The sequence below is a fragment of the Saimiri boliviensis genome, chromosome 19 (assembly GCF_048565385.1).
Source record: "Saimiri boliviensis isolate mSaiBol1 chromosome 19, mSaiBol1.pri, whole genome shotgun sequence".
NCBI lineage: Eukaryota > Metazoa > Chordata > Mammalia > Primates > Cebidae > Saimiri > Saimiri boliviensis.
The window spans coordinates 41,466,116-41,610,294 of NC_133467.1; the positions used below are offsets into that span (position 1 = coordinate 41,466,116).

At 42.3% G+C, this 144,179-nt stretch overlaps 2 protein-coding genes, 1 long non-coding RNA gene and 4 pseudogenes across 9 annotated transcripts in view; 5 read left to right on the forward strand and 2 right to left on the reverse strand.

Annotated features, from left to right (window-relative positions):
* Window positions 1-13,922: 13,922 nt before the first annotated feature.
* On the forward strand, window positions 13,923-18,049 carry LOC120360174 (large ribosomal subunit protein mL53 pseudogene; annotated as a pseudogene).
* Window positions 18,050-26,790: 8,741 nt separating this feature from the next.
* On the reverse strand, window positions 26,791-47,254 carry LOC101044058 (eukaryotic initiation factor 4A-I-like; annotated as a pseudogene).
* On the forward strand, window positions 43,805-47,017 carry LOC120360143 (E3 ubiquitin-protein ligase FANCL pseudogene; annotated as a pseudogene).
* A 682-nt stretch (window positions 47,255-47,936) lies between the features above and the next one.
* Window positions 47,937-70,538, forward strand: LOC120360127 (uncharacterized). Of its 5 annotated transcripts, none has more exons than XR_012515077.1 (6): window positions 47,937-51,477; window positions 52,954-53,032; window positions 59,580-65,996; window positions 68,465-68,576; window positions 69,834-70,036; window positions 70,212-70,538. It is a non-coding gene; the product is annotated as an uncharacterized LOC120360127 (long non-coding RNA). The 5 variants fall into 5 exon arrangements; XR_012515076.1 differs by having other exon boundaries at window positions 59,580-63,179; window positions 65,840-68,576; XR_005576735.2 differs by having other exon boundaries at window positions 59,580-63,179; window positions 68,110-68,576.
* FMO5 (flavin containing dimethylaniline monoxygenase 5) lies at window positions 52,807-85,681 on the reverse strand. The gene is made up of 9 exons (XM_074390059.1): window positions 85,318-85,681; window positions 84,929-85,104; window positions 74,139-74,327; window positions 71,753-71,915; window positions 70,537-70,679; window positions 66,710-66,909; window positions 62,767-63,119; window positions 56,516-56,588; window positions 52,807-53,759 (listed from the first exon to the last, which is right to left on the reverse strand). Exons 2-9 carry the CDS (start codon window positions 85,061-85,063, stop codon window positions 53,414-53,416), a joined length of 1,602 nt encoding a protein of 533 aa, XP_074246160.1. The 5' UTR covers window positions 85,064-85,104; window positions 85,318-85,681; the 3' UTR covers window positions 52,807-53,413.
* Window positions 85,682-97,484: 11,803 nt separating this feature from the next.
* On the forward strand, window positions 97,485-98,458 carry LOC141582208 (large ribosomal subunit protein eL8 pseudogene; annotated as a pseudogene).
* A 391-nt stretch (window positions 98,459-98,849) lies between these two features.
* The window catches only part of LOC141582215 (chromodomain-helicase-DNA-binding protein 1-like), a 74,363-nt gene continuing 29,033 nt past the window's right edge, over window positions 98,850-144,179 (forward strand). Inside the window, exons 1-19 of one of the 3 annotated variants that reach the window (XM_074389830.1) lie at window positions 98,850-99,048; window positions 106,469-106,581; window positions 109,050-109,156; window positions 110,316-110,430; window positions 111,041-111,072; window positions 114,912-114,993; window positions 119,186-119,352; window positions 120,713-120,864; window positions 122,209-122,301; window positions 123,545-123,641; window positions 125,174-125,247; window positions 126,419-126,529; window positions 129,885-129,999; window positions 130,588-130,741; window positions 135,174-135,339; window positions 139,572-139,720; window positions 140,864-141,027; window positions 142,160-142,365; window positions 143,453-143,551. In XM_074389830.1, the coding sequence (XP_074245931.1) occupies window positions 98,922-99,048; window positions 106,469-106,581; window positions 109,050-109,156; window positions 110,316-110,430; window positions 111,041-111,072; window positions 114,912-114,993; window positions 119,186-119,352; window positions 120,713-120,864; window positions 122,209-122,301; window positions 123,545-123,641; window positions 125,174-125,247; window positions 126,419-126,529; window positions 129,885-129,999; window positions 130,588-130,741; window positions 135,174-135,339; window positions 139,572-139,720; window positions 140,864-141,027; window positions 142,160-142,365; window positions 143,453-143,551 (2,323 nt within the window). In that variant the 5' untranslated portion in view covers window positions 98,850-98,921. Of the gene's footprint in view, window positions 99,049-99,567; window positions 99,863-106,468; window positions 106,582-109,049; window positions 109,157-110,315; window positions 110,431-111,040; window positions 111,073-114,911; window positions 114,994-119,185; window positions 119,353-120,712; window positions 120,865-122,208; window positions 122,302-123,544; window positions 123,642-125,173; window positions 125,248-126,418; window positions 126,530-129,884; window positions 130,000-130,587; window positions 130,742-135,173; window positions 135,340-139,571; window positions 139,721-140,863; window positions 141,028-142,159; window positions 142,366-143,452; window positions 143,552-144,179 lie in introns of those variants that run through there. The other 2 variants (XM_074389831.1, XM_074389832.1) reach the window with 2 other exon arrangements.

Consider the following 144,179-nt stretch of genomic DNA (forward strand, 5'->3'; position numbering starts at 1 on the left):
AAGACAAAGAAAATTGCTCAAAACCATGCAACTACATGGAAATTAAGTAACATGCTCCTCAATGACTTTTGGGTAAATAACAAAATTAAGGTAGAAATCAAGAAGTTCTTAGAAACTAAGGAGAACAAAGACACAATATAACAGAATCTCTGGGGCATGGCTAGGGCAGTATTAAAAGGGAAATTCATAGCACTAAATGCCTACATCAAAAACCTAGGAATACCTCAAATGAACAATATCACAAGAGACGGATTTAGAGAATCAAAAACAAATCAACCCCAGAGTTAACAGAAGACAGGAAAAAACCAAAGTCAAAACTGAACTGAAGGAAATTGAGGCATAAAAAAATTTCTTCCCACCTCCCCACTCCCCCACCCCTCCCCCATTTCCCCCCAACGGACCGGACGGAAGGCAGCAAACCACACTGCCAAGTGTGTACCTATGCAACAATCTTGCATGTTCATCACATGTACCCCAAAACCTAAAATGCAATAAAAAAAAAATAAAAAAATAAAAACACCTGAAAAAAAAATTTTTTTCAAAAGATGAATGAATCCAGGAGATGGTTTTTTCTTTTTTCAAAAAACCAATAAAAATCTATGAAACCAATAAAATTAAAAACTAATGAAATGAAACTAATAAAAAAATTTAAAAAGTGGATAAAGAAGAAAAGAGAGAAGATCCAAACAAACACAATTAGAAGTAATGAAGAGGTCACCACTGATGCCACAGAAATAGAAATAACTACTAGAAACTGCTGTGAACACCTCTATGCACACAAACTAAAAAATCTAGAAGAGATGGATAAATTCCTGGACAAATGCATCCTCCCAGGAGTGAACCAGGAAGAAACTCATTTTCTAAACAGACCAATAACAAGCTCTGTAATTGAATCAGTAATAAATAGCCTACCAATCCAAAAAAAAAAAAAAAAAAAAGTACAGAACCAGATGAATTCACAGCCAGATTCTACCAAGTATACAAAGAAGAGCTGGTAGCATTCTTATAGAAAATATTCCAAAAAAAATTGAGAGGGGACGACTCTTCCTCAACCCATTCTGTAAGGCCAGCATCATCCTGACACCAAAACCTGGCCATGGGACAAAAAAAAAATAAAAATTCGGACCAATATTCTTGATGAACATTGATGCCAAAATCCTCAACAAATTACTTGCAAACTGAATCCAGCAGCATACCAAAAGCAAATCCATCGCAATCAAGTAGGCGTCATCTCTGGGATGCAAGGTTTGTTCAACATACACAAATCAATAAACGTGATTCATTACGGAAACAGAAATAAAGACAAAAACCATAGATTATCTCAATAGACACAGAAATGGCTTTCAACAAAATGCAGCACTCTTTAATGTTAAAAAAAAAAAAAACTCTCAATAGCCGGGCGCAGTGGCTCAAGCCTGTAATCCCAGCACTTTGGGAGGCTGAGGTGGGCGGATCACAAGGTCAAGAGATCGAGACCATCCTGGTCAACATGGTGAAACCCTGTCTCTACTAAAAAAAATACAAAAAAATTAGCTGGGCATGGTGGCACGTGCCTGTAATCTCAGCTACTCAGGAGGCTGAGGCAGGAGAATTGCCTGAACCCAGGAGGCGGAGGTTGCGGTGAGCCGAGATCGCGCCATTGCACTCCAGCCTGGGTAACAAGAGCGAAACTCCGTCTCAAAAAAAAAAAAAAACCAAAAAACAAAAAAAAAAAACCTCTCAATAAACTAGGTATTGAAGGAATATACCTCAAAATAGGAACCATCTACGGCAAACCCACAGTCAACATTATACTGAATGGGCAAAAGCTGGCAGCATTTCCCTTGAAAACCAGCACGAGACAAGGATGTCTTCTCTCACCATTCCTATTCAACATAGGAAGTCCTAGCCAGAACAATCAGGCAAGAGAGAAAAATAAAGAGCATCCAAGTAGGAAGAGAGGAAGGCAAGCTATTGCTATTTGCAGACCACATGATTATATATCTGAGAAACCCCCAGCCTCTGCCCAAAAGCTCCTTCAGCTAATGAACAATTTCAGCAAAGTCGAAGAATATAAAAACAACGTGCAAAAATTACTAGCATTCCTGTGCACAAATGACAGCCATGCTGAGAGCCAAATCAGAAAGGCAATCGCATTCACAATTGCAACAAAAAGAATAAAATAGCTAGAAATACAGCCAACCAGGGAGGTGAAAGATCTCTGTAATGAGAATTACAAAGCACTGCTCAAAGAAATCAGACAAGACACAAATAAATGGAAAAACATTTCATGCCAATGAATAGTAAGAATAAATGTCAGTAAAATGGCCATACTGCCCAAAGCAATTTACAAATTCAATATTATTCCTATCAAACTACTAATGCACCATTTTTCACAAAACTAGAACAATTAAAAAATTTATATGGAGCCAAAAAAGAGCCTGAATAGCCAAGGGAGTCCTAAGCAAAAAGAACAAAGCTGGGGGCATCACATTACCTGAATTCAAACTATACTACAGGGCTACAGTAACCAAAACAGCATGATACTAACACAAAACTAGGCACATAGACCAATGAAACAGAATAGAGAGCTCAGAAATAAGGTTACACACCTACGGCTATCTGATCTTTGACAAAGCTAACAAAAACAAACAATGGGCAACAGATTATCTCCATTCAATAAATGGTGCTGGGATAACTGGCTAGCGATTCGCAAAAGACTGAAGCTGGACCCTTTTCTTACACTGTATACAAAAATCGACTCAAGATGGATTAAAGACTTAAATGTAAAACCCAACTATAAAAACCCTGGAAGACAACCTAAGCAATACTATCCTGGAATAGGAATGGACGAAGATTTCTTGACAAAGATACCAAAAGCAATCTCACCAAAAGCAAAAATTAGTAAATAGGCTCTAATTAAATTTATGAGCTTCTGCACAGCACACGAACCTATCAAGAGTAAATAGACGTCCTTCAGAATGAGAGAAAACTTTTGTAAACTATGCATCTGACAAAGGTCTGATATCCAGCATTTATAAAGAACTTAAATCTACAAGAGAAAAACAGCCCGATTGAGAAGTGGGCAAAGAACATGAACATACTTTTCAAAAGTAGACATAGTTCGTGGCCAACAAGCAAATGAAAAAAACCTCAGTGGTCATCTTTGCCGTCAACTTTATGAGCATAGAGCTGTTCGTAGTATTCCATAATTATCCTTTTAATGTGAAGTCAGTATTGATTGCTCCTGTCTTATTCCTGATATTAATAATTTGACTTTTCTTCTTAGTCAGCCTGCCTAGATGTTTATCAATTGTATTGCTCTTTTTAAAGAACTAGTTTGTTTTCACAGATTTTTCTCTATTGTTTCAATTTCATTGATTTTTTTTTTCCCAGTGTCCTCAGGTGACAGGTTTTTGCATTTGTTCTTGTCCCTGCAGATTACAGCTTTTGTTCTGTAGGAAAAATCCAGAAGATGGTTCTGGAAGGCATTCTGGCTTACTGCTGCCTTACCCTTCCCCCTTCCCCCTTCCCCCGAATACTAGTGTTATATTATTATTATTATAGCACTATTTCGGAAGCATTCTCAGAATTCTTTCTGGTTTTCCTTGTGAGCATCCTTGGTTGATGAAGAGAAAATGAGAAGTTACAATCCCTCTTACGGCTCTTGTCCTCAGGGACTTTTCATTCGTATGATAGCCTACACTTCGTATTTAGCAATTCATTAAACATTTTTTTTTTTTATCGAAGTCTTCCTTTTTTTTTTTTTTTTTTTTTGAGACCATCTTTCTCTGTCTCTCAGGCTAAAGTACAGTGGTGTGATCTCTGCTTGCTGCAACTTCTGCCTCGACCTCCGGCGTCCAAGTGATTCTCCTGCCTCAGCCTCATGCATAGCTGGAATTACAGGTGTGTGCCACCACACCAGCTAACTTTTGTACTTCCAGTAGAGATGGGGTTTTGCCATGTTGGCCCAGCTGGTCTTGAACTCCTGACCTCAAGTGATCCACCCGCCTCGACCTCCCAAAGTGCTGGGATTACAGGTATGGGCCACCGTGCTCAGCCTATCTGAGACTTTGATCGGTTCATATGGCATCTAATGGCTTCTGTGCCAACGGGGAGAGAATGCATAAGTCCTTATAGTTGCCTGTCTCTCCCCAGGTTTTGGTTTAGTTGTTTGTCTTGCAATCTCAATTTCCTAATAGGTTCAAGAAAAGTCATTAATTAGCAATGCTTTTTTCTTTTTTGGTTGTTACAGTAAAAGTAACACACTTTCCAGCTCTCTATGTGTCTAAGCTGAAATTCAAAATCTATACAACTGCTTTTGAAAACTCATTTCTAAAAAAATTAAACAACAATTCCATCCTGGGCATATTTTTTTTTTTTTTTTTTTTGAGACAGAGTTTCGCTCTTGTTACCCAGGCTGGAGTGCAATGGCGCGATCTCGGCTCACCGCAACCTCCGCCTCCTGGGTTCAGGCAATTCTCCTGCCTCAGCCTCCAGAGTAGCTGGGATTACAGGCATGCGCCACCATGCCCAGCTAATTTTTTGCACCATTAGTAGAGACAGGGTTTCACCATGTTGACCAGGATGGTCTCGATCTCTCGACCTCGTGATCCACCCGCCTCGGCCTCCCAAAGTGCTGGGATTACAGGCTTGAGCCACCGCGCCTGGCCCTGGGCATATTTTTAAAGTAAGAGTACATAGTTCATTTTTTAAAAGTGTATGAGAATTCATAATAGCTCAAATAGAATAGATAAATGTTGGTACCTCATACAGCAATTTCAGTACCTCATATGTAGTTATTTTCAAAAATACAAATTACTGATACGTGTAATAATATTGATGGATCTAAAAAAAATTTGTTGAGTGAAAGAAGCTAACACAAAAGAATATATACTATATGTTTCATTTAAATGAAGTTAAATTATACGCAAAACTAATGGTGATCAGGTAAAAATAGAGGTTACTTCTGGGGGTATTATGTGGTAAGGAGCATAGAGGAAGTTGGGGGCATGATGTAAATTTTTCCTATTTTGTTTTTGGTAGTTTATATACATGTAATATTTTATCAACCTATATAGTGAAGATTTTTGCATTTTACTCAATGTGAATTATAATTTGATTTATAAAAATAAGGAAAGAGATAAAAGTAAGAGGCATTTTTCTTTTTTTGTGGAAGTTTCTACTTTTTATTTTTTATTTTTTATTTTAGGTTCCGGGGTACATATGCAGATATTGCAGGACTGTTACATAGGTATACATATGCTATGGTGGTTTGCTGAATAAGAGGCATTTTTCAATGCGATTTTCATCTCAGGATTGGTCAAAACCAGACCTAAACGTTTTTTAGGTTACTAAGACAAGTATTTTTCTACTTTTCATCTTTCTGCTTCTTGTTCACTGTAATTATTGCTCAGTACATAGCACCTGTTGCAAATCATATCATGTCATTTCATGACAATAATCTGTTTGGAAGAGTAAATGTGATTGGTGGGCACATGGGGCCTCGACCCCAGATACAAAGCCACGTTCACAAAGGATGTATGTGTGTCTGTGTGAGTATGTGTGTATATTTTATTGTAAGAGGCCATGTCTGACAACATTGTCCCGTAAGTAATAGGATAGCAGGCTGGTATCCCAGGCCACTTTGTTGTTGGAAATCACAAGTAAAATAGTGTGGACCTGCTCAGGCAAGACCCAACAAGCTTGGAGGATTTGTATTGGCCAAATTGCTACAGGAGAAAGATCCCTGAGGTCTCCGGAACACTAGTGAACTTATCCGAGAGCTTCGTTACTACTAGCGGAGGAGAGGTTGCCAGATTCTGAGTTCTGGAAGCCCCTTACCCTACAGCTGCACTGTCTGTTCCCAGGGATTCCTACCAGGTTGCAAGAAGCTAGTGGGACGATCCTAGTCAGTTGCTGCCAAGGTCTAGAAGATCAATTTCAAGCAGCCTGGTGATCTGTACTTTCAGCACAACCTCCTTAGCTGCTCACGAGGAGGTGGCAGGGAATTGGCTGCCTTGGGGCACAGAACTAGGCTGTGTGAAGCTGTAGCAGGTCTGCCTTTTCAGTTGAGGTCCTTGGAGACAAAAATAACTGAGTCCTCCTGCAATAGGGACCTCAGCAAATATTCTCCTTCCCTCACGGCCAGCAGGGAGCCCAGAGGCCTGCCTGGAAGCCAGGCTTTGGTGTAAGAATGGACGAGAAGAGCTGCAGAGCCTACCTGTTGTTGATAGTCCCTGTACCTCTGCTTAAAACACCACTGTTTGGTCCGAAAGAGTCGCTTTGAGTGCTGAAAACAGATTAAAATGAAACGGTCTCTACCTGAAGATGTTTCAGAGCTTGGAGAAAATCCCTGAAGCTCTAGTTCACAGAGAGGAAGCCATGTTTGAAGTACTTTGAAGTCCATGCGTGGTGAGGACGTGTGAAGACGTGGAATCAGTTTGGGTGGGCTGGCAGGCTGGCTGGCTGGTGGGATCATGGATTAAAGCAGGAAATGCCTGAGGTAGAGCAGGTCTGGGGGAGGAGATAGTACATTAGATTTGAATGATGTTGAATGTTAGCTAACTGGAATCTCCATGCAGAAATTCCCACTAGGCAGTCCGAAACACGGGATTTGTCTTCAGGAGACAGGCTAGAGCTGCAGCTAAGGATTTGGGAATCATCCTGAAGACGAGTGTTGCAGCAAAGCTGTACATAAATTCCATCAGGGAGAATAGATAGAGCAAGTGGAGAGGAAGGTTAAGGGAGGAATCTTGTGCTCCTCAGTGTTTACGGAAAATGTGGTGAAGAGGTATCCAGGAAAGATTTTAAAATACCACCTTATCTAGGTCAGCTGTAGGCACTGTAATTCCCTAAATAATAAGCATTTCCATTATTAGCCCCTTATTAGCAATGATTTATAGTAAATCAGCATTAGAACTGAGCTAGGAATCCGTATGTCCTCCTAGATATTTCTTATGTTATGTGTGTATTTTACTCTGTTTTCTCTGTTAACTGTATAAACTTGGAGTCATTTGAAAATTAGTGACGTAGTTTTTTAACTCCTCATATCAAAAAGGTAGATATGTAAATCTCTTTTGTAGGTAGATGTTTAGATGTTTTCACAGGAAGAAATAAAATCCCTCATGGACGGTGGTTCTGTAAGAGTTTACTTTGGGAAATGGATCCAAACACCACCCAGTCTGTGGATATCTAAATTAGAAAACCGAATATAAACTTCCAGTGATTTTCTAAAATATGGTTTCTGAGGTTGTACACAATACTTATTATAAAGGTCTTGAAATGTGACTTCATGTTAGTTGAAATCAGTTCCTGAGAAAGATATTCATGGAGCATTTAAAAAAATCTCTTTCTATATGTCTCTATATAACTTTTTTCCTTAGTCTGACTGGCTAATCTAATTTCTTGTGGGCTGGGGGATAAGATGGGATAAGTAGTAATTCGAATCTATTTTTTTGAATTCCTTTTTTTTTTGAGACAGGGTTTTGCTCTGTTGACTCTGTTGCCCAGGCTGTAGGGCAGTGGCGCAATCTCAGCCGTCTGCAATTTCAACATCCCAGGCTGTCGACCTCCCGCTTCAGCCTCCCGAGCAGCTGGGACTACAGGCACGCACCACCACCACACCTGGCTCACTTTTTGTATTTTTCGCAGAGACGAGGTTTGGACATGTTTCTCAGGCTGATCACAAACTCCTGGGCTCAAGTGATCTTCCGACCTCAGCCTCCCAAAGTATTGGGATTACAAGGTGAGCCATTGTGCCTGGACTTATTTTTTCTTATTCCTCATCATCCCTAATATAGTTTGGATATTTCACCCTCCAAATTTCATGTCAAAATTTGGTCCCGGATGTTAGGAGTGGGGGCTAGTGGGAAGTTTGGGTCATGGAGGCAAATCTCTCACTAACAGCTTGCTGCCGTCCTTCCAGTAATGAGTGAGTTTTCATTCTATCAGTTCACATGAGGACTGATTGCTAACAGGCCTGGCATCTCCTCTTCTCTCTCTCTCTCTCTCTCTCTCTCTCTCTCTCTCTCGTTCTTTCTCTCTTGCCACGTTACGTGCCAGTCCCATTTCCCCTTCTGTCGTAATTGGAAGCTTCCTGAGACCCTCACCAGGAGATGCTGGTGCCATGTCTCTTGTGTAGCCTGAAGAACTGTGAGCCAAATAAAAGTCTTTTTTTTTTTTTTTTTTGAGACGGAGTTTCGCTCTTGTTACCCAGGCTGGAGTGCAATGGCGCGATCTCGGCTCACCGCAACCTCCGCCTCCTGGGTTCAGGCAATTCTCCTGCCTCAGCCTCCTGAGTAGCTGGGATTACAGGCACGTGCCACCATGCCCAGCTAATTTTTAGTATTTTTAGTGGATACGGGGTTTCACCATGTTGACCGGGATGGTCTCGATCTCTTGACCTCGTGATCCACCCGCCTCGGCCTCCCAAAGTCCTGGGAATATAGGCGTGAGCCACCGCGCCCGGCCAAAACGCTTTGCTTTATGAAATACCCAGCATCAGATATTCCTTTAGAGCAATGCAAATAGGACTGGGACAATCACCACCAGCATCATTAAAATTTATGATTTATAGTCACCACCTATGCATGACACTTTCTGTAAAACAATAGATGCTTGCTCCTTAGAATTTATATTCTGATTCCTAGGAACAGGCAGCCTCAATGTAAACCCTCTGCTGTACAATAATGACTTTATTCTCCATGATCGCATGGAGATAGATTTCATAGAAAAAAATAATGTGAGAGTGAATTTGTTTAGACTGGTTATGTACCAAAAAACTGGTTTTCAAAAAAAATCTTGCTGAGGCTGGGCGCAGTGGCTCATGCCTGTAATCTCTGCACTTTGGGAGGCCGACGCAGGCAGATCAGGAAGTCAGGAGTTCGAGACAAGCCCAGACAACATGGTGAAACCCCGTCTCTACTAAAAATACAAAAATTAGCTGGGCATGGTGGCGCGTGCCTGTAATCCTAGCTACTTAGGAGGCTGAGGCAGGAGAATTGCTTGAACCTGGGAGGCGGAGGTTGCAGTGAGCCAAGATTGTGCCATTGCACTCCAGCCTGGCGACAGAGCAAGTCTGTCTCAGAAAAAAAAAAAAAAAAAATCTTGCTTAATATAGTTTCAAAGTGTGCTTTTCTTTAATTATCAAATTGATTTTAGTGCAATGCATCCAATCAAAACCCAACGAGTTACTTTGAATGCAACATTTTTACATACTTGAATTCAAACAGTATTTTTCAAACTGAATACTGGGTAGGAACAAACATTAGATAATCATAGCTAACACTAATTAAATCTCTATTATGTGCTAACTTTTTGCATGTATTACATCTAAGCTTTTTACATGTATTAACTTATTTGATTCATATAACGACCTATAAGACAACCTACCACCTCCATTTTGCAGATAAATAAACTGGGGCGCAGAGCGTTTAAGTCATATAATAATTATTAATAGTGATACCTGGTAATATCTTATATTTGCAAACTGCTCTATGGTCTTGAAAGCCCATGCATTTTGTCTTTGATTCTGAGAATGCAAGGCACGTGATTAATATGCCCGTAGAGCTTTCATTAAAAATTCTAAATCTCAAGGACTTCAGGAGCTTAAAGTATTTCAACTTCAATGGAAAGTTGGTACTGAAGTTATGCATAAATAATTTTAAAATCTAAATATAAACTGGAAAATAAACAAGCCTAAGGGTCTTAAAAGAGGATTTTTATTTTTTATTTTTTGCTTTGGCAATAAATGAAATGTTTTGTTGACTAACCTTAAGGGATTTATTTCCTCAAAAGAAACAAAATGGGCATAAACTAGAGTAACTGATGTGATTGTAAAAATCCTTACAGCACATCAGGGAAACATCTACTTACATTTAATTTCAATAACACAAAGTAATGATTAAAATTTTTGAATCTAATTTTCATGTTGCTGGTAAATTGCTGATCTGCTTAAACCACGCGCACACCACACACACACACACACACACACACACACACACACACACACACACACAGAGAGAGAGAGGGAGAGAGAGAGAGAGAGAGAGAGAGAGAGAATACCAGAACGCAGGACAACTTCTCCAAAAGAAAACCCAAATTATTTCAGGTGCTTGTGGCAATGTTAATTTATTGCCATTTATATATGAGTTATTTTCACCTGGCCTAGATTTCTATTTGTATGTTTCCCTATAATATCAGTGCCTAGAACCAGATGGGCTATTCAGAGGTCATCATGCAGGCCAGTGGGTTCCCAAACTTCGATGTGCGTGTAAATAGCCTGCAGCTCCAATGAGTTCCCAGGCAGTATCCACACTGTTGACCCAGGGACCAGCCTTGAGTGGCAAGTGTAAGCTTTTCCCACCTAAAAGAGTGACACTTGTCCCTAAAATATGTAGGTTAAAGTCTTTCCTTCATAATTTTGTCAAGAAAAATTCTCCATTGCATCTCAGAAATGCATTCCACCATGTAGTATTTCTTTCATTCCTTTATATCCCACCTGGGCTGCTAATGTAAAGAAAAAAAGAAAGACAAATTACTACCTCTTACAACATGTAAGTGCCTTCCAGCTATAAAATTCTTCAAGCTATGAAATTCTTATTTTCTTTCGGCATTTTCCAATAATCTTTCTTTGGTAGTGGCTAGTTTTCAATTCAAACCAATTTAGTTTCTCCATAGGGTCTAATACAGCTCTATAATAGGTATTATGAAGAGATCCAAAGGGGAGTAAGACCTAATTCCTGTCTTCAATAAACAAACAATCTAATGGGAAGATAAACTACAATATGAAGCAGAGAGCTTTGTGCTATTTTGTTTACTTTTACAATGATGATGATTATTTTTCTTTACTAATCTTTGGTCAGATAGCCCCTTACTAAACACCTGTAGAAATAGGACACTCAATACCCAATTCCATCTTTTTTTGTCTAAAATAATTATAACTTTTATTTTCCATATCTGGGGTGCATGTGCAGATTTGCTACATGGGTTTATTGCAGGATGCTGAGGTTTGAGGTTTGGGTAGTGAGCATAGTACCCAAAAGGTAGTTTTTGAACGTGTCCTGCCATTTCTCCCTGTCACCTGTGGTAATTCACAGTGTCTATCTTTCCATCTTTATGTGCAGGTGTACTCAAGATTGAGATCCAGCTTATAAGTCAGAATATAAATATGATCATCCTGAAGTTACAGCCTGAACCTTTCAATTCTGTATGAAAAAGTAGCCCGGAGTCTCGTGTACAAGCGTGCATTCAATAAATGTTTGATGAATACAGAGGTGCCGTAAAGAATTGTCTATGGGATTAGAGACACCAACAGTTCTTTAAAGACACAGTACTGGGGTGGACCTTAAAGGATTTAAACAGGCAGAAATATGGGGATAATCATTTGAGGTAAAGAAAGCAGAAGAGTAGTCATGGAGGCTGGTGTCCGGAATCGGCTCTTTCCTTCTGAGATGCTCCGGCTTTTGTCCCTCTCCCATTTGTCTCAAATCATGCATACTTTAAAAATTATGAAAGGAGTCAACCTAGATTTTTACTTCTGTTAGAATATGATTTAGGCTTCTGTTTCATTGTTTCCTAAACAAAGATCCAGACTGGTTGACCTCTGAGGTCCCTTCTCGCTCAACAGCCTATGGTGATGATAAAAAGATGATCTTGGCCCGGCGCGGTGGCTTAAGCCTGTAATCCCAGCACTTTGGGAGGCCGAGGTGGGTGGATCACGAGGTCAAGAGATCGAGACCATCCTGGTCAACATGGTGAAACCCCGTCTCTACTAAAAATATAAAAAAAATTAGCTGGGCATGGTGGCACATGCCTGTAATCCCAGCTACTCAGGAGGCTGAGGCAGGAGAATTGCCTGAACCCAGGAGGCGGAGATTGTGGTGAGCTGAGATCGTGCCATTGCACTCCAGCCTGGGTAACAAGAGCGAAACTCCGTCTCAAAAAAAAAAAAAAAAGATGATCTTGTTCTTTTCTCACCTATTCAGCACTGGACAGCTGCCTGGAAAATACGTGATTTAGCCAATCAAGGTCACCTCAAGGTAAGGCACTGCGTTTTCCTGACCTCTGGTACATATGACTAATACCATCACGATTCCTCTTATTAAATACTTGCTGAAAATGTGCTATGTGCCAGGCAATCTTCACGGGTGATTCCATTTATTCTCAAAACAACTAAAAAGTGTAAATCCTCTTATTAACCCCATGTTGCAGATAAGAAAACTGAGACTTTAAGAGTTTATCCTGCTATGCTGAACTCAGAGACTGACTTTTGACTACTGAGCAACAACCCCTTTTCATACCGACGTATGAATATTCAGTTACCTGCCCACAACTCTGCTTACTTGCTTTGTTCCAAGGATTTCTTGGTAATCCACTTGGCACACTGAATTGAAATCTCCACATTTATACTTAATTGAAGTGTGTTTGTTTTGTTAATTGAGTTTAGACTACATAAGCAAGCATTTTATAATATATAGTGAGTAATGAGATACTGCTACTGGAGCTAATCACATGGAGGCTGGATCGCTGCATCTCCTGCAAAAAAGATTAACTCATGTCTCAGGTGAAGATCTTTTGAGTGGATTTAACAATCCACTCAATTTTAAAATGAAAAAATATATAGGAATTTTATTTATATTTTTTATTTATATATATTTATTCATATATATATATACACACATATATATATATATATTTTTTTTTTTGAGACAGCGTCTCACTCTGTCACCAGGTGCCAGATTGGAGTGCAATGGAGCAATCTCGGCTCACTGCGATCTCCACCTCCCAGGTTCAAGCAATTCTCCTGCCTCAGTCTCCCGAGAAGCTGGGACTATGCACACAGCACCACGCCCAGCTAAGTTTTGTATTTTTTAGTAGAGATGGGGTTTCACCATGTTGGTCAAGATGGTCTCGATCTCTTGACCTCGTGATCTGCCCTCCTCGGCCTCCCCAAGTGCTGGGATTACAGGCTTGAGCCACCGCACCCGGCCCTATATATTTTTTTAAATAAAAATTTCAAAAGTAACACATGCTCACTGAAAAATTTCACATAAGTAAAAAATACATAAAATGTAAACAGAATATCTTCCCTTTCAGAAAACACTCTGCTCAGCACCACTGTTCACAGTGTGCTATATGTGTATGATTGACCAAATAACAGAAATTGGTTTAACAAGCAATCCCAGCTTTCTTTCTATCCCTACATAGCCCTGTGATTGACAGTAATGATAGCCCCAAATATAATGGTGGTTACAGTTTATTAAGTACTTACAAAGTACCAGGAACCGCACTGGGTGCTTTGCACACATGGTCTCATGTATGTATCACAACAACCTTATATAGTAGGTATTTACTAACATTTGCCAGTAAGGAAACTGATGCTTAAAGTTACCTGGCTAGTATATTAGAGTGTGGAATTTAACCCAGGTCCATCTGACTCTAAAGGCCATACTCTTTCCAGTTCTCCGCTCTGTATTCCATAATTCCATAAAATAAAGGGTAAAAGGACAAATAGCAAAAATACCTCCTCTTTTCAATCTCCTGGGAATCAGTTCAATCAGTAGCAATGACAAAACAAGAGAAGTCAAAGCAAAAGTTAATGTTAACGCTGATCAAATGAATTTATTGGAATTAAAAGAAGGACGAAATTACTGACTATTTATTTTCCCACCAATTATATTTGCCCTATCAGCCCCATGATGACAGCATATAGTATTTATTGGGCACATTTCTCAACATCTCTCTCTGCCTGAAACATGACATAGATTGGCATTTCTTAACCTGTGTTAATTTTGAGAAGAGGGTAACTCTACAGGGGTCTCACAGAAAACTGCACTCTTCCCAAGCCTATGCCAGATACAGCATAAAGCCACTGTCAAATTCGGAGCCCCCTCTCATGAATATGTATATCAGAGTGGAGAAGGACTGGCCCCCAATACCCTATGCATGAGAAGGTGCCTCAGGTCCTTAACCCTGGCATCACAGAGCCTGATACTCCCACTGGCATCCAAACTCCCTGTCTACTGAAGCTGAACGGGGGCCCAAAGCTTGGGGCTCAAAGACTGTTCACAAACAACTCAGGTGGAAGTCAGTGGAACAAGAAAGATATAAAATCCAGCACTTCGGTCAGACCCACAGAGACATCTCAGCTGACATCTGGAGGACATTTCTGTTCAACCATCCTGGCGCAAACATCTTAGAGACCTGAGGAAAAGAACAGCCTGCTGGGGCATAAATGTGGCCCCATGGCCCTGTCAGAGCAACGGTTCCAATGGAGACCACGTGGCACATTCTGCTCAGTTCCCCACCAGCAAGCAGCAACTCTGCTTCTTTCTTTCCCAATCAATCAATCGTCTCGAAGCCAAAAGATTGGGAATGCAATTATTTACAAATAACTTTAAATATGTGTTTCTAATAAAAAGGATCATAGGTAAAATGAATCATTCATAAGTTCCCAGGCTTTATTATAGTCAATAAATTGCTTGCAACACATCACCCCAAATATCAATGTGTTGCCACATAAAGATGAGAACCCCTAGTTAATGAATAAATACGTTTCCAAATATATGTTTTGTATAAATTTAATCATATTTCATTAAACAATTATTTTGTCTGTACCTATTGTTATACTGTAATATATCATAGTGGAAATCTATCCCTATGCTTTGTCCCAGAGAATTATTCCTTTCTATCCTGCTTATCAAAATAGGGTACTGAGACTTTGCATTTTCTATTACACCATGAAAAAATTTTCACTTATATTATCTCACTTAAATCACTCAGACATTCCTTAGATTCTGGAGCAGATAATTTCTAAAGTAAGTTATATTCTGATTCTATACATGGTACTGTAGAAATGTATACACACAGAGAAGATGTTTAAAATACGTTATTGCATAAATGCTATCAAAATGGTAATAAAAATATGCACAATATATGTTATTAAGGGGTAGGTATATCCTGACACTGGGCAGTTTTTTTCAAGTTTGATGATAAATAAATAAACTACTTACAGCCGAGTCTCGGTGAAAAGCTTGGATTTCTGGCTTTGGGGGTGGGACTTGTGCTTCTCACACTACTATGGAAAGAATACTCTGGGACCACTGGCTATTGAGCTCCATGCACCGTGAGGGGGACCTGCCATGCCAGGAGCTGCCTACAGCATAATCATTGCCTAACGCAGGAACCAAACATCCTCTTTGATCACTCCCTGATTCTTTCTTCCAGGATGGCCACGTATAAACGCCTGCGGGCTGTCCTTGGGGAGTATCCATCTAATCTCTCTCCAAGCAGATGTTCCGGGATTTCTCCAAGTACAAACACAACTCAAGGGCAACAGCTTGATCAGAAAATGTAGACATGAAGAGCAATGGGTTCTTTCTTGGGTACATTAAGGTCATGACAATCATCTTTTCCCAGCATGCAATGAAGGGATGAGCTTTCTCTCTCTTTTGGGACATTTGTGAATGGAGTTTGGTACTGGATTTGTTGTCAGGAGTTGTGGTGGCTAAAGCCTGAAAGACAGCCTTTTTCCTTCTCCTCGTTGGTGAGTGAAAGGGTGTGCATGGATGTGGGCTTATTTCGTTGGATTTAACAACACACGAGGGAGTCTTCTCTGTTTGTTCTGGTGGCCATGGCCGTGGGCTTTGCTTGGACCTAGCCTCTTCATGCTACCTGCCCCACCAGAGGGACAGGTATCTGGAGCTACAGTACCACGGCATGCTTGATGTCTTAGCTTTAAGGGGCTCCTAGTTAGGGCTGCCCCCTGCATACAGTGCTTCCTTTCTTTCCCACTGGCACCCCTTAGACCTTCGTGGCCCCTGACTTTTGGTCCTGCCATTGCTCACGACCTGGTGATGGTGCTGCTTGCTGTGGAGTTCTGAAGGGCAAAAAGGCAGAGCCATCGAACGTCTATGTAGGGCCCAGAAGGGGAGAAGGCATAAGTCTGAAAATCTTGCAGTATTTTAACTGCACCAAAATTAAGATAAAAACATTACACACTGTTAAGAGTTATGTGTCTAAAGCTCAGAAATCCCCTAACAACATGGGATTTTCCAGATCTGAAGAAGCCCAAAGATGGTGCCTAGTAAAGGCCTTAGAATCATCAGCGATCCAGGAAATACAAATCAAAACAATGAGATGCCACTTCCCTCACTAGGATGGCTATCACGAAAAAGACAGATACCAAATGTCGACGAGGATGTGAAGAAACTGGAAGCGGCCATATGATCCAGCAATTCCACTTCCAGGGACATACCCTAAAGAAATGAAAATATAAGTCCACTAATAACTTGTACACAAGGGTTCTTGGGAACATTATTCATAAAATCCAAAAACTGGAAACACTAACTCCCAAAAGGACGGTCCACAGGTGTCTATACATGGCCCTAAAAGAATGAGTTGTGGAGTGATTTTGCGTTAGGCAACGACTGTGCCGTAGGCTGCTCCTGGCATGGAGGTCCCCCTGGTGATGCATGGAGCTCAATAGCCAGTTGTATTGTACCAAAGAGCATTCGCTCTATAGTACTGTGGGGAGCACAAGCCCCACCCCCAAAGCCAGAAATCCAAGCCTTTCAGTGAGACTTCGTGGTAAGTGGTTTATTTATTTACCGTAAATAAATGTATGCTAAGTTTATATGCCAGTAGTTTATTTCTCACAATTGAGAAGAACAGTACCCAGTGTCAGGATATATCTACCCCTTAAAAGCATATGAGGCCAGGTGCGGTGGCTCATGCCTATAATCCCAGCACTTTGGGAGGCCGAGGCAGGTGGATCACCTGAGATCTGGAGTTTGAGACCAGCCTGACCAACATGGAGAAATACCATCTCTACTAAAAATATAAAATTAGCCCAGTGTGGTGGCGTATGCCTGTAATCCCAGCTACTTGGGAGGCTGAGGAAGGAGAATTGCTTGAATAGGGGAGGCAGAGGGGGCAGTGAGCCGAGATCGTGCCATTGCACTCCAGCCTGGGTGACAGAGGGAAACTCCATCTCAAAAAAAAAAAAAAAAAGAAAAGCATCTGATAAAATATTTCACATATTTTTATTTGTCCATTAACTGATAAACGGACAAATAAAATTTGGTATATTCATGCAATGGAATCCTATTTGGCATAAAAAGGAATGAAGTACTGACACCATGCTGTTGTATGCGTGAAACTGGAAAACATGATGCTATGTGAAAGAAGCCACTCTTAAAAAGATAACACATTGTATATTTCCATTTATGTTAAATGCTATAATAGGCAAATCCATGAGACATAGAGTAGATTAACAGTAGCCTAACGGCTGGTCCGAGTATAGTGGTGTTTACAACTAACTGATCACAACCAGTGATAGATTTCTTTGTTCCTTCTCCACTCTCACTGCTCTGCTTGACTCTTCTTAAGAAATACAGTTGGGGCCGGGCGCGATGGCTCAAGCCTGTAATCCCAGCACTTTGGGAGGCTGAGATGGGTGGATCACGAGGTCAAGAGATCGAGACCATCCTGGTGAACATGGTGAAACCCCGTCTCTACTAAAAATACAAAACATTAGCTGGGCGTGGTGGCACGTGCCTGTAATCCCAGCTACTCAGGAGGCTGAGGCAGGAGAATTGCCTGAACCCAGGAGGCGGAGGTTGTGGTGAGCCGAGATCACGCCATTGCACTCCAGCCTGGGTAACAAGAGCGAAACTCCGTCTCAAAAAAAAAAAAGAAAAGAAATACAGTTGCCGGGGCGGAGGTCACCTTGGCGGCTGTCCTGGGTCGGCTTGGTCCGCGCCCTGTCAAGTAGGTTCGAGTCCAATTGTGTCCTTTGGAGAAAAACGTGGAATCAACAAGGACCTTCCTCCAGGCGGTGAGCAGCAAGAAGGTCCGCTCCACTCATCTCAACTGCTCAGTGATTGCGGAAGTGAGGCACGAGGGCCCCGGGCCCTGCGTGGACGTGCCGTTCAGAGACCTGTATCGCCTGATGACCCGCCGCGCCCATCTCACCGCTCTGGAAACGCCCACTGCCTTCGCTGTCCACAAGCCGGCCAGGCAGGCGGCGGGCAGCGGGGACATGCCAGGCGCTGATGCTCATCGCTGAAGCACAGAAGAGACCAACAGGATGATTTTAGCGTGGACTAGGACACTGAACCTAAGAAGAGTTTCACTTAATCATTCAAATCACTGTCTGGAGGGCCACGGAGTGCAAAGTAAATCTTAAAAACCTGCTACAAAAAAAAAAAAAAAAAAAAGTAATCAAAACAGCCTTTGGGAGGCCGAGGCGGGTGGATCACGAGGTCAAGAGATCGAGACCATCCTGGTCAAGAGATCGAGACCATCCTGGTCAACATGGTGAAACCCCGTCTCTACTAAAAAATACAAAAAATTAGCTGGGCATGGTAGTGCGTGCCTGTAATCCCAGCTACTCAGGAGGCTGAGGCAGGAGAATTGCCTGAACCCAGGAGGCGGAGGTTGCGGTGAGCCGAGATCGCGCCATTGCACTCCAGCCTGGGTAACAAGAGCGAAACTCCGTCTCAAAAAAAAAAAAAAAAAAAACCAGCATGTGTACTGGTACCAAAACACAGATATAGACAAATGGAGCAGAACAGAGGCCTTGGAAGTAACGCGACACATCTACAACCATCCGATCTTTGACAAACCTGACAAAAGCAAGCAATGGGGAAAGGATGCCCTGTTTAATAAATGGTGCTGGGAAAACTGGCTAGCCACGTGCAGAAAGCAGAAACTGGACCCCTTCCTGACACCTTACACTAAAATTAACTCCAGATGGATTAAAGACTTAAACATAAGACCTAACACCACCAACACTCTAGAAGAAAACCTAGGCAAAACCATTCAGGACACAGGCATAGGCAAGGACTTCATGACCAAAACACCGAAAGCATTGGCAACAGAAGCCAAAATAGACAAATGGGATCTAATTGAACTCCAGAGCTTCTGCACGGCAAAAAAAAAAAAAAAAATCAGAGTGAACCAGCAACCAACAGAATAGGAAAAAATTTTTGCGATCTACCCATCTGACTATGGATTTATATCCAGAATCTACAAATAACTAAAACAGATTTACAAGAAAAAAACAAACAAACCCATTCAAAAGTGGGCAAACGATATGAACAGACACTTTTCTAAAGGAGACATACATGAGGCCAACAAACATAGGAAAAAATGCTCATCATCACTGGTCATTAGAGAAACGCAAATCAAAACTACATTGAAATACCATCTCACACCAGTTAATGTCGATCATTTAAAAATCTGGAGACAGCAGATGCTGGAGAAGATGTGGAGAAAGAGGAACACTTTTACGCTGTTGGCGGGAGTGTAAATTAATTCAACCATTGTGGAAGACAGTGTGGCGATTCCTCAAGGACCTAGAAATAGAAATTCCATTTGACCCAGCAATCCCACTACTGAGTATGTATCCAAAGGATTATAAATCATTCTATTATAAAGACATATGCACATGTATGTTCATTGCAACACTGTTCACAATAGCAAAGACTTGGAACCAATCCAAATGCCCATTGATGATAGGCTGAACAAGGAAAATGTGGCACATATACACCATGGAATACTATGCAGCCAACAAAAACGATGAGTTCATGTCCTTTGAAGGGACATGGATGAACCTGGAAACCATCATTCTCAGCAAACTGACACAAGAGCAGAAAATCAAACACCGCATGTTCTCACTCATAGGCGAGTGTTTCAACACAATGAGAACACATGGACACAGGGAGGGGAGCATCACACACTGGGGTCTGTGAGGGGGTACTAGGGGAGGGACAGTGGCGGGTAGGGAGTTGAAGAGGGGTAACATGGGGAGTAATGCCAGATATAGGTGATGGGGATGGAGGCAGCAAACCACACTGCCATGTATGTACCTATGTAACAATCCTGCATGTTCTTTACATGTACCCCAGAACCTAAAATGCAATAAAATATATATATATGTTTTTTTTTTTTTTTTTTGAGACGGAGTTTCGCTCTTGTTACCCAGGCTGGAGTGCAATGGCGCGATCTCGGCTCACCACAACCTCCGCCTCCTGGGTTCAGGCAATTCTCCTGCCTCAGTCTCCTGAGTAGCTGGGATTACAGGCACGCGCCACCATGCCCAGCTAATTTTTTGTATTTTTAGTAGAGATGGGGTTTCACCATGTTGACCAGGATGGTCTCAATCTCTTGACCTCGTGATCCACCCGCCTTGGCCTCCCAAAGTGCTGGGATTACAGGTATGAGCCACCGAGCCTGGCCTTATATATATGTTTTTAAAAAAAGAAAACTAGAAAGTTGATGATATTATTAATAAGAATTTTTATATAGAATTTGAATAAATCTGGAGGAAAATCATGAAATCTTACTGAAATATACAGAATTTGAGATTCTTAAGGACATTTAGGTGGTGAGGTAGACTTAACTTGGCTATAACCCTAAAGTAATAAAACGATTGGCAAAGGTAAACATTGACAGTTTAGCCTTTGCAAAACTTTTAAATTATTTACATAAAAAACTAACCTAATGTGCCTTCTACTTCTTATTTGTCAGAATTGAGCTTCAGCTAGCTGAACATATCCAGTACGAGTGAATCCATGTGACCAGGGTCTGGGTTTTGTCCAGCATGCCTAAGTGAGCAGATACGAAGTGACAAGTCTGAGACCCACCAGGTGGAGATCACTGGGGGACAGTGCGTCTGATATGAGCTTTGGGCAAATCAAACTAGAAATGAAAATACAGACACTAGTACTGAGCCAGTAAGTATAAACGTATTGAGAACAGTGGGATCCTACTTGCCGTTTCTCACTTTCAAAGAAGAGCCTTACAAATGTAGAAGTCAGCACGGAATAAATGCTGTGAATCATGCTGCAACGTAGAAGATGAATAATGAAAAGCAGACCACATAATGAAAAACTTTTAGAAACAAATGTGAAATAAGAAAGTGTGGCTCTGATTTTGGTATAAGACAGTTCTGAATCCAGATCTTGAAAGAACAGCACTTTATATATATAAGAAACATAGTTGCCTAAAGTTGGAGGTTTTTAGGGAAAAGGTAAGTGGCTGCTAAAGGGTATAGGGCTTCCTTTGGGGATGATGAAAATGTTCTAACATATCAGTTCATTGGTGAGAACACAACGCAAGTGAGATCAGCATGTGTCAGATTCTCAGCACTGATTCAGTTGTTTGTCCCGGTGGTATGGGGCACCAGAATTGTTAAGAGATGCTATATGGAGAGTGACTTCTTATAATAGCAGCTGGAATGTTCATGTTTTTTTCTAATTAAGAAATTTTCGGCCGGGCACAGTGGCTCATGCCTATAATCCCAGCACTTTGGGAGGCCAGGGTGGGTGGATCACGAGGTCAAGAGATCGAGACCATCCTGGTCAACATGGTGAAACCCCGTCTCTACTAAAAATACAAAAATTAGCTGGGCATGGTGGCATGCACCTGTAATCCCAGCTACTCGGGAGGCTGAGGCAGGAGAATGGCCTGAACCCAGGAGGCGGAGGTTGCAGTGAGCCGAGATCGCGCCATTGCACGCCAGCCTGGGTAACAAGAGCAAAACTTCTTCTCAAAAAAAAAAAAAAAAAAAAAAAAAAGACATTTTCCAGAATGGGAAACATAATCTAGTCGCTGACCTCACTAGAGAACTCGTGTTTGCCTGTCAGTTTCCTCACTGCTTGAGCTCCTTGTTTCCCAGGCTGTAGATGATGGGGTTCAACATTGGGTCACAGCACAAAAGAGCACAGAGACGGGGAAGTCTGTGTCCAGGGAGCACCCTTCATCGGGCCTGTCATAGTTGAAGTGGTCTGTTCTAAAGAAGACAATCCGAGGTGGAAGGCACAGGTAGAGCAGGCCTTGCTCCTGCCCTGAGCAGAGGGAATCCTAATGGTGGTAGAGATGATCTGTAGGACAGTGCAGTCAACAGGCAGCACTCAGGCCAGTGGTGGCCCGGGCCACGTGGAGCACGGACTCCTTGACAGAGGTGTATGAGCAGGAGAGCTTCAGGAGCAATGGGATGGCACAGAGAAAGTGGCTGATGGCGTTGGGTTCAGACAGAATGAGTGTGGCTGTCAGTGCCGTGTGTGTCCCAGAATTCACCAGCCCACACATCCAAAACCCAGTCACCAAACACAAACCTTCCCACTCATTAGGAGCTTATATTGAAGAGTGTGGCAAATGGCTACCCAGTGGTCATAAGCCGTGGCAGCCAGCAAAACCCCCTCAGTGCTGTTTCATGCCACAAGGAAGATCTGGGAAAGCCAGCCCTCGTAAGAGATGGTCTTCCTCTCCTGGAAGAAGTTCATTTCACCATCATGACCGGCATGATGGTAGTTACTAAGAAAATAACCCATTGGAGGATAGAGGGCTAGGACTGACGCTGATTGCATTTCCCAGGAGAGATATCAGGTAAATGACCAAGAAGAACAAAAAGAACAGCCTTGGTAATTCAGGGTGCTTGGAAAAATTTGAAAACGTGAATTCAATGACCAGTGTTTGATTTTCTACTTCTTTGAATTCTCAACTTTAATGAATACTGGGAGACAAATAAAATAATCATGTGATCTGATGACAGATGTCAGGAGAGCTGATTAACTTTTACTCATCCTTTAGTTCTTGGATGAGCTGACATCTCTTCTTGATTGTGTAGTTTGACTCTGAGAATAGGGTTGTGTGTTCCCCCTCACTGATTCTCTAACCCTGTGTTTTCTTGTTATGCATATCACTTATCTATTAGCTTGCTTGGCTGCTTCCCACCCCCACCAGTACATAAAGTCTCTTAGCCGAGGAATTTTTCTCTCTCCTTAATCCATATGCACTCTAGACAACTTTTTTTCAGATGTAAGGAAGGAAATCTAGTCAGTACTGATATTGCAAAAACACCAGTTGGTGACTTATAGTAGAGCCCCAGGCTTTTTCTTCCAGCTTCTGTCTTCCATGAGAAAAGTCATCATACCAAATTCTGCTTTACCAAGTGTGTGGTAGCCTCAATGACCTCTACCCTCTAGTGTTACTCGAATAAATATGTTGCGTTACCTAACAGAAGAAAATTGCAGATGTAACTCATGTTACTAGTCACATGACTTTAAAATACAGATTATCTTGGCTTACTTGACGGGCCCTTTTAAGGGATAATCACGTAAGCCCTTAAAAGCAGAGATCTTTCTCGGGCTGAAGATGAAGTCAAAGATTCAGATCACAAGCAGGATTTGACATGTCATTGTTGGCTTGAAGATGAAGGGGGCCGCTGTTAAAGAAAAGGTAACCTTGGTGATTGTAGAATCACAAGAAACTGAATTTTGCCAGAAACTTGAATAAACTTCGAAGTAGAATCTTCTGCGAAGTCTCCAACTGACACCTTGTTTTCAGCAGAGGACCCAGCTGAGTCACGCCACACCTGAACTTCTGACCCACAGAATGGTGAGATAATTAATGGGTGTTTAAACAGCTAAGTTTGTGGTAATTGGTTATGGTACCAATAGAGAACAAATCCACTGAGTATCCCATTTTGTGTAAGAAACTTCTGATAATTTGGGGAAATGATGACAGAACACCACTCTAGAAGCTTCAGAAGTGACTTCATCCTACACCCTCTCAAACCTGGGAGCATCCCCCTCTCTATCTTGTTCTTTTTATCCTTTGTGCTGCCAGTGACTAGTTTTATCTCTCAGAGAGCAAATAAAGATAATACAGAAGAAAACATCAAACTTAGACTATTCAATTTCCCAGTAAGTAGCTCCAGTAAAAGGTTGGGAGAAAGACAAACTTGGAACTGAGTAGAATGATATTTCTGGATTATTTTAAAATTTTAATTCATCTCTTCCTTCTCTTTACCATAAACAACAAACATATGCTAGACTGTGGCATAATAATCCCCAGTTCTAGGAATCTTGAGAGCTCATTCATTTGCATCTGAAATTGTTTTCCTGGTGGATTGTCCTTAAATGAAGCTTGGCTCCCCTATTTTCTATAGAAAAATAGGGGAGAGGTCTGTGTTTGGTGACTGGGTTTTGGATGTGTGGGCTGGTGAATTCTACTGTATTTTTTCCTTAGTGTAAATCAGTCATGAGAAGCAAAATTCAGCACTCCACCTATTTATGTATACACACACACACACACACACACACACACACACACACACACATTTTTTTTTTATTATACTTTAGGTTCTGGGGTACATGTGCAGATCATGCAGGATTGTTGCGTAGGTACATACATGGCAATGTGGTTTGCTGCCTCCATCCCCCCGTCACCTATATCTGGCATTTCTCCCCATGTTATCCCTCCCCAACCTCCCCATTCCCCCGCTGCCCCTCTCCTAGCCCCCCACAACAGACCCCAGTGTGTGATGCTCCCCTCCGTGTCCATGTGTTCTCACTGTTTAACACTTGCCTATGAGTGAGAACATGCAGTGTTTGATTTTCTGTTCCTGTGTCAGTTTGCTGAGAATGATGGTTTCCAGATTCATCCATGTTCCTACAAAGGACACAAACTCATCGTCTTTTATGGCTGCAGGTATTCCATGGTGTATACGTGCCACATTTTCCTTGTCCAGTCTATCATTGATGGGCATTTGGGTTGGTTCCAGGTCTTTGCTATTGTAAACAGTGCCGCAATGAATATACGTGTGCATGTGTCTTTATAATAGAACAATTTATACTCCTTTGGATACATACCGAGTAATGGGATTGCTGGGCCAAATGGAATTTCTATTTCTAGGTCCTTGAGGAATCACCACACTATCTTCCACAATGGTTGAACTAATATATACTCCCATCAGCAATGTAAAGGTGTTCCTGTTTCTCCACATCCTCTCCAGCATCTGTTGTCTCCAGATTTTTTAATGATCGACATTCTAACGGGTGTGAGATGGTATCTCAATGTGGTTTTAATTTGCATTTCTCTAATGACCAGTGATGATGAGCATTTTTTCATATGTATGTTGGCCTCATATATTTCTTCTTTTGAAAAGTGTCTGTTCATATCCTTTGCCCTCTTTTGAATGGTTTTTTTTTTCTTTTTCTTGTAAATCTGTTTTCTTTGTAGATTCTGGATATTAGCCCTTTGTCAGATGGGTAGATTGCAAGTTTTTTTCCCATTCTTTTGGTTTCCAGTTCACTCTAATGATTGTTTCTTTTGCCATGCAGAAACTGTGGAGTTCAGTTAGATCCCATTTGTCAATTTTGGCTTCTGTTGCCGATGCTTTTGGTGTTTTGGTCATGAAGTCCTTGCCTATGCCTATGTCCTGAATGGTTTTGCCTAGATTTTCTTCGAGGGTTTTTATGGTGTTAGGTCTTATGTTTAAGTCTTTAATCCTTGTGGAGTTAATTGTAGCGTAAGGTGTCAGGAAGGGGTCGTTTCTGATTCCTGTAAATGGCTGGCCAGTTCTCCCAACACCATTTATTAAACAGGAAATCCTTTTCCCATTGCTTGTTTTTGTCTGATTTGTCAATGATCAGTAAGACTGATAGACATCTAGTAAGACTGACAAAGAGAGATTACAAAAATTACTAATGCCGGAATGAAAAAGGGGATATCATTAGAGACTCTGCCAATATCAAATGGATAGTAAGAAAATACAAAAAATAATTCTACAGGTATAAACTTGACAACTTAGATGAAATGGACCAATTTCTTGAAAAGCACAAACTGTCACAACTCACCTAATCTAAAATAGATCATTTCAGTAGCCCTATCCATAACAATTAAGAACATATGTTTCTTGATTAATCAATATAGTTATGTCAATTCTCTCTGAATTGATATATGTAGATTTAATGCATTTTTCATCAAAATCCCAGAAAGATTTTTAACAGATATAGACAAGATTATTCTAAAATTTAAAGGAAAAGTTAAAGAAACTAGAATAGCTGAAGCAATTACGTTTTTAAAAGAATAAATTGGGAAAAAGTACTGTACCTTAAAACAAGACTGCGTAGCGTTCGTGTAAGGATGACGGGTGGATCAATAGAACAGAATAAACAAACTATCAGTAGACTCATGCAGTATGGGTAATTGATTTAAAATGAAAGTGTAAAAGCGTTTAGTCTTCCAAGTAAATGGTGATGAAGCATTTAGCTAGCTATATTTTAAAAAACCCTGAAACTCAACCTCAACCTTCCATTTTATACTAAAATTAACTCAAAATACATCATATGTTTAAACTTAAACCGTAAGACCATAAAACTTTTAGGAAAAAGCATAGGAGAAAACTTTGTGGACCTATGATTTGGTGAACATATTTTACACATAATACCAAGGGCTTGAGCCATAAAAGAAAAAAATTAGTAAACTGACATCATCAAAATTTAAAACTTTTGCTCTGCGGAAGGTCAGAGGCCAAAAAAGCAAGCTACAGATCTTGAGGAAATATTTTCAAACCATATATCAAAGGACTCATCTAGAATTATAAAGAAGTCTCAAACTTAATAAAAAATCAAATTGGAAAATTGGAAAAATACACAGAGACATCTCATAAAATAAGCTATAAAAATCACAATGATATTCAATATCACTAGCCATTAGGGAAAAGCAAAATAAGACCATGATGAGATACAGCATACCCATTAGAATAGCTCAAATAAAAATAAATAGTACCAAATATTGGCAAGGACACGGAGCAACTGGATCTCTCCCACAATGCTCATGGGAATACAAAATAATACAAGTACTCTGGGAAATAGTTTGATAATTGTTAAAAACTAAACATGCATTTTCTATACAATCCATCAACCTTTCACCAGGATATTTATCCCTGAGAAATGAATACATTTTTTTTTCTTGCCTCAAAAAGTGACATTTATTTAAAAAAAAAAAAAATGACAAGCTGTCCATCCGTTGGCTCCCTTCCCTCCCCGCTCCTGCTACTCCTCAGCCCCCCAAGACTGAACTCAGGCTGGGGCTTGGTGGCGGGACAGCCCCTCAGATGGGGTCAGCAACACTGAGGGGCGTTTCCTCAATGCAGGTGTTGTAGAAGGTCTCTGTGTCTCGAAGAGGCCATTTGTCTTCTTCTGTCACCATGTTAATAGCCACGCCCTTACGGCCAAACTGCATCCATCATGGAACACTACTTGACCAATTCTGTGGATATAGTTTTCCCTGTTGGTGAGAAGGTCACAGTTGATGACTAGAGAAACCTGCTGCACATTGATGCCTCTGGCCAGCAGGTCTGTGGTCATCGAAACTCTGCTAGAGCCAGAACGAAAATCCCTCATGATCACATCTCGTTCCTTTTGGTCCGTATCTCCATGCATAGCAGAGACAGTGAAATCTCGAGCATGCATCTTCTCAGTGAGCCAGGCCACCTTCCTTTGGGTGTTGATGAAGATGACTGCCTGGGTGATGGTCAGGGTTTCATACAAGTCACACAGTGTGTCCGGCTTCCATTCCTCTCATTCCACATTGATGTAGAACTGGCGGATACTATCCGGGGTCAACTCTTCCTTCTTGACAAGAATCCGAATGGGGTCCCTCATGAACTTCTTGGTCACCTCAAGCACATCAGAAGGCATCGTAGCTGACAGCAAAACTACCTGGGTGTTGCTGTGGAGCTCTTGGAATATGTCATAGATCTGGCCCTTGAATCAACGGCTTAACATTTCATCAGCTTCGTCCAGTACAAACATTTTGATGTTTTTGGGAGACAGGTATCTCCAGTTAAGCATATCGAACACATGGCCAGGGGTTCCTACGATGATATGGGGAGCTTCCATCTGCAGTTTCTGCACCTCAGCACGAACATTGGTGCCCCCAATACAGGCGTGACAGGAGGCACCCATGTAGTCTCCTAGTGCCATGACCACCTTCTGTATCTGCTGAGCCAATTCTTGAGCGGGTGCTAAGACCAAGGCCTGGGTGGCCTTTAGATCTAATTCAATCTGCTGCAGAATCGATATGGCAAATGTAGCCATTTTCCCAGTCCCAGACTGGGTTTGAGCAGTCACATCATAACCCTTGATACAAGGCAGAATGGCTTGCTGCTGGATGGCAGAGGGCTTCTCAAAACCATAGGTGTAGATGCCACGGAGAAGGGACTCCGAGAGGTTCATGTCATCAAAGCTGTCAACAATCTCATTCCAGTTACTCTCGATGATGCATTCGGGCTCTATCCCATCAGGGCCATTGTCTCTGGATCGGGAATCCTGACTCGCAGACATGATCCTTAGAAACTGAGAAATGAATATTGACATCCATATTAAAGCTTGTACATGCTTGTTCAGATGAGCTTTATTCTATATAATAAATTATATCACCGGGCGCGGTGGCTCAAGCCTGTAATCCCAGCACTTTGGGAGGCCGAGGCGGGTGGATCACGAGGTCAAGAGATCGAGACCATTCTGGTCAACATGGTGAAACCCCGTCTCTACTAAAAATACAAAAATTAGCTGGGCATGGTGGCGTGTGCCTGTAGTCCCAGCTACTCAGGAGGCTGAGGCAGGAGAATTGCTTGAACCCAGGGGGCGGAGGTTGTGGTGAGCCGAGATCGCGCCATTGCACTCCAGCCTGGGTAACAAGAGCGAAACCCCGTCTCAAAAAAATAAATAAATAAATAAATAAATAAATTATATCATGATATATAAGCTATATTTCATATGATTATATATGTTACTATATAAGACTATATATATAGCATTTTATTATAGAGCCAAACACTGGAACCAATCAATATGCCCTCCAGTTAATGAATAGTTAAACAAACTGTACTGCATCCATCATGGAACACTACTAATCAATGACAAAGAATGAAATACCAGCGGTTCTGCCCTATAAGAAATACTGAAGTTTATCACCTCAGGTTTAAAAGAAAAGAACATTAGAGAGTAATTCAAATGTACATGAAAAAATAAAGAACACCAGTAAAAGTAATCGAGTAAATATAAAACACATTATATAAATTATTTCTTCTCTTAACTAATTTTAAAGACTACTGTTTAATATTTATGGCTGGGTGCAGTGGCTCACTCCTGTAATCTCAGTACTTTGGGAGGCTGAGGTGGACAGATCACCTGAGGCCAGGAGTTCAGGACCAGCCTGGCCAACATGGTGAAACACTGTCTCTACTAAAAATACAAAAATTAGCTGGGCGCAGTGGCGCACACCTGTAATCCCACCTACTCGGGAGGCTGAGGCTGGAGAATCGCTTGAACTGACGAGGCAGAGGTTGCAGTGAGCTGAGATTAAACCACTGCACTTCAGCCTGGGTGAGAGAGTGAGACTCTGTCTCAAAAAAAAAATAGAAATAAAAAATAAAAAATAAAATACTTACAAGTCTGTGTTAATGAGTTTGTAATGGGAAAAGAGTTATATAGAAACTAAGTTTTTGTAAACGATTGGAATTAAGTTAATATTAATCTGAACTTGTTAGGTTTAGATTAAGATACAGATTTTATGCAATGACCATAGCCAACACTTGAACAAAAACTTTAAAATATGTAGTAAAAAACTTCAGTATATGGGAAATCTCTGTACCTTCTGCACAATTTTGCTGTAAACCTAAAAATGGTCTAAAAAAAAAAGTCTATGTTTATTTTTATTTATTTATTTTATTTATTTTGAGATGGAGTCTCACTCTGTCACCCAGGCTGGAGTGCAGTGGCATGATCTCGGCTCACTGCGACCTTTGCCTTCTGAGTCAAGTGATTTTCCTACCTCAGCCTCCCGAGTAGCTGGCATTACAGGCATGTGGCACGTGCCTGGCTAATTTTTATATTTTTAGTAGAGATGGGGTTTCGCCATGTTGCCCAGGCTGGTCTTGAACTCCTGGCCTCAAGAGATCCGCCTGCCTCAGCCTCCCCTAAATGCTGGGATTATAGGCATGAACCACTGTGCTCAGCTTAAAGTCTACTTTTAAATCAAAAGCTAATAAAGGAGTTTAAATGCTACATTTGAAACTATATAACACAACAGATAGCAGTAATAGAGGAACAAAAATAAATCAAATATATAGAAAACAAATTGCAAAACCGCAGATGTAACTCCTACCATTTCAATAACTGCATTAAATGTGGGTGGATTAAACACTACAAATAAAAGGCAGGGATTCAGATTGGATTAAAAAGCAGGCTCCAGGCCAGGCACAGTGGCTCCCACCTGTAATCCCAGCACTTTGGGAGGCCAAGGTCAGGATAACCTGAGGTCAGAAGTTTGAGACCAATTTCGCCAACACGGTGAAACCCCATCTCTGCTAAAAGTATGAAAATCAGCTGGGCTTGGTGGTGGGTGCCTGTAATCCCAGCTACTTGGGAGGCTGAGGCAGGAGAATTGCTTGAACCCAGGAGGCAGAGGTGGCAGTGAGCTGAGATCATGCCACTGCACTCCAGCCTGGGCAACAGAGCGAGGCTTTCTCAAAAAAAAAAAAAAGCAGGATCTGCAGAATCCAATTATATGATATGGGTTTCTTTAAGACACACACTTTTGATTGAAAAATACAAAGAGATTGAAAATAAAAGGATGGAAAAATATACCCCATGCACACAGTAAGGGAGCTGGAATGACCATATTAATATCAGAAAAAAACAGACTTTGGGACAAAGAAGTTTACTTCAGACAAAGAGGGAGATTTTGTAATGATATAAAGGTCAATTCAGCAGGAGGCTTTAATAATGCCAAACATCCATGCATTTAAGAAGAGAGATCCAAAAAGATATGAAACAAACAACAACAACAAAAAAACTGAAGGGTGAAATGGACAATATAATAATAATTGGATGTTTCAAGACTCCACTGTCAATAATGGATAGAATAAATAGGCAAAACCAGCAAGGATATTAAAGACTTTAAAGACACTATTAACCAACTTGACCTAATAGACCTCTATCCAATACTCCATCCAGCAACAGAATACATATTCTTTTCAAGCACATGTGGAATATTATCCAGGATAGACTACATACTGCGCCACAAAGTAATAACAAATTTAAAGGGTTTATTTTTTTTTTAATTCAGCTTTTACTTTAGATTCAAGGGGTACATGTGCAGGTTTGTTACATGGGCATATTGCATGATGCTGAGGTTTGGCATTGGAATGATCTTAACACCCTGGTAGTGAGCATAGTAGCCAATAGTTTTTCAACTCTTGCCTCCCTCCTTATACATTAAATGTAGGTGGATTAAATACTACACATAAAAGGCAGGGAATCAGATTGGATTAAAAAGCAGGATCCAGGCTGGGTACATTGGCTCAAGCCTGTTATCCCAGCACTTTGGGAGGCTGAGGTGGGCAGATGGCCTGAGCTAAGGCATTCAAGACCATCCTCACCAACATGATGAAACCCTGTTTCTACTAAAAATACAAAAATTAAGACTCCCCACTATGCAGTAGTCTTCAGTGTCTATTATTCCCATCTTTATGTCCATGTGTCCCAATGTTTAGTGCTCACTTCTAAGTGAGAACATGCAGTATTTGGTGTTCTGTTTCTGTATTAATCTGCTTAGGATAATGACCTACAACTGCATCCATGTTGCTGCTAAGCACAGGATTTCATTCTTTTATATGGCTGTGTAGTATTCCATGGTGTGTATGTACCATATTTTCTTTATTCAATCCTCCATTGATGGGTACCTAGCTGTATTTCATGTCTTTGCTATTGTAAATAGTGCTGGGATGAACACCTAAGTGCATGTGTCTTTTTTTTTTTTTTTTTTTTTTTGTAGAAAGACTTATTTTCCTTTGGGTATATGCCTGGTAGTGGGATTGCTGGGTTAAGTGGTAGTTGTTTTTTTTTTTTTAAGTTTTTTGGGAAATCTTCAAACTGCTTTCCACAGAGGATGAACTCATTTACATTCCTGCCAACAGTATATAAGCATTGTCTTTTCTCTATCGCCTCACCAGCATTTATTACTTTTTGGGTTTTTAATAATAGCCATTCTGACTGGTGTGAGATGGTACCTGGCTGTGGTTTAGATTTGCATTTTGATTCCTGATGTTGAGCATTTTTTCATATGTTTGTTGGCCACTTGCACGTCTTCTTTTGAGAAGTACTGCTCAGGTCCTTTGCCCACTATTTAATGGAGTTTTTTTCTTTTTTGCTTGTTGAGTTGTTGAGGTCTGAAATTGTTTTCTCAATTTGGTTTGCTCTGTTGTTAAGGCTTTCCATTGTATTTTCAAATTCCTGTAGTAAATTTTTCAATTCCAGAGGCTCAGTTTGATTCTTTTTAAAATAGCTATGTTGTCTTTCAACTCTTGGATTATTTCACTGCCTTTCTTAGTTTGGGTTTCAACTTCCTCTTGAATCTGGTTGAGCTCCCTTGCCATTCAGATTCTATATTCTATGCCTGTCATTTCAGATATTTCAATCTGGTTAGGATACATTGCTGGGGAGCTGGGGCGATCCTTTGTGGGTAAGGAAACACTCTGACTTTTTGAACTGCTGAAGTTCTTGTACTGATTCCTTATCATCTGAGAGGGCTAGTGTTTCTCTGTCTTTTTGAAGTTGCTGTTGATTGAGTGGGGCTTTTTGTTTTTATATTCTTTTTTCCGCTTGAGGGTTTGACTGTGTTGCATGTTTTGTATAGTCGATTGCCTTCATTTCTGGGTGCTTTCAAAGGCCAAAGGCTCGGTGGGGATTCCTTAATCGTGGCTAGCTTCCTGCATTAGGTTTCGCAGTCCTTACCTGCCCAACAAATTTATTTCGGTTGGTGGTGTAATTCATGCCATGATCCAGTAGATGGCACTTAAGAGTAAGGGCCAGCCGAGATGCCATTAGCCAGGTGCATTAGCAGCAGTGCTTAGGGAAGCGGGAAAGGGACGGCGAGAGACATCGTCATACCTATTCCTGGGCCTCGGGGTACCCCCGCTCCAATCACTGGTACTGTGCCTTGCCTGCGTTCCTTAGCCCCGGCGGGGGCCCTGTTGGCTTGCCCTCCCCGCTCCCTTAGAGGCAATCCGATCCACAGGTTGGGTCCCAGGAGACCCACCACTCCAGGGAACCTGCTGATTCTGAGCTTGGCAGAGGTAGAGAGGGTTGTGGTGTCTGCGGTGGCCTGGTGATGCAGTGGGTCATGGGCGGAAGATCCCTGGGCAGGGGGATAGTGCCACAAGTGTGCAGCTGGTGTGGCGTCCACAGCCTGGGTTTTTAACCTTTACCCAGGAGATGGCTGTGGGGTCGACTCAGCTTGTACTCCCCCAACTGGGCCTCCCTCAGGTGTTTGCCTCAAGAGGAGACCTGACCAGAAAGATCTGTCTCAAGCATTCTGCACCCAGATCGTTGGTTTATTGTAGGTTTTCCAAGCCTTGGGGCTCTCTCCGGCAGAAGCTGCAGTTGGCCAACAAGCTACGCCCTTCCCAGGCCAGCCTCGCATAGCAAGAGACGCTCAGCTTTTCCCATGCCAGCACACAGCCACGAACTCACGCCTCACTCTCCTGAGAGTGGACGCTTCTCCCTCGCTTGAGCTCGGGTCACAGATCTCACCTTGATGCCCCTGGGCAGTATGCACAGTTGCTGGGGGCTGGAGACCAGGCCCATGGCTTTGTCCTCCGGCCTCTTGGGGTTGAGCACCGGCTGTGCTCTGGGGAGCCAAACTGCTCCCAGGCTGTTGGCAACACACTCAGGTGAGGCAGTGGAGGCTGGAGGCTGTGCTCTGTGCTCCCTCTTTCAGGAGCAGCCAGGCATGTGGCCTTGGGAGGAGCCCGTGTACAAGGGGACATGTGTATCAGATGTGCCCCTGGTCCATGGGAAAGGTGTCTCTGTTCTCTCCCAGTCTGGCAGTCAGCGGGGCTAGAGTCGCGCAGAGGAAAACCGAGAGGTTGGGGAATGGGAGCCTATGGTCACATTTTGCTGAAGGGTCCATGCACGTTCTGCTTCTGTCTACTTTCAAGGCAGTTTCCTCTCTCGATTCAAATGTCTATGGTGGTCGCAGGATCTCTTGCAGTTCGGATCCAGAGGTGTGCGGCCGGAGTGTGGTGCCTGGGGGGGGAGTTCCGTTATTCACCCCTTCCCTAGGACCCGCTCAGGACCAGGAGCTGGTCTTGGCACTCACGGTGACTCCATGCAGGCATCCCAGCTTCTTCCTTCTTCAACCTGTGTCTGTGTCACCTCTCTATTGACTTTTGGGGTTTTCTCTCAAATGATCTGTTTGAACTGTGATGTTTTACTTGAAATCGTGGATTCTCTCTGTGGGAGAGGCATTTCCTGGCTGTGTCTAGTCAACCATTTGTCCCTTTCCATTAAAGGGTTTAAATAATACAAAGTATGTTCCCTGGCCACAGTGGAATTAAATTAGAAACCAACAACAAAATCAAATTTGGAAACTCTACAAGTATTTGGAAAATAAGCAATTTATTTCTGAATGATTCAGATAAAAGAAGAAATTACCAAAAATTTAGAAAGTATTTTAAATTGAATTAATGTAACGACCCACATATTAAAATATATGGATACAGCTAAAGCAACTCAGAGAAAAATGTATATGGCTTTAAATGCCTATATTAGAAAACAAAAAATATGTCAAATTAAATGAAAAGCATCATAAGGAAATATTACGAGGAACTTTATGCCAACAAATTAGACAACGCAGGTGAAATGGTCAAATTTCTAAAAATAATTCATAACCTACCAAAACTAAAGAAGAAATGAAACATCTGAATAGATCAAAAATCTGTACAGAAATTAGTGTTAAAACCTGCTCACAAATACAAACTCAGACCCACATGGGTTCACCAGTGAATTCCATCAAGCATTTAACAAAGAAATAAGACTGCTGCCCCACAAGTTCTTCCAGGAAGTAGAGGCAGAAGGAACACTTTCCAACCCATTCTGTGAGGCCATGTCATCCTCATACCAAAGTAGGAAAACTATAGGCCATTATCTTTTCTGAATATAGATGCGAATATTCGAAAAGGAAATCTAAGAATATAAAAAAGAATTATTCACCATGACTAGGTGGGATTTACCCCAGGAGTGCAACATTGTTTAACATCCAAAAAACAATGAAATACATCCTATTAAAATAATATAGGAGACAAAACACACAATAATTTCAATATATGCAGAAAAATATTTGACAAAATTTAATACCTATTTATGATTTTTAAAAAACTCAAAAGGCTTGGATAGAAGATAGCTTTCTCAGTCTGATGACAGTCATCTCCAAAAAAACCTATGGCAAATATCAGTCTTAATGATAGAAGGCTGAAGACTTCCCCTCTAAGATTGGGTGAAAGGCAAGAATATTTACTCATCTCTTCTATTCACTCTAACCTCTATGGGAGATTCTGGCCCACGCAAGGAGAATATAAAAGGGAAGAAAAGGCACACGGATCAGAAAGGAAGAAAAAAAAAAAATGATTACCTACACACAGAGGACCCAATAGTCCATGTAGAAAACCCTAGGGAGTCTATGCAACAAACAATAACAACAAAACTAATCCTAGAATTAATAAAGGAATTTAGCAAGGTCACAGATATGCGATCATTATATAAAAATCAATTGTATTTCTGCCTACCTGCTATAAACAATCTGAAAATGGAATTAAGAATTTATAAAAGCATTAAAAAGAACATCACATTTAGGAATAAATTTAATAGAAGATATGCAAGTCTTGTGCACGGAAAGTTTCAAAACATTGCAGAGACGGCATCATGCATTATACCATTGTATTATAACAAACCTGCATGTATACTTCCTGATTCTAAAATAAAAGTTGAAAAAAGAAAAAAAAAAGACCTCACAGAGATAATTTTTTAACTCTAAAAAAAAAATTCAATGTTTTTGGATTGGAAGACTTAATAGTGTTTAAGATGGGATTTTTTTCCAAATTGATCTATAGATTTGATGCCGTTCAAAATTCTAGTAGATTTTGTGCAGCAGCAAACAAGCAGATTCTAAAAATTATATGAAAACTCAAAAGACTCAGAATAGCAGAAACTATTTAAAAAAACAAACAGAGCTGGGGATTTGTTCATGTTTAGGAAGACTCAATATTAACATGTTGATTATCTTCAAATTTTTCTATAGATTCTACATAATACCATCCGAAATAATAGCAGGGGTTTTCCTTTTCTTTCTTTCTTTTTAAATGACAATTTGATCCTAAAATTTATATGAAAAGTTGAAAAACCTAGAATAGCTAACAAAATCCATGTGTACTACATAAATTGTCCTGCAATCAACCATCCACCAATCAATCAATATAAAATCTAAAACTGTTAAAAGTCCTACAGAAATACAGGAGACACTTCAATGACATTGGCGAAGCAAAGATTTTATAGATATAACACAAACACAAAAAGCATGAAATAGAAAATATTCATATATTTGCCATCATCCAAATTAAAAACTTTTTGCTCTTCAAAAAGATACTCTAAAGGAAGTAAAAAGCCAAGTCACAGATTGGGGGAGAGTATCTGCAAACATATATCTGAAAAAGGACTTGTGTCTAGAACAAAGAAACATATACAATTCGACTGTAAGACAAACAGCCAAATTTAAAGATAGTCAACATTGGAACAGATATTTTACCAAAGAAGATGTATAGAATGCAAATAAGCAAATGAACTATGTTCAACATCTTTAATCGTTAGGGTCACATGAATTAAAACTAAAATAAGATACCAGTAAACTTCCTCTAGAATGGCTAAAACTTAAAGAGCCAAACAAAAGTGTTGCCAAGGATATGGAACCACTGAAACTTTCATACATTATTATTAGGAATGTAAAATAACAACCTCTTTAGAAAACAGTTTAGCAGCTTCTTAAAAAAGTTAAACATGTAAGTGGGTGTTGAACAATGAGAACACATGGACACAGTACGGGGAACATAACACACCTGGGCCTGCAAGGGGTTGGGGGGATAGGCAAGGGATAGCAGAGGGTGGGGGATTGTGCAGGGATAACATTAGGAGAAATACCTAATGCAGACGTCGGGTGGGGGGGGATGCAGCAAACCACCATGGCATGTGTATACCTATGTAACAATCCTCATAATCTGTACATGTATCCCAGAACTTAAAGTATATATTTTAAAAAGTTAAACGTATATCTACCATATGACCTAGTAAACCCAGTAAAGTGTATGTCTACTCAGAGACTAGTACGTTAAGGCTTATAGAATTTTTATTTGTAAAGTCTCAAGCTGAAAACAACTTAAATGTTTATCAACAGTTAAATGGTGAAACAAACTGTGGTATATCCATCCATACAATAGAATGTTAACATGAAAAATGAAGAAAAAAAAAGTACAAACTATTAATACATGCAACAGCAAAGATGAATTTCAAAATAATTATGCTGAGTGTGGGAAGCCAATTTTTTTAAGAGTACCATATGATTCCATTTATTTAAAATTCTAAAAAATAAAAAGAAAGTAACATATAGTGGGGGAAAAAAGAGATTAGTGGTTTCCTAGGGATCAGAAGGAAGGAAAAAGGTATAGGGAATCTTTCATGGGGGATAGAAATACTCACTATCTTGCTGTAGTGATAGTTTCACTGGTGTATAAATATGTCAAGATGCATCTACTTGTACACTTTAAAATGTGTGCAGTTTATTGTATTTCAGTTACACCTCAATAAAGCTATTAGACAAATAAAGGTCTTTGTTTGTATTTTAAAGCCATCTTTAAAAGACTGGTGTAGAGATAATAGAAATAATGGCCATCTAGCAAATAATGAATATTCTAAACATCTGAGCTCTGCACCAGCTGCTGTGGTGATACACATGAAGTAGAAAACAATCTTGCCATGGAACACCTTAATGCCCAGGGACAGAGAAAGAGCCAACATGGAAGAGTCACTAGAGGAAGTAAGTAATTTATTCAGAGTAACGAAAGCTTGCCTGAAAGCAAGGTCCAAACAAACTATCCATGGCTTAGGCCAGACAAAAGCACACAGGCCTGGCTGAACAGGGAAACAGAAACATATCTATCCATAATGTATGATGTGAAATGCAGGAAGTCTCCTACATATCTCCTTCACCAACCTGCCTATACCACCTAAATTCTCATAATAGGTTAGGAAATCAAATTTAAAGCTCCTATCAGAGAAGCCACTGTTAAGATATACTCATTTTGCCTCGGAAACTAATCTCTTCAGCTTTTCCTATGACCTTATTTCATCAAGTGTGCCCAATGTCACCTCATGAGTTTAAAAAAAAAAGTAAGTACTATATTTTATGGAAAACTAGTTAAAAAACAAAAAGAGAGAGAGAGGTAAATTTCCAACACTGATGTTTTACAGAATGGAACTGAGGAATCTCTAGACTGCTTCTGTAATTTGTTGTCCTAAACTCTGTTAGGAGTCTAGAGAGTTGTACCTATCATTTTCATTTATAAAGACAGCTCTAGTGAGAGCTCGGTATATTTCAGATTGCTGTTTCCCTGCCATTCTAAAGTAAGATGGCAGCATATCTCACTCAACACATTTACAAAAGTAACCTATTGATATAAGAATATGATTTCTGCAGAAAAAAAAAAAAGCCAATGTCTTACTAATTTGTTATTCTCTGAGTAAGGAATGAGGAAAGTAGATTAGAGAAACCCATGATTCAACCAACAGAAATATATGAATCATCTAATATGCTCCTGACAATTAGAACACTGGAAACCTCTCTGATTCTAAAAGTACCTTTGACAAGTTTTTTTAAGTTAAAGATTATTAAAAATCGAACTATTCTGGAATTGCTGGAACTCTGACATTGGCAAGGAATAAAGAAAGAAAACTTCTCAGAGTAGGGAACTTTGTGTTTGTTTGTTTGTTTGGAGGCAGGGTCTGACTCTGTTATCCAGGCTGGAATATAGTGGCATGATCTTGGCTCACTGCAACCTCCTGAGCTTAGCAATCCTCCTACCTCAGCCTCCCAAGCAGTTGGGACTACAGGTGCCTGCCAGCACACCCAGCTAAATTTTGTATTTTTTGTAGAGATGGGTTTTGCCATGTTGACTAGGCTTGTCTCAAACTCCTGGGCTTGAGTAATCTGCCCACCTCAGCCTCCTAAAGTAAGGATTACTACATGATCCACTGCCTTGTCAAGTAGCAAAGTTTTGATTGAGGATGTGTCACAAACCCATGCTTGGGTTGATCTCATTTAATAGCTTTAGATTTATTCTACAACACCATAAATGGTACACAAGTATCTCTGTCTGACAATGGCATGAAACTCTATCTGGAAGTAAAGAATCGGTCAAGATTTCAAAAGAGATTCCAGGAACATTTCACAGTTTCTTGCAGGGGTGTAGGTGAGTCAATAGCATATTACTCTTTATGAAGGGATCTCTAATATTAGGTATGCACCAAGAAGAGTTTTCAGAAGGAATTGGGAGTTATTCTCTAAGGACTCATTTTGTGGACTGCTTTGATTTTTGAAAAAAATAAACAAAATATTGCTCATCAACAAAAAGAAAACTGGAAATGAAAAATGGAGTGCTCAGAGACTATAGCCCCTGAAACAGTGTGTGACATTCTGACTGCTGATCCTCCATAGTGAGAAAATGGAATAAGTAAAGGACAAGAAAAATGAGCTGAGGGATAAGGAGCCAAACATGAGACAAACCAAGAGACATGATTTCAGAACTGTCAAATCATGAAGCATATGGAAAAGGTAATCATAGACTCGTTTAACATTTGTGGCCACAGAAATCCTAGTAAAGGAGACAAACTAAGCATTATTAACCTTCTTATTAACCCTTATTTTCAAATAAGGAAACTACGGCTTATAGAAGTCAAATTAAGAGGATCATATAATCACTAAGTAACAGAGCAAAAGATACTCTGCTACCATGTGCTTTTTACCCTACTCACAGTTACCTCTTGACTTAGTGCAACAGATTATATACTCAGTACTCCCAACAAAGGGATACTTAAGAGAAGTGTAGGTAGACAGAATGAAAGAGGGTTAGACAAATTGATGAAAAATTGAACCATAAGTATTTCCTTGCAATACCAGAGTACATTAACTGAATAAGGTAGAAATTAAATAGAACAAAAGGGGAGTCCAGCATAATAGGACCTCTGAGTTGAGTAAAGAGGAATAAAAGAAAGATGCCATCAAGATAAAAAGAACAAAGCTGGAGGTATCATGCTACCCAACTTCAAACTATACTAGAAGGCTACAATAACTAAAACAGCATAGTACTGGTACAAAGACATATAGACCAATGGAGCAGAATAGAGAACTCAGAAGTAAGATGGCACACGTACAACCATCTGACCTTTGACAAACCTGACAAAAACAAGCTATGGGAAAGGATTCCCTATTTGATAAATGGTGCTGGGAGAACTGGCTAATCATATGCAGAAAATTGAAACTGGACTCTTTCCTTACACCTTATACAAAAATTAACGCAAGATGGATTAAAGACTTAAATGTAAAACCCAAAACTATAAAAACTCTAGAGAAAAATCTAGGCAATACCATTCAGGACATAAGCACAGGCAGATATTTCATGATGAAAACTTAAAAGGCAATTACAACAAAAGAAAAACTGAAAAATAGGATCTAATTGAACAAAAGAGCTTCGGCACAGCAAAAGAAACTATCATCAGAGCAAACAGACAACCTGTGGAATGGGAGAAAAATTTTGCAATCTGTTCATCTGACCAAGATCTAATATCCAGAGTCGACAAGGAATTTAAACAAATTTTCAAAAAAAAAAGCCCAAAAAACAGAAACAAAACAACCCTCTTAAAAACTGGGCAAGGGACATGAACATTCACGTCTCAAAGGAAGACATTCATGTGGCCAAGAAACATATGAAAAAAAGCTCAGTATCACTGATACTTTGAGAAATGCAAATCAAAACCACAAGATACCATCTCATGCCAATCAGAATGGCAATTATTAAAAAGTCAAGAAACAACAGATGCTGGAAAGGCTGTGGAGAAATAGAAACACTTTTATACTGTTGGTGGGAATGTAAATTAGCTCAACCATTGTGGAAGGCAATGTGGGAATTCCTCAAAGACCTAGAGACAGAAATACCAATAGACTGAGCAGTCCCATTACTGGGTATATACCCAAATATAAGTAATTCTATTATAAAGATAGATGCATGTGTATGTTCATTGCATCACTATTCACAATAGCAAAGACATGGAATCAACCCAAATGCCCAGTAATGATAGGCTGGAAAAGAAAATACAGTCCGTATACACTATGAAATACTATACAGCCATAAAAAGGAATGAGATTATGTCCTTTGCAGGGACATAGATGGAACTGGAAGCCATTATCCCCAGCAAACTAATACAAGAACAGAAAACCAAATATCACATGTTCTCACTTATAAGTGGGAGCTGAACAATGAGAACACATGGACTCCTAGAAGGGAACAATATGCACTGGGGCCTGTAGGGCAGTGATGGGGAAGGAGGAGGGAGACTATCGGGAAAAACAGCTAATGCATGCTGGGCTTAATACCTAGTTGATGGTTTGATAGGTTCAGCAAACCACAATGCCACGTGTTTACCTATTTAACAAACCTGGACATTCTGCACATGTACCTCTGAACTTATAAAAAAAAAAAAAAAAAAAAAAGATAGAAGTGAGTCAAGAAAGGAAAATCAGGCATCAAAGACACATCCTCACAATTTTACATAGGCCTGATCATCTATATGCAAAAGATGTAGCGGACCCCTTAGGAAACTACACACCAACTGCAGCACAAGCTGCTTAAAATTAGTCTGGATTTTCTCTTCTCAAAGGTTTTTAGAGATTACAACCTTTGTTTGAAATATTGGGAAAATCTGATTCCGTGTACATGGATGATTTTTGGAAACATCCCAAAGTTATATGAAATAAGCTGTTTTTGGAACATATTTAATGAAGTACAAGAGCAATACGTTAGGTAGCACCATTTGGGCACGTAAGGGTCTGAGACTTACGTTATTGTATGGCTAGGAAGTTGGCTTGAAGGGAAAGCTTGTCTTGTCTTAGGACCCCCTGATTGCGATTATGGTCCCACTCCCTCACACAATCTTTGTCCCATCTGGGAGGGGGTGGGTGTTCCATGATTTCCTTCGTTGGAGTGAATAATTGAAAGTGGAGAGTGATATGTTAGTGCTTCTCTGAAGGATGTAATTAGGTAATATCATGCAAGAAGGAAACTGTCATAAAGCTACTAAAATGCAAATGAGGAGGAACGGCAGCGTTGCTCATCGGAATCATCTCATTTGCAGAATGTAAGACGAAACAATGGAGATGAGCCAAGAAGTTGCAGACATTCATCAGAATTGCTGGAGAGTCCTGACCTCCAGACATCATCAATCAAAAGGAAGCACTGACTACTGAAAGTTTGTCGTCACTGTACTAGGATCTGAAATTAAAGGGAAGAACGATAAAAAGTGGTATGCTGAATGGATTAAAGGTAATATATCGATTATATCAATAGTTTTCAAACTTTATAACTCATGAGCTGCTTGGGAATATTCAATCCACACCTTATGTCTCCTGCCCACAAAGAGGTCAGAGAAATACTTCTATGGCCCCTTCTGAGCCATCTTAATTCCAGGAGCTAAGTAAATCTCAAAGCATTGATGACTGCATCAGTCAAAATTTGCCCAAATGTTTGGAAATGCATTTCTAGTTCCTGTCACACCTACCTCTTTGGCTAATGCATTCATTTCATGAGTTTCAGAAACTGCCATCTCTCCCTGTTCCAGGTCTTTGAAGTTGTCAAATAAGCAAATCTCTGTTCGCTTTATTTATACTACTTAAGTTTTGTAGATTTTATTACTTAGAATGAGATTTCCATATTGACAGTACAAATATAACCTGAAACAAATTTTTTTTAATAATTCCCAGTATCTCCAATTATTCTGAGCTCCTCTTCTCTGGATCTTTTCAAGTTATAGAAAACTTAGTTTTGAGGCAGAGCAGCAAGAACTACATAAATCTTTCCATGCAGAGATATACCAGGATAACGCTTGCTTTCCAGTATAGTTTTTAATGATTTTCTTCATTTTCTAGGCCTTTTTGCCTGATGCAGAATATTGGTACATATGCTGGGGTCAATCTTTAATGTCTCTGAGTCTTTTTCTTGAGCAGAATCTAAGGGATGGTCTATCATTTTTTTAGATGTATTTTAGATTATTCCTAAATTCATTACTCACACTTTATACATCTCTTAAGGCTCTGCCCATTGACACAGATCTTAGGATTATTCTCTAATGTCTCTCTTCTCTGGGATATCTTTCCACTGTCTGGGGAAATTTGTATATCTTGGAGTCTGAGACGTCACTGTGCACTCCTTCTTTATCATTTATAAACCTATTCAACAGACTCTGACCCAGAAGGGATTCTTGAGCAATCTTGAATAATTCAATGAGTATCCAAAGATACTGATTTTTGAAGAACAAGGTTGTTGGGTACAGGTGGTTAGTTATTCCTAAAACCAAGTATTTCCACTACCTATGTCTTGAGCAGCTCTAAGAGAGTAACAGAAGAGCAGCGATGGAATGTGTCAATTGCCTGCCTGCAGTCTTTCTAGGTTGAAAATCCAAGACGTTTACATGCACTGAATTTTATTTTCTTTATTTGCCTATTTATTCACTCAAAGAATTCAGGATCTATTGTGCCATAGTAGAAACCGGTTATTTCTGTTTTAGTCTTGAATTACCTAATTTTGTTCAACTTGCCCAGTCCAGAGGGGAGAGTCACCAGAGGGCCTCACCTGTAAGTGAGGGTCACATCTGTAATTCTCTGATCTCATGATGCAGGAGTAGGTCACATCTTCCATTTTCATCCTTGGAATCCTGTGGAATTTACAGATGTATAGATGGAATTTACTTAGTCTTAGAGAGGTATTTTCATCTGCTTTGTCAATTTGACAATAAGACTGAGTTGAATGTATTTAGAGAGTCTTGGCTATAAATCCCTCCATATAGCTTAGCCCCCTATTTCCTGCGGTATGTACCCCTTTACCAAGAGAGAGAAAGACAAAGCATTTTATGTTTCCGTGGGTTTTAGAGGGCTGTAAGAAGGGATTTTGTTTGTCCATTTTCAGAACTTACTCATTGAAATTTATTGAATGCCTACCTTGAGCACAGAAATAATCACATTCTCTCCTGAGAATTTTGAACCCACAGCCATGTACAGGTATGGAAATTTGATGATAGAATTAATACCAACAGAAAAAGGGGCCCACAGAACTGAAAAACGTGGCCTGGGAGGTAGGGACAGTGACCTGGGAGGTAGGGACACAACCTCGAGAGACAGTGTGGGGAATCGTCACGCTCCATTGTGGCCTTTCTTTTACTCTCCTGGAGCTTCTCAAACCCCAGGTGTCAGTCATATTGGTTTTAAAGATTATCAGTAACTACCCAAACCCAACAATTTGTTTTCAACTTTATGTTTTCATTGACTTCTTTTTCTATGATGTGTGAGGAACTAGGAAATTCAGTGTGCTTTCTTGAAACACCAGGTTTCAGCTCTTTAATGAGTGGACTATTCTCTGAAGCTGGCCCTCCGTCTTACTCTGGGTTGACCAACCGAGGTTAAGAGTTGTCCGCATGCACATAGCAGCAGCCTTTCCCCCAGAATTGTAAAGGAGCCACGGTGCAAAGCCTTCTGGACCTGGGCCTCCTGTGAAAACACAGCAATTAGCCTCCTGCGGCCTGAGATGAGACTGCCGCAGCACACGTGATGTACACCAAATATGAACACATTTTTGTATTCTGGTTACACGGATTTGATCTTTACAAATTATCTAGATGTATTAAATTGTCACATGTACCCCCCAAATATGTACATCTATTATGTTTCAATCAAAGAATTAACATAATTTTAACTTTTTTGGATAGTGCCATAATTAGAGAGCAATGAATTCCAGACGCAATTAATCTGGCAATTGACTGATATTTACTCAGGACAAGGAAAACTATCATTACTAAGTCAGATGTGCAAGAAAGATTAATTCACAGTAAGCAAGATTTTTGTAGCTTGTACTGCTTTAAATTCTTATTACGGACTGACATTGGGATCAACTCCATGTAAATCCTGCAAATCAGGGCAGAGCAATGACCTTCTCAAGTGCTCATCATATTTATCTCAGTTTCCAGAATTCGCAATCAATCTGAAAAGGTAACTAAAATGGCACTTATAAGAACCATAGACTGGTAAAGTTAATTGTCCATATTTTCTAATAACATAAATAATAGTTAATGTTTATAATGCCCGTACCATGTACTAGGCTTCATGCTAAGTACTTTATATTTTTAAATTTTTATTTCCATGTTTGGGGTACAAGTGGTTTTTGTGACATGGGTGAATTACACAGTGGTGAAGTCTAAGATTTTAGTGCACATGTCCCCAAGTAGTGTACACTGTCCCTAATGCACGGGTTTTTTTTGTCCAGAGTCCCTCTTCCAACCTCCCACTTCTGAGTCTCCAAAGTCCATTATATCACTCGGTATGCCTTTTTGTACTCATATATGCCTCATACCACTTATTCCTAACAAGAATATCATAAGGTAGATACTATTATTATCCCCAATATATAGTGATGTACCACATAGTTTCAGTCAATGATGGACTGCATTTAGGATAGCGGTCCTCTAAGATTATAGTGGAGTTGAAAATTTTCTATCATCTATGACGTTGTAGCACAACCCATTACTCGTCGTGTTTGCGGTAGCGAGGGTGTAAACAAATCTCCTGCATTGCCAGTCATGTAAAAGCATAGCACATACAATTATGTACAGTACATAATACTTGATAACGGTAACAAATGGCTATGTTACCGCCTTATGTGTATTTACTGTATCATAGTTTTTATTGTTATTTTAGAATGTACTCCTTTTGCTTATGAGAAAAGGTAACTGTAAAAGAGCTTCAGGCATTGTTATTCCAGATGATAGCTACATGCCTGCTATTGCCCCTGAAGACCCATCACTGGGACAAGATATGTCTGTGTCTTAGTTTTTAACAAAATGTTAAAAAGTAAAAAGCAAAAGGCCTGCCTAGAGCTTCTCAGTGTCTCTCCAGACCCGGAGCCACGGCAGTGACAGAAGCAAGCCTGTCGCGCCAGTTCCCGCTGCGTCTGCCCCAGAACAGTCGAAAACCGTGTATGAGGGATTCATCTCAGCTCAGGGAAGAGACTTCCATCTTAGAGTAGTGTTGCCTGAAGATTTACGACTGAAGAACGCAGGATTATGATGCAGCTGGCAGCTGAGAACGATACTTAACGGATACCATCCAATAGCACAGCAGAGAATGCAGCACTCTCTTGATCTCGTGAGCTTTATGATGGAGCTGAAGATGCTTTTGGAAGTTGCTTTAAAGAATAGACAAGAACTATATGCATTACCTCCTCCTCTCCAGTTCTACTCAAGCTTTATCAAAGAGATAAGGAACTCTTGGTTGGGATAAACTTGTATATGTGGATACTTCCTTCAATACCATCAAGTTAAAAGCAGAAGATGCTTCTGGTAGAGAGCATTTAATCTCTCTCAAGTTGAAGGCAAAATATCCTGGAGAATCACCAGATTGTTTTGCGGATTTTCCTGTTTTGTTTTCTGCTTCCTGGACACCTCAGGCAAATTCTCCTCAGAGCTCCTTAATCAGCATTTACATTTACAGTCCGTTTTTGGCAGCATTAGGATCACTAAAGGCATTCTGGGATGTTATGGATGAAATCGATGAGAAGACCTGGGTACTTGGGCCAGAAAAGCCTTCACGGAGTGCAACAGCTCGCAGAATTGCATTAGGGGATAATGTTTCCTTAAATAGAGAGGTAGACCCGAAGCATCCTCCTGTGCTTCCTGAGTGCTTCTTTCTTGGAGCTGACCATGTGGTGAAACCCCTGGGAATTAAGCTGAGCAGGAACATGCACTTGTGAGATCCAGAAAATACTGTGTTACAAAATTTGAAAGATGTTTTAGAAATTGATTTTCCAGCTCGTGGTATCCTGGAAAAATCTGATTTTACTCTGGATTGTGGAATTTGTTATGCTTATCAACTTGATGGTGCCACTCCTGATCCAGTGTGTGATAATTCCCAGTGTGGACAACCTTTCCATCAAACGTGCTTGTGTGAGTGGCTGAGACGAATACCAACTAGCAGACAAAGTTTTAACATCATATTTGGTGAACGTCCATATGTCCACCAGCTGGGGGCGCGGGACGCCTACCTTGGAGTCGGGCAGGCTGAACACGCTGGGGTCGTCCGTGCTTCCCACCATGATCTTGTGCTCCTTCCCGGGGGCATGGCCGCCGGCGCCCTCGGCGCGTGCAGCCTTGGCGCCGTGGCGGTCCCCGGACACCCGGTCGCTGGCGGTGTTTCCCATGGCTGCGGCTCGGCGGGGACCACCTACCGCGGGGAACGGCACCCGGCGGTGAACACCGCAGCCGCCGCGTCGGGGGCGCCCCCCAGCCCCGCCCCTGCGCCGCGGGACCGGGCACGGGATTCCCCGCCCCGGGGCCGCCGAGCCCCGGAGCCCCCGCGCTCCCGGCCTGCGGGGACGCCTGCACACGCCCCGGCGCCCCCGCCGCCCCCGGCTCGGGAGCCCCGCGATCGGGACGCCCCCCGCGTCCCCGCACTCACTGCCGGGGGCGCCCCGGCCCCAGTCGCCTCGGGCGAAGCTCTCACTCCTCCAGGGGCCACTGACGTGACGGCCGTTCTGCAGGTCGCGCCGCCAATAAAGTTATTGAAATTGAAGCCGCAGCCCGCGCTGCCGACCCGCGAGTCCTCCTAAGATGGCTACAAGGCCGGCGGCGCGGAGCCCGCCCCGTGCGCGTTCCCTGCGGCCCGCAGCCGCGGCGCCCGGGGCCCGCCGGCCGCTCTAGCCGCCGCCTCGGTGGTGGGCCGGCGCCTCGGTGGTGGGCCGGCGCGCGCAGCCTCCGGCGCCGGGGGGGGGTGCGCGGAGCGGGGCGGGGGGTGCGCGGGGGCGCCGGGGGGCGGGGCGGGGGAAGCCGGGGGGCGGGGCGGGGGCTGTGAAGGGCGGGGGCGCGGGGGGCTGGGGGAGCGCGGGGCGGGGCGGGCGGGGGCGCCGGGGGGCGGCGCGGGGCGGGCGGGGGCGCCGGGGCGGGGCTGTGAAGGGCGGGGGCGCGGGCGCGGCCTGTGGAGCCCGGCGAGGCTGCGCGCGGGACGGCTGGGCCGCCGCGCCCCTCAGACCGCCCGGCGGAGGGGGCGTCCCCGAGCGACGCCCGCAGGCCGCGTCCCTGGACTCCGGGGCTCGGAGCGGGAGGGGCGGCGCGGCTCCCCGCCCGGCCTCAGGGGCGCCGGCGCGGTTTCTGGGCGGCGTCTGCGCGGCCGGCGGCCTGGGAGGCGGGACCCCGGCCGGGAAGAAGGAAACGCGCTTCCAGCTCCGGCGGAAGGAAGCGGTGGCCGCCGCGCCCGGCGCGGGGACTCACGCCTGGCATCAGACGCTTCGGGAGGCCGGGGCGGGCGGGTCGCGAGGTCGGGAGGTCGAGACCAGCCTGGCCAACGTGGGGCAGCCCCGTCTCCACTGAGAACACGCACGTCCGCCGGGCGTGGCGGCGCGGGCCTGCGGCCCCGGCCACTCGGGGGGCTGAGGCGGGAGACTCGCTGGGCCCCGGGAGGCGGAGGTCGCGGCGAGCCGAGATGGCGCCGCTGCGCTGCAGTCCGGCCTGGCTGCGGAGCGAGACTCCGTCTCCAAACGGAGAAGTTGCTCTGTGCGGAGCGACGGGGAAGGAGCCGCCAGCCCGACCGGGGTCGCGGGGAAGAGGCCGGACGGGGCGTTCGGGAGGTCGCCCGGACGAAGGAGCAAAAGGTCGGGAGGCGCACGAGGACTCTGCTAGGCTAAGAAACGGCAGACGCAGCGGAAACCTCCGGAGAGAGAAAACCCCAGGAGGAGAGCGACAGCGAACACGGAGCAGGGGCGCTGCAGGTGTCGGGAGGGCGAAGACGGCCCCAGGCCCGGGCGGGTCCGGCTGTTCGGTGACAACAACGGAAATCTAAGGCACTTACAGACTCTTACTCTGTATTATAGTTATTCGTATGCCTCATTCCCTACTGGAAACGTTTATCCCTCCGTGTTACACGGACTAGCAGCGTTGGCATCGCCTGGGAGCCTGTTAGGAACACAGGAGCTGAGGCTCCAGGGTTCGGGATGTGCATTTTAACAAGATCCCATGAACGTGTGTGAGAAGCGCTGCTTTGACAGCGGGCAGAGAGAAGATCCGGACTGATTCCTTTTCACATACAGAGCGCACTTTTCCTACGCGTTTGCGGAATGAAGGATGCAGGAATCCTGTTGACGGCGATACATTTCTAACAAGATATGCCCCTTAGGCTTAAACACGCCCAATGATGGGAAACCCCAGGCGACACAGGCCAGCCTTTCGGAGTGAGCAGCTCTATTTGTTGAAAAGTTCATTTTTTATGTTATGTAGTTGGCAGCCCACTTAAGTCCAACAAACGCACTGCTTCCCCATTTTTTGCTCTGCCTCTTATCAACTCATTCTCTGGCTCATAAACCAAAGACAGTTTACAGAAAAAAAGAAAAAAAAAAGGTACGATTTTACTGCAGCTTAGCCCCAAAGTGTTTGCTGTGTGAGCACATCCTTCTTGGTTACCGCTACCTTTCTCCCTCCGCCCGTCAGTTCCTTGCGGTGGGACCCGGAACAAGGCCCTGGAAGGTATAATACACTAAACCTTGACTTGAGTAGTGCTCAGTTCTCTGACCCCAAGGTGGTTTCACCACGCCAGATAATATGTCCTGGGTATGTATTTCCTTGCAGTAGTCAAATGAGATGAGCAGAAACGAAGTATGTGAGCCAATGGAACGCTTAAGGAGAGAAACTGCTTTTGCACAGTTAAACGGAAGTGACTTTTGGATGATCTGCTTTGGAAGATTATCCATGACACTGTTCTGCTCTGCTCTGCCCTAGCAGCATTTGTGAGTCACTCAACAGTTAATGATAAAAGTCAACTCTGAATATCGCATGTTTTAGACACAGAACAAATATAATGTGACACTGTAGGAAGAATTAATTCTTCTCCTTAGTCCCAAATTCTTTTTATTTTCCTTACATTCAGGAATGAGTTGGTAAAGATACAAGATCCACTTAACCAGTATCAGTATAATTGTTCCCTTTAGATTTATTGCTGTCACCCCAATGCTCTCCTTTGTTTCTAGAGGGAAGGAAAAGAAGGAGGTAATAGGAAAAGTAATGGATGGGGGTTGTCCTGATGTTACCGTATCTAGAATGTCATTGTCACTGGTCTCCTCAGATCAACCATTCTGCCTGATAAACAGGAAAATAACATGGGCAGCCGCACATGCAAGCTTTTAATCACACTACTAACCAGAGCTCACTTCCTCTGAGAGGTGAGGATGTGAGAATGGGGCAAGAGTATATTGATTTTACAGAACTGGATGACAGGTTAAACTGGGCATCTGGAGGCTTACATTCCCATCTCCACTCATCAACTTTCATCCTCCACTTACCACCAAGGATAGGTATAACATCTGATCTTGATGGCTACTGTTTCAAAAAACAATCAGATCTTTTTTATAAAGTTAACATTCGCTTAATCATGCAGCATAGTAACTCCTACTCCTGGGTATTTATCCAAGCAAGTTCACACAAAAACCTGTAAACACATAGATGTCTTTATTCATATAATAGAAAAAACAGAAACCCTACAGTGGAAAAAACATGAATGTCCATCACCTGAGGATATGGTTTGGCTCTGTGTCCCCACCCAAATCTCATCTCAAATTGTAATGCCCCGTGTTGAAGGAAGGACCTATAACCCCCGCATGTCAAGGGAGGGAAGCCAATTTCCCCCATACTATTCTTGTGATAGTGTGTGAATTCTCACCAGAGCTGATGGTTTTAAAAGGTTCGGCAGTTCCTCCTTCATTCACACTCTCACTGTCTCTTGCCTGCTGCCATGTAAGACGTGCTTGCTTCCCCTTCCACCATAACTGTGAGTTTCTGAAGGCCTCCCCAGCTATGCAGAACTGTAAGTCAATTAAACCGTTTTTCTTTATAAGTTACCTAGTCTCAAATATGTCTTTATAGCTGTGTGAAAACAGACTAATAACCTGGCGAATCAATAATTACAATGTAGCATAGCTATCAATGGAATACTAAGTAATAAAAAGGAATAACTTGATATATACAATAATGTTGATGAATCTCAAATACATTATGGGAAGCAAAATATTGATGAATCTCAAATACATTATGGGAAGCAAAAGAAGTCAGGCTCCACTTATGTGACTTTCTGGAAAAAGAAAGACTATATGGTAGTACAGATCAGTGTTTGCCAGGAGTTGTAGATGAGGGGTGGGGAGTGATTGGCTACAACGGGGCATGAAGAAATTTTGAAGGGGAGGTATGGAACAGGTCTGCATCTTGACTGTAGTACAGTGATTGATAAAAAAGTTCGTTTTTATTGTATGAAAATTATTCCTAAGTTTTAAACCGTACTATTAATAAAATCAGCTTTAGCAAAAGATACACGTTTATACACAAGAGACTACTGAACCATTGAGTAAATTAATTATTTTTAAAACAAATACCATTGATTTTAATCTTTTCATAGTTTGTATACAGGCAGAGAAATAGCAGTGATTCCGCTCACCTACAGGAAGACAGAGCCAATTCAAAGGTACAGAATATTCCCCAAATCATATTGTAATTTTTCCTTTCAAATTCCAAAGGATATGAATATATATATTTTTGTAATCAGCTTTAAAATAATTAGGAAAATGATAGAAGCTTTTAATATAATTACAAGATACGGTAAATTGATGAATATTATTAGACATTCATCAGTAACAAGAAATTTGTATCTTAAGTGTTTTTGAGTTCCATTTCCTATTCACATCTTTCAGCTTGGTTGAACTAAAAAATTATTAATCAATGATTTTTTTTGTAACCTTATATAAATATGTACAACGAGAGAATCAATTAATTTAGAATTATATACTCATAATTTAAAAAAGAAACTGCCATACTTATTGCCGATAACTAGGAATTATCAAAGGACTGTTAACAAATTTACATGCTAAAAGACAAATTTATATGTTAAAAGAAAGAAAAGGAAGCAAGAGACATTCAATTTGCTTTTCATCTGCAGATTTAAAAATACTAGGTCCATTTTAATAGATGATAAATCTCCAGTATCTCAAGGATTAGGGAAAGCAAAATACCTGGGAAGTAATATCAGTTTTCATTTCTCTAATTCTCAAAAGGCATTCCACAGGTAAATTCGGTGAAATGGCAGGCAATTGTCCAAATGCTTAAATAATTAAGAAGAAGTTGTAGTTCTCACATTTCTGGTTCTCTTACATGTGTTTCTATTAGGAAAGATAATACACTCTAATGTTTTTCTCTAATGTTTTTCTTTTCAGTTGTTCAAATTTATCCTGTTGTTAAGTAATAGGCAGCAATATAAATACAAACATACAACAGCTATTTTATGAACATCACCCGAGTTCAGTGTGCCTGACAGCGGACACTTAGTTAGTTTCTCTGTGTGACAAGAACAGAGTGAAACTCCCACAGATGAGAAAACAGAATGATCAGCAGCACTGGGATGTAAACCCAAGTCCGTGCTTTCCATTTTGTTTGCTCTGTTTTTCAGAACTACACTGTATGAGATGAGAAACACTGGTAGAAGCGGAATGTTGCCAATTCTGATTTAATACATACATGACTTGTTCAAATACTTATTACTTAGACTCCATGTAAGGGAGGAGAAAAGGGGAGAAAATTAGAGTAGGGGAAGAGGAATCAAATCACATCTGTAGACCATACTGCAACAGTGTATGTGGAAGCTACTTATTATATTTCCTAAGATAAAGTCTTGTTGGATCCTCATATGGGAACAAAGAGATTTAAAATGGTAGGACAGCTAATTTAAAATCCCAAATTTTTCAGCCAACTCGATCTCATTGGCAGATGATAGATTATGAATGACTATGAGCCTGGAAAGTTGCAAGTAATTTCTTTATTCAGAAAATAAAGACGATGTATCAAGTACACTAGTGAAGAGCAAGTGAAACAAAATATCTTAATATCTGTATTTCTTATCTTAGATGCATGCAACTATTATAAGACCATTATTTCTCTTATTTCTCAGGAAACATTGAGTTACAATATGAAAAAAAAGTGAGCTTCTAAAAGAAAATCAAATCCTATCAGAAGAAGAGTTACATGGGGTAAGCAATTTTATACAGATGCCGACTTACTGACTTACTCTCCCTACGGTAACATTTGATAAACAACAAAGATTTATTAAGCACGTACCACATGTCAAGAACTGTGCTAAGGACATATGAAGATGACTAAGAGTACCTGAGCTCACAGTCTAGGGATTAGCAGAAGAAAGACTGATGGATCATGAGTGGACGGGAGATGAATTAATACAAATGAAAAATAGGTTTCATTGTAGGAAAAAGGAAAGTGAATTAATGCTTTTGAAAGAGACAGAAAAGTAGATTTTCTGACTCCCAGAAAACCAGGAGTCGGTCTTGTCAGATTCTGAAGGCATCTCTAGATCAAGCTTCCCAGTGAAAAATGGGGCAGTGACAATAGACCCACTAGAAATAAGCCATAATTATAGCAAAGAAGGCAAAAGCCAGCATAAACTTGCCTATTGTCATTGTTGAAGTCATAGAACTACTCTTTTCAACTGCTCTTGTCATCAGGGGCTTCCTGATACGATCCTCTGTAGTGAGGATAGCTTTTCGAGCCCCATCCCACTTTCCAGGGCCCTGCAGACGATAGTGGATTGGAGTGCAGGGTCCCAGTAATAAGTGTAATGCCAGCTTGGGGTCAGTGAAGGCCAGAGCCAGCAGATTGGGCCTGACTCCCACCAAATCAGCGAGCTCTTCCATGGTATCTATGTAGTCTCCCTGAATGGTATGGCGTTGGCTCTCCACATACCTAAAGTAGAGAAGACAGAAATCAGGGCCTGTCAATAATTCAATCAGTCAATCAATGACTGTCTTCTGAGTGCCTGCTATTGGCTCAATATCAGACTAGGAGCTGTGGAATATAGAGAAGAAAGAAAACATTTGTCAACTGTCCTTCAGGATCTTAGGATCTACAAAAGGAGGTAAAACAGACAAACGTGAAGCAGAGAGTTCTGAGTGGTTTCAGACTGCTAAACAGAAACGTGGAGAGGGGATAGTTAAAAGAGAGCTGTAATTGTTAGGTTCTTGAAGGGTGTGAAAGATACAAGTAAGATGAGGGCAGGTATGTAGCACATCCAGATACAAAGGACTCTGATGTTATGAGAGAGAAAACCCACCACAAAAATTCTCAAATATGGCATCCTCAATTATTTCCATCAGATAGCAATGGCAGGGTCGACAGGGTAGGACTTCCCACTGCCAGTGTTAATTTGGGATCCTGAAGGATGACGGAGGGTGACTTATTCCACAAGAGGAAGTAGCCCTCCAAATGCAGACAAACAAAATGATTACACCAAGCGCAGATTTAAAGATTTAAAAGGACTTACTAGGGGGAAAATGTGGTTGGTTAACAGTGATATCTGTGTGGCGGAGTGGGATTTGGTGAGCTAATAATGAGTGACTTTCCCTTTTTACTTTGTGTAATGAAAAGAAGGAATGTAGGACAGAGAGGAAGAGAAAAGCCAAGTCAAGCCAATTGAAATTAAAGAATCCAAGAATAGGGACAGGAAAAAAAAGATAGAAAATAACTTGGAGGTAGAACTGGTGAGATGGAATTTCACAGGACCTGATAGAGGGTCAAGTAGGAATGTATTGAAAGGGAATTAGATTTAGGAGAGAAAAAGTAAAGCAGTAAAGAATTTGAGAGCTTTCCCTTACGAACATTATGTTGGCTCAAGGGTTTGTAGGCATGCATTTATTTATCTTGTAAAGTAGGTTAAGAGCTACAGTATTCACGAGGTTGGACGTGGTGGCTCACGCCTGTAATCCTAGCACTTTGGGAGGCCCAGGCAGGTGGATCACTTTGAGCTCAAGAGTTCAAGCTCAGCCTGGGCAACATGGTGAAACCCCATCTCTACAGAAAACACCAAAATTAGCCAGGCATTGTTGGTGTGTGCCTGTAGTCCCAGCTACTCGGGAGGCTGAGGAAGGAGAATTGCTTGACCCCGGGAAGTGGAGGCTGCAGTGAGCCGAGATCGTGCCACTTTACTTTAGCCTGGGTGACAGACTGAGACCCCATCTCAAAAAGAAAAAAAAGAAGCTATAGTATTCCTGAAGGTTTCACAAAAGAGGTTCACTAGCTCCTGCCTTGATTATCCAGATTAAATAAACTCATATAAATCAATGTATACATATAGTTGGCCTTTAATAAAGGTTATATTATATCCATGGGTTACTGCTTATGATCAGAAGGTGATTAAACAAAAATAAATCAAAGGAAAGAGATGAGGAAAGTTAAAAATAAGATCATGTAGTGCCCAAAAAGGAAGCACTCCAAGAAGGAAGAAATGTTTAAAAGCATCAAACTCAGTAGTGAGAGGAAGGAAAATCAAGTTGATCACAGATGACCTTTTTTTTTGACAAGGAGTTTCGCCCTTGTTACCCAGGCTGGAGTGCAATGGCGCCATCTCGGCTCACCACAACCTTCACCGCCTGGGTTCAGGCAATTCTCCTGCCTCAGCCTCCTGAGTAGCTGGGATTACAGGCACGCGCAACCATGCCCAGCTAATTTTTTGTATTTTTAGTAGAGACAGGGTTTCACCATGTTGACCAGGATGGTCTCGATCTCTTGACCTCGTGATCCACCTGCCTCGGCCTCCCAGAGTGCTGACAAATGACCTTTAAGAGAGCAGTTTCAGGAGTAAGGATGGAAGTTAACAATGCAGAGGCTTAGGAGGGAGCAAAAGGTGAGAATTTAGAAAATATAGTGGAGAAGTTTGGCAGTGAAAGGAAGGAGGAAAATAGGAGAGCACCTGGAATTGATAACGGAATTAAATAAAAACTTACTTTCTCCTCCTCCCAGACAAGGGAGAGTTCTGCTACTATAATCAGTTGAAGATAACCACCTCTTTAGGCCCGGAACAATTGTGCCTCTCACTTTTCCACAGAAATGTATAGACTTACTGTCAATTTCCACTTTGTCCAAATAAAAAACACCCAGCAGTTGAGCTTCAGTTCTGAAATTCAGACTGCTAAATGATTGTGTTCACCAAAACACTAAGCAGCTAGCTGTTACCATGTTCCCAGGTCACAAGGACTATGCATACCATGAGCCACTGTGACTTGAGTGTGCTGTCGCACGAACGTAGCCCGCAACGCAGCCCTGCAGACTTGTAAATCTACCTACAGATCTGTGATTCACTCCTAGCTGCCTCTCATTCATTCACCGTCACTTCCTTCCTGCGGCAGCTCCGCTAGCACTTCTGGTAATCCTCACAAAAATAATACACCTGATTTTCTTTCCATATGCTTTTTCCTATGTGACTTTTTTTAAGGCATTAAACACTGGATTGTAAACACCTAAAACATTTCTCTCCCTTCTCATCCATATTCAGACTACTAGTGCTATTTCTCCATTGTATCGTCACAAACTATTTTTCCATTTTTCTTCAAGATAGAATCTAACTCCTTAAGCTAAAATGAGGAAGTTAAATAAATTACAATATTTCTCTTATTAAAAAATAAGTAGAAATAGTAACCGTATATCTTCCTGGGACATTTTCTTACCTTTTTTCAATTTCCTCTTGAGCTTTAGATATTTCTGCCATCATTTCACTCTGTGAAGGCAGTGTTTTTAGCCCTAAAGATAAAAATTAAAATTTTCACTGTAAAATTACCTCAGTAGGAACAATAATCCTATAATCCTATAAACAATTACTATGCTATGGGGAATTCAGAGAAATACAGATGGTTTCCTGTACTCAAAGAGGTTATAGTCCACTCGAACACCTTACTCTACCGCCACCACAGTATACTATTAACATCTGTAGCTTCCTGTACTCACTCTGCTTTGGAAGAGATTTCCCCTACTCTGACTTCCAACCGATACCTGCCTCCTCCTTCATGTACTCTTTCAATTGGGAAAAAAATATACAGACATGAGAAAATGGCCTTAAAAGTAAATGGAAAATCAGTTACAAAGTTAAAGGGCAGGGGAGTGAGGAAACACACCTGTAACCTGTATTCTTGATAACAAAGGGGCCTTATGTCACAGAAAGAGAAGGAAGTAAAAATAAAATCTTTTTTTTTTTTTTTGAGACAGAGTCTCGCTCTGTCACCCAGGTAGTGCAATAGTGTGATCTTGGCTCACTGCAACCTCCACCTCCCGGGTTCAAATGATTCTTCTGCCTTAGCCTCCAGAGTACCTGGGACTACAGGCACACACCACCACACCTGGCTAAATTTTTTTTGTAATTTTAGTAGAGACAGGGTTTCACCATATTGGTCAGGCTGGTCTTGAACTCCTGACCTCAGGTGATCCACCCGTCTCGGCCTCCCAAAGTGCTGGGATTACAGGTGTGAGTCACCACACCTGGCCAAAATAAAATCTTAATCATATTTTATGCCTCAAGTCCCGTGGAAGTTAAACCTCACCTTCTAAACTTGTTTCTTTGATAAGAGCAGGGGTTAAGGCCAAGAGGAATTCATAATACCTAATCTTGACTGATAAACTTAAGTACAAATGCATAAACAGTTCCAGTAGTAGGAATTACACACCAAGGACAGGGCTAGACAAAGGCTGAATGTAAGTCAGTGTGAATAATGCTAAGCTTAAACAATCAGTTGTATGCCCCTCTAAGTAGGACTATGCCATGTAGAAGATTTTGGCCACATCCAGTCCTAAGGTTGACTGGAATTATATTCTATATTTCACAAAATTCTGGAATGTAGAATTTCAGAATTGTAATACATTTTACCTGATACAAGCGTTCTTTCTACAAGTACTCTAACCTGGTAGTTATCTCACTCCTCCTTAAACATCTCTGGTGATGGGTATCTACAATAATTATATCTGAGGTGATGATAGAATTATTTGACTGCTCTAGCTGCTGGAACATTTATTATTTTTTATAGACCCCAAGATCTGACTCTTTGCCTTTGTACCATTGGACCAGGTTCTGCCTTGTGGAGCCACAGAGATTGATCTTAATACATGACGGCTCTTGAAACATTTGGAAACAATTATCATAACTCCTTTCAGTCTTCTCATTATCAGGCTGAACAGTGCAAGTTTCCCATATAATGGGTTTCACATTCTCTGCCATCTTGGCTGCCCTTCCCTGAGCATACTCTAATAACTACCCTGGTGTATCCCTCTTCAAATACGGAACTCAGAGTTCCACACTCTGAAAGAGGCTTCTGTGGTTTTCCATGTGTTTTGACATTTTAGCCATGGGAATTATTACTTATCTTCATAAATCAGTTAGGAAATACTGAAATGCTTCATTTAAGATTAATCATAGGTCTCTTCGAAGAAATGCATCTTAAAGTTAATTTCCAAATTCTCTAAAACCGCAAGTTTTCTTTCTTTTTCTAATCAGCTTTCTCAGGTTGAACATGGGTTGTACTTTTATTAGCTAGAAACATGAAGGAGGAGTTCTATTTCGTGATTGTGATTCCAATCCCAATTCATAAAAGAAAGAAAGAAAGAGAACAAAAAACCCTACTTATTTATTTCTCTATCTGTCTCTAGATAGATAGATAATGAGGTATATACATCTTAGTCTAGATCTCATGGGGTGAAAAAATGTAAAAATTTTTTTTTTAATTTTAAAGATGTATACATCTTTTTACCTGTATACCCTGTGGTGCAGTTATGGCTTAATTCATACATTTTCTTTTTGCAGTGTTTCTTTGTTTAGACACATTAGTTTTAGCATATTTCTTATCTCCCTCCATGTCTTGCTCCCCATCTTAGATTCCCAATTCAGATGAATGGCCTCAACACTTGAACAGATTCTCTTCTGTCTCTCTTCTCCAGCATGCTTCTGTCACACCAAATTCTTCAGATTTGCCTGTGAAATTTCATTTAAGTCTGGCTCCTCCAATTCCTTTGGATTGTCATTACCTTCGTTTAAAGCCCTCATGATGTCTTACTGAGGCTTTTATGAAGGCTCTTCCTGATCTATTTCCCATTTTACTCCCCTCTAACGTATCTTCTGAACTGCAAACATGATTTGACTCCTCTTCCAGGTAACATCCTTCAGTGGGTGTCTACCGTGTATATGAAATGCAAAATTCTCGATATTGCCTGTGCGTATCTCTAGCTTCGTTTTCCTCCATTCCTGTAACACTTTCTTTACCAGCATTTTGAACTACTTGCAGTTCCCAGAACCCTATTTGTTCTGTCACTTTCTCTAACTTTGCATAAATAGTAGTGATTCTTTCCCTTCCACGGCCGAGATTTCCTTGTCTTTTTAGTAAATTCCTGTGTCGTTGTGGGGAAATTGGGTACTTATGGCCCATTGCTCCCATGGCAGCTCTTCTGCATTGTTACTGGAGCACTTGCTTAGGATATAGTTAAATATCTGCTGAATGAACAAATCATTAAGTGTCTGTTTACTTGTCTGTCTTTAATATGGTTTGGCAGTGTCCTCACCCAAATCTTATCCTGAGTTGTAGTTTCCACAATCCCATGTGTCATGGGAAGGAACTGGTGGGAGGTGATTTAATCACCAGGTGGTTACCCGCATGCTGCTCATGCTCTTCCCGTGATACTGAATTCTCACGGGATCTGATGGTTTTATGAGGGTCTTCCCCCTTCACTCCATACTCATTCTCTCTCCTGCAGCCCTGTGAAGAGGTGCCTTCCACCCTGACTGTAAGTTTCCTGAGGCCTCCCAGCCATGCAGAACTGTGAGTCAATTAAACCTCTATCCTTTATAAACTACTGAGCCTCAGGCAGTTCTTTCTGGCAGCATGAGAACAGACTAATACAGTCTTCCTTGCTTGACTCTGCATTCTAGAAAGATGGGGATTTTCTGTTTGGTCATATTTGCATCTCTAGCCCCTAGCAGAGGGCCTGGTACATTTCAAGAGGTCAGTATATGCTATCTGAACAATGCTGAAGAACTGTGAGGAGGGTCTTCCAATGGATCCAAGACAAGGTGGGAAGGAAGAGAGCCTGAACTCTAGTTCTGTGGTCGTAGGCCTTCAGTCTGCTGCCGGCCTAAAGCAGGTTGTATTTGTGTAATCCTGACTTGCCCCGCCACATTTCAGTGTAGAGCTAATGTTATGAGAGAAGAGATCTGGCTGCCATTCTGCAGTTCCAGTCCAGTCCAGGCTTTTAACATAACTCGAAATTGGCTAAGGTCGCCCATAAGCTGAGATCCTCAAATAAGAAGCTTCTACAAGAGAATTTAGAACTTCAGTTACCTCAAGGCTAAACTGGTATTTATTAGAATAGAGATTTATTAGATACCTCTTACGTGCTAGGCATTTGTCTAGGCTTGCAATTCAAAGGCATATAAACATGCGTCCTTTACATAAAGAGCTATCACTAGGCTACTAAGGGAGGGAAGAAATACACATAGACCTTTTCTATACAAATAAAAGGTAAAGGGAGGGCATATCAAGAAGAAAGGACAGTGGAAGCAAAAGCACAGGGTACAAGGGCACCTGCTGTGTTTGCTGCTCAGTGGGTACATCATCCAGTGCACCCGGAGGATTGCAGGAAGTAAAGACTAGTGAAACACTGGGCCTGAAACGAGGCTGTATCCAATTTGTGGAGGGACTTGAATGCCATGCTGTGACATACTGCCTTCTTGTGAGCCAGAGAGCTGGTGTAACTTGATGTCTGTTTTCAAGGAAAGAAAGTTGCTGAGTGAAAATAAAACACTTGCAAGAGCTGCAAAAGAGGCAAAGGAAAAAGAAACTGTGTTTCATTTCAGTCCAGGCAAGGAAGCAAATTCAGTGTTCCAGAAAAGAGTGGAGTATCTTCTTCACAAGAGAACAATAATTCCAGACAACAGAGGAAGAAGGAACATAGGGTTTGGCAGGGGACAGACAAGGAAGGAGGCAGGCTTTCTTGGGCAGACAGGAAAAAATGGGAAAACCCGGCTAATCCAAAGGGTTTAAAATTGGCATCGTGAAGGGAGAATGCAGGGAAGAGAAAGGTAAGAATGTGGTAGGCAGACAGATTGGCCATGGACAGAATAAAAAACCAGGGTTCCTGTTGGAAGTCTAGTAGAGTTATAGAATTCTGAAGATTTCTTCCTTTCAGGTATTAGAAAAAAGCTGGAGGAATTAGCACTAGGCTTCTGATAGCATAGGGAGCTGGGTTGTTTGTACATTTTCCCTAGGATCCCCTAATCTCGTAGCCATAATGCAGAGTCCTGCAAATACTCCTCTTATTTCCTCTCAGTAATTCACTTGGTCCTGAAAAAGAGTCCCAGTTGCTTAAAGTGTAGTGAGATGCTGTAGCCTGTTTTAATGAACTGTTCTCCCTTTATTTAATTGAGCCAATTGAAAGGTCACTTTAATATGACTAGAATTAGGCCAAGCTAATGGGCTATTTGCATTTGGCTACTTGCATAGTGCTCTCAGGTAGTACATAATCTGCTGGACAGGACTGGGAGTGACAGAAATTTGGAGAAATTTAGAAAGGTTGTTGAACCATCAACTTTAACACCATTGCTTCCTTTCTTCGCTGCTACCATGAAGATTTTCACTAAGGAAAACAAAAAAAGGCTGTAATTCCAACAGGAACACTGAATAGTTGTAATTGATTGCTAGTAACAATAGCAAATTTTGTTATAACAACCAAAGAATCAGTGAATTTCTTCTTTGGAAGGACCCTTAAACACCGTCTCACTTCTCTCTATTCTGAGACCTGAATTTCCTTCACACCCCTTCCGCCCCCGGCCCAATGAGCACCCAGGCATTTGGCATCCTTTTCCTATTCTGCTTAGAATTTCAGAAGCTGCCAGTCCCATCATGAAATGGCACAGGCTGATAGGAAAAGGTTTTAGATTTGTTCTTAATGGTAAGCTGATGTGCAACCCTCAAGATTTCACTCCTTGATTCTGGTTTGACCCTTTGACGCTATACTGAGTAATTCCAATCCTTCTTCCATGGGCCATTCCTTCAGATATTTGAAGGGAACTCTCCTAGCTCTCCTGAAGTTTATCTTCTCCAAGCTGAATATCTCTCCAGCTTTTTCAGTTGTACTTCAAATGGCATGTTTTCAAACCCCTTAAACCATTTTTCTCTCTCCTTATTTAATGCGCTCCAGCTTCACTTTAAAAATGTATCATTAGGTGTGGTCTGGCCAGTCTAGAGAACAATTGTAATGTTGTTAAAGAAGCAATGGTGTTAAAGTTGATAGTTCAAAAAAAATTATAGTTTTTAATGATGCTAGATTTAATTATTTCTTTGGAAGCTATATCATTCTACTGACTCATATTAAACCTACTCACCCCCCCCCCGCCATTTTTTTTCATGTACTCCCAGCCAAAACTGAAAGAGGGAAAATAAAGGAAAACAGTTAGAATTTGGGAGGTTGACTACCCTACATTATAAACTAGTCTCCAACCAGCTCTTAATTTTTGGCCTAAATCAAGTCATACCATTTCTATATTTTATCTATAATGAAAGAAGATAAAATTATTTTACTTCACAAATATATGCCAGTTGCCTAAAACCTATGAGTAAATTTTAATTTGGAGTGCACATTGGAATCACTGGGGAACATTTTTCTCAAAGATTTTATAACTGCCCCACCCCAGACTTACTAAATAAGCATCAGCAAGGATGTTGTCAAAGCATGCATAGCTTGGAAAAATTTCCCAGGTGTGATGTATGTCCATGGTTATAAATTGCTACTTTAGATTCACTCAAAAATAGATTTTTCTGTACCAACTTTGTGCTAGGCACTGCTGTAATCATACATGCTGTCTCTAGCTATTTAAAAACAAGTACCTAAACAGAGGTAAACATATCACCAGGTCATTAAGTGATCTATTTGCATGGTCACTTACCTTTAAAGACCTGAGTGGCCCAGCGTCCTTGGAGCTCTGAAACGGGCATAATGGCTCCTAAGGGCTGAATCAAGCCTATGATTGCAAGAGTTGGCCTCTCCAAGTTGGGAGGGAAGACCTTTTTATACAAGGATACCTTGTTTTGGACCACTTTGACAGAATCTTCCAGAAAAGGAAAGGCAAAGGTATAGCCTGTCGCAAAGATGACAGCATCAATGTCATCCTCCCTGGAGCCATCCTCAAATATGGCAGCTGTCTCTGTGAATTCCTTCACATTTCCTTTCACTTTCACCACACCAGACATGATACGATTTGGCAGGTCATCATTTACGGTTGGATGCTGACTCAGAGCTCTGCGAGCGGTGGTAAAGATCAAGTGAAGGAGAGATGAGAGAAAGAGCAATCAGTACCATGTAAGTAAAATTTTGCTTCGGTGGAGGTAAACAATATGCCAATAATCTTGACCTTGGTCAATGCATGAAGTTTGGGAAAGGTCTGATTTACACTAGCTTGGCACAGATCAAGATCAGAGCTGAAGTTGGACCCTGGTTGGCATTGAAAGGGAGAGTGTTGGAGGAGTGAAGGAAGAAGAGTCTTGTCTCAGGAGTGCATTATGATTTCTCAAGTTACAGTAATGTTCTGTACGTGATATGATAAGGGCACAGGCCAATAGTTTCTATCCTCATATCAAGAAGCCTGACAGAAGTAAACTGTCGAAGGAAGGCAGCAAATCACACCGCCATGTGTGTACCTATGCAACAATCTTGCATGTTCTTCACATGTACCCCAAAACCTAAAATGCAATAAAAAAATTTTTTTAATAAAAAATAAAAATAAAGTATGTATTAGATACCCTTAAAAAAAAAAGAAGTAAACTGTCAACATTCTGTTCAGTCTCATTTCCAGTTTCAAAGGCTCGAGAGCTAAGTTTAGGCCACTATTTTCCAAACTATATAATAAATTACATGTATGTAGCAATTTACAGTTTATAAGTTGCTTTTACATGCATTAACTTATTTGACTCTCTCAAAACTCTATGAAGGAAGTAGAATAGGTGTCATGATCCAGGTTTTATAAATGAGGAAATTGAGGCCTAGAAAAGTTACATGACTTGTCTAACGTTACACAGCCTAGGGTTTTAGAATTTATCTCAAAGTTGTTTTCAATGAATTATCTTGGGGGTACTTCCAGCCTGTTATGGTTTCCTAGGGACAGCACAGGACACAGATACTGGAAACACTGGGTTGGTGCAAAAGTAATTGCTTTTTTTGACGAAGTCTTGCTCTGTCACCAGGCTGGAATGCAGTGGCGTAATCTCCACTCACTGCAATCTCTGCCTTCCAGGTTGAAGCGATTCTCCTGCCTCAGCCTCCTGAGTAGCTGGGACTACAGGAGTGCACCACCATACCCGGCTAATTTTTGTGTTTTTAGTATTGACGGGGTTTCATCATATTGGCCAGGATGGTCTTGATCTCGTTACCTCATGATCCACCCACCTCGGCATCCCAAAGTTCTGGGATTGCAGACGTGAGCCGCCGCGCCTGGCCTCCCATTACTTTCTGTTAATAATAATAAGGGTGGTTTCCAGTGTCACGGATCTTTCTAAAAAGCCATCTCTTTTGCTTTTTTTTTTTTTTTGAAAAAGATCTCCTTTTCACCTTATCTATACCACCTTATACAGGTGATCAAATTTAGCATCGTTACTGTGGGATAAACTGACATCATGTGGTTTTCATGTGACCCACTAAGATCAACGTCACCTGTGTAGTCTATGTGCCAAAAACATTTAACCTGAATATAATAAAGGAAGAAAACCATGGAAGTCTAAATTTAGAGACTTTCTACAAAACAATGCCTTGGGTTCTTAAAAAGGAAGCTCATGTCAAAGAGAGAATTATTTTAGATTAAGAGAGATTAAAGAGACGTGACAACTACGTGTAATGGTGTGATTGATTACCTGACAGGATACTAGATTTAAAAAGATTTTTTAAAAGCCATATAAAATATTATTGGGGCGACTGGGGATATTGCCAATGTATTAGATAATGTATTTTAAATTTCCCAGGTGTGATAATTATACGATGGTTATGTAGGAGAATGCCCTTTTTCTTTTCTGTTTTTTTTTTTTTTGGTGACAGAGTTTCGCTCTTGTTACCCAGGCTGGAGTGCAATGGCGCGATCTCGGCTCACCGCAACCTCCGCCTCCTGGGTTCAGGCAATTCTCCTGCCTCAGCCTCCTTGCCCTTTTTCTTATATGATACACACTGAAGTATTTAAAGTGTCTTAATGACTGCAGCGTACCCAAATGGTTTCAGAAAAAAATGTGCCTGTGTATGTGTGCTCAGCATGTGTGGATCTGTCTACAGAGAGGGGAGACAGGAAGCAAATACAGCAAACTGTTAACAGGTGAATCCGGTGAAGGGCATATGGGTGCTGATTGTACTTATTATTTTGCAACTTTTGTATAGATCTGAACATTTAAAAAAATAAAAAGTTGGAGGTGAAATAAATTTAGAATCAGCCTCTAGAAATGTTTTCGCTCCCTGGCTCCTCAACTTTCATAGCACTCTGTGTATTTCTTTATTATACTCTGTTCTCTTTCTTCTCATTAGAGTATTTAAGGTAAGATCCATTTGTTGAGTCTGCCATTTATTACTCGTGTTGCCCTCAGGAAAATTACTTAGTTTCTCTATGTCTTAATTTTTATATTTGTAAAATGTAGATAGAAAATTGTGGAGGCCAAAGCAACTCCATCTTCGACGCTAATCTACCATATTGACTTCTGATCAACCTCAGTTCCAGGAATACCTCTGAGATTTCCAGTTACTCTGTTGTTTAAGAGCATGTGCTTACCTTTAGTCCCCCCTGTAGGGCAAACTCCTACCCATTCTCTCTGAAGCATGTGTGTCCCTCCCTTATAGTATATACGGCACGTGATATCCTGGGTCGGGAGATAATGGTATGGGGATCTAACATCTTGTCTCCCCACGGCCTGAGACGCAGATGTGGCTTCTGTTCGTAAGTCCCTATTAAATGTTTCTAAGAAACTGAGTTTGTCAGCTTCTTTCTTCAGCCTCTCAGCTTCCTCAGCCTTTGGGGTAGGTTTGCATAGACCTCCTCACTGTGAAACAAAAATAGAACCAACTGATGGGGCTCTTGTGAGGATTAAGTGAGATGCTGCCTGCAACTCATGTAGCGCGATGTTTATCTTGTAGAAAGTTCTCAGAAAGGTAAGTGTAATGTCTATTCCCATTACTATGGTCTTTTCTCTCTGCATTTCATGCCCACGTATGATAGCTGGCTCATAACAGGTGCTCAATGAGTAAATGATGCACCACCCTCAGCTACCATTTTGTTGTTGGGCATCATGTAAAAAGAACTGATACCTGGGGGAATGAGCTAAGGGTTAATGCTAAAGAGAAGTCTAGACTAAAAACCCACAGACCAATAGATCTTGGACATCTGTGGGTACACAGTAGAAACCTGATTTCAGATTCTATGGGTTTACAGGTTTTCTTTCTTTTTTTTTTTTTTTTTTTTCCTTTTTTTGAGACACAGTCTCACCTTGTCACCCAGGCTGGAGTGCAGTGGCACAATCTCAGCTCACTGCAACCTCTGTTTCCAGGGCTCAGGCGATTCTCCTGCCTCAGACTCCCAAGTAGCTGGGACTACAGACAGGCGCCACCATGCCTGGCTAATTTTGTGTTTTTAGTAGAGATTGGGTTTCACCATGTTGGCCAGGCTGGTCTCGAACTCCTGACCTCAGATGATACGCCTTCCTTGGCCTTCCAAAGTGCTGGGATTACAAGCATGAGCCACCATGCCCGGCCACTATGGGTTTTCTTAATGTATGGGTAGAGGCAGCTCTGCTATTAGCAAGTGCGAACAGTCCTTATTCTTGTGCTTTGGACGTTACCCCTGCACCCTCATCCTGGGGACATACCTGTGCTTAGGCTTCAGGCCAAACATTTCATGGTCAAACCTTTGGTTCATCTTTCTTTCCATATATGTGTTTTTTAATGACTGGCCACAGATCTTTGACATAAAATATTTAAGTCGAGAAGAGTACAACACATCAAAAGGATATCCATAGTCTCCTACACGATTGAAGATCCAGGCCCCTCTCCTGGTGCTGAGGAAAACCTGGGACATGGGAGAGAGTGTTAGCCTTAGTCACTCAGGATCATAAACCTTCAAAAGCACCCCAGATTTCTTCAAGAATCATTTCAAACTCATTAGTCTTGCTTTTTAGCCCCTGCTCAATCTTCGTGGGTTTTTGTGTTTGGTTCCTGCCATTTCCCTTCCCAAACACTAAACTTACAATGAAATTGGTGTATCTACTGTCCAAGAATACGTCTTGCTCTAATCCACCATTGCATTTCTGTCTAGTGCCATTATGCCTGTCTGGAATGCCTTCTCTCCTCTTAACTCTCTAAAGTCTGTTCATTTTTTTTTCTTGGAGACGGAGTTTCACTCTTGTTGCCCAGGCTGGAGTGCAATGGTGCAGTCTCGGCTCATTGCTACCTCTGCCTCCCAGGTTCAAGCGATTCTCCCGCCTCAGCCTCCTGAGTAGCTGGGATTACAGGCATGCGCCACCATGCCCGGCTAATTTTGTATTTTTAGTAGAGATGGGGGTTTCCCCATGTTGGTCAGGCTGGTCTTGAACTCCCAACCTCAGGTGATCCACCCACCTTGGCCTCTGAAAGTGCTGGGATTACAGGCATGAGCCACCAGCCCAGCCCAAAGCTTGTTCAGTTTTTAAGACCTAAATCAAGACTGCCTCCTCCATGAAGACACCACTGATCATTCAGGCTGACAGTTTTTCTCTCCATCCTTTGAACTTGTCTAGCATTTATCACCTGTAAAACTCATTAAAAATCACAGAATGGGGCCCAGGCGCGGTGGCTCACACCTGTAAGCCCAGCACTCTGGGAGGCTGAGGCGGGTGGATCACGAGATCAAGAGATCGAGACCATCCTGGTCAACATGGTGAAACCCCACCTCTACTAAAAATTCAAAAAATTAGCTGGGCATGGTGGTGCGTGCCTGTAATCCCAACTACTCAGGAGGCTGAGGCAGGAGAATTGCCTGAACCCAGGAGGCGGAGGTTGTGTTGAGCCGAGATCACGCCATTGCACTCCAGCCTGGGTAACAAGAGCGAAACTCCGTCTCAAAAAAAAAAAAAAAATCACAGAATGGTAAAATTGAAAGCAGCTGGAAACCATTTAATCTGAAACCCTCATTCTTTTGCCGTTGACATTTGCATTATTACAAAAACCCCTGCTATTTATCATTTTTGTTGATATTGAACTTTCTCCACTCTTAATTTCTGTCTCTTCAAAGGCATTTTCTCAAGGGCAGGAGATATAGCCTACACATCTCCACAGCAGATCATCGTCACTTCCATTTATTGCGATTTGTGGCCTTTAAGTCACTGTGCTAGGTCCTTCATCCCTAGTACAACAACCTCTTAAGGGAAGTATTGCTACACCCATGTCATAGATGAGGGGCATGGAGGGGATGAGTAACTTGCCTGAGGTCACAGAGCTAGTAAGTGGCAGAGCTGAACTTCCAACCCAGGTCTGACTGACTCCAAAGTCTGTGCTCAAGAAATGTTTGATTGATTGTTTAACAGAGAAAAATAAGATTGCTAGCAGAACAACAGGAATCTTGCTAGTCTTTCTGTGTCCTCCGCCAGCTAAAATCCATGTTCAGAGCTGATAAAGATCTGATATCCAGTTACCTGGCAAAAGGATCACTTTTTCTATATTATGAAACTCTCTGGAGATGGCTTCCAGATTGTAAGATATGTAAGTACATTGCTTCAAAGTCGTTTTGTCTAAGATGGCCTGGCTACAGAGGGATAATTGTTTACTTCATAAATCTTACCTCACCTATGATGGCTGGAAGTGCTGGGATAATTATGTACTTCCACATGTCACAGTGGAAAGAGCATATATGGTCTTAGAAACTGAACGGTTTTGTATGCTGGCTATATAACTTCTGATGAGTAATGAAAACAGTCAGAACCCTAATAAAAAGGCTTCCCATTTATGAAATAGTAACAATAATACATCTATTGCAAGGCTGTTGTGATAATTGAGTAGTGTTTTTGTAAAACGTATGGTATATAGTAAACGCTTGATAAGTGCTTAACAGCTGTCATATTACTTATTTCAGTTTTCTAAGTTTGCTATACCTTGTTTTAAGCAAATAACATTTACAAATCAGATTTACAAGGAAAACTGTTTCATCAGTGTAATCTTACATGAAATTAATCTTGAAAGAAAGGGATGTTTTCTCTTTACAAAAGCATCCACTAGAATTATCTGAAAAACTTCCATGATATACGGAAATATATAGGTCCATTTAAAATTTTTGATTTATAAACAAATCCTCATGAATACAATTTAAAATGTAAAGCAAAATGTTAGAACTCAGCAATTGAGTTTCTTCACCTTGCTTTACTGGTGTGACAGTCTTGCCTTTGCTATGCAGATACACCTTTCCTTTGCATTTTCACTGGCTTTCTCACAGACACAGCCACCTTATCTGTACCCACACAAAAACGCTTTGTTATTTGGTAACCTGCAATTCCCCAGGGCAGGTAAGGCCAAGCTCCCTTAGAACTGCCCATTTGAAAAACCAATGATATTAAAGAAGGCTCTTGCCATGGGTCCCCACTCCATATTTCGCACATTCTTCTACCATAACACCCATACATGTTTTAACCCTTGTTTATATAATTATTTTTAATCCTTGTTTATATAATTATTTCCTGATAAATATTTGTTGAATTAATTCAAGAAGTAACATGAAACCATTTTTGTGGCTATAGATGAGCATTTACTGAGAAGAAGTGTTTTTTGAACAAAGTTGCTAAGAGTCAATTAACAGAATTGCGGCACTAAGCTTCTAATGAAAATAAAACAATTTAAAATATATTTGTAGAGAGGCACGACTTGATCAAAGTTACCAAAGAACAACCAAAACATTTACCTATTGCCAATAGAGTTTGATTCAATAAAAACATTAATAAAATACAAGATTGGCATGTCTTTTTCCAGGAATTTATACTGAAGACACTTGCTTCTCAGTTCAAAATATGCTATACAAAACCCAAAACAAACGAAACAGAAAGCGAAGGAAATAGAAATTGCTTTAGAACGAATGTTACTCTGTCACCTAACTGTATGCGTAGGCTGGGGCAAACTGCTTGCACGTGTTACAGTTTGGATGCTACACGGATACCCACACTGTCTTTGGGAAGGTAAGATTGCTGCTTTTTTCCATTTGGGGAGTGTAAAGGGAAAATCGCGCACCATCCTATGAGTGCAAAGTTTTCAGGGATCACAGTGCGCTTTCCTGTGTGTAAGAATGTAGCACTTCTGCTGGCCAAAAGAAGAACCTCACTCTCAATACCGCTTTCTAACCACCTCTCCCAGCAATCACTTGATCTTCATCAAAGACAGCGGCACACTCTGAGAAGATGCCTGCTTAGGATAATGAGCCCAGACTGTAGCCATGATCCAGTTCCTTGGTGTGAGGCAGCTGCATGATGGAACTCTAACTGGAAGCCTTACCTCCTCTACTCGCATCAGTCACAACGTCGCCGACTAAGGTCATGAAAGCAAGCCCAACCTTTGCCCCTGGCACCGGTGGGCTATGTGCAGGCATCCCTACTCTCCCTACTCTGTGGGCACCACCTGCAGCTTCCGTGGGGAAACTGCAGCTACCGTGAAACAAAGTAATTAACTGACTGATTCAAACCTGTTTGGCGGTGTGGCTGATCTCCACAGCCAGATCCCCTCCAGAATTCCCAATGCCAATTATAATGACTCTCTTTCCAGTGAATCCCTCTGGGTTCTTATAGTCTCGACTGTGGAAGTACTGCCCTTTGAACTTCTCAATTCCTGCAAGAGAAGGGAAAATAAGTATCAGGTGATGGTTTATATGATGGATATCATTTGTCAAGTCACCTGGTCTTCTTGCAGACTTAAGTTTAAGCAGATATTCTCCAAGTGTTCTCTCTTTATGCAGCTACTTTCTTGTCTCTCTCAATATTTTTGCCTATTTTCTTTTCCCCTAGCCTCAGAGTAGTACCGCGTGATTTTCTTATCATATGTACTTTGCGTAACTCAGGATGTGTTTGTATTTTGGATTTATAGACTATAAATACAAACTGCCTCAGAAAACCTCCATTCTATTTTGTCTTTTCATCCTCTTAAATACCTAATCCCTGGCCGGGCACCGTGGCTGACGCCTGTATTCCCAGCACTTTGGGAGGCGGAGGTGGGCAGATCACAAGGTCAGGAGATCAAGACCATCCTGGCCAACATGGTGAAACCCCATCTCTACTAAAAATACAAAAGAATTAGCTGGGTGTGGTGACATGCGCCTGTAATCCCATCTACTCAGGAGGCTGAGGCAGGAGAATCGCTTGAACCAGGGAGTCGGAGGTTGCAGTGAGCCGAGATCATGCTGTTGTACTCCACTCTGGTGACAGAGTGAGACGCCATCTCAAAAAAAGAAAATCTGCCCCCATTTCACTTACAGCACACATATTTTTATATACTCTAGAGTACACAGAGAGTGCCTTTTTCTTTCTTTAATGAAAATCCAGGCCAAAGACTGAAATTCTTCAAGCTTTCATTTCTTCTTTAGAAACTCAATATTTTGGTTTACTTTATTGCTGAAAAATTCCTCATTCAACCTAATGCTCCTCAAGAACTCCACATTCTTCCTTCTGATACTTAGAAAAACTAAAGTTATTGTAAAACTAAATAGACCTCAAATTTTGCTCTAATCTCCAAAAATTACAAAAATGGGAATAACACAAGTTTCCCCAACATCTTTCTGGGGAACATGAAGAATTAGGATAAGTCTTATTTCATTCCAAAGTAGGAATTAGACCACAGTCCTTCCATTTCTCAGGGTCAGGTCACAGGCATGGGTCAAGGGTCTTCCATCATGGCAAGTTACTCACCAGGGAAGCTTTCCAGAGGAAGATGAGCATTGGTGTGATGGCCAGTGCAAACCATGACTCCATCAAAGACATCTGTCTCCATTTTCCCTTGAGACTCAGTGACCACTTCCCACTGGCCTGAAGTTGAGAAATCGGGCCGCTTTTTCACAGTGCACACAGTGGTCTGAAACAGAAAATGATAAGCACAGGGGACACCCCTGACATGACTCTCCTTGCAGAATCCTACACAGAGGGCTGACATCACAGGCACGCACTCTCACGTCGTAGGACCCATGCAGGGATATTTGATTTTCATACTCCACAAATAAGAACTGTTTTGTTTTGGGCTGTGGTCAGAATGAGAAAACTTCCACGAGGCAGAAAAAAACAGTAACATGGTGTTGGCAGGCTAATGTGCCTTCCTCTTCTAGAAAAATGCGAGTCCCTAGGCCTTTTAGTCCGCGCCCTAAGGCACTGTGACAGCTGAGTAAGCCTGGGCTTCTCCTGTGCTTTGATGACACTCCATGCACTACATGCCTATTCTCCTGACCCCAAATGTCCTGAGACCTTCTGATATTCTCTTCTCCTGGCTAACTTTAAACACGTGACTGAGATATAGAGCTCCTTTTCCTGGTAGGGTAGAAAAACACCTAATGGCTCTCATTTTATGTAAATGAATCTCCCTTTGACTCTCATAGATACCCATTTTTCAAGGAACTATAAAGAAGGAGGCTGTGAAACAGGATAGAGGTATGATTATAGCTTTTTAAAAATAATAAATACGGGTTATTCTACTTAGCTTAAGGAAACATTATGTGATTCTCAGGGCCTATGACCATCATGTCTTGGACTAATAGGGACACCACCCCAGCCCGGGCGCGGTGGCTCACGCCTGTAATCCCAGCAGTTTGGGAGGCCGAGGCAGGTAGATCACCTGAGGTTGGGAGTTCGAGACCAGCTTGATCAATATGGAGAAACCCCATCTCTACCCAAAATACAAAATTAGCCAGGCATGGTGATGTGCACCTGTAGTCCCAGCTACTCAGGAGGCTGAGGCAGGAGAATTGCTTGAACCTGGGAGGTGGAGGTTGAAGTGAGCCGAGATAGTGTCACTGCACTCCAGTGTTGGCAACAGAACAAGACTCTGTCTCCAAAAGAAAATAAAAGTGGGGGGGGGGGGATGCCACCCCTGCATGTCTTGGCCATCCGGCACTATTTATAGTTCCTCTATCATGTTGTGCCTCTGCCTAGATCGCCCTTTTATTCCTTATTTAGTAGATTCCTGCTCAACCTTCAAGACTCAGAACTTTATCTCCTTTAAGAAACCTTCCCTGGAACCTGATACTTTGTGCCCTGATGGGTTCAACATCTCTCCTCTGAGCTGCAATGTATAGATTTCTAGCATTTGTCACCATGTAACTCTTTATTTTTATTAATTATATTTATAATACAATTTTTCTTCATTTTTTTATCCCCTTAACTAGACTATAAAGTTACTGATTTTTTCCTTTTTGTCTTTGCATCTTCAGTACTTAATATGATAACAAACTTGTTCGATAAGTACTGTTTAAACAAGTGAGGAGAAGCATCATTGGAATGTAAATGACTTACTTTAGAAGTTATCACTAGATGTTTTCATTTTGTTATGTCGTTAACCAGAAGAAGGCATGACTTAGCAGGATGATCACAAGGCAGAAGGTGTGGGTTTTTTGCAACTGTCAGAAACATCTGTTCTTTTATGTTCTTGATCAGAAATTATAGCAAAGTCATAGAATATTTTAGAGCAGAAAGGAGCCACTGAAGCGATCTAGTATAATCATCTTGTTTTACAAAGAAGGAAACTTTAAAAATTGAAATGGAGGAACTTGCTTGTCTAACATCTAAGTTAGTCAGTGGTAGGGCAAGGAGCAGAATCCAGGTTTTTGTTCTGCAATTCCCTCTACACCAGAGTTAACTCCCCAACAACTACACTTTGCTGGGTTTTTATGATGTTCATGTAAACAAATACATTGGAAAGTACTTCTGAAAGTATAAAAGGGCTAAGCAGTCATGAACAAGTTGTAGAACCAGAAGGTTTTAAAGTTCCCATACCTATCAGTTCCCTTCCGTAATGGGGAAAACATTTCCCCTCATCCATTTTATTGCAATCAAATGGTGTGAAATGAAGGTAATGAAAACACTCTGCCAGGTAGCTTCCTGTATATGCAGCCAAAATATATAAAAGAGACACCTTCACTTGAATATTCTTGAGGGACAAGGAGGACGAAGAATGGAGTTTTTGCCTGAGTAGACAGATGCATGTGCAAGTCCAGCCAATCTTTAGAAGTGAATATCGGTCATTAAAACCACATTATTCATTTACTTGGCAAACAACTTCAAACACAAAGATACCCATAAAATTTTCTACCTTAAATCGAATATACTTTAGAAGGTCAAATTCTTTAGCGTACATCCTGAAATACTCCAGCACCTGGGCATTATGCATGAAGTTAGGATAATGATCTGGGATTGGATAGTCACTGAAGCACATCATCTCTTTAGAAGTATTGATGATCACTGATTTGTAAATACTGGCCCTTCCTTCTTCAGGATTTTCCTGCAATAAATAGAAAGTATGCTTAGAAACTTGAGAATCATCTTTATGATTTGTAAATATGAAAAAGTTTTCTGAAAGAAGAGTCAGTTACACACACACACACACACACACACACACACACACACACACACACACACACCTTCCAGTATTTGTGCCCTTACATAGTCCTTCCCCTTGAATCTCATGTGTCTTTATGACCTGCTTTTGACCGACAGCGTACAGTTGAAGTGACACTGAATGACTGCCAAGGCCATGTCATAAGTAGCCTTGCAGATTCCGCCTGGGTCTCAGAAAGCTCGCTCTGGTAGAAGCCAGCAGCCATGTGAGAGCTCCAACCACCATGAGACCACCATAGCCTGAGGAAGTCCAGCCTCACCACATGAAGAGAAGGTCTGGGAGAGAAAAGATGTGGCTCGTTCCCAAAAATTCTACCTACTCCAGCTGAAGTTCCAAACATGTGAACAGAGAGTTACTAACACTGAGGAACAGGCTTTTAAATGAGTAACAGGCAAAATGGGAACACATACTGGAAAGAGTGTAACAGTTTCCATATACTGGAAAAAGCGTAACATCTCCATTGTTTTCTGGAGAGCAGTGTTAAAAAGTATATCAAACTCCTTGCAATTTACCTGGCCTTAAAAAAAAATATTCAGCATCACTGAGGAAGATTTATGTTAAAGGTGTTAATACCAGCATTATTCATAATATAAAAGGAAACAAGCTGAATGCCCAACAAAATAACTGAAATTTGAGAACCACTGCACTAGATGCTTACTCCCAAAGTGTGGTCTGTATACCAGCAGTAGGGGCTTCACTTGCGAGATTGTTAGTTAGAAATGCAGACTCTCGGGCCGCAACTCAGACCTACTAAATCAGAACCTGCATCTTATCTTCAAGTGATTCAGATGCCATTGCAAACTGAGATGCATTTCATTAGATGGCATTAATCCCTGATTCAGTGTTCTTTACCCTACAAGAAACTTCTTTGCTTCCTCAAAAACTTCCTATTGAGGCCAGGCACGGTGGCTTACGCCTGTAATCCCAGCACTCTGGGAGGCTGAGGCAGGTGGATCACCTGAGGTCTGGAGTTTGAGACCAGCCTGACCAACATGGAGAAACCCTGTCTCTACTAAAAATACAAAATTAGCCGGACATAGTGGCACATGCCTATAATCCCAACTACTTGGGAGGCTGAAACAGGAGAATCGCTTGAACCTGGGAGGTGGAGATTGTGGTGAGCTGAGATTGTGCCATTGCATTCCAGCCTGGGCAACAAGAGCGAAACTCCATCTCAAAACAAAACAAAACTTCCTATTAACTACCTTATGGCACTGTTGTGTTGATCCCATAAAGTAATGAAATGATGCAATCTACCCAGCCTGTTATTCTGTCACGGAGACTTCACAAATGAGTGTTCAGATTTTGAGATTTTCAAAAATTGTTTTGATTATGGAAAATCACCTTAATTAATTTGGATTTCCTCCCTTTTTATTCTAGAAATGAACAGATATTGAGATGTTGAGTATTATGAAACATAAATAGCCACAAAGGAGAGCATTTGTTGCCTTTGTCCATTTTTAGGGTGGTTTTTCTCCTCTGCCCCATGATCCAATGTCTCATTTCTTTAACTGCTGATCACATTTTCACAAGTCTCCTTCGAAGTCTTTTCTTCTAATCTAGTCTACCTATTTCTTTTTTTCTTTTTCTTTTTTTTTTTTTTTTTAGACAGAGTCTCATTCTGTCGCCAGGCGCCAGGCTGGAGTGCAGTGGCACAATCTCAGCTCACTGTAACCTCCGCCTCCTGGGTTCAAGCAGTTCTTCTACCTCAGCCTCCCAAGTAGCTGGTATTACATGGGCACGCCACCGCACCCAGCTATTTTTTTTTATTTTTAGTAGAGACGAGGTTTCACCATGTTGGCCAGGATGGTCTCGATCTCTTGACCTCGTGATCCACCCGCCTCGGCCTCCCCAAGTGCTGGGATTACAGGCTTGAGCCACCGCGCCCGGCCTGTTCTACCTATTTCAACTAAAGTGTTCTCTCTGAGGTGTGGCTGGACTCTATCTCTGCCCTAAATAAGATTTTAGATGTTGCCCCATTTCCTGTAGAATAAAGTTTCTATTTCTCAGATTAGGATTCAAAGACCTCCATAACATTTTGTAGTATGTTCCTTATCATCCCAACTTGATTATACGCCCCTTGAATTGTACTCCTGGTTTCCCCCACAGCATACAAAATGATAAATAGCATTCAATAAATGTTTATTGGATGCATATCAAATTGTATTGAGAAAGGAATATATAGAATAAGATGTAAATTCACAAAATGAGTAACAAAACTAATAAAATACATCAACTTATCTCAAAAAGAATTCAATAAGATATATGTATCTCACTCCTAAAATGTTGTCCTAAGAAAAACTGAAAAATCATATAAAGTCAAATGCATAAAGATATGTTTTTATATTACTTAAATAGCAATTAATTAGAAATAATATTAAATGTTCCCAAAATAGATGAACGGTTTAGTAAGTTACAGTATCTCAACATGCAAAATTTATCTTCCACACCACTCCATGGGTGTTCTAATAAATACAAAGTAGATTCCGCCACTCTACTGCTTAATGGCTTCTCTTGATTCCAGAAAATAAAATTTCTTATTTTGAAATTTAGCACATTTCACAATCTAGCCTGGTTTACCTTTTAATCTTCATCCAATGTTCTCCTCATTTAATCTCAAATTTCTACATTATTAAATTTTTCCCAGAACATTTTAGGCTCTTGCACAACTTTAAACCTTTGTACATATTAATGTTTATTCACATGGAAAATTTCCTGTCCTTCAACAGTCACCTCAAATGTCACTTCCTTCAGGAAGACTTTTCTAATTTCTCCAGAGAGTTAGATTCCCCCATTCATCCACCAAGCTCCCAAAACTCTGTTCATATTTCTACAAAGATAACATAAACATTGTATATTATCATGCATTTGTTTCCATGATTGTGAGAAACCAGAGAGTAGCTTTGTCCTTTTTAAAATCTCTATTGTTAGGACTGGTGTGTTTTGGATGTGCAATAAATGCTTTCAAAAGAACTAGTTAATGAATTACGGAAAGTGAATTTGGAGACACCAAAAACTGTGATTTTGAAGTCTGTGCAGGAACATTAAAAAATGGCCTGTGATGCAACTTCAAGTGAAAAAGTAATTGTCAAATTAAATCTACATTCTAATCACCAAATATGTAATATTATGTCTACCTATGGGTACCTAATTATAATTGTATAATCGCTCCCTGTTAGATATGTCACTTTTGAGTATACTTCATTTATTTTAAATGGAAAAAATTGAAAATACAGAAAACCACTTGATTTATTAAGGCAGTAGGATTTCTATATTTTTCTTTTACTTTTGTTAAAACGTTGCTTGTACACCACCACTCATGATAAAAACTCTTAACAAACTAGGAAGAGAGATAAACGTCCTCAGTTTGATAAAGAAGATCTAGGAAATACCTACAACTAGCATCATACTTAATAGTCAGAAACTCGACACTTTTCCCCTAAGACTGGCAACAAGCTCAGGACGTCCTCTCTCTCCACTCCTATGGAACATTGTACTGGAAGTCTTAGCTAGTACAATACTAGAACAAAGCAAAGCAAAGGATTTACTGATTGGAAAGGAATAAAGACAACTTTTTATCTGCAGATGACCTGACTCTCTGTAGAAAATTCCAAAGAATTATAAAAAAAAAAAAAAAAAAAAAAAAAAAGGGCGGGGCGCAGTGGTTCCTGCCTGTAATCCCAGCACTGTGGGAGTTCAGGGTGGGCAGATCACAAGGTCGGGAGACCAGTCAGGCCAATATGATAAAAGCCCGTCTCTGCTAAAAACACAAAAAAGGTAGCTGGGTGTGGTGGCACGCACCTGTAATCCCAGCTATGCGGGAGGCTGAGGCAGAGAATTACTTGAACCCGGGGATGGAGGTTGCAGTGAGCCAAGACTGCGCCACTGCATTCCAGCCTGGGCGACAGAGCGAGACTCTGACTCAGAAAAAAAAAAAAAAAATTCTAGAGGCAATAAGTGAGTACAGCAGGGTTCCAGGATACACTGTTAACATACAAAAATTAATTGTTTTTTAATATATCAGAATGAACTGGAATTCAATATTTTTAAAAATCCATCTACAGTAATACCCCCGAAATTACGTACACAGGTATAAATATAACAAAATACGTATAGGACATATAAACATGAATTACAAAACACAGACGAAGGAAATCGAAGATTCAAATAAATGAGAGAGAGTCTGATTCATAGACTGGAAGACTAAATATTGTTAGGATGTCAGTTCTTTCCAACTTGACCTGTAGATACAACGCAATCCTAATCAACATCCCAGCAAGCTATTTTAGAATCCAAGCTAACACGTGGATTCTAAAGTGCATATGGAAAGACAGAAGGTCTGAAACAGAAGACTTTGTCCTTAATTGTGGGCTATGCATAGTGACTTTGTTCCAAAGAGCACAAAGAGCGACTTTACTGTGGCAAAAACTGACAAAGACGACCGCAAGCCAGGACATCAAGGTTAACATCAACAGTGATATGGTTAAAATCAACAGTGATATTTTCTAGGGTTTTTATAGTTTTAGGTTTTACATTTTAACTTTTTTTTTTTTTTTTTTGAGACAGAGTCTAGTTCTGTCGCCAGGCGCCAGGCTCCAGGCTGGAGTGCAGTGGCGCGATCTCGGCTGACTGCAACCTCCACCTCCTGGGTTCAAGCAATTGTTCTGCCTCAGCCTCCCAAGTAGCTGGGACTACAGGCGCGCGCCACCGTGCCCAGCTCATTTTTGTATTTTTTAGTAGAGACGGGGTTTAACCATGTTGGCCAGGATGGTCTCAATCTCTTGACCTTGTGATCCACCCACCTTGGCCTCCCCAGCTGCTGGGATTACAGGCAGAGCAGGGGAGGCACATTCCTAACTTCTGAATTTTTAATCCATGTTCAGTTGATTTTCATATATGGCAAAAGGAAGGGATCCAGTGTCAGTCTTCTGCATATGGCTAGCAGTTATCCCTACCCCATACAATTTATCCTTGTAAAAAACTTTCATTTGTACCCCCTGAACCTAAAATAAAAGTTAGAAAAAGAAAAAGAAAAAAGAAAGGTGGAACAAACCTACATTTCAACAAAGATATATTTTGGCATACATCGAATGGTAATTTCCTACTTATAATAATACAATAAGGTTTATGTTTCAAAATAAAAAAACAGTGGATATAATGTTGATAGCATGTACCCTTGATGGGATGTGAGGAGAATGATACTTTACCTTTATAATATTCTTCCCCAAAATTTATAACCCCAGTTTAACCATGAGAAAAAAGTCAGATAAATCCCAACTGAGGGATAGTCTACAACATACCTGACCAGTAAGTAATTCCCAAAACTATCAAGGGCGTCAAAAACAATGAAAGTCTAAGAAATGTTACAGCCAAAAGAGCCTAAGGGGACATGACTACTGAATGTAATATGGCATCCTGGGTGGCACCCTGGAACAGAAAAAGGCCATTAGGAAAAACTGAGTAAATCTGAATAAAGTACGGACCTCAGTTAATAATAATGTGTCAATATTGGTTCATTCATGATTTAAAGATGTTAATAATGGGGGAACCGGATGTGAGGTATACTGTAATTCTCTGTACTGTCTTCCTAATAAATTTTATAAGTCTAAAGCTGTTCTAGAGTTAAAAGTTTATTTAACCGTGTTTATACATGAGTGTATTTTTTTAAATTAAGGTAAATTAATGAATGGCAGGGTCATTTTGGAATTAAGATGTTTGTTTGCATGCAGAGCAGGGGAGGCACATTCCTAACTTCTGAATTTTATTTCACTTATTCATTGAAAATATATTTATAAAGTCACTCTGTAATAAAACATTTTATTAGGTACTGATAAATACAAGTCTGTACCTGCATTCCGATGTTTCCGTTTACAGAGTAGAGCCACGCTTTCCACAGCAGGTCTGTTGGGATCACTGAGTGAAATGAATGAGAGATCTCACCTCTCAGATACTCGTATATTTCAATTCTTTTTCAAATCACTAACCACAACAAAGTGTTATCCTGTGTCAACAAAATCCTTCAAATCCTTCAAACCACCTGATTGAATCTGAGGTAAGGTTTATCACTGTGCCAATCTACTGCTTTACAAAAGAGTGAATGTAGGGTAGTAGTGGGTTAGTGAGTACAAGAAAAAGAAGCTTCTGCTCCTGGATTTTACAATTTTCTACCACTGATGAATAAATCTTCCCTCTATAAATTTTGAATACTGATTATATTTCCTACCGAGGCACAAGGCTCACACATTTGAGCAGGAAGTCTGTGTAAGAAAAAAAGGCCAGGTGCCTTTATTTGCAGAGGACCTGACTGTCTCATGCCTGTAATCCCCACAGTTTGGGAGGCTGAGATGAGCAGATCACTTGAGATCAGTTCAAGAATAACCTGACTAACATGGGGAAACCCCGTCTGTACTAAAAATACAAAAAATTAGCCAGGTGCGGTGGTGCATGCTTAATTCCAGCTACTTGAAAGGCTGAGGCATGAGAATCACTTGAACCCAGGAGGCAGAGATTGCAGTGAGCCAAACTCATGCCACTGTCCTCCAGCCTAGGTAACAGAGTGAGACTCAGTCTCAAAAAAAAAAAAAAAAAAGAAAAGAAAAAAAAAAAGAGGGAGAGAGAGAGAGAGAGAAAGCGGGGGATGGAAGTTGGGATAATTGGAGCTGATAGGATTGGAAGCAGTAATAGGGACAGAAGAAAGGAGAATTTAAATGGGAGGAAGGAGGACAGTGTGGGTCTTCTGTTCTTGTCAGATTCTCAAAATCCCATGAAATCGAAACTCTTTGAACCGTTGTTCTTAACCTTGTCTGCACACTGGAATCATCTGGTGGGGGAGTGCTTTAAAAAATGCAGATAGTAAAACACATGCTTGGCTGTAGAAATATAATGGTGAACCACACATCCAATCAGGTGATTCAAAGAACCTGAAAGATTTTGTTGACACAGATGTAGTCTGTTGTAACAGAAGTCAGAGTGGTTACGATAAACACGGCTTATTTGCAAGGAGGCAGCTTAGCTTATAAAGTGTTAAAATTTTGCCAAGTGGATAATCAGAAGAAAAACCTCCACATTAAGTCTTTAGCAGAGAAGAAGTTTAAACCACATTGGAGATAAAAAACAGAAACCTGAGAGTCAGACAGGATGACTCTCTGAACGTCCTCCCATCCTCAACTGACTTCATGCCTGTCGAGTAACTGCCAAACCTGGCTAAGGTGCTTAGTAAAGACACATCTGTGTGAGTCCCACCCCAACCTACTGAGTAATAACCGACACGTTATTAAGGGAAGAACTGGGTGTGAGGTATACCGTAATTCTCTGGACTATCTTCCTAATAAATTTTGTAAGTCTAAAACTGTTCTAAAATTAAAAGTTTATTTAAACATGTTTGTGGCCGGGCGTGGTGGCTCACGCCTGTAATCCAAGCACTTTGGCGGCCAAGGCAGGTGGATCATCACCTGAGGTCGGGAGTTCAAGACCAGCCTGACTAACATGGTGAAACCCTGTCTTAAAATCATCATCATAATAATAAACATGTTTGTGCAGAAGTGTATTTTTGAAAACTACGGTAAATTAATGAATGGCAGGGTCATTTTGGAATTAAGAAGTTTGCTGGCATGGAGAGCAGGGGAGTCACTGAATAATAACTGACATGTAGCACTATGCACCTGGCACTGTTGTAAGTGATTGGCATAATTATCCACTCACTTGCTCCAGACAATAACTCTATAAAGTGGATACTATTATTACCCACTTCTTTTTTTTTTTTTTTTTTTTTTTTTTTTTTTTTTGAGACGGAGTTTTTCGCTCTTGTTACCCAGGCTGGAGCGCAATGGTGCCATCTCGGCTCACCGCAACCTCCGCCTCCTGGGTTCAGGCAATTCTCCTGCCTCAGCCTCCTGAGTAGCTCGGATTACAGGCACGCGCCACCATGCCCAGCTACTTTTTTGTATTTTTAATAGAGACGGGGTTTCACCATATTGACCAGGATGGTCTCGATCTCTTGACCTCGTGATCCACCCGCCTCGGCCTCCCAAAGTGCTGGGATTACAGGCTTGAGCCACCGCGCCCGGCTATTACCCACTTCTTAAAGATGAAGAAACAGAGGTACAGTTAGGCTTAATGATGTGCCCAAGGTCACACTGCTAGTAGATGACAGAAATGAAACCAGGTTTGAGCCCACGACTGTGTTCTTCACCTCCATACCATGTTGTGGCTGGATTTTCAGAGCAGAATTTTCTCCTGTTTAGTAAAAACAACAGGTTTTCAGCCCATATCCAAGACCGATGATGGTAGAGGTATACAGGTCAGCGAAGGGGATCCACTCCAGATCTGAATAAGGATGACTGTCACATAAAGTTAGTCCCCAAAGCAGAGTCAGGATGCAAAAGGACTGTATTTCTGTTCAACTAAGAAATGCTATAAAGCCACTTTTATGTAGCCGGCCAAGACTGTGTTCGTTTTTATGAAATATGAAATGCAGAACAGATCTAGGGCACCTCAGTACTATTCACTGTTCAGAAAGCCAGTTGAAAAGCAAACCCGTTCTCCTCTAGCCACCCTAGATGCCAACAGGAAAAAAGGCTAAGGGAAAGAAGGAGGCCCCAATCCTGCTGTCGTGAAGGAGCGGGAAGCCAAAAAAGTGGCGAATGCTCTGTTTGAGAAAAAGCCTAAGAATTGTGGCATTGGACAGGACATCCAGCCCCTGAGGGACCTCACCCTCTTTGTCAAATCCCCCCCCCCCCCCATATCAGGTTGCAACAGCAAGGAGCTATCCTAGAAGGCGCTGAGAACACTTCCTGCCACTAACCCATTCATCCAGGTCTCACACTGCCAAACAGATACTGACTGCTTAAGTGGGGCCCACAAGCACAGACCTGAGACGAAACAAGAAAAGCAGCAGAGACTGATGTTCTGGACTGATAAAAAGCTGCTGACCAAGGGGATATCCCCACCAAGACACCACCCGTCCTTCCTGCAGGCGTCAATACCATCACCATCTTGGTGGAGAACAAGAAGCCTCAGCTGGTGGTGATTGCGCACAATGTGGATCCCATCAAACTGGTGGTCTTCCTGCCTGCCTGGTGTCCTTAAAGGGGGTCCCTCACTGCATTATCAAGGGGAAGGTAAGATTGTGCCTTCCAGTCCACAGGAAGGCCTGCACCACGCTGCCTTCACACAGGCTCACTAGGAAGACAAAGGAGGTGTGGGTGGCTAAGTTGGTGGCAGAACCAATTATAATGACAGATATGATGAGATCAGCTGCCACTGGGGAGGCAATTTCCTGGGTCCTAATCTGTGGCTCGAATCATCAAAGTGGAAAAGGGAAAGGTGAAAGAAGTTGCTACTAACCTGGGTTAAATGTACACTGCTGAATTTTCTGTAAATAGGAGTAATAAAAATTCTCCTTCAAAAAAGTGAAAAAATAAAAGCAAACACAACGCACGTCATTCTGGAGATCAATAAAGGTGGTTGATATCCTTTGGAACGTAGTAAGTTTATCTTTTTTTTTTTTTTTTTTTTTTTTTGAGAGAAAGCGTCTCACTCTGTCACTTAGGCTGGAGTGCAGTGGCATGATCTCCGCTCTCAGGGTTCAAGCGATTCTCAAGCCTCAGCCTCCCAAGTAGCTGGAATCACAGGTGTGAGCCACCACGCTCGGTTAGTTTTTGTATATTTAGTAGAGACGGGCTTTTGCCATATTGGCCAGGCTGGTCTCAAACTTCTGGCCTCAAGTGATCTACGCACTTTAGCCTCCCAAAGTGCTGGGATTATAGACATGAGCCACCACTCCCAGTTTAACTATTATTTAGGTAGACAGTATTTTAATACTGTTTCTAAAAAGTTGCAGAGCTGGATGTGCCTATTAAAGCAATTGGATGATGAAAGATAACACAGCTGCAGGTGCACTCTGCTCTCTTCTGAAGGTGTGACTTTGGAATTCTCAAGGGAAGGAAAAGTTCCAAGCAAACGAGGTAGCCAGATTTTGTATTCTATTAAAGTGCTAGGATGGTCAGAGAATTACCGAAAGTGAACAAGAATTTTTTTTAAAAAAAAAGGTTAGAAAAGATTGAAAAGGGGGATTCCTGGAAGGGATTGTAAGCAGATAATTCTAGCTCATTTACCTACTAATACAGACCATAAGCAAGCCCTGCATTTCCCAACCCCTGCAGGTTTTCGAACGTTTGTCGTTTTGTTACCCTTCAGATGGTTTCACTCTTCTGGACAGCAGCTAAACTCATTCCATGAACATGGTCTCTGGGCCATTTCCGTAGACAACAGAAAAGGAAAAATAATATCTGTGTCCCATTTTGCTGCCAGCCTAAGGCAAGAGGAACCTTCATAAAGCCCGAAGTAAAGGCTGTAAGAAAGGCTCAGCAGGCTAGCAGATGTAATCACCGTCAAGCCCATCACAGTCCCTGACACAAGACAAAGCGTCGCACGCACCTAGTTGCAAGGGAGGGTTTCAAGTATCGAGTGACCAGGAGATATACCTGGAACCTCCAGAGCCCGCCGATGTCATCGGTCCTCTCAAAGCAGACGGGTTCCAAGCCTTCTTCCAGGCAGCACTTGATGGAAGAGAGCCCACTCGTTCCTCCTCCAATCACGGCAACTCTTTTCTTCGTCATGGTCTCCAGAGGTCTTCCCGCGTGGGTCGGTGCCGCCTGTCCTAAAGAACGGATGACAAAGGACAAAAAGCACACATCGGTCAGCAGTTTTCAGGGAGGACCCTGGCCATGGCGTTCGAGTAAATTCGGCACAAGAGGTGCTCTGGGAGGCCGGATTCCACGGTCCTCCGCACCCGAGGGAACCGCGCGGCGGGCGCGGGGCCGCCCTGCGCCTGCGAGCCCCGCGGTGACAGCGCTCTGCTGCGGGACCGGACCTCGCCGCCGCTCCCGAAGAGCCGGGCGGAGCCTGCAGCTGCTGTCCGGAGGCGACTCGACTCTTGAGTGGCGTCAAAGACACAGAAACCAGCCAGGCACAGACACCAGCGAGGGTCAGTGGGAGGGCCTGAGCGCTCCGCCTCCGTCCCGCGCCCGCGCCGCGCCCGCTCGGCGGCACCCGTTCTCCCTCCCGCGATGGGAATCGAACGTGGGCCGAAGCGGCTCTGGGCGAACAGGTTGATCCCACGACTTCTCTGCTTTCAGCGGCAGTCGCCTGCACTCCCAACTACTTTCTCTGAAAACGAAGGGCCCCCTAGCCTCCTCGGCGCCCGCGTCCGCCTCCACTGGGAACTTCCTGGTTTTTGTCTTAAAGTGACAAACTGCCAACAACCCCAAAGCAACGCCTGCTCCAAATGCTTGAGTGAACACCTGCCCTTCAGGTGATCTGTTCAGCCCGCACGCACCCGGCTCACCTGTACCTCTCTCCTCCCCTCTTCTCACAATCTGGATCTAAGAATCTGCGCTTCGGCAGAAATTTACCTTTAAATCCCCACGCGCTGAACTGAGTGCGGGGTTGGGGGTGGGGGTGCGGGTGGGGAGGGTGCGGGCGGGGGTTGGGGGTATAGTGAGGAATGTATTGTTTCCTACTCAGAGGAGCTTACAGTTTAGTGGAGGAGACCAAAACATCAACAGATAATTTCAATGAAATAAAAGTATTTTTAATAGCGCTTTCACACAGTTATGTGAGTAACCAAATACACAAATTCTCCGCTTCTAAAATGCAACTTTTCAAATAGTAAGTCCTGTAGAACCACCAACAGAACAGATAGAAGATTTCAGGCACTGGGTTAGAACAAGGGCCCATCCAGCCCAGGGTTCTATTTGACGGACGTGAGGGGTTGCAAGAGGCATGGACTGTGGTTGGTGCCTTGGATCCTTGCCCACCTTCTACCACACCGAGTCAACTTTGCTCCTCTAATCTGCACCTGCTAATCTTGGACTTTTACATGAGAGGCAATTGCTATTTTATTTGAGCCACTGAATTTTTAAATTGTGTTTATTTATAACAACTTAACAGACTCTAATTAACATTAGTATGTTTTGTAACTAACTTTTTTTTTTTTTTGAAACAGGGTCTCGCTGTGGCACTCAGGCTGGAGTGCAGTGGTGCAATCATGGCTCACTGCAGCCTCTGCCTCCTGGGCTCGAGCGATCCTCCCACCTCAGCCTCCTGAGTAGGAACTACAGCTGTGTGCCACCACACCTGGTAATTTTTGTATTTGTTGTAGAAATGAAGTTTCACTATGTTGCCCAAGCTGGTCTTGAACTCCTGGGCTCAAGTGATCCACCTGCCTTGGCCTCCCAAAGTGCTGGGATTACAGCGTGAGCCACCAAGGCCAGCCTGTAAAATGTTTTGAAGACTAATATCTTTCACAAAGCAATTCGGATATAAATGTAAATATATACTAAAATAGTATCTTTTAAAAATAAAATTCTGAAGAGAGTGTTTCAACACAACCATTTTATATGCTGGAAGTTAACTGAAAAATAAATTATTTGTAAATTGGATAATTTTGAATGCGCCAGAAGAAATGCCCAAAGGAAAACATGAATACTTTTATAAACTGAATATTAATCTCCTCCTAGTGAATCAGTTTTACAAATTCAAAATAACGCAATAATTTACTTTTAAAATCTAGTTAACAATGTAATTTTGTTTTAACGTCTCCCTGGCTTCAATTGTATCCTATAATTTAATTACTTTTAAATTAGCAAATATGTTTTGTTTGTTTTCAAAATTACTTATACAATGTTTTCAGCCTTGTCTAAATTTCCAGTCTCTTGGTTAGGTGACAATTTGCAAGTGAGTCAATTTCTTCATTGAGCAAGAACTTGAGATACCCAAATTAATATACAGACTGAACTCATTTACGCCTGCTATTAGAAGAGAGCAATATTACACGTGAGAGATAACAATGACTAATTCCAAGATAATGTGTGAGGCTTTTTAAGGAGTGTGTGTGTATGGATGCACATACACGTGGAATTAGGTTCGCAGAGTCTCTGCAAAGGTCCAACCCAGGAAGAGCTTTCAAACAATACGGTCTCACTTCTACTCCGATGCTCTCCTGTTTTCCAGTTCTTTCCATTATGTCTGCATTTCGCCTGCATTCATTCAGCAAATATTGTCTTTTGGAGGCCACTTTTAAATGGCATCTTTATAAGCTAGAATAGGCTTGGATCTTGTCTGAAGGAGAGCTTCCAAGGAAAGGTGTCTGACAAGCGCGTGGGATTGCGACATGAGTGAGAACTACACTTTTGCTGAATTAAAATGCGGAGAGCTATTTGTTCGGTAGTAAACCCTTAATAAGTCAATTCTTTTTTTTTTTTTTTTGAGACGGAGTTTCACTCTTGTTACCCAGGCTGGAGTGCAATGGCGCGATCTCGGCTCACCGCAACCTCCGCCTCCTGGGTTCGGGCAATTCTCCTGCCTCAGCCTCCTGAGTAGCTGGGATTACAGGCACGCGCCACCATGCCCAGCTAATTTTTTGTATTTTTAGTAGAGACGGGGTTTCACCATGTTGACCAGGATGGTCTCGATCTCTCGACCTCGTGATCCACCCGCCTCGGCCTCCCAAAGTGTTGGGATTACAGGCTTGAGCCACCGCGCCCGGCCCAATAAGTCAATTCTGACTAGCGCAGGAGAAGTTTCTAGCACAGCATCCGTTCTGTGCCTGTTACGTGCTAGGTACTTGGTTACCCAGAGAGAAGGAAGGGAAAATGAATATATAAAAAAGATGAGGAGATAAATCACAGACATTGTGGCGGGCTGAAAACATGGTCCCCAAAGCTATGCATGTCCTAAACCACAGAACCTATGGATGTCATAAGATAATACATGTAAAGTGCCCACACATGGCCTGGCATGTAATTGGAGCTCAACAAGTAGTAGTCGGCATTAATCATAAAAAATTGTTTTGTTTTCTAACTTAAAAGTGTTTTCACTATTTTTAATTAACAAATAACAATTGTCTATGTTTATGGAGTAATAGTGAAAAATTTGAAGTGACTTCATCAATGTTCAAAACTGAAGGACTATATTACACACACACACACACACACACACACACACACACATATATATATTTAATGAGATGAATCTATACTGACATGAAAAAGTTAGCAAAGATTTTAACCAGCATAGCCCTTATTTCATTTGTACAGTTTCCATGGCAGATGGTAGGAAGCCCATTTAAAGCTTCAACTCATATACTAAGGTAAATCACATCTACTCATATTCCATTGGCCAAAGCAAATCACAGGGCTTCTTCCTATTAGGAGGCTCTGAAAGTCACATGACTGAGGGCATGAATGTATAACTGTCTTATGGGGATAAAGTAGATCATTAGGGACACTAATACAATCTATCAAAGCTGGCTAGAGCCCACCATGGAGTAGATATCCCACACTTTGTGTGTGTGTGTGCATGTATATTTCTGTTTACCTTCATGACCCACATCTGTGGACCACACATATGGGGAATACACTATGCCTGCAGACACCCCCAGCAAATGAGATTACCATAGAACCTCAACAATGAGGGTAACCCCAAATGTCCTAAGTCTCCACTGATGAGATGCAGATACTTGAGTAATCCCCAGGCTCATTTCCAAGTAAAGCTTTTTCGTCCTTCATAATACCTCGGACATTCAAATTTGTATTTAGTTTCTTGTGAAAACAAATGTTTAACTTTCACAACAGCATTATAGGATAGCTACTATTATCCTCATAATTTACCATGCATCACGGGCCCTTCAGAAGCACTCTGATTGTTAAAACCGTCTAATTAGAAGACTAATTGTACATGGCATTTTTGAGCAGTTTGAGGGGATAGAGGTGGGGGAGCTCCCTGGAATCAAAGTTACGAGTGTGCCTCAGTGTGTTCCACTCTGCGTCTCTTTCTCTCCTTCTCTCTTTTCTCCTTCTCATTGTCTGCAATGTGCTGAGCATGGCGCGTGTTTCAGCCCTGTTTGTGTTACAGCTCTTTTAGCTCCAACATTTGGTGGGTCCTGAGTTCTTGTTCTGCGTTCGGACGAATGATGTAAGTGGACAAGCGGAGGGTGAGCAAGGTAAAGCAGAAGTTTATTGAATGACAGGACAGCTCAGAGGAGATCCACATCGGGTCGCTCCTCTCCACAGGCAGGTTGCCCCACTGAGTGTTCAGCTGTCAGCAGAGAGGAGACCCTGAAGTAGGTAGCTTCTCTCTGCAACTGGTTGTCTTGACATCTGCTCAGCTCTCAACAGAGAGGACACCCTGGAGTGAGAAGCTCCTTTTCACAGCTGGAAGGTCATCATCATCTTCTCAGCTCTCAGCAGAGAGGAGACCCTGGGGTTGCTAGCTCCTCTCCGCAGCTGGTCATCCTGTCATCTCAAGTCTGGCTGAGTCTGGGGTTTTTATGGGCCTCAGAGGAGAGGAAGTACCTGCCAATTGGTCCAGGGGCACCCATTAAAAAACACAAATTCTTGCTCTGATCTTTAGGACCAGCAGCCCAGCCTCCAGGCTTCAGACCCTCCCCAGCTTGAGGGTGGGTCTTTACCGGGTACCTGCCCCCTTCCACCCAGGGGCCTGCCTCCTGCTGCCATTCATGGCACCCAGACTGTTTGTGCAAAGGGGCACCTGAAGGCCAGCTCCAAGGCTGAGCTGCCCTTAGCACCCCCTCAGCCTCCCTCCTGTGCTGGCACCCAAAGTCCAGAGGGGGCCAAAGCTATGTGTCAGCACTGTCCAGAGTTTAGGCACACCCAGCCAGGCTGCAGCAGTGCCTAGGCTCAGCGCCAACCTTACTCCAGGAATGCGGCAGGTGCTGGGAGCAGGGAGAGGCCAGGCAGTGGGAACAGACAACTCTGAGTGTGTGGGAGCAAGGTGGGACTTCCAGGACCCCCAAGAGTGCAGAGATGCCCAGGTCTACAGCTCTAGCTTGGGCAGCAGTAGCTGTACCCAGGAGGGTGGGGCTTCTGCCTGCTCCACGCCCCCCAAAACACAGGGAGGCCCAGTTGGTGGACATGACTTGGACAGCTGCAGCTGTGCCCAGGAGGGTGAAACTCCTGCCTGCTCTCAGCCCCAAAGAGCACAGGGATGCCCAGGTCTGCACCTGCAGCCAGGCAGCTATATCTGTGCCTGGTAACAGGGAGCTCCTGCCCTGCCAACTCAGAAGCGGGTGGGGCTTCCACCTGTTCCTGGTTCCCCCTGGCTCCATGGAGCTGGCAGCCCTGGTGTGCCACTCCCACTGCAGCTAGCATAATGAGAGCAGCTCTCCTAGACAGGCCATCGCTGCTATCAGTATGTCACAAAAGTTAAATTTCCAGAGTCAGCAAACTCCAAAGCTTTCAGGGACTAGCTAGCTAGATTGCATAAATGTTATACTGCTGGCTGGGGAACATGAAGAGTGAAATTGCATGTGACCAATGTGATGGTATGGCATGACAGTCAAAAGGCAGTCAGTTAAAAAGGAAAACACTGTCCTTTCTCTTTTTTTTGAGGCAGAGTCTCACTCCGTCACCAGGCGCCAGGCTGGAGTGCAGTGGCGCGACCTCGGCTCACTGCAACTTCCGCCTCCCGGGTTCAAGCAATTCTCCTGCTCAGCCTCCTGAGTAGCTGGGACTGTAGGCGCGCACCATCATGCCCAGCTAATTTTTTTGTATTTGTTTTGTTTTGTTTTGTTTTGTTTTGAGACGGAGTTTCGCTCTTGTTACCCAGGCTGGAGTGCAATGGCGCGATCTCGGCTCACCGCAACCTCCGCCTCCTGGGTTCAGGCAATTCTCCTGCCTCAGCCTCCCGAGTAGCTGGGATTACAGGCACGCACTACCATGCCCAGCTAATGTTTTGTACTTTTTTTAGTAGAGACGGGGTTTCACCATGTTGACCAGGATGGTCTCGATCTCTTGACCTCGTGATCCACCTGCCTCGGCCTCCCAAAGTGCTGGGATTACAGGCGTGAGCTACCGAGCCTGGCTAACACTGTCCTTTCAAGCAAAAAGACTATGAGCAAATTTTGATGTACAGATACGTATAACTTCTAACCTATGTTCTCAAAGATTTACTTGATAATATTCCTGTTTTATGACCTTACCTTTAATAGTAAAGGGGAGTGGCAATTCTCTGAAGTGACTAGGCAAGAGTCCTATGAAGCCAACTCACTTTGTTTACTTCTATACTTTGGTATCTTTTCCCTGGCTTTCTGGGTTCTAAATTTATTGCCTGTTATTTCATGACAAAGAGGTATAATGGCATCAAAAGTCAAAATATCGTTTTTCATTTATTGAAAGGAAGAAAACCCAAGTCTTTTTCACCCCAGCACAAAAATTTTCCACCCGGGGGCACTGACTGAACTCTGACCTAAGCCCAAGGTTCCAAGTTCATTTATTCAAGAGGGCCGAATAAAAGTTCACGTTCAGTCACAGCTTTTATCCAAGTTCTGTATCTGACTCACTCGGTGTTTCTGACTGGTGCCCCGATGTTACCTAACAGAGCAAACACAATTTGTTTCCTAATTCGTGCTTAGTCATGCTTATTTTGATAACATTCTCACATGCTATAGCTTACAGACAGCGTGACTTGGTTACCTTTAATCTTAAATTGCTGTTGCCAGAGGACGTATCTGTTCTGCAGAGGAATAAAACAAAGAATTCACAAGAGCATCATTACTGTCTAACCTGAACAATGAATGAGAAAAGAGCTGACGCTAAACTTTCCTCTGGCAGTTAACGTTGACTTGCCAGAAAACACTGGACCAGCTTCCTAAACTTTCCGTGCCTCGGTTTGCCCAGCTGTGAAATGCACTCTCTATACTTCAGAGTTATAACAATCATATGCCCTAGATTTTAGGATTGCTCCACAGGCACCTCATTCAAACATTCAACAATATTTACTGAGTGTGTACTGTGTGTCCAGCACTGTTTGCACAAAGCCAACACATCCTAAAGGTGAGTTCCTCTTTCCTTCTTCAAACCAGCTTTGGTCTCCAGTGTTTTCCGTGTCAGTGATGGCATCCACATCCATCCAGTTATCCGCGGCGGAAACTACGGGGGTCAACTCCAACTCCTCTCTCTCTCTTTCAGCCCTACTTCCGATTCGTGGCCAACTCCTCTTTAAGCGTACCCCTACTCAGGTTTAAAATCTCTTACTCTCCTGCTAATCCTGCCTGAATGTCTTTGCAGTTGTCTCTCTGCCTGAAACATTCTTTCTCCAATTTCACAAAGCTGGCTTCTCATCATTCAGATCCTAGCTCCAACGTCATCTTTTTGGTGATAACTCCCTTCAATCTATATTCTATCCAGAGCTGCTCCCCAGCCTGACAATCTCATTACCCCGTCTTACTATCTTATTAGCGCTGCACGACTTGATAACTTATTTGTATTCCTCCCTTTCTTTGTATTTCTTCATCAGTATAATCTAAGCTCTGTAATATGGGGAACATCCCCGTGTGAGACCCCCCAAAAGGCGTGGGTCTCACTATACGGTGAGCTTGATCCCAAATACAGTTTCCTACTGGAGGCAGTTGAGCTATCTGAAATAAGGGACTGAAAGATGGATGATCAGTTTCTAATATCAACCACGATATCCTTTGGGCCTAAAACTATGTGGTGCTGCTAGACAGAGTGACTCCCTACCAGCAACCAGTTTCTGCTTTTAACTTTTAATAGCTTTAACCTTTTCTTTACTTGCCTGACTGCCTTGTGCCCTAGATAATGGTTTAACTGTGGGGATATTTGCAAAGCAAATGCCACCATACGGGATGGCTTTGATCCCTGACTCAGAGACTCCTGAATGGGGGAGTTGAGATAAGTTGAGTCAGGAGCAGACAAAGGAGAATCTGGTTAAAAGCTATTCTGCTGAGCAAAACCAGAAAATCTTTTCACATCTCAGTTCTAAAACAAGATCAAACCAGAAATACCTGCAGCCATGAGGAATAATGTCTGGATGTAAACAAGCTTTGTGATCACAGGAAATTCTGTTACATTTTACAACTACTGATTGTGTATCTGACTTCTCTATTGTATAGCCCATATAAGGTATATATTTGCATTTCCTCTTGCAACCACTGATTGTGTATCTGACTTTTCTATTGTATAGGCGATGTATGGTACAGATTTGCATTTCCTCTTGCAATGACGTAAACCACAGCAAAGAAAGTGTATTTATTTCTGGACTTTGAAAAATAAAATTCGCTGTTTGGGCACGGCCAATCCAGCCCTCCAGACGCTTCGCTTTCTGTCTCCCTTTCTTCCGCGCACTCTCTCTTCCAGGTATTGGGACCCTCTTGCAGGTCGAGAGACCCCCAGCAGATGTGCCATCCCGGACCGGTCCCCTACTCTGTAAGTACAGGGACCTTATCGGTCTTGGTTACCCCTATCTAGACACTGGGGATTTGACCAGTAAAATCACGCTTTATTGTACTTGTCTGGCAAAAATCCAACCCTGGCAAAACCTAATTCTCTAACTCTTTCCCACTTACCCAGCAGTATCATGCTAATCGGCCTAATGATGATAAATCTCAAGCCATCCTCATTGCTGCTTGCCAGTGTTACTGTTTCTCTGGTCAATTCACTGTCCACTCCCCTCGCAATTATCCTGTACCTTTCCCTCTTAAACCTCTAAAACCTTCTTTCTCTTCAAGCTCATCTGATGACGTTGCTTTTTTATTTCACCTGGACAATAGCAACAGCTGGGAGAGGTCTTCCATGTGTTCGCACCACCACACCTGTCTACATCTGGTGCCTTCTGCTTGTTTTGGATGAGCTGTCTATGCCAGTCCTTCTATGTGTATTAGATCCCTCCTCCTTCCACTCAGGGACATCACTCTTATTTGATCAGTTTTTCTCTTTACTGGATCATTCCTATCAGTATTCAACATGCTTGACTATCCCCTATCAGTTACCATTTCCAGTTTTCTGCTCCTTTTTTTCCCCTGAAAAACATTTTTTTCTTTCCTTTGGAGACAGGGTCTTACTCTGGAGTGCAGTAGTGTGATTACAGCTCTCTGCAGCCTCGGCTTCCCAGACTCAGGCGATTCTCCTACCTCAGTCTCCCAAGTAGCTGGGACTATAGATGCATGCCACCATGCTTGGCTAAATTGTTGTATTTTTACAAAAATTTAGAGATGGGTTTTTTGCCGTGTTACTCGGGCTGGGTCTCGAACTCTTGGGCTCAATTGATCCACCTGCCTCAGCCTCCCAAAGTGCTGGGAGTACAGGCATGAGCCATCACACCAAGCCAGCAAAACCCTTAAAAGAGGTATGAGACATCCCGTCTTTCTTGCCTCCCATTCTATGTTTCCGTCCACGACAATCAGGCTTTTGACTCCACCAATACATAGAAATTGCTCTTGTCCAGAGCATCAGTGACCATCACACGACCTACTCTAGCGGTTATTTCCCTATTCCACCTCTCAGCTGCATTCGACACACACAACCAGTCTCTTGTCGAAATTGCTCTTCATTTGGCCTCAGGAATCCCATGCTCTTAGCTCTCACTCTGTGCCATTGGCTACTCTTCTCAGTCCTTTCTGCTGCTTCCTCCTCCTCTTCTCAGCATCTCAATATTCGCTGTCCCAGTTTTTGTCCCGTCACCCCCTAGCGGGTCCCATCCAGACCCAGAGCTTCAGTCTCACCCTACGATTATGACTTCCACATTTATACATTCAGTTCTAACCTCTTCTCTGAACACCAGACATGTTTATTCCAACCATCCATTCACAATTTCTACTTGGATGTTGAATAACCATTTCGTATTACCTTGTCCAAAAACGAATTCTTCTTTTTTTCTTAAACAAGAACGCTGTGTGTTTCCCAAACCTTCTCATTCTCAATCTCCCTCTCTCCATAAGGCGTCTTCATGCCACGGGTTGCTCGGCCCACATCACCGAAACCCTCTTTTGCTTTTCCATTCCTTCCAGACCCTCAGTGAATCCTCTCCGCTCTATCCTTTCAATATATCTCGTTGCAGATCACTACTCACCACGCCACGAGCACTATGCTGGCCCCAAAACGATTAACTTTTGCCCAGACGACTGCAATCGTTTCCAAGCTGGCCGCCTTGTTTCCATCCTGCTCATCTATAGATCTTTTCATGCAATATCCAGAGCAGAACTTCTATGTGTCACCTCACTGGCAGACCTGGAGTCTCTCAGCTACCTTTCTTAGCTGTATTTTAGGTAGACCTAAATAGTATACCAACAGTCTACTTAGCTTACAGCTAGGACTCTATCATCTGGTATTCTGCCGCAACAAATGTACTTTAAGTGAAAAATAATAAACAGGCTTGTATTTAAGTGGCAAGTGGTCGATATGGCTGCTTTAGCAGATAAGTCTACTGGTAGAATCGAGAGGGGAGGAAATAAATCAAACATGGAGACTGAGATGCAAAAACCACTCATGAGCAGCCACATAGGACAGAGATCCCTCTGGAGAAGCCACTGAAGGATGTAAATCCGTCTTCAGATTTGTTTTAACACCCAAGCAGGAAAGCCATTCTACAAAATTACTATTGCTCCATTACATGACTCTTGTTTTACTTTTAGCACTAATCCTACCTGATTTTTATTTGTTTACTGCTTGTCTCCTTCTTTTAAAATATAACCTCCAGGATATTAGTGACCTCTATCATAACCACGTACTATGTACCAAGAACATTTCATTCTTTTTTGTTTAGACGGAGTTTCACTCTGTTGCCCAGGCAGGAGTTCAGTGCTGCGATCTTGGCTCACCGCAACCTCCACCTCCCGGATTCAGGCGATTCTCCTGCCTCAGACTCTCGAGTAGCTGGAATTACAGACATGTGCCGCCACACTTAGTTAATTTTGTATTTTTAGTAGAGACAGGGTTTCTCCATGATGGTCAGGCTGGTCTCAAACTCCCGATCTCAGGTGATCCGCCCGCCTTGGCCTCCCAAAGTGCTGGGATTACAGGTGTGAGCCACTGCGCCCAGCCCCTAACAAGCACTCTTTATGGTGCTGATTAGTGACCTCTATCGTAACCACGTACTATGCGCCAAGCACTGTTTATGGTATCAGTGCCAAGCACTCGTTATTAATACCATGGTCTTTATGGATACCATAAAGAGTGCTTGGCACAAAGTACGTGGTTCTGTCAATAAAGATGACTCAAGACACAAAAATAGCTTTATAAAACAGTGCTTTGCTTGACTTTTTATGAATAAACCAATCTGAAGTCATCTCCTGTGGCTCAGAACGAATTTCTCCCTTTTATCTTAGGGGAAGATGAGAATAAGGGAGGATGCAACTTTAACATGAGTTTATCGAAGAAGGAAGCACCAAGATTATGAACCTAAATGAGAATACTATGCCAATGACATTAGCCAGAGAATAATATAGTTCCTGCTCCAGTATTGCCAATTACCATTCCAAGTCACAGTATCTTCATTTATAATGTGGGGACAATTATAATACCTAATTATTAGTTATTGTGCAGGTTAAATAAGAAAATATACTTCAAGCCCGTAGGATACCACCCAGAACTTCATCAACAAGTGCACCTATTCTGTTATTATCATCTTCATATTAGTGGTGCATTACATCACAAATCCACTCAAAGCTGATGCTGAGTCACGGTGACCCCTAACTGAACACACTGCATCAATCTGCTCCCCGTAATGCACTCGAGATACCCACTGCAGCAATGACGTCTTTGGTGATTTTAATTTACTACTATTCACAGGTCACGGGGAATCAGAAAGGGATTTCGGCCGGGCGCGGTGGCCCACGCCCGTAATCCCAGCACTTCGGGAGGCCGAGGCGGGTGGATTGCGAGGTCAAGAAGTCGAGGCCATCCTGGCCAACACGATGAAATCCCGTCTCTACTAAAAATACAAAAATTAGCTGGGCGTTTGGCACGTGCCGGTGGTCCCAGCTACTTGGGAGGCTGAGGCGGAAGAATCGCTAGAACTCGGGAGGTGGAGGTTGCAGTGAGCCGAGACTGCGCCACTGTGCTCCAGCCTGGCGACAGTGCGAGACTACGTTTCAAAAAAAAAAAGAAAAAAGAAAAGAAAGAAAGAAAAAAAGAAAACGAAGAAAGAGATTTCTGGGTCCAAACCAGTTTATCACTATGTAAACCGAACAAGCACGGTTTGACCTTGTCCTGAATCACTGGAGCGCACGGACAAAGTCTTGCCATTTCCACAACCCTCACGGTCCAGCGGAGTATCTGACACGTGACAGTCCATGTTGAGTAAAGAATAAATGCGTCTCTCTTCCCGACGCCCAAGATGCCCAAAGGAAAGAAGGCCAAGGGGAAGAAGGTGGCTCCGGCCCCTGCTGTTGTGAAGAAGCAGGAGGCCAAGAAAGCGGTGCATCCACTATTTGAGAAAAGGCCTAAACATTTTGGCATTGGACAAGACATCCAGCCCAAAAGAGACCTCGCCCGCTTTGTGAAATGGCACCGCTATGTCAGGTGGCAGCGGCAGAGAGCCATCCTCTGTGAGCGGCTGGAAGTGCCCCCTGCAATTAACCAGTTCACCAGGCCCTGGACCGCCAAACAGCTACTCCGCGGCTTAAGCTGGCCCACAAGTACAGACCAGAGACGAAGAAAGAAAAGAAGCAGAGGCTGCTGGCCCGGGCCGAGAAGAAAGCGGCTGGCAAAGGGGACGTCCCCACTAAGAGACCACCTGTCCTTCGCGCAGGAGTTAACACCGTCACCACCTCGGTGGAGAACAAGAAAGCCCAGCTGGTGGTGATAGCACACGACGTGGACCCTACTGAGCTCGTTGTCTCCTTGCCTGCCCTAGGAAATAAAATGGGAGTCCCTTACTGCGCTATCAAGGGGCAGGCAAGACCGGGACGTCTAGTCCACAGGAAGACCTGCGCCACTGTCGCCTTCACACACGTGAACTCGGAAGGCAAAGGCGCTTTGGCTAAGCTGGTGGAAGCAACCGCACCAACTACAGCGACAGACATGATGAGATCCGCCGTCACGGGGGAGGCACGGTCCTGGGTCCCAAGTCTGTGGCTCGCATCGCCAAGCTCGAAAAGGCAAAGGCTAAAGAACGTGCCACGAAACTGGGTTAAATGTACAGTTTTCTGTAAAACAATGCAAATTCCCCTTCAAAAAAAAAAATAATAAATGCATGATGAGCACATGCCACCTCCGTGACGGTCAGTTCAGGCAATCGGACGCCCAGCGCTTCAGAAGCGCACGTGGTGAGAACCAGGCGGCCCGTCCACGCTCCGCGCTGCAAGAGCTGTCGGGCCGGGGGCCAACTGCACAGGCCGCGCTGCGGACGTCCAGGCAGGGCGCGCGCCCTCTGGCGGCGCCTCGGTAGCAGGTGGGCCCCAGCGCGCCCCCGCCTGCCCCGCCCCAGCGCGCCCCCGCCCGCCCCGCCCGCCCCAGCGCGCCCCCGCCCGCCCCGCCCACCCCAGTGCGCCCCCGCCCGCCCAGCCCCAGCGCGCCCCCGCCCGCCCCGCCCCAGCGCGCCCCCGCCCGCCCCGCCCCAGCGCGCCCCCGCCCGCCCCGCCCCAGCGCGCCGCCGCGCGTCGGGAGAGCCTGAGGCAAAGGCGCCCGGCCCGCGCGGGGCGGGACCGCTCCCGGCCGGATGGAGGGCGCTGCCCGTCGTGGGGGCCCAGCGCCCGGCTTCTTGCTTCGGTTTCAGACCGAGGGCCGAGCCGAGGCGGCGCGGGCGCGGGTGCGGGAGCAGGATTTACAGCAGTGGGGGCTGACAGGTGAGCGGGCTCCGGGCGGGCTTCGCCCAGGCGCGCCAACCCGCCGGGGCTGCCTCTCGCGGGCCGGGGCGCGGCAGGCGGCCGCCCGGTGGGCTGTGGACCAGCCGGCGACGGGCCCGTCCTGCGCGCCTGCCGTGGGCGGGGAGACACCGCGCCCGGGCGGGGTGGCCGCGGCCCGGCGGGCGCGGGACGGGTGAGGTCGGGTCCCGGGCCCGCGGAAGCGGAAACGCGGTGAGCGCGGCGCCCCCTGCAGGCCCCCCGGGAGCGGTCGCGGGGCCGGGCGCGCCGGGGCCGGAAGTGCCGAGTCGCCGCCCCGCGAGGCGGGGTCCTCGCCGCTGGGGTGTGTCGGCCGCTGCGGTCGGACGCTCAGCGCGTCTCCCAGCCCCGTCTGCTCCGTGTCCCGTGCGCGCGCGGTCCGCGGAGAGTCCGCCGCTGACGCGGTCTCCCCGCTCGAGGTCTGCGCGGCAGTGAGCGGGCGCGCTTAGCTGCTCTCGGTCCGCTCACGGCCGCCGGGAACTCGGTTGGCCGACGCGGGCCCTTCCGGGGAGTCTGCCGAGCGCGAACCCTGCGCGCCCCCAGCCCTGCCGCGGCGCGGCCGACCCCTGCTTCCTGCGGCCCCGAGGTCGGCTCCGCTCCCGGGTCTGCGCCGACTCGCCGCTGCACCCCCAGCCCCCGCAGCCAGCCTGGTTTTCCTCGTCTGCACAGTGCGGAGCGCAGTGCGGGCCTCGACGGCATTCACAGCCTCGTGCGTCGGTCATAACGACACAGTCGTTGACTCATGACTCGCTGAACGCTCCTGGGAACCAGTTCTTAGGTACCGGCTGCAGAGATGAGTCCAACAAATACGGAGACGTAGGACGTAACCTAGAGTTTTGGACTAGTGAGCGAGAGTTCATTTAAAAGTATAAATTATAGTTTATGTAAGTGCTCGACACCACGGAAGAGTGAGGGTTGTCCTTCTAGGAAGGAAGCAAAAGGCGCAGTTCTGTGTTTGACTTAGAAGGATGAAGTTGAGTGGAGAGAATGCGGACGCGAGCGAGCAAGCCCCCTCGCCTTGACTCCCCGAGCCTAAGGATGTGTCCGTGGCGGTGAGGAGTGTGTGTCCAGTTTGAGTATGAGCTTTAGACTGGTCTCTCTATGTTTGACTTTATCTTGCCTAAAGTTTGTGTGTTTGCCTATTTCTTTGCAAATGTTAGGAATGGTTCTGGAAGAGCTTGTGTGAGAGAAGGCTCAGAAAAGTGTGCCCGTTGATACTTCGCTGTGGGTAATAGCCAGGAGAAAGGTACATACATGGGCGGGTGTTTTAGTGAAATTGAGACAAGAGGTTACGAGTGTGAGTGGATGGAGCAGAGTGAGTACATGCAGAATTAAGTGGGCAAATGTGGCAACTGGGATAAATTGGTAGTGGAGAGAAAGAAAAAAGCATAGTCAGAGGAATTACGAGAATAAATTAATATTATGAGAAACTTATTCTTCATGAGTTGGTTACAAAAATTCTTACTGCTTTTTTTCTTGGTTACAGAAATAGTACATATTCTCTGTAAAATATGTAGAGAAATAGCCAATGCATAAAGAAAATAAATGTTAATATCCATAATCTCTTTACTGTTATTGTGTTCTCAATATCCTTATAACCAAATATTCATTATAGCTATGGACTTTTAATTCCTGAAAGGTAGCCTCTCTAGAATAAAGAGTATGCAAAATTGTTGCTTATTTCTCCAAATTTGTGTCTTAGAAAAGTTTTACATTTTGGCGAAAATTTATCAATTTATCATTTTTTTCTCTACTGGATAGTTTTTTTGCTTGGTGTCAAATATAAGAACTCATTGCCTACTCCCAGATCCTAAAGAGTTTTTTTCCAAGTTTTACAGTTTTGTATTTAAGTCCGTGATCTACTTTTTTTTGTCCCACAAATTTTGATGTTGTATTTTCATGTTTTATTTAGTTCAGCGTATATTTCCCTGGAGACTTCCTCTTTTGATGGACTGTTTAGAAGTGTGTTGTCTAGGTTCCAAGCGTTGAGACATTGACCTCTAATGTTTCTGTCCATGAATTCTAATTTCGTTACATTGTGTTCAGAGAACATACTCTGTGCAATTTCACTTCTTTTACATGTGTTGAGGTTTTCTGGCCGTGCTGTAGTTTGGATATGGATTATTTGTCCTCACCAAATCTCATGTTAAAATTTGATCCCCAGTGTTGGAGGTGGGGCCTAATGAAAGGTGTTTGGGTCTTGGGGGCAAATCCCTCCTGAATAGACTAATGCTCTCCCTAGCAGGGAGAGAGAGAGTGAGTCACTTCCTATGTATCAGTTTCCGGAAAACTGATTGTTAAAGAGAGCCTGACATCCCTTATCTCTTTCTTCTTCTCTCACCCTGTGATCTCTGTACAAGCTGGCCCCACTTCTCCTGCCCTTAGTGGAAGCAGCCTGAAGCCCTCACCTGAAGCAGATGTTGATGCCACGCTTCTTGTACGAGAACCATGGGCCAAATATACCTCTTTTCTTTATGAGTTATCCAGCCTCAGGTGTTCCAAAGCAACACAAAATGGGCTAAGACAGGCCCTGAATGTGCTGTATGGTCCATGGCAGTTGAAAAGAATGTGTATTCTCCTGTCATTGTGTGTCAGCAGAGCTGCCTACCTTTCTGGAGACTCTAGAAGAGAATAGTTTTCCCAGCACCCAGAGGCTGTCCACGTTCCTTGATTCCTGGCACCTTTCCTCCAACTTCAAAGCCAACGACATTTCATCTCTTTGATCCTTCTCTAGTCAGCGTTGTCTCTAACCACAGCTGTTAAAGGTTCTCTGAATGATGCATGTGATTAGATTCCATGTTCGTTGCATTATCCAGGCCCACCTGGGTAATTCAGAATACTCTTCCCATCTCTAGGTCCTTAATGTTATTTATATCTTGAGAATGCCTCTGCCATGTAAGGTAACTTACTGATTCCAGGAGCAGGGCTTGGACATCTTTGTGAGGGCCACTGTTTTATCTACCACTTCATCCTTTCACTTTTCAATCGTTTAATTATTTTTGGGTTGAATTTCTTGTAGACAATTTATAATTGGGTTATGTTTTAAAATGTACTCTGGAAGTCTGTCTTTTAATTGGTATATTTATATGACATATTTCATGTAATCATTAAGATGCTTGAGCTTAAGTCTGCCATCCTATATTTATTATTTTAGTTTATCTCTGTTTTTTTCTTGCCTTTTTGTGAATTATTTGAACATTTTTTAGAATTTTTTAATTTATAATGTTTTTTAGTTTATCTCTTTGTATAGCTTTTTAATGGTTGTGACAGGTATTGTATATTAATGTACGTGTGTGTATAAAATCACAGACTACTGATACTGTCATTGTACCTAGTTAAGTATGGAAATCTTCCCTTTATATCTCTTTACCTTCTGTTTATAATTGTCTTAAATATTTCCTTTATTTGCCTTTGGAACCACATCAGACACTGTTACAGTCTTTGCTTCAGCTGTCAAACATAATTTTTTAAAACTCAGGAATGCTACATTCTCACATTCTTCCTGATGTTCCAAGATTCCATCTTGTATCATTTCCCTTTTTCCAAGGACTTCCTTTAGCCATTCTTTGAGGGTCGGTTTGTTGGTGATAAATTCTCTGTTTTCCTTCATCTGAGAATTTCCTCTTCTCTCCTGAATACTAGTTTTCTTGATTACAGGAGTCTGGGTTCACAGTTCTTTTCTTTCAATACTTAAAAAAAAAAAAAAGTTGTGCCATTTCTTTCTGGCCTTTAAGGTTTCTGACAAGAAATCTGCTTGCATTTGAAGTTTTTTCCCTCTTTAAGTAAAGTGTTTGTTTCTTTTCTGGCTGCGTTTAAGTATTTTATTTGTCTTTTGTTTTCAGCATTTAATTGCATATCTTGGTATGTATTTCTTTGGATTTTTTTTTGAGATGGAGTTACTGTGTCGCCAGGTTAGAGTGCAGTGGCTTGATCTCGGCTCACTGCAACCTCCACCTCAGAGTTCACGCGATTCTCCTGCCTCAGCCTCCCGAGTAGCTGGGACCACAGGCACATGCCACCAAACCCAGCTACTTTTTGTATTTTTAGTAATGATGGGGTTTCTCCATGTTGGCCAGAATGGTCTCAATCTCAACCTCGTGATCTACCCACCTCGGTCTCCCAAAGTGCTGGGATTACAGGTGTGAGCCACTGCGCCTGGCAGGATTTTTTTATGTTTGAGGTTTACTCGGTTTCTTGGAACTGTAGGTCTTTAGCCAAATTTGGGGATTTTTTAGCTGTTATTTCTTTAAGTACTTTTTCAGCCTTTTCCTCCTTCTCTTTTTATTTATTGGACACCATTGAACAAATGTTAGATCTTTTGTGATAGTCTTGGAGTTCCCTGAGGTTCATTTGTTCTCAGTCTGTTTTCTCTCTCTTCTGATTGTAATCTCTACAATTTCTATTCTCTTTTAACTGTAATCTCTTTGTAACTTCTATTCTGTCTTACAGATTCTTTCTTCACTTCCTTCCATTCTGCTGTTGATCTCATAAACAGCCTCAGTAGCCTTGTATTTTGGTTATCATATTTTTCAGTTTTAAAATTTCCAGTTGGTCTTTCTTTGTATCTTTTATGTCATTGCTGAGATTTGTTTCTTATCTGAGGTTTTTGGTTTTTCAGTTGTTCAAGTGTGTTTATAGCTACTTGTTGAAGCATTTTTATCATTACTGCTTTGAAGTTTTTGTCAGATAATTCTGTGTGATCTGGGTGTTGGCACCTGTTGATAATCTTTTTTCGTTCAGTTTGAAACTTCCCAGTTCTTGATATAACGAATGATTTTTTTACAATAATTAGAGCCAGGCATTTTTGTATCATGTTTCAACCTCCTGTTTGTCTGTCTTTGTCTGTCACTGCTCTGGCAGGGGAAGAGGGTCTGCTCCCTTGATATTGCCAGGTGGGGATAGAAGTCCAGGCCCCCCTTTCAGCCTCTGTCTACATCTGGGGATGGGGAAGGGGCCTCTCCTTCCTGCTGGGTGAGGGTGGGAGTTGTGGCTCCCTCCTGAATCTCTACTGATCCTGCAGGGGAAGCCAAGGGGTTGGTCCTCATTACTGGTTGGTAGGGATAAAAATCCCAGCTCCCTACTTGGCCTTCTCTTACACCATCTTGATTGGGGTGCTGGGGCACTCATTACAGCTGTAGGGGGAAGTCTGTGCTTCCCACTTGGCCTCTGCTGGTGGGACCACAGGTTTATTCCTGTGTTGTTCAGCTAGAATAGAGCAGTTATTATCTAAAAGTTTCCTGACTTGCTAGGCTGCCATTTTCTAGCAGGAGCAGGCTTGTGAGGGGAGAGTGGTGAAGATGGTTTGGCTATGTCCCCAACCAAATCTCACCTTGAACCGTAATAATCTCCATGTGTCAAGGACGGGCCAGGTGGAGATAATTGAATTATGGGGGAAGTTCTCCCATATTATTCTCATGGTAGTGAATAAATCTCACAAGATCTGATGGTTTTATAAGTGGGAGTTCTCTGCACAAGCTCTCTTGCCGTGTAAGATGTGACTTTGCTTGTCATTTGCCTTCCACCGCGATTGTGACGCCTCCCCATCCTGTGGAACAATGAGTCACGTAAACCTCTTTTCTTTGTAAATTACCCAATCTCGGGTATGTCTTTATTATCAGCATGTCTTTATTATCAGATGAATGCAGGGCGTGTTCTGATTTGTTTTGGTTTTGGTCTACACCAGTTGGTGTTTCCAGTTTGCTGATTCCTTGACCTCTCAGACTGGGCGATATAAGGCAAAAATGAATTCTGGGGAACTCACTACCCTGTCCTTCCTCAGGTCCCAAGGTCCCTAGCCAATCTGCTTCTTCACTGCACCTTTCAGAGTCTATGCTTGCTTTATCTGTCATGTCTAGGGCTTTTATTTCTACTTAGCAGTAGGAAGAGGGGAAAGTATATATACTCCCATGAAAAATAGAAATCTCTGAGTTTTCTAATTTATAAAATGGGGTTAACATCTACTCTGTAGAATTGTTATAAGCATTAAATGAGATACTGTAATTTATTTATTTATTTATTTTGAGATGGAGTCTCGCTCTGTCACCAAGGCTGGAGCACAGTGACGCAATCTCAGCTCCCTGCTACCTCCGCCTCCCAGGTTCAAGCAATTCTCCCTGCCTCAGCCTCCCAAGTAGCTGGGATTACAGGCACCGACCACCATGCCCAGCTAATTTTTGTATTATTAAGTAGAGATGGGTTTCACCAAGTTGGCCAGGCTGGTCTTGAACTCCCAACCTCAGGTGATCCGCCTACCTCAGCCTCCCAAAGTGCTGAGATTACAGGCGTGAGCCACCACCCCCAGCCCGAGATACTGTAATTTTTATGAAGTGTTTATTCCTCCTCTGGTCTTTGTAAGTGCCTATGAAAAATACCTATTTTTTAAACAATGTTGTACAATTGTATATTTTGAAGATTTTTAAAGCTATAAGTTAAACCAGAAAGTTCTGTTTTTGCTAATAGTTCTTTTTTTTTTTTTTTAGACGGAGCTTCGCTCTTGTTACTCAGGCTGGAGTGCAATGGCGCTATCTCGGCTCACCGCAACCTCCGCCTTCTGGGTTCAAGCAATTCTCCTGCCTCAGCCTCCTGAGTAGCTGGCATTACAGGCAAGCGCCACCATGCCCAGCTACTTTTTTGTGTTTTTAGTAGAGACGGGGTTTCACCATGTTGACCAGTATGGTCTCGATCTCTCGACCTCGTGATCCACCCGCCTCGGCCTCCCAAAGTGCTGGGATTACAGGCTTGAGCCACCGCGCCCGGCCAATAGTTCTTATATAAAGTATGCTGACGGTGTTTCACCTTTCTGAGATACGGCTATTCTATGAAACCGGACTTTTTTTCACCAAGGGAGAGAGAGTCAGTAGAAGCTCCATGTGGATTTCATGTTTTTTGCCATCCCTGTACACAGTTAAACACCCTTTCCATTCTTAAAAACAGTCCTTCTGTGTTGAAGCATTATTTAGCGTAGTCCTGAGTTTCCCCTTTAGCACTGATGGCAAATTTAAATGGCTGCAGTGAAGCAAGCAGACGCATGTACAATCGGTGTGTTGTTGCTTGTTGTTAAGTTGCGTCAGTAATGCCTCATTTCCCGGAATGGACACTGGTGTGAGTCTCAGGCAGTACAGAGGCCAGATCCCAAGTTGACTTTCTCATCTATCAAGTGAATCAGGTAACTGACAGGCTCCTTTGGGACTTTGAATATGATGGTGAATACATCTGCTCAAAAAGTAGTTCGGTAGTCAGGAGAGGTTGAGATCTCCATACTCCTCAGCAAAAGATATGGTCAGTGAGGTCTGGAGTTAAGTGAATTTAGGCTGTGTTCCTCATTCGGACTCTTAGAACATTGCCTATGCATGTGCTGAAATGTTGCTGTATTTTTTGTTTCTAGGGATTCACCTACGCTCTTATCAACTGGAGGGAGTCAACTGGCTTGCCCAGCGCTTCTGCTGTCAGAATGGCTGCATCCTGGGAGACGAGATGGGCCTGGGGAAGACCTGCCAGGTATGTGACTGTGCCGCAAGTACTGCTCACCGCCACTGAAGCACCGCCTTCTAACTCATTCTGCAGCTGAGCACTCTGGAGCTAGAAGGAAGTTCAGTTTCACAGATGTCTCTGGGATCCAGGCTGGCTGGCTCTTGCACCGGGAAAGGGCCTTCCGTGTAGTCTTCTCTGCTTCAGTCATTGCGGTTGCCCTCCTGACTTTATTGAGGGCCAGCAAATGCTGCTTGTCCTTTCCTCAGATGTTCACAGAGCTCTGCTTTAAGCTCTCTAAAAAGATACCACCTCCAAATTGGTTTTGCTAAAATTTTGTTTAGACTTTTTGCATCTATGTTCATGAAGGACGTTGGTCTGTCATTTTCTTGTAATGTCATTATCTGACTTTACAGATAATGACATTACAAGAAACGGTATTGGAGTAAAGCTGCCCTCATAGAGTGAGGTGAGAAGTATGCCCTTCTCTTCAATTTTCTGGAAGAATTTATGTAGAATTGCTGTAATTTTTTCCCTTAAATTCTTGCTAGAGTTCGCTAGTGACTCCATACTTGTTTTGTAGACAATCTGGTTTGTAATAATAAAAGATAAATTTTCTCTAAATTGCACCCTCAGGAAAGCTAGACTGAATGGTTTTAATTCAGGAAGTCACTTACTAAAGAATGGTTCTGGGCACCATTTGGACTGAGAAGCCATAGATAATTTAAAAAGAAAATTATTTCTGTTATAAAAATTAACTGCCAACCTGTAACGCAGCACTCTAACCACAACCATGAATAGCAATGCATGTTTTGCATGACTGAATTTTTGTTTTCTTTTATTTTTGAGACAGGGTCTTGCCCCGTCACCCAGGCTGGAATGCAGTGGCATGATCTCAGCACACTGCAGCCTCGGCCTCCCAGGCTCAAGCAGTCCTTAGTCTCCCGAGTAGGTGGTAGTACAGGTGCATGCCCCCACACACAGCTTATTCGTAAATTTTCTGTCGAGATGAGGTCTCCCTATATTGTCTAGGCTGGCCTTGAACTTACGGGAACAAGTGATCCTCCTACCTCAGCCTCCCAGAGTGCTGGGATTACAGGTGTGAGCCACTGTACCCAGCATGTGGTTGAAATTATAGTGTGTGTATAGTTTGTGTTTGTTAATCTAACAGTGTCACTGTAATTTTTTACTTTATTAGATTCATAATCATTATACTCAATATTGTATGTTATTCCATCAAGAGAATTTATCAAAATTAAATGTTCTACAGATGAGACATGGTGATCCCTCCCCTTTTTGTGCTCTTTGATCTTGATAGGAACATCTTTGTGCATACAGCTTTCTCAGGATTTTGAATTATATCCTTAGGACAGATTTTTCTCAGAAATAGCTCAGCATTTGAAGATGGGGTCCCTTGACGCATTCTTGTTTTAAAATAGGTTATTTTCTCTGTATGTTACAGCAACATTCAAATCATAAATGTGTACTAGAATCTTCTCAAGTGTGTCCATTCGCCTTTACCAAAGTTCCCTTTTCTCCCCTTCCCTAAGCTTAGGAGGCTCGTGTATTGTCTGTTTTCCCCATTAGATTGTGTCATCCAGGAGAGCTGGTGTTTTGTCTGTTTTGGTCACTGTTGTGTCACTGGGGTGTAGGACAGTGCCTAGCAAATAGAAGACACCCTGTAAATACATACGGAAGAAAGGAAAACAGTAGGCGAAGGTGGGAGGAAGTGAGGGAGGCAGGAAAGCATCCTCCCTCGGGAAAGCCCGGCAGGCGGCACAGGGCCGCCGTGTGATTGGCTGTTTCGCAATCAGATCTTGGCACTTCTTTTTTTTTTTTTTTTTTTTTTGAGACGGAGTTTCGCTCTTGTTACCCAGGCTGGAGTGCAATGGCGCCATCTTGGCTCACCGCAACCTCCGCCTCCTGGGTTCAGGCAATTCTCCTGCCTCAGCCTCCTGAGTAGCTGGGATTACAGGCACGTGCCACCATGCCCAGCTAATTTTTTGTATTTTTAGTAGAGACGGGGTTTCACTATGTTGACCGGGATGGTCTCGATCTCTCGACCTCGTGATCCACCCGCCTCGGCCTCCCAAAGTGCTGGGATTACAGGCTTGAGCCACCGCGCCCGGCCGGCACTTCTTGCTTAATGTTTTCAGAGTGTTGCTGATCTTGGCCATCAGTTGGCTTTTCATTGATTTCTGTGGTCTCTCCTGACTTTTTCTTTACAGTACAGGTTCAATTACCTACGCATTGAGCCTCATTGCTTGTTAACTACTGAAGTCATTGAGTTCCACAAATATCTGCGGCAGGTATATTAAAGCTTACATGATTTCACTCCACGAGTGGATTACTCTCCTAATGTGCTGAAGATTGTACAATATTTCTTTGTAAAACAAGTCTTATACAAGAACGTGTGTTCCCTACAGGGTTGTGGGAACTTCGTGGTTGTTTCTCATGGGAAAATGTGATCGAAACTGCCTTGTTTTTCTGTGTTCCAGACGATTGCTCTCTTCATTTACTTAGCAGGAAGATTAAATGATGAAGGACCATTTCTGATTCTTTGTCCCTTGTCGGTTTTGAGCAACTGGAAAGAAGAAATGCAGAGGTACAGAGTAGATGTAGCAGCAATTTTATTGTATATCTTGATTAAGTTTTTTTTCTGGATGATGTGTGAAATGTGCTAAAACTACCTATTGTCGCCGGGCGCAGTGGCTCACGCGTGTAATCCCAGCACTTTGGGAGGCTGAGGCGGGTGGATCACGAGGTCAAGAGATCGAGACCATCCTGGTCAATATGGTGAAACCCCGTCTCTACTAAAAATACAAAAATTAGCTGGGCATGGTGGTGCACACCTGTAGTCCCAGCTACTCGGGAAGCTGAGGCAGCAGAATTGCCTGAGCCCAGGAGGCGGAGGTTGCGGTGAGCCGAGATGGCGCCATTGCACTCCAGCCTGGGTAACAAGAGCGAAACTTGGTCTCAAAAAAAAAAAACCTATTGTCATAATCAGTAAGTGTATTCCAGAAAACTGTGAACTGTGGCCGGGCACAGTGGCTCCACCTGTAATCCCAGCACTTTGGGAGGCTGAGGTGGGCAGATCACTTGAGGTCGGGAGTTCAAGAGCAGCCTGACCAATATGGAGAAACCCCATCTCTACTAAAAATACAGAATTAGCTGGGGTGTGGTGGTGCATGCCTGTATTCCCAGCTACTCAGGAAGCTGAGGCAGGAGAATGGCTTGAACCCAGGAGGCGTAGGTTGCGGTGAGCCAAGATCGCACCATTGCACTCCAGACTAGGCAACAAAAGCGAAACTCCATCTCAAAAAAAGAAAGAAAGAAAGGAAAGAAAACTGTGAACTGATGCAGTGCAGGTAGACACTGAGGATGTAATGGGAAGGGCCCAGTGGATATTATTACTGTTTGGCAATTTGAAGGTCATTAATCATTTCCAGTATTTATGAACTATAGTAGAAGCCATTGCTTTTCATAGTGGCGTAGGAAGTAACTAATGTGGAAGAGATCATTTTACTTTTAGAGTCAGCACAAGACCTTTTTAGATCTGATCCTTCTACCTGTCCACATAGGAACTTGCTCTGAGGTTCAGCCATTACTTTAGGTAAGATTCAGAGCCCTAAGACTCTGGCTGTAGGACCTCACGGGGTCTGCGTGTGAATGTAACCCTCCCATGAAATGCACTTTCCCAGGTGTGTACACCCTGTCACGTGAATCTTCTGTTCACGTTCATCTGCTTCTTTTCTTGGATTCAGATGGGCTCCAGGTCTTTCCTGTGTGACATACGCAGGTGACAAGGAGGAGCGAGCCCGCCTTCAGCAAGACCTCACACAGGACTCACGTTTTCACGTGCTACTGACTACCTATGAGGTATCCATTCGTCTCTCTATAGCAGCAACTTCTAACCTGTGACCTTAGAAGTTGTAGTCTGATGAAATTCTATTGAAGTTTTGTTGAGAACACACGCACTTTTCTGGGCAGGGAGTCTACCTTCGTCAGGTTCTCAAAAGAGGGCTGGGACCAAAAGAAGTGAAGGATCATTGTGCTTCCAATTAGTTAGATCTTTTCCTTTCCTGGTGGATCACGGGGGAAGGCTTCTCAAGAAGGAGGCACTTGAGCGGGCTCTTGGTTAGTGAACAGGAGGCAGGCAGGCGGCCGGGGGAAGGGTTTTGTGGACTGAGGAATCGTGTCTGTTACTGGAGGATAGGAAGGGAAGGCAGTTCTGGCTTCTCGTAAGTGCTTGTTCCTTAGTCTAAAATCGTGTGTGCTGCTGACCTGCCACATAATCAGGCTTCTCTGCTCTTTGTTTTTAAGATGGTGCTACTTAGAAATTATTCACAGAACTTTTTTTACTTAGTGAACAAACGAGGCTTAGATAAATCCTGTAGTTTAAGAGAGTTCACAGAAAACTAGCTTATCAATATCAGAGTTTATCAATGCCAGCCTTTATGTTTTCTAATGTGTCTTCCTAATTTTTCAGATTTGCTTGAAAGATGCCTCATTTCTGAAATCGTGAGTACTGTCTGAGAACTTGCATGAATGTATCGTGCACGTCCTGTCTTCCCTGCACATTTTACCGCTTCGCCTCTCCTGGCATGTCTGGTGTGTCTTCCATGAGTTCTGTTTGTGGATAGGCGGCACGGAACACTCTGCTCATTAGCTTTGTGTCCTTGGGTTAGTTATTTAATCTCCATCAACTTCAGCTTCTTCATCTGTAAAATGGGGATAATCATTTCTTAACCTCGAATAGCTGTTAGGAAAATTAAGTGAGATTAAACATACTTTGTGTGGCGAATAGATATTAGGCTCTTCACATGCAACTTGCATAGACCCCTTTCAGTACTAACATTTGGAGATTTTACTGTAATACAGGAGGAGAATCACTTGAGCTGTTTGCTGGAAATAACCTAAAGTAGTAATAAGTGCTATGGAATTAACTTTTTAGAAAGAGTGTTTTAAATATACTTCTAATTAGTTAACTTTTAGACCTCATATTGGCCCATGAAATCGGAAACTCAGATTTAACTCTTAATACCACCTGACAATGGGAATGACATGATCACATCACAGTAACAGTGATAATGCAAATTAAACAAGGGCTAGAGTTTAGGTAAGAAAGAAAAAGGTATGTTGCCAGGGTTTCATTCTCCATCACCTCTGTAGTTATTACGTGGTGAGGTGGATATTCGGCATCTTTTCTATTTTTTTATAAGATGGAGTCTCACTCTGTCACCCAGGCTCGGAGTGCAGTGGCATGATCTCAGCTCACTGCAACCTCTGCCTCCCAGGTTCAAGTGATTTCCCTGCCTCAGCCTCCCAGGTAGCTGGGATTACAGGTGCCCACTACCATGGCCACACTAATTTTTTGTATTTTTAGTAGAGACAGGGCTTTACTATGCTGACCAGCCTGGTCTTGAACTCCTGACCTCAGGTGATCTACCCGCCTCAGCCTCCCAAAGTGCTGGGATTACAGGCATGAGCCATTGCGCCCAGCCTTCCATCTTTAATATTCAAAAATTCTTGTTTTCCCAAAGTATTAATATTTTAGATGTTATTTCTCATCCAGATTCTCATGAGTTGGATTTCTATTTTCTTGTTATTCTGAATACTAGAGGCTAGGTCATAATTTCGTGATTTCTACCTTAGTATTTCATTTAAGTGAGCATATTATCGTACCTTTCTTAAGATATACATTCCCTCCCTTTTTATTAATATTCAACTTAATATTTGTTGAAAGTCACTTACTGGAAAGACACTGTTCTGAGAGTTACTGGCAATATCAGGAAAGTGAATCTTAGAGCTACCCTATGAAAATGTGAACTCCATTGGAGGGATAAAAAGTGTACAGATACCCATAATACAGAGCAAGATATGGGAAGTCTCAAAAGACAATAAAATTGGGACATAAATGTTGTTGGGTGCTTTATATAAATTATCCCATTTAATCATGAAAACCCTACAAGGCAGCTATTATCAATCCTTTTATGGGTGAGGAAAGGAAGAGATTCAGAAACCCATCCAAGGTTATGTTGCTGATGATAAATAGCAAAACTTGCATTTACACCCAGCCTTTGGTGCTGTGGAGCCTCTTTAAGAGAACTTCTCAAAATAGCTAGTTGTACTGGAGTTTTACATTATTCAGCAGAAATAGAATTTTTCTAGTTCAGATAACTGGTTTTCAATGCATTTTCAGGTCGATTTAAGAACCTAAGTAACAGAAGGACCTTTATAATGCTGTCTTGTGTGAATCCCAACAGCATAGGTAGATTCTTTCAATATCATCGGAAGGTTATGTTGCCTATTACTGTACATTCTGAGAATAGCAGGGACGTGTAATATCATCTCTGCAGTAAAGAGATTTATTATGCAGAGTTAAGGCTGTGCATGTTACAAATATGAAAAATTTGAAATGTTTTGGGCAATAGACTTGTAAAACTGTTTGGATCAAGAGGATTAGAGGTCACCTCATCAGACTTTGCATTCAGTGTTGGGATTCCCTCCATCATTTCCTCTTTAGGGAGCCCCTTTAGAGTATCTTTTGATGAGTGATTTGACCCGCTTCCTTTCACGAGCCAGAATCTACCTCTCCGTAGCCTTTTTCATTAGACGAGCGTTTATTAGACACCTGAGTGTCTAGTTCTTCACAAGGGAATAGGCCCTAATCTGTTTTGAAAGCTGATTCAAACAGAGCCAGGCACCGTGCTAGAGAAACTTCCAAACCTCATCTCATGACCACTGTGCAACTTTGTCTGGACCCTTGTGTCTTACCATCCTTAAATGCATCCTCTGCTCATGCCACCCAGCCTTTTCCTGCGGCTTTCTTGTCTTTCTTTGGACCCTCAGTCCTCCCTCCACACACGCCTGTCGGTAGGTGAATGGTAGTATAGTAGGCACCCGTTTTTCCGCCTGTCCTCTGGAGTTTATCTGTAACCTCAGGAAGAGGGCCTTCTTGTAAGGTGAACCTCTGCTGATCTTTCTCTAATTTGGGGGGAATTTTCCTTTCCATACCTACTATTTTTTCAATACTCTGTTTTACCTATATATAGATTTAGTTTTTTGATTTTTTTTTTTTTTGAGACGGAGTTTCGCTCTTGTTACCCAGGCCGGAGTGCAATGGCGCAGTCTCGGCTCACCGCAACCTCCGCCTCCTGGGTTCGGGCAGTTCTCCTGCCTCAGCCTCCTGAGTAGCTGGAATTACAGGGACGCGCCACCACGCCCAGCTAATTTTCTGTATTTTTAGTAGAGACGGGGTTTCACCATGTTGACCAGGATGGTCTCGATCTCTTGACCTCGTGATCCACCCGCCTCGGCCTCCCAAAGTGCTGGGATTACAGGCTTGAGCCACCGTGCCCGGCTAAATTTCGTTTTTTTAAATATGAAAATAATGTAATGGGACTCCAGAATGTTTGTAATCAAAATAAAAAGTTAAACATCTTATAATTTCCACTTTATTATTTTTGCATGGTTTCACATTTGTAAAAGAGGATATACGATATTTATATCGTTTTTGTTATTGTATAGGCCTTTTACATTGCAATAGAATCATTTAAAATGCTGCTGTATTTTACCACTTATTATTGGACATTTAGGTTCATTTCCATTTTTTGCTGTTTTAAATAATACAACTTGAAACATTCCCACGTATTTTTCTGTATTTTGTTTTTTTAAATAGCTTTCCAGTACTATTTGTCAAAGTACTTGCTTTTCTGACTGAAACTTCTTGAGAAAGTGCTGATGTGACCCTCTATGTTACAGAATGTGTTCTGGCAACAGCCACCAATGACGTCCATGTCATCAAATTCAGTGGATATGTCTTCCTGGACATCTCTGTAACATTTGACTCTATTTACCACTTCCCCGTTTTAAAGTCACACTTCTTAAGTTGCGACACCACCACTGTCTCTTGATTTTTTTTCTTCTGTGCTTGAACGTCATCTCTGTCTTTATGACCTTCACCAAGTCTGAGCTTTAGTGTCTTCGTTAGTAAAACGAGCACAATTGTCTGCTTGCTGTGCTCTTTTGGACTAAATAACACATAAAGCCCTGAGGTCAGTGTCTAGTGCAAAGTAGAAGATCATAAATGCTTCCTTTTCCTTTCTGTCTCTGGCTTCTTCCTTTCTGCACAGGTTTTTCCCATTTTGTAAAAAAAAAAAAAAAAGATTATCTTAGTTTTACTATCTTATTTAGATATTGTATTAAGCACACGGTAGCCTCTCAGATAGGAAGTTAATTTGGTTGCATCTGTAATAGCATGGGCTTACTGTTAGTCTTAACAGTCGCGGTTTTATAGTAAGATTGTGAAATATGTATTTAAATCACACAAAACTGAAAGCTTGGGTTTTCTCTCACAGATTCCCTTGGAGTGTTCTTGTTGTGGATGAAGCTCACAGGTTGAAAAACCAAAGCTCTCTGCTGCATAAGACCTTGTCAGAGGTAAACGCACAGTGTAGCCTTAGTTTTTATGTAACCCCTTCTTTTTAAACAGACATTATTTTTGAGAGTAATTTTAGATTCACAACAAAATTGAACAGAAACTACAGATGTTTCCCACACATATGTCCCCACACATGTACAGCTCCCCCCATTATCAGCATGCCCCACCAGAGTGGCACAGCCGTTGGAGCTGATGAACCTGCATTGATACGTCATTATCACCAAAGCCCATAGTTAACATTCAGGTTCTGTCTTGGTGGTATACATTCTGTAGGTTTGGACAAATGGACAAAACCGTGATATTTACTGTTACAGTATCACACAGTAGTTTCACTGCCCTAAAAATTCTCTGTTCCACATATTCATCCTTTCTTCATAACTCTTCTTAAAAAAAATATTAGTTTAGGCCTATATAGAGTCAATTGGATTGAAACCTTTTTTTGAGCTTGATTTCTGCAGTGTTAAATGAACATTTTGTGGAAGACAGAAGTAGTACTTAATATGACCTGACTTCTTTCTGTCCTTTGTATAGGAGAGAAGTTTACTAAAATCTAGTGAATAAGAACTCTACCCCAATAAAATGCATTTTATTTCAGAAATGTTTCAACTCTCTTTTGATCATCTTCAAAGGGACAATTTCTTTTAAAAAATAATCTTATTATAATTACTCTTTGTGCAATAATAGATATATCAGACACGTCGTACCCCTCCCCCAATTTACCCGTTGAAAAAATTTGATGGTGCACATGGGGTGATTGAGACCGGTTGCATGCTATTGAATATCACCTCCAGTCTGTCTTGCCTTTGTCCTGCGTTTGAGCTTAATACATGTGCTTTTATTCCATTCTCTGGATCTCTCGAATCATTCTGGCAAGTGGATGAGAAATATCACTGTAGCCTAGATTGGCCCGTTTTACTGAGGAGCCGGTGCAATGTGAAACACCCTTCTTCTTACTGACTTGGTAAAGGTTTATTCATTGATGAGACCACATATGTTAATTTCTCTGATGATAGTTTAAGTTTGGTCCTTGTCCTATAATAAATCAATTAATAAATTTAGAGGTCATTTGGAGGAAAGTCTTAGATATGAATTCCATATTTACTGGCCTAAAAGTTGCAGTTTTTGGAGTTTTACTGTAGATATGCTCACTGTCTATCTTAGCCCAGTCTCAAAGGTTACTGTCCCCTGGTGGGCCCTCCATCCCTGGTGTCCTTTGCCTTCTTTGTAAGGACTTTTGACAGTATCTCCTTCTGAGAGTTTGTCTTGGTCTGTTTTTCACAGACTGGTTAATTCATCTGAGCAGAAATTTATTTCTCACTGTTCTAGAGGCTGGGAAGTCCAAGATCAAGGTGCCAGCATTTGGCAAGGGCCCTCTCACTGACTGCATCCTCACATGACAGAAGGTGGATGGGCAAGAGGGAGCAGAAGAGCAAGCTGTCCAAATGCTGCATGGCACTTTCTAAAAAAAGGAAAGACCTTAATCCTATTCATGAGGGACAAGCTCTCATGAACTAACCACCTCTTAAAGGCCCTACCTCTTAATACGACCACATTGGCAACACCCAGATTTTGGAGGCAACACTTTTCAATTTATAGCAGTTGTCATATCCCGGCATTTAACCTTATAAAAGACTGCTTCATGGAGTACCGTGCCATATGCTGATTTACAATGGGAGGAGAGAAGCAGGCACAGTGAAGGAACCTGGATTTGGAGTAGGGAAACTCAGTTCTGTTGCTGGCCCCAGAGCCTTTTCTTGTTGCTCATAAGGAAACTAAGGCTCAGAGGAGTTAAGTGAGGAAACGGTTCTGGGTCATCTAAGCATTCCCTTTTAGACAAGGCTTGGGTTGCAGATAACTAGTTAGTTGGAAAGAAAATACATTTATTTATTGGGCTGAGAGTTGGGGAGGGGGATACTGCCTTTTGTTTCTTCCTAATACTGTTTTCACTTTATAAAAGTTGGAAGCAAACTAAGTGTGAAATAAAGGGAATATAGGGAATTTACAGGTTACACAGTTTATGCCGCATTCACACAGTCCATTTACAAAAAGTAAGGCTACCAAGAACACTTAGGTAGAAGAATACAGAAAATGTTTACTAAGTATTTGAGACACAAAAAAGCTTACAAAATACTATTTACAAACAGAGATGGTCTCTGAACCTTTAGTCAGTTATAAGTTTTGGTCCCAAAATGGATCCAACTGAATCAAAATGTTAATTAGTGTCACGGTAATACCTGCAGTGACTACCAGCCTTGATCACCTTTGTGACCTCACAGCCTTCATTCACCTCAGCTCTTTACTTGGTGGACACATATTGTAAAAATGTTAATTGATTATTGGAAACATTTCTTCTGATAAGTTCCCACACTTGAAAAATACGCCGGGCGCGATGGCTCATACCTGTAATCCCAGCACTTTGGGAGGCCAACGTGGGCGGATCACGAGGTCAAGAGATCGAGACCATGCTGGCCAACATGGTGAAACCCCATCTCTACTAAAAAATACAAAAATTAGCTGGTCGTGGTGGTTCGCACCTGTAGTACCAGCTACTCGGGAGGCTGAGGCAGGAGAATTGCTTGAACCCAGGAGGCAGAGGTTGCGGTGAGCCGAGATTGCACCACTGCCCTCCAGCCTGTCGACAGAGCAAGACACTGACTCAAAAAAAAAAAAAAAAAAGAAAAATGCTGCATAAACATCACCTAACAAGCAGAACAAGCATGAATGGGTAGACATTGATTAGACATTTAAAAAGAAACACAAAGGGAGAAGGCAAAAATAATTTCTGTTTACATTTGTTTTAATTGATTGTATTTATTGATCATTTTTTATAAAAGCAGTATCTTCTCTGACCCCCTCCCAAATCAAAATATAGAAAGACAAGAAGAGAGGGAAGACATACCAATGACCCTACTCCTACATTAACACTTTAATGGTGTATGTGCTGCCGTAATCTTTGCTATGTGTATGCACCCAAAAGTAATGTGTGTGTGTGTGTGTGTGTGTGTGTGTGTGTGTATATTTAAAAAGTCAAAATGTATATTATTTAAAATATCAAAATACAGTATACTTGTGTATTTATGTGCATATATGTATGTGTGTATATGTGCATGTATATACACATGTCATATATATATACATTTACATACTGCATTTTGACATTTAAAACAGGCCAGGTGTGGTGGCTCACACCTGTAATCCCAGCACTTTGGGAGGCAGAGGCAGGAAAATCACTTGAGCCCATGAGTTCAAGAGCAGCCTGGGCAATATAGTGAGACCTTGTCTCTACAAAAAAATAAAGAAATTAGCTGAGTGTGGTGGTGAGTACCTATAGCTTCAGCTACTGGTGAGGCTGAAGTGGGAGGAATCACTTGAGCCTGGAAGGAAGAGGTGACGGTGAGCCAAGATCATGCGACTGTACTCCAGCCTGGGTAATAGAGCAAGACCTTATCTCAAAAAAAGAAAAAAGATACACATGCTCAAGATGTCAAGATGTGGTTCCCTCATTTTGTTTTATTATTTCTCCTAGTGTAAGTTCTTTTGAATGTCAGTTTAGAGGATATCCTTTGCTTGACCTGATATCTTTTCTTCTTTTTCCTGACCTTCTACTTCCTTTGTCTCTTACTCCGGGTGTTCTCTGTTCAAAATTTAAAGAAACATTTTTCCATTTGAGGCTCTCTATATTCCTATGTCTAGAAACATCCAGAAATCTTGATGTCTTGCATCTCATCTACCATTAGGTTTTATAAAAGGACCGTCTCCTATGATAAATCTTGCTTCTTGTTTGCAGTGGTGGGGCCTGATGCTATAGTGCTGGGTTCTCAAACTGCACAAGCGTGTGCATTGTGTCAGATACCTCAGTAGACTGCCCTACACAGGCAGTAACACATAGTTGGAATGCCCACATAAACTGAATAATAGCCATAGTAAATACTCACACAGTACTTCAGAGCTCACGTAACAGTATTTTCTTCACAGGATTATTATCCCCTTCTTATGGCTGAAACTGAAGAGGTATTATTTCCTGCATCAAACACCTAGTATGCGGCTTGAACCTGAGCCATCTGATTTCATGTCCCGTCGGTCATTCCATTAAATCATGCCTTTCTCTGTACGGGTAAAGATTGTGTTGGGTAACTCAGCCTTGCCTTCCAGTGTTACAGAATTTTTATTTTATTTATTTATGTATTTGAGTTCTCAGTAGTCTTCAGTCTCCTGTTGACTGGAACCCCCATCCAGAACAGCCTCCAAGAGCTCTACTCCCTCCTCAGTTTTGTGGAACCTGATCTTTTTTCCAAGGAAGAGGTGGGAGATTTTGTTCGACGCTACCAGGATATTGAGAAAGAGTCTGAGTCAGGCAAGTTCCTTTCCTACTAATTATCCCCAACACGTCTTAGCACAGAAACCATCCTGATGCATAATGCGTATAGGTGGAAAAGAAGGAGAACTGATTGATGACCAGAGATCACCTTCCAGGGAGACAGAGCCACAGAAATTTGGGAGATATTAGATCACACATGTTGTTCTCAGTTGTCTGCTATTCATGACTCTCTTAATTGCTTACTATGTGATTCCATAGTAGGGCTTCTCTAGTTCATTTTTGGAAGAAATAGGAAGGGCCTGCTGATTTGCAGACTATTTTTTTCCAACTTGTATTTTCTCTAAAGACTTTATTATCTTTATATGTCGCTTCCTGAGGGAGAAAAGTGTGTGAATGCTGTAGTCTCAGACTACTGTTTAGCATTCTACAGCACTGGTATTTCTTTTAACGCTGCACCAAAACCAGAATTCTGGGACGGTCACCTTCCTCTTTCATATAGCCGAGAGTTGTGGTCTTCTCTTCTTGTATCTTTGCCCCTCTGTGTTGTAGGATTATCTGTCTATCCTTGTGATATTCTCCTGGGATGATTTTTCAAAACAGATAGGAGGTATGCCAAATAGTGAGTTTGTATGTACTTGGTAAGGGTGAGTTTGAGGGGCTTCTCACAGCAAAAATCCCCAGACCGCAGACTGAAGATTACCTGGCGAACTTGCTCTGATTACTCCCATGTTTTGGGTTACCTGATAAAATGCAAGACGACTTCTAGTCAAATGCATGACATACTTGTATTACATAGGACACACTTGTGTTAAAAAGTTGTTAAAAAAATTCACATTGAGCTGGGCACCTATATTTGCATATCTGGGAATTCTACAGGTGGTGTAATTCTAATTTAGAATAATTTTTGAAATTCAAGACATCTGGGGAAAGAATAAGGGATTGAAAGTCATGAAACCAAATTCGAATGCTGGCCACATTCACATCCAGCTGTGTGACTTCGGATAAGTTGCCCAGTTTCTGAGCCTCATTTAACCCGGCTATAAAAATGGGAACAGTATTTCTCTCACCTGAAATTTCTAAGCTGTTACGCTGATCAATGAGATTAAACGCAAAAATACTGTAGAAACAAAAGAGCTTTGTTCATAGGAGAGATTAGTAAGAATCAAGTTCTTTGGGTGTCTAGCTCTTGGGTTAAGAACCAGTGATGATTCCAGGCAGAATTGGGAAGAAGATCCTAGTGAAGGAAGAAATACTATGAAAAATGACCGTACTGGCCTAAAATGCAGAATAAGCATGAAATGAGAAACAAAAATAAGTTCCTCTAAGTTCGCTAGTAGTTCGTTGCCTTGGTTGTCAGTTTGTCCCATGCTTCTTGTATTTATTTTTTATCATGTAGCTAGTGAACTGCACAGACTCTTGCAGCCATTTCTGCTGAGGCGAGTGAAAGCTGAGGTGGCTACAGAGCTTCCCAAGAAGACAGAAGTAGTGATATACCACGGCCTGTCAGCATTGCAGAAGAAATACTACAAGGCCATTTTGATGAAAGACCTAGGTAATCAGAGGGCACTTGGCCGCTGAGAAACTAAGTGAGGATGTGATTTCATGTAGTCAGATACTTTATAATCACACTTACTGGTATGATCCCAAGAATATGAGGTGGCATTTTGTATCGTGAGTAATTCCCGTCAGCTACCACGCGACTGTGGCGGAGCTCCTTAAATGTCACTCAGCCTTGGTTGTTGCAGTTGTGAAATTTCCTTTTCTCCCCTCCCTCCGTTTTTCTACTGCCTGTAATGAAGCAAACACTTCCAGGTGTCCTGGTCATGCCTTTCATCCTGCCACCCTGTCAGATACGGTCGTCCACCCTAATCCGCAGCTTCGCTTTCCGAGGTTTCAGTCACCTGCACTGAACTGGAGTCCGAAAATATTAAATGGGAGATTCCAGAAATAATTCGTGAATTTAAATTAAACTCTGTTGTTAGTAGCGTGATGAGATCTGACTCTGTTCCGCCCAGGACATGAGTCCTCCTTGTGTTCCGTCATCCACGGCGTCAGCGTCAGCAGCTGCTCTGCCATCAGTCCAACGGTCGCCGTATCGCAGCGCTTTTGTTCAGGTGACCTTCATTTTACCTAAAAATGGCCCCGAAGCGCGAGAGCAGTGCTGCCTGCATTTGGGCTATGCCAAAGAAGCCATAAAGTGCTGCTTTTAAGCAAAAAGGTTTAAGTTATCAAAAAAATGAAAAAAAAATTGATACGCCGAGATTGCTAACAACAGATCTGTGACATTATGAACAGTACATTGTTATAATTGTTGTATTTTTATTATGAGTCATTGTTCATCTTTTTTGTGCCAAATTAAACTTTATCATGGGTAGGTACGTATAGGAGAAAACACAGAATTCATACAGGGTTTGGTACTATCTGTGGTTTCCAGTATCCACTGGGGGTCTTAGAACATTTTCCCCATGGATAAGGGAGAACTGCTGCGTTTAAGAGAATGCAAAACTTTTTTGTCGAATCACATTCACTGGGAGGAATTGGGAGTGGCAGGGGAGAGATAGGCGTGAAATAACTTCTCAGTTTGCATTTATTTGTCCCTTGGCTCCACAACAACAGTTAAAGAAAATGTAGAATTTGCGGAAGAGTAACAGAGTACTCCAGAGTTCAATTCATAGTTGAGGGGTCTTTCTTAAAACAAAATGGTTAGGAAAATTTTATATGAACATGATATTAATTCTCGATTCAATTCTGTGAAATTTGGGAGGTTCATATAGGTTCGAAGGATATAATTGAAATGATTAAGGTTATTTGTAGAAACTCAGGGTTTTGGTTTTGGTTTTGTTCAGTAGGCCATCTCTCTCTTTCTCTCTCCCCCTTTTTTTTTTTTAAATTTCAGATGCATTTGAAAATGAGACAGCAAAGAAAGTCAAACTTCAGAACATCTTGTGCCAGCTTCGGAAGTGTGTGGATCACCCGTACTTGTTTGACGGTGAGGCAGTGCCCTTTCCCCCACAGGATTCTTTGTTAACATCTCTGTGGCCAAGTCATACTACAATTTTTCAAAATAATTGCATATACGTACTGTGTCTACTTCGTTTATTCTCAGTTTTCTGTATTAGTGTTACCTCATATAGTGTTCATTTTCAAATGTCCTCAGTTGTCTGTTTAATATCCATCCCTTCTAACTATGTTTTCTTTTCTTTTTTTGTTAAATCCATGGTTGGTCCTAGACCCTACAGACCCTGCGTTGCATCTGTCACATCTTTTTATTTTCCTATAATCCAGAAACATTCTTGGGAGTGTTTTTTATTTTATTTTGCCCCTTTTTTTCTTTCATGACATGAAGAGTCAAGAATGATAGTTGTATGGAATGCATGATAATCTGGATGGATTTGATCATTTCTTCATGATTTGATTTCCCATTGTCTCGAACCCACTCAGCCTTTCGTCACAACTATTCCAGGTCCAGCAGTGATCGCCCTGTTGCCCAGCTGGTGGTTATTTGTTAATTCACGTTTCGGTTACCCTCTCAGAAGCCTTGAGCACAGTCGATCATTTCTTTCTTGGAGCGCTTCCCTCCCTTGGCTTCTGGGATGGACTTTCTCTTCTCCATCTGCTCCTTCTCAGTCTCCTCTGTTGCTTCCCCTTTATCATACAGACCTCTATAGATTTCCCCTGAGCACTGTTTTAGCTGCGTCCTAGGAATTTCCATGTGTAGTGTTTTTGTTTTTCTTCAGACTGGGGCTTTTCTGATTCCCCGATTGTTAGCCCTTGGAGCAAGCACTCCTGTGGCTTTGGATACTCTACACATGATCAGTACAGAGGGTTTGCTGCAGTTACTTTAAGGGGATCTCTGCCAAGCAATGCTACAAACTAAAGATTGCACAAAATCTTAAGTAGGCGCATATGAGAACTTTTTCAAGAGGAGAGGGCATTGGGAACACATCGGTTTTGAAAGAAACCCTCCGGGTTATTCTGACTGCCATTTTGATTTATTTCGTTGAGTGCGTCTCAAGATTTCAGTTTTGGGTCTCCTTGACGTTTAGCATCCTCTTCTGCCTCAGTTTCCTGAAGAGTGGTTTTATTCCTTAGTTAGGTGTTTATTAGGCTTGTCGGATGTGCCAGACTGTAACTGGTCTTAAGCAGAACTGAGATCATGCCAACAACTGCTTATCAGAGGAGCCTGGCTTCTCTTCCTGTAGCCTGTTGACTCCCCTGACTTTCTTTTCTAGGTGTAGAGCCAGAGCCTTTTGAAGTCGGAGACCACCTGATTGAGGCTAGTGGGAAACTTCACCTGCTGGATAAGCTACTAGCGTTGCTGTATTCCAGGTAGGTGGTAGGTTCACATTTGCTGCTCTGAGCTAATGACTGTTAAGACTTGACTATTGAGGAACTCACTGAGTTGTTGAGGCCAATTCCAGTTTTCTTTTTTTTCTTAATGCTGTTTCAGGTTTTGCCTTCTCTGTGACTACACTCGCACCCCATCCCTTCCACAATCATTCTTTTCTTTCCTGAGTTTCTACAGCACTTAGGATCCTAATCCAGCACTTGGCAGTGGGCTGCGTTAATCTGCTGTCTGGTTAATTGGTGTTTGTGAACTCTATCACTCCAACTATGTTGTTTGGCTCCACACGGACAGAGATGACACTGAGCATTTTTTTTATAGTTGCCTGTAGTAACTTGCATTGAATTGACACATAGTGAAGGCTCAGTAAACATTCATTTTTGTTAACCTGTGGGGTTTGATTTGAACTCACTGGAAACTTGAAGGACTCTTTCTCAGAGACATGATTTGGGCATTAGAAGACCAGACTCAGTTAGTGTTCAGCAGCCATGTGTTCAGCTTATACCTAATCCTCCCAGTCACCAGAGAGAAAGCAGGGTCTAGGAACGTGCAAGTGAAATATTTCATGTCTTACTGTATTTCACTGGTTCTCATATAGCTGCCATAAGTATGGTAGAGTTGGAAAAGGACCTATAAATGCCTTCTCCCCAGTTTTCTATTTCACAGAGCCAGAAAGGTTACATGACTTGCCCAAGGTCACACAGCCAGCAAATGGCAGACATGAGATTAGGATTGAGGTCTTCAGGTTCAGTGCTTCTCTAACCATTTGAGGCTTGAATCTTGAAAGAGTTCCCTGTAATTACTCCTCTTAAACTTGTTGCAAGCTCACATTAAATGTTTTTATAATGAGAATATTGTTTCGACAGTGCTATGCTGCTTCGTTTATGTGAATTTAGAAGAGCCAGTAACAAGGGGCTCTAGGCCCGACTTTGTTCTTGACTCGTTCCGTCATTGTGCCTCCTCCGTTCTTCCCTCCTCTCATGTATACAAACATTTTCTCATGTGTCGTGGAAGGTGAGAGGTCACTTACCTCTTGCTTCTCTACAGTGATGCTTCTCAGACTTTTCAGCCAATATAGCTGTAAATGAGGGGATAGTGACTGTACCCGCAGTCAGGGAACAGCTGTAGATGACTAAACACAAGCTTTCTTCAGAGTCTCCAGTGTTTGTTTTTTTTTGTTTTTTGTGCTTATATTTCTTTCCATTGAGCAAATTGACATTCCAGAAAGAGGCGCCGTGTTTATTCTAGGGCTTATATCCCCTGTGGCCTTGGCATGTCCCTTGGGAATAGTCTCCACTCTAGTTTGAGGATGATCGTTCTGAGGGATGCAGCTACCTGTGGAGGTATATTCTTAGAGAAAGCATTTGGAATTTCTAAGGCAGTCTATAAATTATACGACATTTATATTTCTACTTCAGTATTTATAAACTTGTATTCTTTGGGAAGTTTTGACTGAGGGAAATTTACCTTAAATTCACTAGACTTGCAGTGTTTCCATTTCTCTTTTTCTTGCCAGGGGCCATCGGGTTTTACTTTTCTCCCAGATGACCCAGATGTTGGATATTCTCCAAGACTATATGGATTACAGAGGTGACACCTTTTGGCCACTACATCACCCAAGGCTCTATTGGACTTAATAGTCCAGATAGGTCCATGAAGAATAATATGGGATATGAGAATATTTCAAAGGAAAGCAGGGTGGGAACATTATTCAGAACCAAAAATCAAAAGTAAAGCGAGCAGAGAGTGACGAGTGGAGGCAAGGATGGCGAGCAGAGAAGAGGCACGTGGGCAGAAATAAACACCTGCGTTCCCATCAGTTACACGATGTAAAATGGCGGGCCGTGGAGCAAATGTCGTGGCATTGTTGGTGTTTCTGAAAATGTATATAAACAAAGTTTTGGTGACTAGAGCTTTTAGTGTCTTGTAACATTGACCTCAACAGTTGAGCACTTACTCAGGATCAGTAAAAAGGTGAATATTGAAATTATAGAGGTACCAAATAAGGCAGGGGAAAAGTAAGATCAACTTTTTCTATATAGATGATAGAGAATGTAGTTTATTACCTGGGAAGTCTGTATAATATGTGAGAAGATTCATGTGAAATGATGAGAAAAGGCTCTAACATGAGTTGATCTTGAGCCCAGTGGTAAAGAAGTATCAGCTCCAGACCTTACAATTTACAAAAGTAGTTCAGACCGGGTCTCTGTGTACCTGGTCCGGTGGACCCTTGGCGAAACGCTGTTGGCACACGCCACTGACCATCGAGAGGTCCCCAGATGCACAAACACAGCCTGAGCTTGTGGCCGCCCTTCCCCACATGGATGCATGGAGGCAGGTGGTGACCTCTTAAAGCCTCATTGAAAGGCAGATTGCTGGGCCATTAGAAGGGCTCACTCACCTGCTTCCAAGTGCTTGTCTTCTGTTTACGTAAGTAAGAATTATGTGTCACCAAAATTGAAACTACCACACAGGATAGATGTTCAGGGTTGCTTACAAATAGTCAAAACTGAGAATTAACTCCATAAATTCCAAGACTTCATGTATTTTAAAAATCCAGAGTATGTTATGGTGAGTTCTTTTGTAAAACGATCACTGTTTCTGTTTAAATTTTTCCCGTGGGATTGGCTTAGAGTAGGGCCAGGCCTATATATGAAAAGGGACAAAATTGGCCTTTGGTTTTGGGCTAACGTAATTTTTTGATTCCCCAAAGACTACTTGAAAAGGTTAACGATTTCTGTTTTTCTTCCTCTCTGTAAAGGCTACAGCTATGAGCGTGTGGATGGTTCTGTGAGAGGAGAAGAGAGACACCTGGCCATTAAGAACTTTGGACAGCAGCCCATTTTTGTTTTTCTCCTGAGTACTAGGGCAGGTAGGCTGCGTAGGCGTTAATGGGAACAGACAATGAGGAATGATAGAGTACTGTTACGTCCCACTGTTACTACACTCTTTTCCTGAATTCTCTGAAAGGCGAGGCTATTTACTGAATGTAGAACAAGGTACTGGACTTCAGGCATGGTGCTCTGTTCTATCCAACCTGTCCAAGATGTCATCTCATCAAAGAAGTAAGGCTGAAACCTGGGGTTATTGGAAAGTAATTCTCATCTGCTTTGACCATTGACCTGGGAATGTCCTGAAAGGTTTCTGTAATTTCGTGAATGTTTCGTTTGCATTCAGTGGAGGTAGCTCTTCTTCCTAACCATGAATTTGGGAAATAAGGTAACAGTTTGTCAGTTAGTTGTTCTTCCTTTGTAAGTATTTCTGGAATAATGTTGAAAGGCTTAGCAAAAATCTAGTTGTTTAAAAAGTGTTACTATGTAGAAACTACCAACTTTATAGAATTATTTATGACATTGTCCATCTATCACTTAAATTATAAATACTATGACATTTGTAATGCTTTACCAGTCACAGAGTGCTTTCATATACTCTTACATAATTTAAAATCAGCTCTTGGAGATGAAATGATTCTCTAAGTCATTATGGTGTCTGAGAAAAATTTTAAAAAGCTGGCGCAGTGGCTTATGCCTATAATCCCAGGACTTTGGGAGGCCAAGGTGAGTGGATCACTGGAGGTCGGGAGTTCAAGACCAGCCTGGCCAACATGGTGAAACCCCATCTGTACTAAAAAAATATATATATATAACTTAGCTGAGTGTGGTGGTGCATGCCTGTAATCCCAACTACTAGGGAGGCTGAGACAGGAGAATTGCTTGAACCCAGGAGGCAGAGATTGCAGTGAGCCAAGATTGCACCACTGCACTCCAGCCTGGGTGACAGAGTGAGCCTCTGTCTCAAAAATAAAATAAATTATTCTCAGGTCCTGGGGCAAGCTGACCTTAGTTTTGAACTCATAGGATCCTAGTTTCATTATCTTATTTTTATAGACATAAATCTTGATGGAATACATGCAGGAACATGAAAGGGATATGTGTGTCCTATTAAAGACAGATTGATATTTTTCTGAAAAAAATAGAGTTCAGTCTTAGGTAGAAACCATTATAAATGCCTAGTACTATAAGGGTATATGAAACAAGTGTTAGATATAATCTTTGATTATAAGGAGATTATTTCACCAGTGTTTGTTTTATCTCCCTAATAAAAATAGCACAAGATTCATATGGCCTTACTCTTCCAAGATCACAGACTGCATGCATTTTCTCATGTGATCAGTTGTCTCAGGGTTAGTCTTAGGAGAAACGGAAAGAATAAGGCAGTGCATCTTCACTGTTGGGAGACAATTTTATTTATGCTTTAATGATTTCATCATCTTCGCATTCAGAGAGCAGCATTATGTTTGAAATGTCTACAATTAGGAGAAAAGAGATCTCTGCTTTTCAGTTCATCTCCTTGGAGGACTCAGAGTAGATCTTCTGGGAACTGAAGCAGTCCCGGACATTAGCCTTTTCCAAACACTGACTGTTGTGTTCACTGTAGTTTTTACAGGATTTTCATTTATTTAACAGGTATCCTTCCAACTTTCAAATATTTCTGTGATTGACTCATATTGCCACCAAATGGCAGTGATAGCTCATAAATATGTTTCGAATACAGCTGTCGCTTATTTATAAAAATCTCACCCCTCAGTGAAGAAGAGCTGCACTTAGCATGAATTCAAGAAGATAATTTTATGGAAAACATTTTGAAATGAAATAAGTGCCTGAACAGTATTACAGTATAGTGGATGAAAGCCTGGGCTCTGGACCCAGACTGCAAAGGAATGAATCCTGGCTCTTTCACCTTCTAGTCTTGCAACTTCAGAGAAGTCCCTTACCTGCCCTTTCAACATCTATAAAGTGGGGACAATCATAGCAATGACTCAGCTTCCCAACAGAGTTGTTGTGAGGGCTAAAGGAGTTAATATATAGAGAGTGCTCAGAATAATGCCTGGCAAGTCGTAAGCACAGGGTAAGTGTAACTATCATTGTTATTGCCTGGCAAGTCGTAAGCACATCGTAAGTGTAACTATCATTATTATTAGGTATAATTTAGCATCGCTCAGTAATCATTCATGATTACCTACTTGTTCCAACTTCAACTTGATATGAAGACTTTAATTAGAATATTCCTGCCTGACTTGTCTGGAGATCCAGCTTATGGCAAGTAGTCCCTCTCAAAAGTTAGTCCCTAATTCAGGTTCATGGAACAAGCCCTTCGAGGCTTGCTGGTTTCAATAACAAACTCTAGCAACCCTGACAAAAGGGAGTTGGCTTTTTACTTGTTTTCACATTAATCAAAGAGAAAGCTGCAATTTATTTTCATGGTTCTCTTAATTCCTGTACTCCAAGGTACCTCCTCAGCTCTCTTCCTACAGCACCAAAGAAAGACCAGCTTCTTGCCATTGGTTTTGTTATTTTCTCTTCGATTAATGCAGAAACAAGTACAAAAAATATGCACTGGAGTTTTCTCTAATGAGAGGGAGGTGGTTTCCCACTCTGCTCAGGAGTATATCATCCCCTCTTCTTGTTAACTTTTTATCGGAGATCTTACTCTACCTAGTTGTAACTTGCAAGCGACATTCAGCGCTCTTCTCTTGACAGTGCCCACAGCAGATCTCCCATATTTAGATTTGTTTTCTTTTTTCGTTCTATTTTATTTTTTTCTTGAGACATTCTCTCTCTGTTGCCCAGTCTGGAGTGCAGTGGCGCTATCTTGACTCACCGCAACCTCCGCCTCCTCAGTTCAAGCGATTCTTCTGCGTCGGCCTCCTGAGTAGCTGGGACTATAGGTGCATGCCACCACGCCCAGCTAATTTTTGTGTTTTTAGTAGAGATGGGGTTTCACCATGTTGGCTAGGATGGTCTCGATCTCTTGACCTCGTGATCCACCTGCCCCAGCCTCCCAAAGTGCTGGGATTACAGGCTTGAGCCACCTAGCCTTGGTCTGCTTTCTGAAAGAGCATGTGTCCTTTTCCTGAGAAACCTAATCAAGGTTTTTAAGCAGAAGAGGTAAAGTGGCTCCGTGGCACTAACTTAAGTATCCACTTTTGCCACTTGCCCCTGCTTCACTCAGTAATAAAAATTTTCCCATCAGGCAATAAGGGTCAGGTAGCACTTCTCACTGCTAGAACAAGGCTCTGGAGTTGAGGGTGCGGGTTCATTTGAAAGATGAAGCCAGTTTATTTGGTTGATTTCCGTTTGTCGGTCTAACCCATACTGGCCTTGTGTTTATTTTCTAGCTCCTTGTCTGTGTGCTGCTGATTACGTTCCTTTCTGCATTGTTTTCAGGTGGAGTTGGCATGAACTTAACGGCAGCAGATACTGTGATTTTTGTCGACAGTGACTTCAATCCTCAGAATGACTTGCAAGCAGCTGCCAGGGCTCATCGAATTGGCCAAAACAAGTGAGTGGTTTGTTTTCTGCTTCCTTGGCTTGCCCAGCAGTAGTTCCAGGTTATGAGGAAGGTGAAGAATATAGTCCTGGCGACAGTCCCACACTGGGAGCCGAGGGACCACCAGGTCTTAGCCCATCTGTGCTATTGACTCCTAGGTTAGTATTGGAGGGGGGTCGCATCAGTCCAGACTGACTTTATTAGAAAGAGTAAAATCACACTGTGAAAGGATTAGAAAGAAATTTAGAAGTTATTTAACTCATCCTTCTTGAGTTAGGCTCTAACTCAGTTAAAAAATGGGCTTATGGAGCTAAGCTTAAAAAAACAGATGTTGCCCTTTGACCTGAGGATAATTTGATCTTCCAGAGGTTTCCTTGGCCACAGATAAGGAATTCCAGTCATGGTTACCCCAGTATTCTTTCCTTGACTGTCTTGGAATGGTTCAGAGAGAATTTGAGGCGAGTTCTCTCTAACAAGTACTCAGGTCCAAATGAAACAATCTCCCTTTCATTGTTCGCTTTTAGATGTATTTACCTGGCATACTTTTGCCCAGTTTTGCAGACCTTTATAGCACACTACGCTTGTCTGACTTATGTCCAGGTCTGTTAAAGTTATTCGGCTGATTGGCCGAGACACTGTGGAAGAAATTGTCTACAGGAAAGCAGCCTCCAAACTGCAGCTCACCAACACGATCATAGAAGGAGGCCATTTTACTCTGGGAGCCCAGAAACCCTCAGCTGATGCTGACTTCCAGGTATGACACATTGTTCTTTGCTTTGGAATATGCCCGTGCCCTTTTTGGAGGAGAGTGTAAATGAAAAGAACCAGCACTCATCAGCCACTCTCCCCAGCGACACATTTGTTCCCTGGCCTCCCTCATATCTGCCACCGTGCTGGCTGTGTGCAGGGTCTGTAGAAACTAAGGATTCAGATCCAGGCATTGTCACTTCTTGGCTCTTTGGGTTTGAGCAGCTTTTTTAACCTCTTAGATCTACTCTTTTTGCATTTCTAAAAATAAAGATACCACGGGTTACCTCAGAGGGCTGTTAAGAGAATTAGTTGAAATAAAGAACTCAGCATAGTCAATAGCAATTAATTCTGTACTTCCTCCTTAATCCTAGACTCTTTGATCAGTGACTTACATTACTTCATACTCAGAAGAGGGCGAATGAGATCAGGAATTCAAAATTGTGCCATAGGAAAAATGGGTGAAAAAACTAGTGGTAATTTGCTTGAAGAAGGGAATACTGGATGGGAGACAGATGCTGGAGTGGAAGATTATAGAGCTGTCTTTTGGAAGAGGGCTTAGAGTTAATCTGTAGCAGCCCTTGGGTTAAAATTAGAACTCATAATATTTCCTGGATCCATTGTTTTTGTCCTAAGGATGAGGGGCTGGATGCAAAGAGACCAGCTCCTAGGATACGAGAAAGATGCAGGTATGAAGGGAGTCCTCAGTGTCTGTCAAGGGCAGTATCAGTGGGAAGGTCTGGTGTGAGAAGCATTGCAAAAGAAGGAAGGATGGGAGTTGGCTGCTGTTTAGAGGTGGGTCTCAACAGTAGGGAGATAGAAAATTCAAAGACGGCTGTGAGGTTTGAAGCCCGTATGATGAGGACAGTAGAAAGGAAAATAGGTAGGTCAGAATTTTAGGAAGATAAAGATAATTTAGGCTTTAGTCAGAGTATGCAGTAAAAATACAATATAAACATAAACTATTGTTAGAGGCAGACTGAGAGACAAAAGGAAAGAATTTTATTTGCAAAAGTTCGCAAGAAGGACTAGGCTTTGAAAGGACTAGTCTATCAGAAAATACAAGTGTTTAAGAGGGAAACAAATTACACAGTAATCCAAGCAGAGTTACCAGGTTTGTAGTTAGTCTGAGCATGGGTTAGAAAGCAGCACTTTTTTCCCATGGTTACCGTATGTGCAAAGGCCAGTGCATATCTTTACCTATCAGCGTTGCAAAAGCAGAGGTCATGTTTTCGTTAGGGAGTCAGTAATTACAGGAAAGGTTCAAGGTTTCATTAATTTGGGGACTAGAACTACAAAGAGTAACCCTGGGTGTTACTTACTTGTCTGTTCTTTGTTTATCTTAGGGGGTCAGTGTGGCTTTTATCTTTTTCTGTCTTTCCTTTTGTTGCTGATTCTACATCACATGCGTGCTTAATTAACCATAACGGTGGTAGGGCAGGCTGTACATTTTAATTTCACGCTGTCTGAGAGACAATTACAAACGTGAGAAGAAAGCTTGAGAGAGAGGTAGAAGTACACGGTAGATACTTTTATTTTTTTAATTTTTATTTCATTTTAGTTTTTAGTATACTTTAAGTTCTGGGTACATGTGCAGAACGTGCAGGATTGTTACATAGGTATGCATGTGCCATGGCGATTTGCTGCATCTAATACCCCGTCATCTACCTTAGGTATTTCTCTTAATGCTGTCCCTCCCCTAGCCCCCCACCCCATGACAGGCCCCTGTGTGTGATGTTCCCCTCCCTGTGTCCATGTGTTCTCATTGTTCAGTTCCCACTTATGAGTGAGAACATGTGATGTTTGGTTTTCTGTTCTTGTGTTAGTTTGCTGAGAATGATTGTTTCCAGCTTCATCCATGTCCCTGCGAAGGAGATGAACTCATTCTTTTTTATGTCTGCATGGTATTCCACAGTGTATTTACCTTCACATTTTCTTTATCCAGTCTATCATTGATGGGCATTTGGGTTGGTTCCAAGTCTTTGCTATTGTGAACAGTGCCACAATAAACATAAGTATGCATGTGTTTATTGTCTGTGTCTTTATAGTAGAATGTGTCTTTATAGTAGAATGATTTGTAATCCTTTGGGTATATACCCAGTAATGGGATTGCTGGGTCAAATGGTATTTCTGGTTTTAGATTGAGGAATTGCCACACTATCTTCCAGTACACTGTAGATACTCTTAAATGCAGTTTTCCACGGAACAATTCTCCATAGAACCTTGAGAGAAGGTCACTGCTGGGCATGGTGAAGGGGTAAATGACAGAGCCTCAGAAGGCTTGCATTCTCTTTAGAGGAGGAAGGATGTCATAAGTTGTTTGCACTCTCCCAGTGGAGTGAACTCCAGGGTTCCAGGGAGAGGTATGTTGTGATGTGGGCTGCTGGACACTTCACTGGGAAAGGTGTAGACACACCTCCACCCCATGGGGCCACATGCTAGTGGGAACACAGACTGCTGGCTGAGAGCAACTCTGTTGGACTTCTCTTGCAGCTCATGGTTATCAGAAAGCTACTTTTTGACTCAAATGTCTGATTCATCTCTTCCCCATCCAGATGCTATGAGTTATTTGTGGTTGCCAGAAACAAAGGTGATAACCCAATGCCCTTGTCTCAAAAGAAAGCAGGGGATTTCTTTTGAATACCAAAAAACCAAAGTAAAAGATGTGGTTCTGATTTGGTAAATCTAAGTGGTAGATTAGTTTTACCAAACTGCAGTTCTGAAGTCCTGAAAGAAGGAAGCATGTTTATTACCCTGCAGGGAAGACACAGTGGAGAGAGAGGCAGGGAGATGCAGGCGTAGTGCTCACTTGTTAAATGCTCTTGCTGAGTGTTGTCTGAGGTGCTCTTTTCCAGTTGCTTCAGTAGATAAAAACAACAGTAGGATGAGATAGACACTGTCTTTATCCCCATCTTACGTCATTGGCCCAAGGTTATTCAGATTTTGGATTCCAAACCAAGCACTCTCTCACTTCCGAGCCCATGCCCTTAATTACATGCTGTAATATACAGCTTCTCATAAAAACACATATAATTTCCTTAATGACTAGGACACATTGCAAGTGAGCAATAACAAGGGAGAGCCCGGAGGCAAGCATAAGTACAAGGGGGTTGGAGGGAGGGTCCCAGTATAGACAAATTCTTATCATAAATACTTGGTTTTCTACTATTTTTAGTACCAGCTGCCCAAGCCAGTCATCCTGGTTATGTAAAGGGAGAATAAATATGAATATGTCTAGGTGCATTCATGCTTAAGTGAGTTTTTTTTTAAGCTATTACAGAATACCTTAAGATTTCCAAGTGACTCACAAAATAGATGATCTAGAGATAATTAACCCTGTCTAAAAGGGCAGGTTTGAATCCTCTTTGGGTCAGGATCTCAGAGTTAGTACTTAGGAGGTGCAAAGTTGGAAGTAGCAAGTGAAAGCCAGGAAAAATTATCTCTGCTGTGTGGTTCCTGTGGCCATAAGGAACAGGCTGACAGTACTCCAGAGAGGGATGAGATTGGAGAAGCAGGATAGTGCAGTGCCAGAGGAGCATCCAGGAAAGTCCAAACTGAGAAAAGGCCTTCGGGTCTGGTGGTCAGAAGTTGTTACTGGTCTTTGCCAAGGTGGTTTCTATAGAAACCACATTTCTATGGAAATTGTTAGGAGAACAAATTGCCAAAGAAAAGGAGTCAGTTTATAGTAGAGGTAAAGTACCCAGTGTAGCCTTCTCTTTCTAAGGAGTCTGTCAGTGGGGAGGTCGGAGAGTCACTAATGGGGTCTCCGACTTCTCATGTGACTGCTGGGAATGCTTATGAAAACGAGTCAGCCGGGTGCAGTGGCTCATGTCTGTAATCCCAGTACTTTGGGAGGCTTAGGCGGGCAGATCATGAAGTCAGGAGTTTGAGACCAGCCTAACTAACATGGTGGAGCCCCTTCTCTACTAAAAATATTAAAATATTAGCTGGGTGTGGTGGAGTGCACCTGTAGTCCCAGCTACTCAGGAGGCTGAGGCAGGAGAATCACTTGAACCCAGGAGGCAGAGGTTGCAGTGAGCCAAGATCATGCCACTGCACTGCAGCCTGGGTGACAGAGCGAGACTCCCATCTCAAAAAAAAAAAAAAAAAAAAAAAAAGAGTCAGTGACAGGTGCTCTAGGAAATGCAGGAAATTACTGTTATTCTTCAAAATAAATTGGAGGCTTATACATTATTTTGCTTTTATGGAGAATTGTCAAAGACAGTACCTCTAATAATCATTTATCCCCTCTCTGCTTACCCATCATCCAGCTGTTAAATGGCCATGGCTGTTCCCATTTATGATGGGGAGAGCAGAGAGACTGCCTGTTCATCAGAGTAGGGCCGTCCTTGGCGTCATTATCCACCTAGCCAGTTATTGATATCCTAATGTTTGTTTTCATGAGAACTGACTAGACTTTTTTGTTTTCTCTACCCAAGTTGAGTGAGATACTCAAATTCGGTTTAGATAAACTGCTGGCCTCTGAGGGGAGCACCGTGGATGAAATAGATCTGGAGTCCATCCTGGGAGAAACAAAAGATGGCCAGTGGACTTCTGATGCCTTGCCTGCAGCGGAAGGAGGGAGCAGAGAGCAAGAGGAAGGAAGTAAGTTGGAGGTTAGAGCAGAGCGAATGGCACAAGCAGCCCAAGCTAGACCTCATGTCCCCATGGAAAGCTTTGGATGCTGCTCTGTGGGACATCTTTTTTCTACGCAGCCTTACTGTCTTCTTGGACACACTGTTTGTACAAGAACTTGCTTGCAAGTACAAGACTTGCTTGTACAAGAACATTTCCCAGACTAACTGCAGATTTGTGTGGCTCTTCCCTTGTAGCTGAATGTGAACCAAAATCATAGTATTAATGTTTATGATACTGTCACTCTTGAGGCTTTGCATTCGTCCCTTTCCCCCTCGGTTGCAAGCGTCTTCTCCTTTGTTTATTAGTAAAGCCTATTTTCCTCGGGATGATGCTTTACACATAGCGATTCCTCTTCTAAGTGGTAGAATCATTTGTGTTTTAAATTGCAGCTAACATTGAGCACTTACTTTGTGTTCATCAACAGAGCAGACTTTGTCATGTGCTTTTTTTTCCATTTCACTTTCATAATACGCCATGAGCTGTAGGAGATGATTTTGTCTTTCTCTTAATTTTCTTTTCTGAATTTGGGCAACGTTTGCCATTTTGTTATTTTCTGAGTATGTTAATTTCTGATTTGAAGTAATTGTCCACATGGTAGCTTTGTAAAGGTATTCCCTGGCATCTCAAAGTTATTTAGAAATGACTTATTTTTCTGTACCAGCTGCAGCAGAGATTCAGTATGGACTGGCGTGAGAGGTTTGGGAATCTTAGGCTTAATTCACCAGTACTTTCTTTCAGCAGCAGAGAACAGTGCTGTTTCTTCACTAGATGGTAGCTCCTTTTTATGTTGAGTAGTAGCGGCATGATTTCTGGTTTTGCAGTTCTCTTTTGTTTCTCTAGGACTGTGAATTTCCATCACTTGCTTTCTCTTTCTCTTTGCCACAAATGTCTCCCCACTTCTCAGTTGTCTCTGTCTTCCTGCCAGAAGCCATGCCTTTCCAAATTCCTGGCTGCGTGTATGTCATGCCGTCCCTTCGTTTCAGCTCCTTAGGAGCCACTGCTGTGATCCACCAGGTCTCAGACCTATCCTCACGATCTTCCTGCTTGGAATGTGACCGTCTTTGGGGGGTAAATTTTATCTGTCTGACCTTGCTGGACGCCCCTCCTTGCCCACCCTCTCCTCTGCATGGTCTCTGCCTGACTGTCTACTCCAGTGTAGGCGCTGGAGCTGGCTTGGCTGGTTTTGGAGGTTTATTTCTCTAGTTACCAACCAGAAGTTGAAGTGTGTAGGATTTGCTGACTTCTAACGTAGTAGGCATGGATTGGGGTGGTTTTGCTGTCCTTGTTGGTCTGTATAGTTTTTGTGGAATAGGTGGAAAAGCTGGAATTTGGACAGCTGGCACTGTTTTACAGGAAACTGCTCTTTGACTTTGCTGATATTTTATCTTTAAAATTCTTTATGAAAATATTCTGTTTATATTCTTCAAGAACTCTTTCTTGTTCTCTGCTTATTGTTTTCATTGTACCCTGTTCTCATTTCAAGGACACCTGTCTTCTCTGGGGATATTTATTAGAGCTTTTTCATATGTATTTTAGGGAGGATATTATCTTTTTAAAAAGTATTTCTCTTCCCACTACATTGACTTTTACTAATCTTTCTTCCTCTCTTAAAAAAAACAAAATTATTTAATTTATTTATAGAAATTGGCAGATAAAATTGTATTTATCGTGTACAACGTGATTCCTTAATGCCTGTATACATTGTGGAATCGTTAAATCTAGCTAATGAACATACTTCATATGGTTATCATATTTGTGGTGGTTATGAACATCACTTCATATGGTTAAATTTGTGGTGAGAACGCTTAACATCCACCCTCTTAGTATTTCTAAGGAATACAATATAGCTATAGTCACTATGGTACCTCTTTTTCTAAAAAAAAAACAAACAACATTGTTTGGGGATCTCTTGTTCTCATCGATAGTTTCCCTGACCATCTGGTATCCCCTGGCTGTCTGATCACATGTGCTGATGAGGTGCCCCAAAGCTGATGGCAGCTCCAGCATGAGCAGGTCCATGGGCCCCGGGGCCTTATTCCTGGTTGATGAGTCAGCTTTTACATGGAGGGCACCTTCCCTGATATCCATGTTTGAAGTCTTCACTGGGCAACCCATTTTCTCCAAAGACCAATCCTCTAGTATTTTCCCTGGGAGAGTGAGGATGGAGTTCACCTGGTTGCTCAGACTGAAAAGGCAGGGTGAGTCAAGGGCTCACAGCACTCCTCCTTTATGGGGTGCAGATCTTCTCTCAGTTCTGCCCCTTGCAGTATGCTGCACTTGTAAGTCCTAAGCTCTTGGGGGATTGAGAAGGTCTCTAGACTCATAATGAGCCCTTGGCTAGGCACCTATGTTTATTTCCATGGCTCTTGTTCATCGTTATTATCCCTCCAGCCACTTTTCATTTTCCAAAAGGTTATTTAACTTTTTCATCCACCATTGCCTCGTATATCTTTTTAAAAATCCCTTAGTGGTTTCAGGTGAGAGAAGAAATAGATGCATGTAGTCATATTTTTAAGTTATAATTGATTTATTAAATAGCAACGCTTACACCCGTTTCTGTACTTATCTAGTTAATTTCAGCCTATTTTGCTAACGTTTACTAGAACAAAATAAAGTCGCACTCTCTTCCAGAAAGATAATTATATTTCTCAGTCAATCCAACTGCCTAAAATAATTTTACTTTTTAAGGCAGTCCAACTGCCAGAAAAATTCCCCAGTTGTATTAAACTTGGGGATTTTCTCTTTGATGAATGGGTATAGGTTCGCCCTATGGTAAATGATTATCCTGGTGGGATAGAGACACAGGTCCAGGCCTGTTGTGGTGACAGAGTGAAGATAGGGAGCATGATTACAGAGAATATAAACGGACAGGAAAGATTGGTAATTCACATGGCCCCCATCAGAATTAGATAAAAAACAAGGTTGCTTTATCTCGAATGCCAGGGTTTTTTTAAAAAGCATGTTTGGAAGTTGAGAATCACGTGCAGTGTGAAGCTACATATGTTGATCATAGTTGACACTTCTCAGCTCTGTTTTTCTTGTACTTGTTGATAGAGTGCTTCATCGAAAGCCCCCTGCTGATTTAATTAGCAATGCCAATTAGAACTACAGCTGGTTAGATTTGAGTACAAGTGTGAAGCAATTGATCTCTTGAGAATGAAAATGTTTTGCTTTCATACTCTCTAGGGAAAACATAGCAGATTTCACAAATGTTGTGAAAATACATGATTTGGTAACATGTGCTACTAAATATGCTTCCCTGTTGAATCATTATCTTAACTATCTGTGGTTGCTAGTCTGGACTGGTCCTGACTTTTCTTAATCACTTTATTCATGATCTTGGCAGATCACTCAGCCTCTTTGAGCCTTTATGTTCTCATCTGTAGAATGGTCCTATTAATGTCTACTCTACTCTTTTACACAGTTGGAAAGATCAGACACGAGAATAGTTGTGGAAGTGATCTGATAGCATGCAGTACTATTCAAAATTACACTATTATCTTCATTGCTATTGTTATTACAATAATTATTATTTTCTAGCATGTTCTCTCTCCACCGTTCTAGAGACACAGTTACATACTGAAAAGAGCACACTGGCCTTAGAATCAGAAAATCCTGCCTCTTCATTTATTACCAGTGAGAGTTAGAGAGTCCCTTAATTTCTGCCCAAGTCTCAGTTTCCCCTTTCAAAAGTAGGATTAGTTATATTACCGGGATTGTGATGAGGATCATGAAGATGCTTGATGAGATCTATAAGGAATATTGTAAATCCAAGGGATTATTTTTATGATTTTTAGATTTGCCAAGTTGAATACTAAAAGTGTATTTGGAATAAAATGTATAGATTTTATTAGATGATCTTAATGTCACCGAGATTTGTGCTGAGGAATACTTGGGAGTGAACGAATGAACGAATGAGGAATAAATGAAGGAATCCATCGGAGAGTCACAAACCATCTAGAGGTGAACTGAAGGGATTTAAGCCATGCTGTCCCCTTGGAAAAGTAAACACATGGTATCCTGATGTAGAACCCACTTTCTTCAGTGTCAGTGGGATGAGAAACGAAATACCTTCATCCAGTCTTAGCTCATTTAGAATATAGGCTGTTTTCTTATCCACTCTAGTTATTGCTTTGAATAGCATTGATCTGTTTTTCCTTGGTATCTAACATTTCTCTCTTTGTGTTTTATGTTGTTAGAAAATCATATGTACTTATTTGAAGGGAAAGATTATTCTAAAGAGCCCAGTAAGGAAGACAGAAAATCCTTTGAACAACTGGTAAACCTTCAGAAAACCCTTTTGGAGAAAACTACGCAAGAGGGCCGATCACTCCGAAATAAAGGCAATGTAAGAACTGTTACTTTCTTTCTTTTTTTTTTTCTTTTTTTGAGATAGAGTTTCGCTCTTGTTACCCAGGCTGGAGTGCAATGGCGTGGTCTTGGCTCACCGCAACCTCCACCTCCTGGGTTCAGGCAATTCTCCTGCCTCAGCCTCCTGAGTAGCTGTGATTACAGGCACGTGCCACCATGCCCAGCTAATTTTTTGTATGTTTAGTAGAGACGGAGTTTCATCATGTTGACCAGGATGGTCTCGATCTCTTGACCTCGTGATCCACTCGCCTCGGCCTCCCAAAGTGCTGGGATTACAGGCGTGAGCCACCACGCCCGGCCAATTTATTTCAAAGATGTTCTTCCAAACTCTCGTTCTAAGAAAACAAAACAAAACAGAATGATGCTGGCATCATTTTGTTCTCGTAGAATAACTTGTCAAGAAATAAGTATGTGTTTGCTGAAATGTTAGTATAATTAACCATATCCTAGTGTACAAACTGTGGTAAAAAGTCAGCATAGAAAAACGTGAAGGAGAGAATATATTGTACGATTTAGTGCAGGTGAAAGCAGCCGTGTCCATCCAAATCAGCCCTAAAGGTACCCCTGTATTATACCAAAATACTGTATCCTGCTGTTGGTCATTATGACCCTGTGGCACTAAGAGAGGATAGCAATCATAAGTGATACATGTAATGTTCACAGTGTTTGGCAGTTCATAAGTGCCCATTAAATGCTAGCTATTACTAAGATAATCATGATTGAAATACAGTCATAACAAAACGACATAATACATTGCAGAAAGAGTTCCATTAAAAATGGCTTAAAGTGGCATCCTTCAGGGTATGCTTTCAGCCAAGGAAAAAAGTTCCTTTTCTGAAGTACCTTATTCCTAATGAAATGAATCAAAATGACTGTTTCCACCATGTCAGTGCTGTGGCTGAGTGAAGAGCAGGGTATCCTGGTCCCTGTGCCTGTGAAGTGTGTGATACGAACTGTGCCTTCAAGTGCTTTGCCTTCGGTTCCCACCGTGCAGGGCGGGTGGAGATGCAGTGTTCTGCGAAATAGTAAGCATATTTCTTCTGTACCGTGTGCTGTAGGGATCATGAAACTTAGGGAGGAACATTCTTGACCCTGGTGATGGCTCTTGTTCCTCCTCTAGGTTCTCATCCCAGGCCTTGTGGAGGGACCTACCAAAAGGAAGCGGGTTCTGAGCCCGGAAGAGCTGGAGGACAGACAGAAGAAAAGACAAGAGGCAGCCGCCAAGAGAAGGAGACTCATAGAGGAGAAGGAGAGGCAAAAGGAAGACGCTCAACGTAAGAAAAAGTAGGTGTGCGTCACCCAAGCTGGGGACCACCGTTGGTAACGGAGTCCCTAACGTAGTGAGACTGCAGTCGAACATCACTTTAAAAATACAGAAGATTTCTTTTAAGCTTGTTCCTATTGGTAACAGAATACTTTTTTTAATGCTTACTGTATGTAAGTGAAAAGTCCCAAGTGCCTAAGGCAGGGAAGATGGATTCCATTGAAATTAGATTTTTTTTTTTTTTTTTTTTGAGACGGATTCTTGCTCTGTTACGCAGGCCAGAGTACAGTGGGTACAGTCACTGCTCACTGCAGCCTCGACCTCCCATGCTCCAGTGATCTACCCACCATAACCTCCCTAGTAGCTGGGACCACAGGTGTGTGCCATCGTGGGTGGCTAATTTTTTTCTTATTTGTAGAGACAGTCTCATTGTGTTGCCCAGGCTTGCCTCAAGCCCCTGAACCCAAGCTGTCTTTCTGCCTTGACGTCCAAAGTGCTGGGATTACAGGCATGAGCTACCATGCCTGGCCGAAACCAGAAAATTCTAAGATTCTATTGTAGCTGTGTGACATAGAGTAGTTTACTTGAACAATCTCTTTTAGTGATATTCTTAAACACAGTAACATTCAGTGAGTGCTCATTATTGAATTGTAGTCAGGAAGCAGTTGGCCTAGTCAGTAAGTCTTGTTTATTTACAAAAAAGCAGAAAACTTCAGTCAGGATAAGTTTCTTTTTTTTTTTGTTTTTGAGACGGAGTTTCGCTCTTGTTACCCTGGCTGGAGTGCAATGGTGTGATCTCGGCTTACCGCAACCTCCACCTCCTGGGTTCAGGCAATTCTCCTGCCTCAGCCTCCTAAGTAGCTGGTATTACAGGCGCGTGCCACCATGCCCAGCTAATTTTTTGTATTTTTAGTAGAGACGGAGTTTCACCATTTTGACCAGGATGGTCTCGATCTCTTGACCTCATGATCCACCTGCCTCGGCCTCCCAAAGTGCTGGGAATACAGGCTTGAGCCACCGCACCCAGCCCAGGATAAGTTTCTAATAGCATTTCTACTTGGCAGATATTGTTTGTGAACAACAGTATGAAATGTGCTCCAAGGGAAATTGTGTTTGTCTGGGTTGATTCCTTTTCTCTCTGGCCTGCTAAAGGATGGCCTGGTGGGAATCCAACAATTACCAGTCCTTCTGCCTGCCGTCCGAGGAGAGCGAGCCAGAGGACCTTGAGAATGGGGAAGATGAGAGTTCTGCTGAGCTGGATTACCAAGACCCAGAGGCTACCTCCCTCATGTATGTTAGTGGTGATGTCACCCACCCTCAGGCTGGGGTCGAGGATGCTCTCATCGTGCACTGCGTAGGTACGAGAAGTGGTATGGCTGGGGATGGGGGCCTCAATCCTTACGGTGCCAAGCACTGGGGTGGGTGGGGCAGAACCCTGACCCAGGGGTGATGCTCCCAGTGCAGTATTGTGTAGTCAGAAAAGTTTGAATTTTAGAGTCAGGAATATTCCAGAATCATTTCACTCTTGGCTCTCTCATTTACCTGGTTTAGTTATCTAATCTCTCAACTTTAACTTTCTTATTTATATCTGCCTTATCCTCTGCACAAGGTTTTTAAGAGGGTGGAATGAAATGACATTGGTAAGGCAAATCCTTTGAGAAAAAACGAAACTTCAAGCTTGTTCCCTTGCTTGACCTTTGTACTTTTTACTTCATCTGCCTAAAACCCTCTTCCCAAATAACCACATCAAGTGTCATTCAAATGTCTGTTTCTCAGAGAGATCCTCTGTGATCACCTCATATAAAACAGGCCCCATCCTCCCTCTCTTATCTCCTGTCCCTTCTCCCATATTTTCCTTTATCACACCTGTCCCACCTCACATATTACCTGCGTATTTGTTTATTTGACTGTTGAATTAAAAGTCTGCTTCATGGAAGCAGGGCTTTTTTTTTCGTTGACTGCTGTGACTCGTGTCCAGAACAATGCCTGACACATAATACATGCTAAAAAACATTTGTAGTATGAATAAATGACTGTAAATACTGAGATACGAAGCAGCTCGGTTAATACCAGCTTGAATCAGTCATTTAACCTTTCCTCGTCCTTGCCTGTGTGCTGTTGCATAACCAGTGCTTCTCCTCACTCTGCAATGTTCCATCTATTCTCCATCCTTGCACAGTCATCTCCCAGGAGTCACAGATGCACCACAGAGATTTTGCTCATTCAGAACACTAGTTTTTGAGACGCTTTCCTGGTACGATGGCCCCAGGTATATCTTCCAGAAAACATAACCATATTTGGCAAGTCCAACCTGAGATATTCCTAGGAGATCAGATGTTTTGTTTTTTTTCCCTTTGAAAAAATCATTCTTCCACAAGCCCTTTTGTGTGCCCTTGTTTTTCTAAATTCTGGACTGGACTGAAAATTTTCTGTTTCTTCAATCAGATGACTCTGGCCACTGGGGCAGAGGTGGTTTATTTACAGCTCTGGAAAAACGATCCGCTGAGCCAAGAAGAATATATGAGCTGGCTGGGAAAATGAAAGGTAAGAAGCAAAGCAGAAGGAGGGGTTTAGGATGGAGTAAGAGAGGCACTTAGTATCGTGAGGGTTACACAGCCCTAGGTAAGAAATCAGAATAACTGGTTGGGAACTGAATTGTTGTAACTTAGCTGCTTGTTCTGTGACTTCAAGGCATTCCCTTACCTATTTCCTCATCTGTGATTTGTGACTAATACTTATTCTACCTACTTCATGGAACTGAAGTGAGCATAATGAATGTGTGTATTCTGAGAAGTGTCGATCCCTGCGTACATGTTAAAGTATTGGAATGGGCCGGACACAGTGGCCTTTGCTTGTAATCCTAGACTTTGAGAGGCTGAGGCAGGAGGACTGCTTGAGGCCAGGAGTTTGAGATCAGCTTGGGCAACATAGTGAGACTCTGTCTGTACAAAAAATTTAAAAATCAGCAGGGTGTGGTGGTGCACGCCTGTAGTCCCAGCTGCTCAGGAGCCTGAGGTGGGAGGTTCACTTGAGCCCAAGAGGTTGAGGTTGCAGTGAGCTGTAACGGCACCACTACACTACAGCTTGAGTGAGAGTGAGACCCTGTTTCATTCAAAAGAAAAAGTATTGAAATAAAGATGAAGGAATATCTCAAGAAAACATTAAATTCCTG

Excerpts from the sequence above, each read along its gene's own strand:
- FMO5 (XM_074390059.1), bottom strand. The coding sequence starts at position 85,063 with ATGACGAAGAAAAGAGTTGCCGTGATTGGAGGAGGAACGAGTGGGCTC. Across the intron at positions 70,680-71,752 it reads TCCTCTGGAAAGCTTCCCTG|GAATTGAGAAGTTCAAAGGG; the intron begins GTGAGTAACTTG and ends CTTCTCTTGCAG. Across the intron at positions 53,760-56,515 it reads CAAGAGGAAATTGAAAAAAG|GTATGTGGAGAGCCAACGCC; the intron begins GTAAGAAAATGT and ends TCTCTACTTTAG.